General features: G+C 45.0%; 3 protein-coding genes across 3 annotated transcripts in view; 2 read left to right on the top strand and 1 right to left on the bottom strand.

Moving 5' to 3' along the window:
- Window positions 1–3,428: 3,428 nt before the first annotated feature.
- On the bottom strand, window positions 3,429–52,821 carry LOC311104208 (phospholipid phosphatase-related protein type 5-like; the record flags this gene model as incomplete). The annotated part of the gene is made up of 7 exons (XM_084145940.1): window positions 3,429–3,537; window positions 4,349–4,476; window positions 5,517–5,693; window positions 5,843–6,093; window positions 7,670–7,790; window positions 28,663–28,851; window positions 52,747–52,821. 7 exons carry the CDS (start codon window positions 52,819–52,821, stop codon window positions 3,429–3,431), a joined length of 1,050 nt encoding a protein of 349 aa, XP_084002066.1.
- Window positions 52,822–70,936: 18,115 nt separating this feature from the next.
- Window positions 70,937–110,099, top strand: LOC311104015 (uncharacterized protein). The gene is made up of 8 exons (XM_084145662.1): window positions 70,937–70,989; window positions 95,034–95,085; window positions 101,793–101,873; window positions 103,588–103,667; window positions 103,945–104,023; window positions 108,202–108,229; window positions 108,504–108,587; window positions 109,250–110,099. Exons 2-8 carry the CDS (start codon window positions 95,041–95,043, stop codon window positions 110,083–110,085), a joined length of 1,233 nt encoding a protein of 410 aa, XP_084001788.1. The 5' UTR covers window positions 70,937–70,989; window positions 95,034–95,040; the 3' UTR covers window positions 110,086–110,099.
- A 31,614-nt stretch (window positions 110,100–141,713) lies between these two features.
- The window catches only part of LOC311104017 (uncharacterized protein), a 4,039-nt gene continuing 1,573 nt past the window's right edge, over window positions 141,714–144,179 (top strand). Inside the window, exons 1-2 of the mRNA XM_084145664.1 lie at window positions 141,714–142,023; window positions 143,314–144,179. The exon at window positions 143,314–144,179 is cut by the window's right edge and continues 1,573 nt beyond it. Coding sequence (XP_084001790.1) covers window positions 143,409–144,179 — 771 coding nt within the window. The 5' untranslated portion in view covers window positions 141,714–142,023; window positions 143,314–143,408. The remainder of the gene's footprint in view (window positions 142,024–143,313) is intronic.

Here is a 144,179-nt window from a genome sequence, read left to right on the forward strand (position 1 = left end):
ATATTGGAATGTCACCTAGAAGAAACAGGAATGACAACCTCGTAATCAGTGATGCACTCACTGAGAAGCGCTTACCTTGCATTAACACAGGTACTTTGCCTCCCTGAATGAGACAGTGATCGCGCCGGTGGAAATATTTGATATAGGTCGCCATCTTGTGGCCTTCTACTGTCACTGCATAGTCAATGGACGTAATCAATAAGGCCTAGTCCTGGCTATTACAATATGTAGGGTCTTTGCTATTACTGTCAAATGCTAGCTAGCACATATTACATATATTCTACATTTTCTCCCAAAATTTTTATGAACATTTACCACTTGTGGAACCGTTAGGCTAAGAACATGAAATACAGTGGTTCAATGTTCAGTAACTTGCATGTCTGCTAGTTTTTAGACATTACTGGGAGTAATTAACAACATTATACTGAGGTAATAAGGACATTTTAAACAACTTTTATATTCACAGAGGTTAGAGAGTTATCAGCTCAGATGTTGCAGCTCTGCATTGACTAATGAAAAAAATAATTTACATGTAATGCGTATCTCTCACCAGCAGGAAGCAGTAACCCTCATATTATGTTCTTCTCATGCATTTAGAGGTTGTTGTAAGGAAGAAGTGCATCATCTGTCCAATAGAGAAAAAAAAATATGACATTGATTAAAAAGTATAAGACATTCCTATTGGCTATGATCAACACCCTGGGCCATGTTTGAGCAACAATCAGCATTGTGATTGGTCAAAGGATGAAATCAATGACAGTAAAACAGAATGTGTCCTGCCCTCATAAAAGGCAAGAGCTAACACTCAGCATCCTTTTTATTGCAATATCCATTTATTGTTCTCATCAGACAAATCTTTACAAAACAGAGGGTACGGTGTAACAAGATGAAATGAAGTGTTAAAACTCAGAACACCTCCAAAGAACACCTTTTTTTCCTTTTTTTTTTTTTTTACATGTTACTTCATTGTTCATCGTCTTATTTAAAAAAATATTTTGGCCAATAAAATAGAACTAAATCAAACTACAGATGTATTGTCTGTGTTCCAAGGAATACACATTCGGACCCAAACATAATCAAGCCATCTGTGTCGTTTTTTGTAGCTCCCGTTAGTTTTGGCCTAGCAGTTAAGAGCGTTGTGCCAGTAGCCGAAAGGTCGCTGGTTTGAATCCCCGAGACGACGAGGTGAAAAATCTGTCGATGTGCCCTAAAGCAAGACACTTAACCTTAATTAGTCCTGTAAGTCGCTCTGGATAAGAGCATCTGCTAAATGACTTAAATGTAAAAGCAACAGACCCCCTCAATACTGTGACAGACCCCCTCAATACTGTGATAGTATACAGTGCACTTCCTCCTAGTTTACTGACTGTGGTGTATACAGTATGGGCTGGCAGGTGAACTATTACAAGAGAAACTAAACCATGGGGGGATTCTAATGTTAGCATAACACCACGGGCCATCTTCTGTTGACTCCAACCTTGGTCCGGGAGGGCAGCTGGTTTGATGCAGAATGGCTGCCAGTTTGGGATGAGGACAGGTCCGATCCAGGCCTGATTTAGAGTGGACAAGGACCTTTACATACACTCTTGTCTTTAGTAATACAGTTGATACGACGAATGTTCCCATTTCTCCATAACAACTTAATGTAAGGAGTGCAGTGGGGTGTCTGTGTAAAAATCACGTTCTCATTACAAAAAATAACTATTTACAAAACCATACAAACAGGTTTAAGTGTAAGAAAGTGGAAAAGATGGGAGGTATAGGCTAGAGATTAGGAGAGGTAAGTGAGTGTGTATGTGTGTGTTTGTTTGGTTGGGTGAGTATGTGTATGTTGTATGCACGTCCAAAAGTGTGTGTATTTTGGTAAGTTTGTCAGTATTAAATGTGTGTTTTCGTATGAGCGTTTTCATGTGTGAGTATGTGTGTTGTCCAACAGAGGGAAACATTACACAGCCCAGTGACGGTATAGTCAGGATACAACACAAAGAAGACAACCAAACAGCAGTAGAAAAATATATGCCAGTGGGAGAGAGTGGAGAGTGGAGGGTGAGATATGAGAGGGCTGTGCAAATCAAAATCAGCAAAACTGTTTTCTGTGGCAACCACACCATATATACACATATCAAATAAATACATCTATGAATAATCTCCTCATAAATAAATCACATAATCACATGAATAGGCAAAGTCCATTGTAAATAATATCTCTCTACAGCACAGAGACAGGGAATCTTGGTTTTCCAGTGTGGTGTTCCGTTCCATGCCGATGTGATCTGTTCCATTCCAGACAAAAGTGATGTGGGAGTAAACAAATGTTTTGGCGACATCACAATGACAAAGCTTTGGTAACCAAGGTTCCCTGTCCAGATACATTGAGTGCAAAATAAAATATTTTGTACTGTACAAAGCTCATGTCCTGTCACTTGTGATGTATTTCAAAATGCGTCTCATCCGGTCTTACCAAATCTGTATCTATTTCATGCTGACTTGCTGCAGCTGCAACCAGTCGAAAGCGGAGAAAAATAAACTGTCTGCACTTTCATCCTGTTTGTTGTAGTCTTGTCTTCTTCTTCTCAGCGATATGAACAGAATCCTTTGATCTGGGTAATGTCATGCAGAGCTGGAGAGAGGTCTGCCAGAGAGCTAATGCTGTGTATGTAGACCTACCAGGATCCTGATCTGTGTGTGTTGTCTCTATGCTGTATTTTGAAGGTACAGTAGTTAAGTACCAAAGTTGCTACAGAAAGTGATTGGTCCGTAAACATTTGTTCACTTGAGTTTGTTGACTGGTGCAGTTATTTGATGATTGGCTCATTCTAGGATACTGAAAATGAGCCCTACAGCCAGCAGAGAGTGTTCATTGAGCGGTTGTTTAGATTCATCTTAAAAGTGCACAGAGACACAAATGACTGAAGTGTTTCAGGATGACTGGCTGCATTGCCTGGGAGGACATCTTCAACAGACAGTTGAAAACACAAAAGAACACAGTTCTCAAATGAATACAGCTTGATGGATTCTGACAGTTTCGCCTTACAAGCACGTAGAAGATGAAACATCACCTTGTGATATCAGTGAAATGTGTACTTCACACAATGAAGCACATTAAAAAAAGAAGCCTCTGGAAACAACAAAATGAAAGAGGCATTCCTGTACCTGACACTGTACTGAATGTTCAGCTGGATAGCTGTTAAGTCTTTGTGAGTCTCACTTTGAGAGCTCACCTCTCGGTTCCCCAGGGGTTTGGGCTTGGACAAGGTTAGGGGGAGGTTTGTAGAGGTCTGAGTATGCTGCGTGTGTTGTGTTTGTGTGCGTGTGTGTTTTGAAAGTCTAGACCTGTGTAGAGTAGGATCTGTAGAGAGTGGAGTAGTGGCCTGCCGGGTGGGCGGCGCAGTGGTGTTCGTGTGAGTGTTCATGTTCGTGTGGCTGGTCTAGACTTCGCTGGAAATGGAGCGAGACGGAATGAGGACATCTGGGGTGGCGGGGAACCGATACGGCTGATGGTCATGTGATCTCTGTGAAAGGAGATCCCCTCGGAGTCTGCAGGGGAGAGAGAGGAGTGAAAAAGAGAGAGGGAGGGACAGAAGAGAAGAGAGGGAGGAAGAAGGAGAGAGAGAGGGAATGAAAGAGACAGAGAGAGAAAGATGGGGTGGAACGAGAGATGAAAAAAAGAAAAATGAGTGAGGAGCAAGGAGCGAGAGAAAACGATCAAAAGTTGGTCAGAATGGGTGGTGAACGTAGGGATTGTAGGGAGGGCAGGAGGAGAGTGCAGGATGCTGGTGACACAGATAGAAGGATAGAGATCAAGTGAGGGATAAGGGAAAAGAGCGAGGTGGGAGACAGGGGAGGGAGGAGGTCAGGTGAGGGTTAGTGTAGGTGACAGACAAGAGGAGACACAAGCCATCTCAAAGCTGCTCCCTTGAATCACACTTTCAACAGGTTGTCCTTCCCTAGTGCCCTCTGCTCTCCCTTATCTAAAGAGCTCACAGTGCATTTCTCATTCACTTCAAAGAGCTAAGAGGCCTTCAAAGCTTAAACCACTGAGGGATGGTGAATGAATACTGAGGAATAGACTACTGCAACCGGCTCTCTCTAAACTCTAAGAAGTCCACACATTTTCTGAGTAAAGGATTACTGGCTCAAAGACGAGGTTTGGATGTACTTGTGCTTTGGTCGGGGTTGAGGGTTAGGGGGTGGTACTGGGGCTGGGGCATGCGCTGTGAGGGGACATCTACTTTTGGGATCGGGGGGACGACAGAAGGGGGAGAGAAGGGGTGCATGTCTGCCCCCCCCCTGTGTGTGCAGCCCTGCCGCTCACCCACCCCCACCCCTTACCTGAGTTCCACTTAACTTTTCGAGTGGACTCTCCACACAGGGCAGAGCCACCATGGGCATGCCTAGCACTGACTCAGGGCGCTGGGGCCGCGGGGGAGGGGGAGGGGGCCTCGTCTGCTGGAAGTTGTTGATCACACACGTCACCTGGAGAGAGAGAAGTGAGAGTGAGAAAGAGAGAGAAAGGGAAAGAGACGGGGAAGAACTGGGTGTATAAGAAAATAAAAGGCAATGACAGTACTGACACTACCAAAAGTATTGGGACAGTGACATTTTTTGTTGTTTTGGCTCTGTACTCCAGAACTTTGGATTTGAAATGATACAATGACTATGAGGGTAAGGTGCAGACTGTCAGCTTTTATTTGAGGGTATTTTCATCAATATCGGCTGAACCATTTAGAAATTACAGCACTTTATGTATATAGTCCCCCCATTTTAGGGGACCAAAAGTATTGGGACAAAATCATTTATCAAATCAAATCAAATTGTATTGGTCACATGTGCCGAATACAACAGGTGTAGACTTTACAGTGAAATGCTTACTTACGAGCCCATTCCCAACAGTGCAGAGTTAAAAAGTAAGACAAATATTTGCTAAAAGAAAATACCAAAAAAAGGAAATAAACAAAAATAATAACGAGGCTTTATACAAGGAGTACCAGTACTGAGTCAATGTGCAGGGTACCAGGTAGTTGAGGTAATTGATGTAATACAGTATGTACATGTAGGTAGGAGTAAAAGTGACTAGGCAATCAGGATATATAATAAACAGAGTAGCAGCAGCATATGTAAAGTGTGTCTATGTGTGAGTGTGTGGCGTCAATATGCATGTGTGTGTGTGTGCGTGTTGGAGTGTCAGTGTAGTATGTGTGTGGGTATAGTCCAGTGAGTAGCATTTTGGGGGGGGGGGGATTTGAAATGTATGTGTCTAAATTTCTCAATCCTCATTATTCACGATTCATTCAGGATTATACTTTTGGAGCTCACTGTAAGTGAAATGGGTGTAACATTTCTCATCCCATGGTGAGAAAATCCAGTGTGTCATCAATATACATCACTGTTACATTCTCTCACCCTCATCTCATCTCCCAGAATAATGACTTCCCTAACCACCCTCTTCTCCCTCACCATTCCCTCAGCAGCTCCCTCCATCCATCCTTCCCTCCCCTCCCCTCCCTCCCTCTCACTAGAAACACAGCGATGGCTCCTCCAGTGAAGAAGCCGGCCAGGACATCGGCCCAGTGGTTGCGGTACTCTGCCACCTTGACCACTCCCACCAGCATGGCCAGGCATAGCAGGGTCAGGCTGACCGTAGGCTTGGTCAGCCGAGTGCCTTTGGTCCGGAACACTAGCGTCACATACATCTGGGACAGACAGAGATAGGGGAGGAGACCAGGAGGACTGTCAGGCATTGTAATACTATAGGCTGGGTATCAACTCTATACTATAGGGTGGTATACCATAACATGTGTATCAAACCGTCCAAACTCCTACTCCCCAAACCAGAACCTACCACAGTGTAGACTGCAGAGTAGACACTGAGGGCTGCGTCCTTGGAGGGGAAGGATTTGCGTGCGGACGCCACTACCAGGGGGTTGCCAGTGCAGGCGCGGGGCTGAGTGATGTACTGCATGTTGGATGTGCAACCCAGGACCGTGTAGTTAGGCCGGCAGGCAGATAGGAAGTGAGGCGTCTGGTTTCCTGTCACCACCTGACCCGCGTTGGCAAAGATGGTGGTGGTGAACAGGCCGAAGGAGAACACTCCTGAGGGAGAGAGAGAAAGAGAGAAAGAGCGAGAGAGAGCAATGACAGCCAACTAAAAGAGGAGGTGTTTAGTTATCCCCAGCCTACCTGGGAGCCGCTGTTATCAGCTGAGGTGTGAAATTGCAAAAGCCTTCATGATCACTTGAAGTGATGAACATGCTAATCGGTCTGAAATTCTTCACACCAGTTTTAGCCTTCATCATCACAAACCACTGAGGCATGTCTCTTCCTGTTTCATTGTTGTGTTACTTGCGTTCTCGTGTTTCTTCAAATGTAGTTTACGAAAGTTCAATCAGGAAGGCTGGTCTGAATGCTCGTTTAACTTAATCAAGCCGCATATCATAATTCACTCTGTTTCCTATTATACGGGCATAGTGGGAATGAATACAAACGTTTCATCATCAGCATAGCGTCTAGTTCTTCTCCTCTATCCTATTAGCCATGTGCAGAATGTCATTCACCTATTTACTTTAGCCTATAAGCACGGCACAATAATGCACATTCTGCACATTTGCTGTTTAACCTATCACTTTCCTCTCTTTCAACCAATTGGTGTAAATCTTGGGATCTATTTACATGTCATCTTACCCATGTTCTCTCACTTGCTGTTTTTCAGCAGCAGTTTCAGCAGCAGTTTTTGACAACCATCCACCTCCCCACCACCAGCAGCTACAATAACCTTAAGGCCTGTCATTGGAACTCCATTCCGCTAGCGGGGGGGTTCGATGCCAGCTGCCCAGCAAAGGGTTACCTGTCATCAGCATCTGGCTCCGAGGAGCATTCCTTGGAGACGAGGCCATAACCCAAATTATTTAATAAAATTCCATATTGCATTCGGTCTCTGTTGTTCATTCAGTTATGCCTGTACTCAAACTTATATCGTACTTCTTGTGTGTTTTTTTTCTCCATTTTCTATTATTATCTATGTTATTGTTATTATCACTGCATTGTTGGGAAAGAGCTCTCACTGTACTGTTCTATACCGGTTATATCCTGTGCACAGTGGCAAATCCAATCAACATTGTCAAGACTTCCTCCGAAGCTGCCTCCTCTCCTTGTTCAGGCAGGCTTCGGTGTTTGTCGTCACCGGCCTTCTAGCCACTGCCGCTCCTCATCATTCCATTTGTTTTGTCTTGTTTATTACACACACCTGGTTCATATCCCCTCATCAGTACCTAGAAGTGTTCCTGCTGCCCCCTTGTCTTTGTGTGTGATTGTTTATTGTGGAGAGTAGTGAAGCTCGGTGGAGCTCCTTGTATTTTGTATCGCCGGGATATTTTCCTGTGTGCCTCGTATTTTCCAGTGGAGTGTTTTGACGCGTTCCTGCCTAACTCTGTGGGTGCGTAATAAAGCCTGTTATTCTGTGATTTACCCTCCTGCGCCTGACTCCTTCAACATCACCTCATCACAAACATCTACATTTTCCTCTAAAAGACATCAAATTCAGGTACCCTTTTGTAGATATTTCCAATTCCAGGTGTGTTTATATAATCTTGTTAGATACACTAATCATTCAAGACTAGTTCAGGCAGGGCTGTGTGGTGTTGGTCTAGACTCTAGAGGCTGTAGTGGTTACCTAGGAAGCGGACGATGCGTCGCAGTAGCGGGTTGAAGTAGCAGCAGTCTGCTGTCACTATGGTCTTCTCTTGCGTCCCCTCAGCCTTCAGAAAGAATGCCACCAGCTCCCCTACCAGGATCTGTAGAGTGAGAGACATACAGAGAGAGACACAGAGAGAGACAGAGAGAGAGACAGAGAGAGACAGAGAGACAGAGTGAGAGACAGAGAGAGTTTTGAAACTTCTGAGTGTAATGTTTACTGTTAATATTTATTGTTTATTTCACTTTTGTTTACTATCTACTTCACTTGCTTTGGCAATGTTAACACATGTTTCTCATGCCAATAAAGCCCTTAAATTGAAATTGAAATTGAAATTGAGAGAGCGAGAGAGAGAGAGAGAGAGAGAGAGAGAGAGAGGGAGGCAGAGAGAGATCCAGTTAGCTTTATTGAGGGCCCCGAACTGAGCGAGAGAGTGCATGTCTTGAAAACGACAAGGTATTTTATTTCATTTAGGCTATGCACAAGTTCTCGGAAAGCCACTTGCGCACACAGACCTCAACTCTCTCACACAACACGCAGCCTAATGTCAGCGCGTGGCTAGAGATCTCCATGTTCACACCCACACAGTTTCATTTGAAACCCTCATCATCTACTTGACATTCGCAGGTGTCCAGCCATTCATTTGTGTTACAAAAAACCCCACCATTGGAGCGAGGAACGTGCCAGGCTTGTGACAGACACAGAAACCAGATAACTGTAGCTACATTTCACACCCACTGAGTGCATGTGCTGTCATGATTGCTTTATTGAGGGCCCTGAACTGTGAAACTCATCACTCTTTTATGCTTGGTGCTCAGACTATTTCCTATTTCCCAAATGACTTGCCTCAAAACATTTGCTTGTCCTTCTGTATTAGAAAACCATGTGTTTATTATTCCAACAGCAAGGACTTAAGCTAATAGCCACCCAAACACTAAAGCATAACTGAATCCAACTTATGTTCTCATAAAATATAAATGTAAAATGCACTGGGGATCCATCCAAACAGTGCAAAGGACACAATACAGAGGAATAGCAGGGAATAACATATTACCTTCCCTTATTTATAGAAATGAGAGAGAAAGAAAAGTTTCAGGTCTAAGAAGAATTAAGACTGGACAGTTTGAATGAGCTAACAGCCTCTGGAGCAGATACTCTGTGTTCCTATGTGCGTGCCCAATAGCACTCCCCCTCCATTAGGGAAACATACGTCATTGGGACTAATGGTTCCATAGCAACACTAAACTAATTCTAATATGAACCATGACATCAAATTGGAAGGAGATGATCAACATAAACTAGAGGTTGCCAAGGGCACCGTCATACTAGAGGCTGACTGACAAACATATGTCCACACAGTAAATCTGTTAGCATGTGTTGGGGAAGTGAGGTATTGGGCTTCATCCCATCCCACTCCTACATGGATCAGTACTCTGAAACACTGAGTCTCAGTCTGCTAAAAGCTGTTCAGCAGTGGGTGGTGATCCTGTTCGGAAGCATATCACATAGTCAATACTGTACAACCATCCCTCTTCATGCAATTCACCACTGTTAATAGCTACTTGCCTCCAGAATTGGAGCGTATGAATACACTTTGGAGATACAATCAGTACAGAGAGGGAGATAGAAGCGCGTGTTGAGATGGAGAAGGAGAGCGTGAAGGGAGAGGGATACAGAAAGAGAGGGAAGAGGGAAAGAGAGAGAGCAAACTGTAACAATGAATTATTCACAGATGCGCCTGGACCCTGTCTGCATGGTGAATCATGTTGCACATTATTTCAACTGACGTCTTTTAAATTATCCCCCTCCATCACGCTAGAGCTTGCTCTGCTACGTGGCTCTAGTCTTACTGCTCTCGTAAGGAGTCAAGGTAACATGGCTGCAGGTTTTGTGTTGTAGATAGGAAATTGGCTGTTGTACCTAACTTCCTTGACATTAAACACAATAATGTAACATTTCTGGTTCTATACAGCACAAGTTGACTGATATGAAGCAGAAGGGTACTCTACAGTAAGTGTCCTGTTCCCAGTGCTATTAGACCCACACCACCACACCTCTGGGGAGGAAAGGAGAGAGAGAGTGGAAAACACAGAGGGGGGGTTGGGTCAATTCCATTTAAATTCAGGAAACTTTCCTAATTGAAAAGATAATTGGAATTAGAATTTCAGTATACTTCCTGAATTGACTGGAATAAAAAAATGTTTTACCCCAACCCTGGCAGACAGGCAGTAGCCCCTCAACAGACTAAGAATAGTATCTGACCAATCACGTGCCTGGGCCGTGACATCAGTCCAATCTGCGTTGCGTGGAGACAGAGAGCAGAAAGGAGAAGAGAAAAGAGAATGTCCTGCACTTCACCCTCGTCTGCCGCTGAATCAGAGAGCGGCTCTGACAACTGGGATGAACTGGACCCTGACCCTGTTGGGGTGTGTGTTGTATGTGTGTGTGTGTGTGTGTGTGTGTGTGTGTGTGTGTGTGTGTGTGTGTGTATGTGTGTGTGTATGCGTGTGCAAACATTCCTGTCAGTGAGAGCAAGTTGGAGGAGTCAGTTTGTGATCGTGTGTAAGCAACTGGATAAATATCTTAGAATCAGTTCTAATCACGTGGGAAAGAGGGGTAAGGAGATAGGAAGACAGGGAGAAGAGGCAGGGAGATAACAGCCCTAGATAATCATCTGAGGCTAATTCCAAGAAGCCTGTTAGAACCCCAGATAAACTCAGATAGGTCTTATTAACACACACTTGTAAAAACACACACACACACACACACACACACACACACACACACACACACACACACACACACACACACACACTGGGCTACGGATGCTCAGCGAACCGACACACACCGCTCTGGTCCAACAGCTGACTCTGTTAAGATGAGTGTCTGGGGAAATGGAAGGCTGATGATTCCAATCCCATAAACAGATGCATTATGGTCCATGGTATACCACCTCTACTGCTATTGTGTTTGTTTTGCTCCCATCCCTTACTGTTGTATAGATAATGATGAAACATCATCATCATTATCCAAAACATCCCATCTTATTAGTCCCAGTGATGTCCATAGGACATGATGGGATAATTTAGCCATGTGTAAAGTCATGGAAGCTGGACCTGTCACCAGCATCCCATTATCTGTCATCACCTACAGTGGAATCTGACCTGAATCACTTCAACATACTCTAAGCTAATGGATCTAGATAGGTCTACCATGTAGGGTAAACGTCACAGTGGATTGAGTTTATTATCCTCTGGTGGTGATAGAATAAGCTACAGCCTACAACACTATGAATGGTACATAAAGGAAGTCTTAAGGGCCTTGGCGACTTGGAGTTAGTGCCCATTTAGTACATACAGTATTGGCTGGGATTGTATAGTGTAGTATTTCTGTTGCTCTCATCCAGTATCATGTTAATATGAAGAGGATCCATGTATATACCACATCTCCACAGAGGGTTTGAACAGCTGGCCAGGCTGGGGTTTGTTAAAACCATTTGTTCAACATGAACCGTTACAAGAGAGAACAAGCACTATCGCGGTTGAATCAAATCTGTAAACGCGCGCACGCACACACACACGCTAATTAACTAATGTATGAATGCACTTCATGGACATTGATAGCTCTATGATTTGAAGATAAAATAACTGTTTTGAATGCACTTATTTCATTGTAAACAACTGAACATTTGCTGCTTCTATGGTTAACATGGTGTATCATTCTGGTTGTTTTCGGTTTACTATGCTTAATCTTGTGTTATATCACTCCTGTATTACCCCCTCCTTACTCCCTCATGTCTTTTCTATGTCAATCAGCCTTTGTAGATTTTTCTCCCAGACCCCAACAGGGAAAGTAGGTTAGGATTTCTCTCTTTGTCCTTCCCCTCCATTCTTGTCCTCTTTCATTTCATGCTCTCTTTTCCCAAAATCTCTTTCTGTTAAATCCCTCTAAATTCCCTGTTGGCAGCCAAACAGCTAAGCCACAGCTGCAGGTGAGGAACAGAGCCTGTCTTTAGTGTGAAAAGCACAGAGGCAGGAAGAGAGGAGTGAAATGAAGAGGGAGGAACCGAGAGAGAAGGAGAGCAGAAGCTGAAGAGAGTGAGAATAACTGAGATCAAGAGTGAGTAAAATAACAGAATTGGATGATGCTGGTCACTGGTCTCTGGGGCGTTGAGTGAAGCATGTCCCTCTTTGAGGACCACTGAGGTGCCTCTGCTTTCTGCCTGAGCGTAAAGGGATCAGTCATCCGTGCTGTGGAGCTGTGACTGACGAGTTCACACTAATCACATTACACAAGCGGGTGTATGTCTTCAGCTGTCACATACAGTACAACTAGATACTGGAACATAATCTAAATATATTATATGCATATGTACATTATACACACATACAGTATTACTTTACATGCAGTCTGTAGGCTCAATGACCAATCAAGTCATTAAAGAAAACCAGGCTAATGCTACATGGAGCTGATAGAGGCACAGCTCAGGCATAAACTATACCATAAACTAAACCATAAACTATACTATAAACTATAGTATAAACTATACCCACTCTCAGAGAGAAAGCAACACAAATAAAGAGCTGAGAGAGAGAACCAGATCAGAATAGAGATAGAAAGAAGTGATAAAGGGATGGAGTGAATCATTTGATGGTGGGATCAGTGTATCGGCTCTGATCGAGTTCAGTAAAGTGATTATCATTGCGGTCAGTCAGATAATTGTTGTGATTGTGTTGAAGCTGAGCAGGACTGTGAAGCTGCCTGTAAATTGGTCTGCTGCAAGGATACCAAACAGATATAGCACCACTCTGAAAGCTGGGTATTACCATGGTAACCACTTCACAGTGGTTAAACTAGACACAGTCATTCTCCTTACAATAATAGGTGACAACCTCTCTTTTTCTTAATGTTGTGTACTATGTACCTTCACAGTTGTTTCAACCCCTCTCTACGAGATCTATTTTGTTTTTCTCTTAGGGCGGTAAAGGAAACTCCTACTCTCCCACCATCTCTTTCTGTGCCTCTACACTCAATCTTTCTCTATCCACTCCCTGTATTTCATCATCTGCTACTCTTCTCACCTTTCTCCATTTGTCGTTTCACCCTCGTCACTCCTCCCTTACCCCCTCCACCTCCCCCTCGTCACTCCTCCCTTACCCCATCCACCTCCCCCTCGTCACTCCTCCCTTACCCCCTCCATCTCCCCCTCGTCACTCCTCCCTTACCCCCTCCACCTCCCCCTCGTCACTCCTCCCTTACCCCCTCCACCTCCCCCTTGGCACCCCTCCCTTGCCCCCTCCTCCTACTCCTCTGCACCCCTCCCTTACCTCCTCCTCCTCTTCCTCTGCACCCCTCCCTCAACCCCTCCTCCCCGTCGGCACCCCTCCTTCACCCCGTCCTTCCCTGAAGCAGTCCACAGCGGCCCAGCGACAACAGTGACTCTTTCTAGACACATATGGTCCCATGGCAGAGAAGAGACACAGCCAACATGTCCCCCTGGAGCCCACCCTGCCATCTGCATCTGTGTGTGTGTGTGTGTGTGGTGTGTGTGTGTGTGTGTGTGTGTGTGCTCATTTGCACTCCTGCTGTCCTTCATCATATCCTTCCTTCCATCTTACTTCTGGACCCAAAATTCACATTTCAGTATGTATCACTATGATTAAAAGATAGTCATACAGACCATCATATAATTGGCATGTACATTACTCTTATAGAATTTCCACGTGGGCGAGGATATTGGAAATGTAATCAAAGCCTATTGGGTGACACCTTGTTTTTAACCAGGACAGAAGAATATCTAACTGACTTTTTCCGACATAATATAGGTACAGCAGATCCCCTTATTGTATGGGACACTTTTAAATGTGCATTTAGAAGGCATGCAATTCAATACTCATCTTTAAAACAAAAGCGATTTAGGTCAAAATAACTCATATTAACAAAGGAAATAGAGGGACTAACAGTACAGATAGATAGCAATAAAACTGTACCAAAGAGGCACAGAATACGTTAGAGTAAAAACAAAAAGAAATGGAGGAACTTATTCAAGAAAGATCAAGTGTACTATATTATAAAAATAAAGCGAACTGGATGGAATATGGTGAAAAATGCACCACATCATTTTTTAATCTTCAACACAGAAAAGCTACCAAAAATAATTTCTTGAAACTTGTTACGAATGACGGAGTCACCCATGATTCACCAAACATTATTTTGAAAGAGGGAGCAAAGTACTCGTTTCAGTCTCCTCCATCTCCACTAACCGAAGTTAATTGAAAGGATTTTTATTCCTATTAATAATATAAAATTAACAGCCATACAGAAAGACTCATGTGAAGGCCAAATTACAGAGGAGGAACTTCCTGATGCAATTAAAGCCTTTAAAAATCCAGGGCTGGATGGCATACCAGTCGAGGTATACCTCATCCTAATTTTGACATGGATAACACATTGGAGATAATATAAGACAAGTACTGGAAACAATAGAACACTATGAAAAATCTGGGAAACCAGGCCTGGTATTCATAGCTGACTGTGAAAAGGCTTTTGATAAAGTACGACTGGAATTTATATATAAATGCCTGGAATATTTACATTTTGGAGAATCTCTTATACAATGGGTTAAAGTTATGTATAGTAACCCTAGGTGTAAAATAGTCAATAATGGCTACTTTTCAGAAAGTATTAAACTGTCAATATGAGTAAAAAAAGGTTGTACACTATTGGCATACATATGTATTATGACCATCGAAATGTTAGCCATTAAAATCAGATCCAACAATAATTTCAAGGGCCTAGAAAATCCAAGGCTTAAAAACCAAGGTGTCATTGTACGCTGATGATTCATGTTTTCTTTTAAATCCACAACTAGAATCCCTCCACAGCTTCATAGAGGATCTAGATAATGTTTCTAACCTCTCTGGATTACAACCAAATGATGATAAATGTACCATATTATGTATTGGATCACTAAAAAATGCAACTTTTACATTACCGTGTAGTTTACCAATAAAATGGTCTAAAAGTTGACATACTCTGTATTCATATCCCGACAAAAATAAATGATCTCACTCCAATAAATTTTTATAGAAAGTTAGCAAAAATAGATAAGATCTTGCTACTATGGAAAGGAAAATACCTGTCTATTTGTGGAAAAATCACCCTGATCAACTCTTTAGTCATATCCCAGTTTACCTATTTGCTTATTGCCTTGCCTACACCTAGCCACTTGTTTTTCAATTATATGAGCAAAAAAGATTCCATTTTATTTGGAAGGGCAAGCCAGATAAAATTAAACAGGCCTATTTATATAATAAATATGAATTTGGCGGGCAGAAATGATTAAATATTAAAGCATTAGACCTCTCACTAAAGGCTTCAGTCATACAAAAGTTATACTTAAATCTGAACTGGTTCTCTAGCAGATTAGTAAGAATGTCTCACCTCATGTTCAAGAATGGCCTTTTTCCCTTCATTCAGATTACAACCTCTCACTTTCGGTTATTTGAAAATGAAATAATCTCCAAAATATCGCTATTTTTAAAACAAGCCATAGAAAGTTGGTTGCATTTTGAGTTTAATCCACCAGAACAGACAGAACAAATATTACAACAAATATTATGGTTAAACTCAAATATACTAACTGATAAAAAAACAAAAACATTATTGGATAAAAAAAAGAAAAAACTGTATAATTTTTGTAAATTATATCATAAATAGGACTGGTGGAGTTATGTCACACTTGTTGCTAACAAAAATATATGGAAATGTCTGCTCTACTCAAAATTACAACCAACTAATTGCAGCATTACAGCAAAAATAGAAGAGGTACAGTGAGGGAAAAAAGTATTTGATCCCCTGCTGATTTTGTACGTTTGCCCACTGACAAAGAAATGATCAGTCTATAATTTTAATGGTAGGTTTATTTGAACAGTGAGAGACAGAATAACAACAAAAAAATCCAGAAAAACGCATGTCAAAAATGTTATGAATTGATTTGCATTTTAATGAGGGAAATAAGTATTTGACCCCTTCTCAATCAGAAAGATTTCTGGCTCCCAGGTGTCTTTTATACAGGTAATGAGCTGAGATTAGGAGCACACTCTTAAAGGGAGTGCTCCTAATCTCAGCTTGTTACCTGTATAAAAGACACCTGTCCACAGAAGCAATCAATCAATCAGATTCCAAACTCTCCACCATGGCCAAGACCAAAGAGCTCTCCAAGGATGTCAAGGACAAGATTGTAGACCTACACAAGGCTGGAATGGGCTACAAGACCATCGCCAAGCAGCTTGGTGAGAAGGTGACAACAGTTGGTGTGATTATTCGCAAATGGAAGAAACACAAAAGAACTGTCAATCTCCCTCGGCCTGGGGCTGCATGCAAGATCTCAACTCATGGAGTTGCAATGATCATGAGAACGGTGAGGAATCAGCCCAGAACTACACGGGAGGATCTTGTCAATGATCTCAAGGCAGCTGGGACCATAGTCACCAAGAAAACAATTGGTAACACACTACGCCGTGAAGGACTGAAATCCTGCAGTGCCCGCAAGGTCCCCCTGCTCAAGAAAGCACATATACATGCCCGTCTGAAGTTTGCCAATGAACATCTGAATGATGCTTTATCTTGGCCAGGTCGCAGTTGTAAATGAGAACCTGTTCGCAACTGGCTTACCTGGTTAAATAAAGGTGAAATAAAAATAAAAAATAAAAAATGATTCAGTGGAGAACTGGGTGAAAGTGTTGTGGTCAGATGAGACCAAAATGGAGCTCTTTGGCATCAACTCAACTCGCCGTGTTTGGAGGAGGAGGATTGCTGCCTATGACCCCAAGAACAACATCCCCACCGTCAAACATGGAGGTAGAAACATTATGCTTTGGGGGTGTTTTTCTGCTAAGGGGACAGGACAACTTCACCGCATCAAAGGGACGATGGACGGGGCCATGTACCGTCAAATCTTGGGTGAGAACCTTCCCTCAGCCAGGGCATTGAAAATGGGTCGTGGATGGGTATTCCAGGATGACAATGACCCAAAACACATGGCCAAGGCAACAAAAGAGTGGCTCAAGAAGAAGCACATTAAGGTCCTGGAGTGGCCTAGCCAGTCTCCAGACCTTAATCCCATAGAAAATCTGTGGAGGGAGCTGAAGGTTCGAGTTGCCAAACATCAGCCTCGAAACCTTAATGACTTGGAGAAGATCTGCAAAGGGTAGTGGAACCAAATCCCTCCTGAGATGTGTGCAAACCTGGTGAGCAACTACAAGAAACGTCTGACATCTGTGATTGCCAACAAGGGTTTTGCCACCAAGTACTAAGTCATGTTTTGCAGAGGGGTCAAATACTTATTTCCCTCATTAAAATGCAAATCAATTGATAACATTTTTGACATGCGTTTTTCTGGATGTTTTTGTTGTTATTCTGTCTCTCACTGTTCAAATAAACCTACCATTAAAATTATAGACTGATCATGTCTTTGTCAGTGGGCAAACGTACAAAATCAGCAGGGGATCAAATACTTTTTTCCCTCACTGTAAGTGGAAGGAGGTCCCCTGTAGCTCAGTTGGTAGAGCATGGTGCTTGCAACGCCAGGGTTGTGGGTTCGTTTCCCACGGGGGGCCAGTATGAAAATGTATGCACTCACTAACTGTAAGTCGCTCTGGATAAGAGCGTCTGCTAAAATGACCAAAAAAAAGGAGAAAGTAAGGAACTTGTCTGTCGGCCCTGCATTAAAGACCAAAGTTGGTTAAAGAAAATTGTGATAAATAAAAAAGTTTTATTTAAGGACCAACATTTTTACAGCTGTGCCATATAGATTGCAAAATAGTTGGGAAAATATTTTTGATGTACCGATTCCATGGCACATGGTTTATGAACTGAGACACAAAACAACACTGGATTCAAAACTACGTCTGGAGTTTTTCCATTTAAATTATTATACACAATTATTGCAACCAATAGAATGTAACCATCCCAGCTCTGCAGATTTTGCTGCGAAGAGACAGAATCATTAGATCATTTGTTTTGGTACTGTCCATATGTAGCTTGTTTTTGGTCGCAGGCTCAGGAATGGCTGATGAATTGCAACATTTACCTGGAGCCAACTCTGCAAATAGCACTGCTGGGTGATTTAAAAAGTCATAGTCAATCGATCAATAATATAATAATACTCTTAGCAAAAATGTTTATCTTTAACTCCCTATCTGTAGAAACTATGAGAATAGAAAGTTTCAGAACTTTTGTGAAACATCACAGCACATTTATATATATATTATATATACAGTACCAGTCAAAAGTTCGGACACACCTACTCATTCAAGGGTTTTTCTTTAGTTGTACTATTTTTTACATTGTAGAATAATAGTGAAGACATCAAAACTATGAAATAACACATATGGAATCATGTAGTAACCAAAAATCTATATATTTTATATTTGAGATTCTTCAAAGTAGCCACCCTTTGCCTTGATGACAGCTTTGCACACTCTTGGCATTCTCTCAACCAGCTTCACCTGGAATGCTTTGCCAACAGTCTTGAAGGAGTTCCCACATATGCTGAGCACTTGTTGGCTGCTTTTCCTTCACTCTGCGGTCCAACCCATCCCAAACCATCTCAATTGGGTTGAGGTTGGGGGATTGTGGAGGCCAGGTCATCTGATGCAGCACTCCATCACGCTCCTTCTTGGTCAAATAGCCCTTACAAAGCCTGGAGGTGTGTTGGGTCATTGTCCTGTTGAAAAACAAATGATAGCCCCACTAAGTCCCGTGTAGCTCAGTTGGTAGAGCATGGCGCTTGCAACGCCAGGGTTGTGGGTTCGATTCCCACGGGGGGCCAGTATGAAACAAATAAATAATGTAAGTCGCTCTGGATTAGAGCATCTGCTAAATGACTAAAATGTAAAAATGTAAGCGCAAACCAGATGGGATGGCATATTGCTGCAGAATGCTGTGGTAGCCATGCTGGTTAAGTGTGCCTTGAATTCTTCACCAGCGAAGCACCATCACACCTCCTCCTCCATGCTTCCCGGTGGGAACCACACATGTGGAGATCATCCGTTCACCTACTCTGCGTCTCACGAAGACACGGTGATTGGAACCAAAAATCTCAAATTTGGACTCATCAGACCAAAGTACAGATTTCCACCGGTCTAATGTCCATTGCTCGTGTTTCTTGGCCCAAGCAAGTCTCTTCTTCTTATTGGTGTCCTTTAGTAGTGGTTTATTTGATGCAATTCGACCATGAAGGCCTGATTCACGCAGTCTCCTCTGAACAGTTGATGTTGAGATGTGTCTGTGTCTTGAACTCTGTGAAGCATTTATTTGAGCTGCAATCTGAGGTGCAGTTAACTCTAATGAACTTATGGTCTCTGGGTCTTTCTTTCCTGTCTCTGGGTCTTCCTTTCCTGTGGCGGTCCTCATGAGAGCCAGTTTCATCATAGCGCTTGATGGTTTTTGCGACTGCACTTGAAGAAACGTTCAAAGTTCTTGACATTTTCCGTATTGACTGACCTTCATGTCTTAAAGTAATGATGGACTGTAATTTCTCTTTGCTTATTTGAGCTTTTCTTGCCATAATATGGACTTTGTCTTTTACCAAATAGGGTTATCTTCTGTATACCACCCCTACCTTGTCACAACACAACCGATTGGCTCAAACGCATTAAGAAGGAAAGAAATTCCACAAATTAACTTTTAACAAGGCACACCTGTTAATTGAAATGCATTCCAGATGACTACCTCATGAAGCTGGTTGAAAGAATGCCAAGAGTGTGCAAAGCTGTCATCAAGGCAAAGGGTGGCTACTTTGAAGAATCTCAAATATAAAATATATTTTGATTTGTTTAACACTTTTCTGGTTACTACGTGATTCCATATGTGTTATTTCATAGTTTTGATGTCTTCACTATTATTCTACAATGTAGAAAATAGTAAAACATTTAGAAAAAGCCTGGAATGAGTAGGTGTGTCCAAACTTTTAACTGGTACTGTATATTTACAAAAAATATATATGGGGGATTGGAAATGATGCAGACAAATACACTGATGGAAGCCACAATCTATCTGCAATATTAAAGCTGATCTACCCCCTATAAAACCAAAAAGGACTAAAAGCTATTTTGGGTTGAACTAGACTTCCTCTGGCCCCTTGTGGGTAGGACACTCGAGTGTTTCCATGTCAACAAGCTGATCATGACGCTCACTGGATCTCTGTATAGATGTAATGTGTGTCCATATGAGAGGTAGCCACGTTGGCAAGATTCAAACTCCATTGAGATACTTCATGGTCCTCAGTGAGCAGAAATGGACACATCTGGTCTGGGTCAACTTTGACTGGGCTACATCTGGCACATCACCTTACATCTCATTAGATATCCGCTTGTTACTCTACATATGCAACCAAATCACGCCATGTGAACCAAGCCATGATGGAAAGGTTCATTATGGGGACCAATACATTAAAATCTGAAAGATAGTAAACAGTCGAACCTTTAGTTAGTTTCATACACCGTAGAGAGTTCAGACGACCCTTCCCTCAGATTCAGCACAGCCTCTGAGCAGCAGGGAGATTCAGGAGAGAAAACACCTTGTCTGGGTTTAATTCCCATCATCTGTGTGGTAATTAGAATGCTAGCTAACGAGCAAAGACTCTCCGTCAGCTCTGAGACGAGAGGTGTTAATTGGTAGGCGAGACATAGAGGGTGAGGAGGGGTGAGGAAGGGTGAGGAGAGCAAAGTCATCTGACAGAGTATGGGACACCTCCTAAAAACTTGTCTGTCTGCCAGTTGGATCATGTGCATGAGATCTCACTTCGGCTTGGCCTGATGGAACTGTACTGAACAAGCAGTTCTAGAGCTCACCCATAGAGCTAGCATCCATCCCCATTTCTACAGGCTTATTGTTTAGAGACATTCATCTTAGATGACATCTTACTTTCTTAAGTAAGATCACTTATTACATTTATGTCACTAAAGTAATGGAATAGATATGAAATTACATGGTAATGGTAACAGGTAACTCTAGTCCAGGGTTCCCCAATTGGCGGCCCATGGGTTGAATTTGGCCCGCTCTCCCTCGCCCTCCATTTATTTGGCCCCCCAAGTTTTCTGAGAAAGAAAAATATTTGTTATTTTAGTTGGACATAAAAGACTGTACAAACACCAGGAAATCAGCTCCAAGTGATTTTAATTTAGGAAATCTGTTCCAAGGATTCCCACTCATAATAGAGAGGCATGTGATCATATACAAATGTAAGCAATGTTTGAAATTATCATGTTTTAGTCAAATATTACATCTGTTTGGGCTTTATGCAGTCAATTTGCAGTCTACAAATTATTTGTAATTATGTTCCGGCCCCCCGACCATCCACTCAAGAAAAAAAAGCGGCCCGCGGCTGAATCTAGTTGACGAGTCCCAAAACTCTTGTGTTTCTCTTCCATCAGGGCTACCTGTCATCCCATTACCCTTTCCTGATATGAACAGACTGGACGGGCAGGCGTGCTATGGTATGAGCCTATTTGCTAGTAAAACATAGGACTGTTAGTGTGAATTCCTCAGGTTCCTGTTAGATTCAGCCTCTCCACAATGAGACACACAAATGGGCTCTAACCAGACTCTTTCCATCTGTCCTGTCCTCTCAGATCACTGAGGATGGAGGAGAGGTGGATGATTTGCCACGGTAGAGTATTGTGATTCACCCCTGCTTCAGTATTTCTCTCATAGGCCTATAATAAAGTATATGCCAGAAAAGTTTTCTCTGGTGAGCAGGTTTGGTAGGGTACTGTCCATTAAGACTGAAGAGAGAGCACAGGTTAAGCAGAGGATCCATCTCTTTATCCAGGTAGAGATTTTGATGGGGGGAATTAATAAAGGACTCTTGGGGATGATGCATCAGATCTCACTATTTCTCTGCATGACAATGTAGTCACACACACACATCCCAATAATGGCGCCGGAAGGGATGGCTGCCGTTTTACGGGCTCCTAACCAACTGTGCTATTTTGTTAGTTTTTTTCGCATTGTAACTTATTTCGTACATAATGTTGCTGCTACCGTCTCTTATGACCGAAAAGAGCTTCTGGACATCAGAACAGCGATTACTCACCTCAAACTGGACAAAGATTTTTTCTTTAATGAGTCTGACGCAAAGGATATACTGCTTTCCCGAGACCAGGCCCAAATCCCCGTAATTCGCGTGAAGAAAAGACGGAAATACAGGGGGCGGAGGTCGGGGTGCCTTGTGAGAATTCGTTGGCGAGTGGGTAAACTGTCACTACAATCCGTCCTATTGGCCAACGTACAATCATTGGAAAATAAACTGGATGATCTACGATCAACACTATCCTTCCAACGGGACATTAAAAACGGTAATATCTTATGTTTCACTGAGTCGTGGCTGAACGACGACACAGATAATATAGAGCTGGCTGGGTTTTCCGTGTATCGGCAGGACAGAGCAGCTACGTCTGGGGGTGTGTGTCTATTTGTCAATAACAGCTGGTGCTCGATGTCTAATATTAAAGAAGTGTCGAGGTATTGCTCGCCTGAGTTAGAGTACCTCATGATAAGCTGTAGACCACACTATCTACCAAGAGAGTTCTCATCTATATTATTCGTAGCCGTCTATTTACCACCACAAACCGATGCTGGCACTAAGACCGCACTCAACGAGCTGTATAAGGCCATAAGCAAACAAGAAAATGCTCATCCAGAAGCGGCGCTCCTAGTGGCCGGGGACTTTAATGCAGGCAAACTAAAATCTGTTTTACCTCATTTCTACCAGCATGTCACATATGCAACCAGAGGAAATAAAACTCTAGACCACCTTTACTCCACACACAGAGACGCATACAAAGCTCTCCCTCGCCCTCCATTTGGTAAATCTGACCATAATTCTATCCTCCTGATTCCTGCTTACAAGCAAAAACTAAAGCAGGGAGTACCAGTGACTCGCTCAATACGGAAGTGGTCAGATGACGCGAATGCTATGCTACAGGACTGTTTTGCTAGCACAGACTGGAATATGTTCCGGGATTCATCCAATGGCATTGAGGAGTATACCACCTCAGTCACCGGCTTCATCAATAAGTGCATCGACGACGTCGTCCCCACAGTGACCGTACGTACATATCCCAACCAGAAGCCATGGATTACAGGCAACATCCGTACCGAGCTAAAGGGTAGAGCTGCCGCTTTCAAGGAGCTGGACACTAATCCGGACGCTTATAAGAAATCCCGCTTTGCCCTCAGACGAACCATCAAAGAGGCAAAGCGTCAATACAGGACTAAGATTCCTACTAATCCTACTACACCGGCTCTGACGCTCCTTCGGATGTGCCAGGGCTTGCAAACTATTACGGACTACAAAGGGAAACCCACCCACTAGCTGCCCAGTGACGCGAGCCTACCAGATGAGCTAAATGCCATTTATGCTCGTTTCGAGGCAAGCAACAGCGAAGCATGCATGAGAGCACCAGCTGTTCTGGACGACTGTGTGATCACGCTTATAAGAAATCCCGCTTTGCCCTCAGACGAACCATCAAAGAGGCAAAGCGTCAATACAGGACTAAGATTGACTCCTACTACACCGGCTCTGACGCTCGTCGGATGTGCCAGGGCTCGCAAACCATTACGGACTACAAAGGGAAACCCAGCCACGAGCTGCCCAGTGACGCAAGCCTACCAGATGAGCTAAATGCCATTTATGCTCGTTTCGAGGCAAGCAACAGCGAAGCATGCATGAGAGCACCAGCTGTTCCGGACAACTGTGTAATCACACTCTCCGTAGCCGATGTGAGCAAGACCTTTAAACAGGTCAACATTCACAAGGCTGTGGGGCCAGACGGATTACCCGGACGTGTACTCAGAGCATGCACAGACAAACTGGCAAGTGTCTTCACTGACATTTTCAACTTCTCCCTGACCGAGTCTGTAATATCTACATGTTTCAAGCAGACCACCATAGTCCCTGTGCCCAAGAAAGTGAAGGTAACCTGCCTAAATGACTACCGCCCCGTAGCACTCACGTCGGTAGCCATGAAGTGCTTTGAAAGGCTAGTCATGGCTCACATCAACACCATCATCCCGGAAACCCTAGACCCACTCCAATTCGCATACCACCCCAACAGATCCACAGATGATGCAATCTCTATTGCTCTCCACACTGCCCTTTCCCACCTGGACAAAAGGAACACCTATGTGAGAATGCTGTTCATTGACTACAGCTCAGCGTTCAACACCATAGTGCCCACAAAGCTCATCACTAAGCTAAGGACCCTGAGACTAAACACCTCCCTCTGCAACTGGATCCTGGACTTCCTGACGGGCCACCCCCAGGTGGTAAGGGTAGGCAACAACACATCTGCCACGCTGATCCTCAACACTGGAGCCCCTCAGGGGTGCGTGCTTAGTCCCCTCCTGTACTCTTTGTTCACCCATGACTGCGTGGCCAAGCACGACTCCAACACCATCATTAAGTTTGCTGACGACACAACAGTCATAGGCCTGATCACCGACAACGATGAGACAGCCAATAGGGAGGAGGTCAGAGACCTGGCAGTGTGGTGCCAGGACAACAACCTCTCCCTCAATGTAAGCAAGATAAAGGAGCTGATCGTGGACTACAGGAAAAGGAGGGCCGAACAGGCCCCCATTAACATCGACGGGGCTGTAGTGGAGCGGGTCGAGAGTTTCAAGTTCCTTGGTGTCCACATCACAAACGAACTATCATGGTCCAAACACACCAAGACAGTTGTGAAGAGGGCACGACAACACCTTTCTCCCTCAGGAGATTGAAAAGATTTGACATGGGTCCCCAGATCCTCAAAAGGTTCTACAGCTGCACCATCGAGAGCATCCTGACCGGTTGCATCACCGCCTGGTATGGCAACTGCTCAGCATCCGACCGTAAGGTGCTACAGAGGGTAGTGCGTACCGCCCAGTACATCACTGGGGCCAAGCTTCCTGCCATCCAGGACCTATATACTAGGCGGTGTCAGAGGAAGGCCCAAAAAATTGTCAAAGACTCCAGTCACCCAAGTCATAGACTGTTCTCTCTGCTACCGCACAGCAAGTGGTACCGGAGCGCCAAGTATAGGTCCAAATGGCTCCTTAACAGCTTCTACCCCCAAGCCATAAGACTGCTGAACAATTAATCAAATGGCCACCTGGACTATTTACATTGACCCCCCCCCCCCCCCCCCCCTTGTTCTTACACTGCTGCTACTCGCGGTTTATTATCCACGCATAGTCACTTTACCCCTACCTACATGTACAAATTACCTCGACTAACCTGTGTCCCCCACACATTGACTCAGTACAGGTGCCCCTGTATATAGCCTCGTTATTGTTATTTTATTGTGTTGCTTTTTATTTTATTCTTTACTTTAGTTTATTTAGTAAATATTTTCTTAACTCTATTTCTTGAACTGCATTGTTGGTTAAGGGCTTGTAAGTAAGCATTTCACGGTAAGGTTGTATTCGGCGCATGTGACAAATACAATTTGATTTGATTTGATTTACTAATCAACTGTCAGATAGAATCTACTCTAAGACAAGTTCTCTCAGGTCACCCCGCTCCTCCGCACACTCCACTGGCTTCCAGTCGAAGCTCACATCCACTACAAGACCATGGTGCTTACCTACGGAACAGCAAGAGGATCTGCCCCTCCCTACCTTCAGGCTATGCTCAAACCCTACACCCCAACCCGAGCACTCCGTTCTGCCACCTCAGGTCTCTTGGCCCTCCCACCCTTACGGGAGGGCAGCTCCTGCTCAGCCCAGTCCAATCTCTTCTCTGTCCTGGCACAGCAGAGTCCCTGCCCATCTTCCGAAAACATCGGAAACCCTACCTCTTCAAAAAGTATCTTAAATAATCCTCCTCCTCACCTCGACCCCCCAAAATGTTTTAATAAATTAATACAAAACTTAACCAGTATTTGCACTTGACCCTGCCTTCTAGCTCTGACTCTACTGATAGCTACGTTATTGAGGAAAAATGTACCTTCTATGCCTGTGATGTGGTTGTCCCACCTAGCTATCTTAAGATGAATGCACTAACTGTAAGTCGCTCTGGATAGGAGTGTCTGCTAAATGACTAAAATGTAATTAACCATCAGACCTACTTCTAAGATGCCCTACAAATGAACCAAACTCAAGTGTGTGCACATCCTTGCTAGCATGTGTGTGACAATCTGCGTGTGGAGCGGGAGCCACAGTAACTGCAAATGCAGCAACAGCCTTGGGGTAAAAGCCCACAGTATCCTACTGGATGGAATGCATAAATATATAAATAAATGCAGCTGGCTTTTTAAAGTTCACTTGTTTTTCTGGAATAATTCAGTTGACACACACACACACACACAACAAAAGCAGTGTTTTTGAGATAACATTGAATCAAAAGCCAGCGTCAGAATAACGTCACTCCAGCTGAATGTAAACTCCATGGGGTCTGGCTCCCTGCAGGGATTCAGCTCTGCTTCCGTGTAAAGCAGAGTTTCCCAACCCTGGTCCTCCAGTACCCCCTACAGTACATTTTATTGTAACCCTGGACAAGCACACCTGATTCAACTTGTCAACTAATCATCAAGCCCTCAATGAGTTGAATGAGGTTTGTTTTTACAGGGCTACAGCAAAAATGTGTCCTGTTGGAGTTGGGAAACCCTGGTGAAGAGGATCCTGTCATTACCTCAGCATGACAACAACTACAGCCCATTCATCATCCACCCTCACACTTCTTTTTCACACTTTTTCCTAGATCACTCACAACACCTTTCCAGTGGAGCCCACTGGATGCTGACACTACATCTTCACAAAGTGTCCTTTTTTAATGTATTAATTTTTTTTTTCTCCTCAATTTCGATCTTGTCTCATCGCTGCAACTCCCCAAAGGGCTCGGGAGGCGAAGGTCGAGTCGTGCGTCCTCCAAAACGTGACCCGCCTAACCGCGCTTCTTAACATCCGCCCGCTTAACCTGGAAGCCAGCCGCACCAATGTGTCAGAGGTCAGCCTGCAGGCGCCCTGCCCACCACAAGGAGTCGCTAGAGCGCGATGAGCCAAGTAAAGCCCCCCCGACCAAACCCTCCCCTAACATGGACGATGCTGGGCCAATTGTGCACCGCTCTATGGGACTCCAGATCCCGGCCGGTTGTGATACAGCCCGGGATCGAACACGGGTCTGTAGTGACGCCTCAAGCACTGCAATGTAGTGCCTTAGACCGCTACGCCACTCGGGAGGCCCTACAATGTGTCATTTCTACATATACTAGGTCTAACCACTGGACTGGTGACCACCACAGACACTTGGGACAAAGTTCCAACACTTGACCTCAAAGCGTTGTACATAAAACAGCCATGAGATCTGTGACCTTATCACTGTACTGTCCCTAAATGCTGCTACCACAGCAGAGACCCACAGGACTATCACACAGTACATCATACATAATGCAGCATTCTGGGAAAAGGGGTCAATTATCAACAAGCACCAACTGAAAATTCACGAGGCGTGAGTGGCCAAACAAAGTTCCCTATTTGGTCTGTGTTGATACTGTTGGCCTCTAAGCGGGGGATCGGTAGCTAATGCAGAGCTGAGACTTCAAGGGATGACTGACTACTTTAATTAGGAAAGAGGGGACCCCTGGGGGGACGAGTGAGGAGGATAGTGCCATCTACTGGCCCTGGAGGACTGGCACTGACCCAAATACACTGGCCAACAAGCAAAGCTAAAGGACTGACTGGTGCACTCTAGCTGTTGGGAAAAGGGATCAAATGCCTCTAGACTAGAGTCAACAACAAAATCACAGAGGTACCATAGGTGGGAGGTGTCATGAATATGCTTGCCCACTGGTTATGTGTTTGGCCCCTGTCAGTTAAGGTTAGGTCAGGTTTTGGCTGTGCTCTGATGCAGTGTAATGAGGCTTGACCCAGGTCAAATCTTGATTAAAGTACATTACAGCTGTTTTATTGTGTAGACTGAGATGGTTTTCAGCTAAGTCCGGTATTATCTGTTGTCTGAAACAAGGAAGCAGGTTTGGCCTGTGTTGTTCAGTGCCAGGTGCTCCATGTTTTACGCTCACTGAATCTCTCACACTGACAGCTCCACAACATTGCTACCCTTCCATCCACATTACCATCTCTTTTCTATCTACCATCTCTGTGGTTCTTTGTCTCTCTTTATTGTCTCTCATCTTCCCCCATCTCCATTCAATGGACCTTTCTGTCTATTTCTCTGTCTCTTTCAAATAAAACCCACTGACCTTATAACCCTCACAGCCTCTAAAACTTTTCTGTTTCCATGTTCTGTTTTCTCACTCTCTCGCTGTCGTTCCCCCAACTCTGTCTGTTTCCATTACATCTTTACATGGTGTGACTATCTTCACTCAATCTCTATTTATGTCTGTCCATACACAGCTCTCTCCACAGGCCTGAGCTCTCCTCCCTGGCTTACCACACACACACACACTTTTCTGGGAAAGGCTCTGAAATGGAGGGAGGGGGCTCCACGCGGCTCACCAATCTGTTCACCCTGTCTGTCATAAAGCAGAGACACACTGGAGATGCTTTGACTCACCAAATGACAGACAGGATCCAACATTCAGACAAATGACAAATGGTAATATACAGAACCATAGCCCCTCCCCTCTGAGACACAAACAAACAAATAGGATCGGGTAAACATACAAAACACATCCAGCTACTCAAACACAGCCCCTTGGAATACCACACATACAAAACACATCCAGCTACTCAAACACAGCCCCTTGGAATACCACACATACAAAACACATCCAGCTACTCAAACACAGCCCCTTGGAATACCACACATACAAAACACATCCAGCTACTCAAACACACCCCCTTGGAACACCACACATGCATGCACCCATGCTCTCACGCCCACACTGACAAGTTGTCTTCATCGACCAAAGCCCCCCCACCCCCCCACCCCCACCCCCACAGGATTAACCACATGGTCTTACCGTGAAGCAGGGGATGCCTGTAACCAGGGAGTAGACCAGCAGTGGGGGTATCTTGCTGGTTTCATCCGGGCCGGGGTAGGGCTTGGAGAACGTCTTGTCGTAGCAGAAGAAGCCCTGGATGTGAACGGGGAACGTGTCTGTGTACTCAAAGTAGTACGCCAGGAGAACCGTCCCTGCCATGATCACCAGCTGGAAATAGAACATGATCCCCGCGTTAGGCAAGAAGAGGAGGAGGATGTGGAGGAGGAGAGGAAGGAGGGAGAGTCAAGTCCCGGTTCCCCTCATCCACGGAGAGAGGCATAGGAGTGATGGGAGCGAGAGAGAGGTCCGGTGAAGAGATCAATAGAGGGAGAGAGCACCTACTGAAGCCTGACCAGTGCAGCATGAGACAGAGAGAGAGTGGAGTGAGAGAGCGAGAGAGCGAGAGAGAGAGAGAGAGAGAGAGAGAGAGAGAGAGAGAGAGAGAGAGAGAGAGAGAGAGAGAAAGCTGGAGGAAGAGAGCGAGAGAAGGGAGCATCTACAGGAGAGAGGAGAAAGATGGAATAAAGACAGAAAAAAATAGATTTCTACTGCAACATGAAGAGAGAAAACAAAGAATGTCAGAGAGCGAAAGAGAGACGGAGTGAGGAGGGTGAAAAGAGTGTGAGATAGAGGGAGAGGGGGAACTGCTTGCATTGGTATCGGTGCAAGCGCGCCTGAGTCTACTACGGAGGAGCAGTGGGTGTATTTTTGGATGCTGTGTGTGAAGAGTAGTGTGAATGTGATCATAAGCATCCTCCAAACCAGTTATATGAGCTGACATCCCTTGTGACATGTTCAAAGTCTGATTCCAGGGTTTTTCTTATCTAGGCAGATCCATGGATCAGAGATAATAATATACTACTGAGATATCAACTCAATTGCGAATCGTCCTACAGTAAAAAATAAATAATGAAAATGGTGTCTACATGTAATATTTTCCCCCATCTTGAATAGACCAAAATATAATTTTCCATGACTTTTTGTATCACATGGAATATACATTGTACAGTAGTATAGTGGAATGGATCTGCATCTGACTTTGTAACTCAAATCCACACAACAAATCCTAGCTGTATGGCCTTGTTAATCAGGGAAGTGAAGGGTTATTAATAACCCCTTCCCTTCCACATCCCCTGAGAGGGAGACTTAGCTAGGGACATGGTGCTGGGTTAGAGGACATGTTTCAGCTTCACTCTCCCTTAGGATGTTATCTGTGCTCCAACTCCCTCTGACCATAGACACTGCAGACATCTGCGATACACACACACACACACACACACAGCTACAGCTAACCTTGTGGGGACACACAATTCAGTCCCATTCAAAATCCTATTTTCCCTAACCCTAACCCGTACTCTTACCCTTACCCTAACCTTAACCCCAACCCAAAAACCTAACCTTAACCCTAACCCTAAACCTAAACCTAACCCTAGCTCCTAACCCTAAAACTAACCCTAGCTCCTAACCCTAACCCTTAGCGTAATTCTAACCCTAACACTAATTCTAACCTTAACCCTAAACCCCCTAGAAATAGCATTTGACCTCGTGGGGACTAAGAAAATGTCCCCAGTTGGTCAAATGTTTGTTTGGTAAACACGTCCACACACACACAAACACACACACACACAGACACACACACACACACACACACACCAGGGTACTCAGATATTTATAAACACAATGCCCGTTTTTTTTTTTTTTTCAGAATCGTCTCTACCCTCCCTTGAGAGAGAGACATGTTATGCCATGTGCGGTTGTCATGGTGAAGAATATAACGGTAGAGATGAGTTCACAATATTGTGCAATTTATTTCCTCTCAGCAGGATTTATGATTGCATAAAGTATGGAGGTATAGTATATTTAGGTTAGCGTGACCTTGTCCTCATTCAGAATGATTAAAGGGAGACCATTGTAAGAGTATTGAAGAACTAATGATGACCAGCAGCAACACTGAAAGATACATAATAGCTAAACATAACCTCATATACTTTATAATTGGCGTTATATTAACTTATACTGTTAATTAACTGTATGTTATATCCTGACAATGAGTATGTAGAGTAGGCTTTTGTTTAAGTAACACATCTGCAATAATGTAGGCTATTCCAGATACATCATTATCTTATCAACAATAATTCCCAAAGCCCCCGACTTATCACTTTCCAAGCCAATGTTATTCCCTCACTGTGTATCTTTATCCCCAACAGCCTGGAGAGAAACAGAGATATTTTGAAGTAGGAGTGAGTCATGTCATTTTCCCGTACCATTATATTACATATGATCTGGAAGGGATCTGGGTTGGATTTGAATCATTACATTCTGAGAACCGTCCGTCTCACAGTAATACATTTTAAAGGCATATGAGAAAATGTATGGCATTGTGTCATTAGCAGTACACAGCTCAATAAGACACAGTACAGTGCAGTAGTGAGGACATTTTGCACATTCAGGTGCCCTCTTGTCCAAATCCAGTTGTGGGTTTGTTGTTTTTTGTGGCAGTCTCAATTTCATCTGACTCGATGGACCGGTGATGTTCAGACACATTATTTACACCCTGACACCTCTGCTGCTCTCTCTCTCTTCCTCTTTATCTGTCTCTCTCTTCCTCCCTCTCTCACACTCAATCACTGTCTACAGTATCTCTCTCTCACACACACCAATGTGCTTGTATCTGACTGGTGCAGCTGTGCTGCTGTCAGAACTCCTGTCAACCAATCCCTGGTCAGTCATAATTCCTCACCTGTGATTGGATGGTCACAATGTGAAACATGGCAGTACTGTTTACAATGTGGACAGGTCCCTTTTACTATCAGCCAGTATGAAGAGAAACCTTTGAAAGGGCAGTACAGTTAAAAAACTCAATTTTCCAGTTTTTTAAATGATATTTCCACACTATGAGGTTGAAATAACAATCTGAAATTGTGAAAATGATGATAATGCACTTATTGTGTAAGAGCTGTTTGAAAACAAAAAATGCTTGGAATTTCAGCCTGTTCAGGTGGGATGGAGTTTTTTAGAAGAAGAACTTGCCCACTGCAGAGTGACAGGCGCCTCTTCTCCTCTATTCTAAGCTCATTAAGTGTTAATTGATGTGGAGCTAGCTGAGGACCACCCACAGAGCGCAGCGCCCAACACCTACCCAACAAGAAAGCTCTTCCTCTATTCTTAGTCACACACTTCTGGGTGATGATGAATGTTAAAACGGTGTCCTCTTCCTTTATTAAGCATGTTTCATAAGGCTGAATAGTTTAAAAGCTCTACATTTGAAACTATTCTGTTTCCTGAGTCTGAGCAAGTGGACATTTGCTCAGGTATCTTGACTGTGGTTATCCAGTTATAGAACTATGTTTTTCCTGATCAGGTGTTTTGCAGGGAGCTATTGTGCTAGCTAGTCCCACTTTGGTGTTGTTCTAGCACTGTTATGTGTCATATGTGGTGGAATCGTTTCAAAATTACCTGCATCCCTCGCAGAGGGATACTTTTCTTGCTTGGGATCTTGCTTTGTTAGGACTCAAACACAGGGGGACATGATCCCCATTACCTTCAATGACCACAGTTTGAGTAGCAGTTACCCTGCCGTTCACCTTTGCAACAAAGGCTGGCATGTCATACACATCCTCACAGCACCAGTATTCAAGAAGACACAGACAGGAAGCTATTCTGCCCTTTTCTGAAATTACTGTTCCACCTCCTTGCTTATGTATGAAGTTAGGAATTTCACATTGTGTGTATATATTTTCCTTTCAACATGTCCCTTTTAATGTCCTGTCTTTCTTCATCATCCTCAAATCTTAACCTTTACTTTCCCCTCTCTCAACCCCCTGGTTCCCTCCTAAAACGCTCTTTCTCCCCTCAGTCTCCCCTCAGGGTTTATTGTTCTCTCATCCTCTCGTATTTTCCCAGCTGTTCTCTAACATAGAATGTTTTAACTCTGGTGAATATTTCATAGCTGTACATCTGTGTTTACAAGTTCAGGACAGACCAGAAAGACATAAAGTACTTGAAGAAACCATTTAGACTACGCCACTAAACTCAGGGAATACTCCATCAGTCTCACACTAAGCTTCCAGATAAAAACATTGATCATAATCCTAACTCCACATCCTAATCCTAATCCTTGGGTGTAATCCTATGTTCATTTTTTTTTCTTTTTTTTTCTTTCCTTAAATGTTTGAAATCCATGTTCCCTATAACAATGATACAAGAACTCTGAGATCTCAGATCAAGACGTTTAATGGGTTGGTAAGGGTGCACTGTTGACACTGAGTGTACAAACATTAGGAACAACTTCCTAATACTGAGTTGCACCTCCTTTTTCCCTCAGAACAGCCTTGATTCGTCGGGGCATGGACTCTACAAGGTGGTGGACCATTCTTGATACACACGGGAAACTGTTGAGCATGAAAAACCCAGCAGCGTTGCAGTTCTTGACACACTCAAACGGGTGCGACTCCGGGTGCGACTCCGTTCAAAGGCCCTTAAATATTTTATTTTGCCCCTTCAACATCTGAATGGCACACATACACAATCCATGTCTCAACTGTCTCAAGGCTTAAAAAAGCCTGTGCATAATCACTTTAATAACTTTACCTACATGTACATATTACCTCAATTACCTCGACTAACCGGTGCCCCCGCACATTGACTCGGTACCGGTACCCCCTGTACATAGCCTCGCTATTGTTATTTTTACTGCTGCTCTTTAATTATTTTTTACTTTTATTTCATATGATGTTATATTGTATATTTTTGTGATTTTTTAGGGTATTGTTTCTTAAAACTGCATTGTTGGTTAAGGGCTTGTAAGTAAGCATTTCACTGTAAGGTCTACACCTGTTGTATTCGGCGCATGTGACAAACACAATTTGATTTTATTTGATTTGATTTCCTGCTGTGCAGGAACATTCTCAGCAACAAAAGAGTGATGAAATTAAGATCCTACATCTGTAGAGATTCAGGTTGCTTTTCAGAGTGCTTTTCTCTGCCTCCATGTATCATGCATTCTCTCCCTCCATCTTACAGTACATGGTCTAACCTTGCTCCATCACTCCAAGCTCTGCTGACAGACCTCACCCCCCACTGAGAGGACAACTTTGCAGATGGACTCCCATGCTGAGTGGACAAGATGGCAGGGGAAATCCTCATACTGTGTAGTATGATGCTCTACCACTGACCACCACACTCTAACACAGGGTCCTCCTCACTCCAATATACAAGGCAGGCGAATGAAAGTCAGCTGAAATATTTGTACATAGTTTTGTCTCAACGTACAGTATGTTATTCTCAGGAGCAACAGCCATGTCCCTTGGTGCTGCCAAAGCAGTGTACTCTGAAAGAGCAGTTTTGTGTTTTGCTGGGAGGGGTGGGCGGGTTCAGATGGAGAGCTGGGCACAGGGGCCCACGTCAAACACATGCTGTCCATTAGGAGCCCCCAACAGCCTTCCACTCTACTGCCATCACACACGCTACGTTGAACCGCCCAGACATGACAGGAGACCTGGGGAGAGAGGAGGGGGAATGCAGGGAACAGGTGCAGGGCTGGGGGTGGTGGTGGTAGCAGCTGAAGCCCCCTCTCTCACCCTCTCCACCCTCCACAGTCACAAAAATAATATTCACTGAGACCAGCTCCAACAGTGTGGGTACAGGGCACAATAACAGATGAGGGCAAAATACAATTTTATTTTCTGATTCACTTAGAGTGTAGATGAAAGAAAATTCACTTCAACTTGCTTACCTTACCCTACGCATACAAGTGTGTGTTGTGTGTGTGTTTGTGTATGTGGTGTGTGTGTGTGTGTGTGTGTGTGTGTGTGTGTGTGTGTGTGTGTGTGTGTGCGCGCTGAATCGCATGCTGGGCTGGGAGGCTCCTCTGTAACTGACTGTAAAGTGGGCTGGGAGGGGGGCTCAAATGGATGTTGTGTAACCTTTAAAAACACACACCCCTCTCCAGGGTACTGACCAATGCATGTGGAGAAGAGAGATCACTCCTGCCCTCCACACTATAAGACATGATGGTCTAAGGAGTTGGTCTAAGGAGTTGGTGTTGCCCTCATCATATACAACTTGCTATACTCTTATTGTGTGTCAACAACCAAATCTCTCCTAGGTAGATGTTGCCATCCATGTAGCTGACAGCAGGTCAGTGTTAATTATAGCTCAGTCTACAGACTACAGTTGGAGTTGGCAGGGCTGTGGTCTAATCCTGATATCAGGCCTGTGCCAGTCAAACATGTGAGCTGAATGGGAGTTTAGTGAGGCTGGAAATATGGAGATAGATTGATTAGAGAAAATTATTCCATCCTTCTCTCTCTTTCTCTTCATTTCTTTCACAAGCTCCATCTCAACATCTATCAGACTCACATGATGAATAGCTAGCTACATTAGAGATAATATTTGTTGTTCATTCTGTCAGCCAGAAGCTGATCATGTGAGTATTTGACAGAGCAGAAAACAGTCAATAGAAACGTGTGTGTGTGTGTTTGTGAGTGAGAGAGAGAGACAGAGAGACAGAGACAGCGAGAGAGACAGAGAGACAAAGAGACAGAGAGAGAGACAGAGACAGAGAGACAGAGACAGAGACAGAGAGAGAGAGAGACAGCGAGAGAGACAGAGACAGAGACAGAGTGAGAGAGAGAGAGAGAGAGAGAGAGAGAGAGAGAGCATGAAAGCATGAGATAGTAAAATAACGGAGACGGAGGAAGAAAAATACATGGATGAGGAGAGATGGGAGATTAAATGAACAAGAAGTATGTCTCACTGTGCATTGTTGGGGCTGTACAGATCCCAGTGGTGGGAGGAAGAAAGGAAAGCAGAGGAAGAGGAGGTGTACAAGGATGGAGGGAGGAAAGAGGACGGGATGGCGGGGGAGTGGAGGGGACAGGAAAAGAGAAAGGTTGAGAGGAGGTGAGGGAAGAGAGATGGAGGAGAGTGAAACTGGCATACGAGAGGTACTGTAGCATGGAGAGGTTGGTAGTTTGGCATGCTTTCAGGGCTGTGTGTGTGTGAGACAAAGAGAGAGGGAGAGAAAGATATAGAGGGAGAGAGAGTAAGATGGAGAGAGAGGAAGAGAGAGAAAGAGGAAGAGAGCGAAAGAGAGTGATGACCGATCTGTGTGAGAGAGTAGAGGGGCAGAGTAGAATGGGTACAAGAGAGAGAGAGATGTGAGCTGAGCTTTGATCGTCCTCCAGAAAACATCTCTAGGGCTCCTTCTTTAAATATCTCTTTCTCTCTGTTTCTGCTTTTCAATCTTCACTTGCTCTCCCAACCACTCTTTCTTTTCCATGTAACTCTTATCTTAGCCTCTGATTTCCCCCTCTCGTCATCAAATCCCTCTCGCCCTATTTCAGTATAGTTCCTCCATTGTCCCAGTGATGTCTCTGTCTTACACTAAGTGAGGATGGGTGGGGCTGTAAACTGGGTTATAATGGCTGGTAAACAGACCCATAGACCAACACACAGGGGGGTCTGGATCACTGGGTGTAAATGTGCAGTCAGATCCATACCCCTGCGGACCAGGGAGGAGACCCTGTACCCACATTACACAGATTACACTGTAAAAACACATACACTATCAGTCAAAAGTTTGGATACACCTACTCATTCAAGGGTTTTTCTTTATTTGTACTATTTTTTACATTGTAGAATATTAGTGAAGACATCAAAACTATGAAATAACACATATGGAATCATGTAGTAACCAAAAAAGTGTTAAACAAATCAAAATATATTTTATATTTGAGATTCTACAAATAGCCACCCTTTGCTTTGATGACAGCTTTGCACACTCTTGGCATTCTCCCAACCAGCTTCATGAGATAGTCACCTGGAATGCATTTAAATTAACAGGTGTGCATTCTTAAAAGTTAATTTGTGGAATTTCTTTCCTTCTTAATGCGTTTGAGATGATCAGTTGTGCTGTGACAAGGTAGGGGTGGTATACTGAAGATAGCCCTATTTGGTAAAAGACCAAGTCCATATTATGGCAAGAACAGCTCAAATAAGCAAAGATAAATGACAGTCCATAATTACTTTAAGACATGAAGGTCAGTCAATATGGAATATTTCAAGAACGTTGAAAGTTTCTTCTAGTGCAGTCACTAAAACCATCAAGCGCTATGATAAAACTGGCTCTCATGAGGACCTCCACAAGAATGTGAGACCCAGAGTTACCTCTGCTGCTGTCACGATCGTTGAGAGACGGGTCAGACCAAGGTGCAGCGTGATATGCGTACATATTTATTAAGACGAGTAAACACAAAATAACAAAACAGGTCAGGGCGTGACAGTACTCCCCCCCAAAGGTGCGTACTCCGGCCGCACCAACCTGATTCATTAGGGGAGGGTCCGGGTGGGCATTCAGCCTCGGAGGCGGCTCCGGCTCCGGGCGTGACGACCTCTCCCTCTCTGCCTCCCCGTTGCGCCCCTGGTCTGGTCTGGACCTCGGCGCGATGCTTCCCCTCTCCTTCCTCCCACGATGCACCAAGCCCTGTCTGGACCCTGGTGTGGGAGACCCCGAACCTGGAGAGGGGCTGACGTCTGGGCCTGGATCGGCAATCCTCCCGCGATGCACCAAGCCCTGTCTGGACCCTGGTGTGGGAGGCCCCGACCCTGGAGAGGGGCTGACTTCTGGGTCTGGAGTGGAGCCACTGACCGGAGCTGGACTGGGCACCGGTGGAGCGGACTGCTCTGGCTCCGGAGTGGATCCGCTGACCGGAGCTGGACTGGGCACCGGTGGAGCGGACTGCTCTGGCTCCGGAGTGGATCCGCTGACCGGAGCTGGACTAGGCACCGGTGGAGCGGACTGCTCTGGCTCCGGAGTAGATCCGCTGACCGGAGCTAGACTGGGCACCGGTAGAGCGGACTACTCTGGCTCCGGAGTGGAACCGCTGACCGGAGCTGGACTTGGCACCGGTGGAGCTGACTGCACGACCCGTGCCAGACTGGAGACACGCACCGCTGGTCTGGTGCGAGTTGCAGGCACGGGCCGTGCCGGACTGGATACACGCACCACTGGTTTGGTGTGGGGAGCAGGTATGGGCCATACTGGACTGGATACGCGCACCACTGGTTTGGTGCGGGGAGCAGGTACGGGGCGTCCCGGGCTGGCGACACGCACCACTGGTTTGGTGCGGAGAGCAGGTACGGGGCTTACCGGGCTGGCGACAGGCACCACTGGTTTGGTGCGAGGAGCTGGCACAGGCCGTACCGGGCTGTGGAGGCGCACTGGAGGTCTGGAGCTTAGAGCTGGCACAACCTGTCCTGGCTGGATGCCCACTTTCGCACGGCACGTGCGGGGCGCTGGCACAGGACGCACTGGGCTGTGAATGCGCACTGGCGACACAGTGCGTAGGACTGGCGCAGGATATACTGGACCGTGGAGGCACACTGGAGACCAGGAGCGTTGAGCCGGCACAACCCGTCCTGGCTGGATGCCCACTTTCGCATGGCACATGCGGGGCGCTGGCACAGGACGCACTGGGCTGTGAATGGCGACACAGTGCGTATCTCCGCATACCTAGGTTCCTCAATGAATGCTCCTTTTGTTGCCTGACCAGATCCTCTCTCCGTGCCTCCACTACTTCCTTCTCCCTACGGGCCTCCTGCAGCGCCTCCTCTTTAAGGGAGCTCTCCTGCTCTATTCTCCCTATCAGCCCCTGTAATGTGGTGGCCTCCTCTCTTAAACTGTCGATCCGCAGGTCTTGGAGGACCTCTAAAATAGCGGCCTCCTCCTCTACAGTCAGCCCTTTCACGGCCTCCTGCTGCCTCATCGTCCACCCTGTGTGCCCTGTGTGCCCTGTGTGCCCCCCCCACTACATTTTCTTGGGGCTGCTTCTCGGGCTTTCTTCGTGACCGAGTCCTTTTAAGTCGCCGTTTCTCTTCTCCTACCCGGACTTCCTCCTTCGCCCAGGATCCTTTATCGGCTACACTCTCCTTCATCGCCTCCCGATAACGGACGGCCTCCTCCTCAGTAATCCTCCCCCAACCGAGGAGGACATCTACTAAGGTTACCTTCTGTTGAGTCCCAGGCGTTTGCTCCTTCTGGGCACGCTACTTGGTCTTTTTATGGTGGGATCTTCTGTCACGATCATTGAGAGACAGGTCAGACCAAGGTGCAGCGTGATATGCGTACATATTTATTAAGACGAGTAAACACTTGACAAAATAACGAAACCGTGACGTCCTATGGGCTATACACACAACAAGCCTAACAGGAACACAAACAAGATCCCACAACTAAGGTAGGCAACCAGGCTACTTAAGTATGATCCCCAATCAGAGACAACGAGCGACAGCTGCCTCTGATTGGGAATCACACCCGGCCAAACATAGAAATACAAATACTAGATCCAACATAGAAATACAATAACATAGATCTCAAACTGAACTCACACCCTGACCCAACCAACAATAGTTCTCTAGGTCAGGGCGTGACAGCTGCAGAGGATAAGTTCATTAGAGTTAACAGCCTCAGAAATTGCATCCCAAATAAATGCTTCACAGAGTTCAAGTCATAGACACATCTCAACATCAACTGTTCAGAGGGGACTGTGTGAATCAGACCTTCATGGTCGAATTGCTGCAAAGAAACCACTACTAAAGGACACCAATGAGAAGAAGAGACCTGCTTGGGCCAAGAAACACGAGCAATGGACATTAGACTGGTGGAAATTTGTCCTTTGGTCTGGAGTCCAAATTTGCGATTTTTGGTTCCAACCGCCGTGGCTTTGTGAGACGCGGTGTGGGTGAACGGATGATCTCCGCATGTGTAGTTCCCACCGTAAAACATGGAGGAAGAGGTATTATTGTGTGGAGGTGCTTTGCTGGTGACACTGTCTTTGATTTATTTATAATTCAAGGCACACTTAACCAGTATGGCTACCACAGCATTCTGCAGCGATCCGCCATCCCATCTGGTTTGGGCTTAGTGAGACTATCATTTGTTTTTCAACAGGATAATGACCCAACACACCTCCAGGCTGTGTAAGGGCTATTTTACCAAGAAGGAGAGTGATGGAGTGCTGCATCAGATGACCTGGCCTCCACAATCCCCCGACATCAACCCAATTGAGATGGTTTGGGATGAGTCGGACCGCAGAGTGAAGGAAAAGCAGCCAACAAGTGCTCAGCATATGTGGGAACTCCTACAAGACTTGTTGGAAAAGCATTCCAGGTGAAGCTGGTTGAGAGAATGCCAATAGTGTGTAAATCTGTCATCAAGGCAAAGGGTGGCTATTTGAAGAATCTCAAATATTAAATGATCTCATGTATCCTATGGAGAGAGGTAAAGAGCTATTACTGTAGGACAACACTTATGCATTCAGCTGCTTAAGGTGTTTCCATATATTCTATGTTTTGAAACACATTTAATCACAAATGAGGTATTATAAATGAAAGCCTAAAAGGATGGGGAACTTTGACGAAGTGATACTAAGAGACCACATTCACAGAATATTGATTGACAGCTGGCTACAGAGACAGCAATCACCCACTTCCTGAATGCAAAATGGTAGAATGCTCCAATCAGGAATGGCTTAGAGCCTCTTTGATGACACAAACTAGGTCCAGGAGAGATACTTTTGTAGGGTAAAGAGACGGATCTAGATTCTAATCAAATACAATTTCATTCGTCACATACTTCGTAAACAACAGGTGCAGACTAACAGTGAAATGCTTACTTACGGGCCCTTCCCAACAACGCAGAGAGAAATAAAATAGAGAAATAATAGAAAAGTAAAACACGTAATAATAAAAGTAATAGTAAATTCACAATGAGTAACAATAACTTGGCTACATACAGTTGAAGTCGGATGTTTACATACACCTTAGCCAAATACATTTAAACTTAGTTTTTCACAATTCCTGACATTTAATCCTAGTAAAAAATCCCTGTTTTTGGTCAGTTAGAATCACCACTTTATTTTAAGAATGTGAAATGTCAGAGTAATAGTAGAGAGAATGTTTTATTTCAGCTTTTATTTCTTTCATCACATTCCCAGTGGGTCAGAAGTTTACATACACTGTCACGGTGTTTAAATGGTGTGGTGTGGAATCAGGCGCAGAAGCAGATGTACAGTCCAACAAGACTTTACTAGTGAGCAAAATAATCCAAAAACGGCCTGAGGCCAAACAGACGCACACAGGCGTCAAACACGAGCGCACAAACACAGGGCGCAAAAACTCTCCTCAACCGAGGAGGAAGCTAATCGAAACTGGCGTACCGAAACACGGGTAACGCACAAACACCTGACACGAAACAATTACACACAACACTACACTAACAACAAGGAAACTAAATAGGGTGCTTAATGAGACATAACACAAGACAGGTGTGGCTAACAGACAAAACTAATCAAACAGGAAACATGGAACATACAACGGTGGCAGCTAGAATTCCGGAGACGACGAACGCCGAAACCTGCCCGAACAAGGGAGAGAGGCAGCCTCGGCCGAAACCGTGACAGTACCCCCCCCTTGACGCGCGGCTCCAGACGTGCGCCGACTCCGGCCTTGGGGACGACCCGGAGGACGTGGAGCAGGGCGCGTCGGATACCCCCGATGGAATTCCGTCAGGAGCGACGGGTCCAAAATGTCTCTCCTCGGCACCCAGCACCGCTCCTCCGGACCGTACCCCTCCCACTCCACTAGATACTGGAGACCCCCCATCCGACGTCTCGAATCCAAGATGGACCTCATGGAGTACGCCGGTGCCCCCTCGATGTCCAATGGGGGCGGGGGAGTCTCCCCTATCTCATTTTCTTGGAGCGGGCCCGCTACCACCGGCCTGAGAAGGGACACATGGAACGAGGGGTTAATACACTTATACTCCACAGGTAGCTGTAATCTATAACATACCTCGTTCAACCTTCTCAGGACTTTAAATGGCCCTACAAACCGCCGACCCAGTTTCCGACAGGGCAGGCGGAGGGGCAGGTTTCTGGTAGAGAGCCAGACTCGATCACCAGGTGCGTACACCGGTGCCTCACTGCGGTGGAGATCAGCGCTCGCCTTCTGACGTCGGAGGGCCCGCTGCAGGTGGACGTGTGCAGCGTTCCAAGTCTCCTCCGAGCGCCGCGCCCACTCATCCACCGCAGGAGCCTCGATCTGGCTCTGCTGCCAGGGTGCCAGAACCGGCTGGTAACCTAACACACATTGAAATGGAGTTAGGTTAGTGGAGGAATGGCGTAGGGAATTCTGGGCCATCTCGGCCCAGGGAACGTACCTTGACCACTCCTCCGGCCGGTCCTGGCAGTATGTTCTGAGAAACCTACCCACATCCAGGTTTACGCGTTCCACCTGCCCATTACTCTCCGGGTGGTACCCCGAGGTGAGGCTCACCGAGACCCCCAACCGCTCCATAAACGCTCTCCAGACTCTGGAGGTGAATTGGGGACCCCGATCAGCCACAATGTCCTCGGGTACCCCGTAGTGCCGGAACACATGGGTGAACAGTGCCTCGGCAGTTTGTAGGGCAGTAGGACGACCCGGCATGGGGAGCAAACGACAGGCCTTAGAGAACCGGTCCACAACGACCAGGATAGTAGTATTCCCTTGGGAGAGGGGAAGGTCTGTTATAAAGTCCACAGAGAGGTGGGACCATGGTCGTTGTGGAACGGGCAGGGGTAGCAACTTACCCCTAGGCAGATGTCTAGGCGCCTTACACTGGGCGCACACCGAGCAGGAGGAAACATAAACCCTCACATCCCTTGCCAACGTGGGCCACCAGTACTTGGCACTAAGACAGTGCACTGTCCGGCCGATACCCGGATGTCCAGAGGAGGGTGACGTGTGAGCCCAATAGATCAATCGATCCCGAACCTCGAGCGGAACGTACTTCCGACCCTCCGGGCACTGAGGTGGACTAGGGTCGGTGCGTAACGCCCGCTCGAGTTCAGTATCGACCTCCCACACTACCGGTGCCACCAGACACGACTCAGGCAGTATGGGAGTGGGCTCCACGGACCTCTCCTCCGTGTCATACCGCCGAGACAGCGCATCTGCCTTGCCATTCTGTGACCCAGGGATGTACGTGATTTTAAAAGTAAACCTGGTCAAGAACATACTCCATCTTGCCTGGCGAGGGTTCAGCCTCCTCGCCGCCCGGATGTACTCCAGGTTACGGTGGTCCGTCAAAATGAGGAAAGGGTGTTGAGCCCCCTCAAGCCAGTGCCTCCACACCTTTAGAGCCTGTACCACGGCTAACAGCTCCCTGTCCCCTACGTCATAGTTCCGCTCCGCCGGACTGAGCTTCTTAGAATAAAAAGCACAGGGGCGGAGTTTAGGTGGCGCGCCAGACCGTTGTGAAAGCACGGCTCCTAAACCGGCCTCTGACGCGTCCACCTCTACCTGGAACGGCAAAGAGGGATCCGGATGCGCCAGCACCGGGGCCGAGGTAAACAGGTCCTTCAGCCTCCCAAACGCCCTGTCCGCCTCGGCCGACCACTGCAGACGCACCGGACCCCCCTTCAACAGAGACGTGATGGGAGCTGCCACCTGTCCAAAACCCCGGATAAACCTCCTGTAGTAATTTGCAAACCCCAAAAACTGCTGCACCTCTTTCACAGTGGTTGGTGTTTGCCAATTACGCACGGCCGACACCCGGTCTACCTCCATCTTCACCCCTGACGCAGACAACTGATAACCCAAAAAGGAGACCGACTCCTGGAAAAACAGACACTTCTCTGCCTTCACATACAGGTCGTGCTCCACCAGCCTCCGCAACACTCTACGCACCAGGGCCACATGCTCGACACGGGTAGGCGAGTACACGAGAATGTCATCAATGTACACAACCACCCCCTGCCCCTGCATGTCCCTGAAGATCTCATCCACGAATGATTGGAAAACTGACGGAGCGTTCATCAACCCGTATGGCATGACCAGATACTCGTAATGGCCCGAGGTGGTACTAAAGGCTGTCTTCCATTCATCACCCTCCCTGATGCGCACCAAGTTGTACGCGCTCCTGAGATCTAATTTCGTGAAGAAACGCGCCCCATGCAACGACTCAGTCATGGTCGCAATCAGCGGGAGTGGATAACTGTACTTCACCGTAATCTGATTGAGACCACGGTAATCGATGCACGGGCGCAAACCACCATCCTTTTTCTTCACAAAAAAGAAACTCGAGGACGCAGGGGAAGTGGAAGGCCGTATGTATCCTTGTCTCAGAGATTCGTCTATGTAAATCTCCATAGCTTTCTTCTCCTCCTGAGACAGAGGATACACATGGCTCCGTGGGAGCGCAGCTCCTGCCTGGAGGTCTATCGCACAATCTCCCTGCCTATGGGGTGGCAACCGCGTCGCCCTCGCCTTACTAAACGCAATAGCCAAATCCCCATACTCAGGGGGAACGTGCAATGCGGGCACCTGGTTTGGACTCTCCACCGAGGTAGCCCCTACGGAAACGCCCAAACATCTACCCACACACTGAGCAGACCACTCCATCAGAGCCCTCTCCTGCCACGAAATAGCTGGGTTATGGGTACTCAACCAGGGCATGCCCAGCACCACCGGATACGCAGGAGAGTCAATCAGGAACAGCTGAATCATCTCCTGATGATCCCCCTGCGCACACATCCTAAGTGGCGCCGTGACCTCCCTGATTAAGCCCGTACCCAACGGACGACTATCTAGGGCATGAACGGGGAAAGGAACATCAACAGGAATAAGGGGAATCCCTAACGCTAAACAAAACTTTTTATCAATAAAATTCCCAGCCGCGCCTGAATCTACCAGCGCCTTATGCTGGGAATGAGGTGCTACCTGTGGAAAACGCACAGGCATCCAAAAATGGGCAACAGTGAGCTCTGGGTGAGTGGGGCGCCTACTCACCTGGAGGGAATCCCCAGTGCGGGACCTGTCGTCAACCTCCCTAGGAGGCCATCCCCAGCACCTAGCCGCGGTGTGTCCTCCCCGACCACAGTTGGTGCAGTGGATGGACCCCCTAACCAACCGACTCCTCCTCTCTCTAGCGCCAGCGCCCCCGAGCTCCATAGGACACGGCTCGGAGGCGCTGGAGGGTGAAATGGACGGACCCCCCTCAGGACGTCCGCGGGTGGCCAATAGGGTATCCAGCCTGATGGACATGTCGACCAGCTGGTCGAAAGAGAGACTGGTGTCCCTACAAGCCAGCTCCCGACGGACGTCCTCTCGTAGGCTACATCTGTATAGATCGACGAGGGCCCGCTCATTCCACCCTGCATCTGCCGCTAGAGTACGGAATTCAAGAGCGAATTCTTGGGCACTCCTCCTCCCCTGCCGGAGGAAGACCAGACGCTCCCCCGCCGCTTTCCCCTCCGGGGGATGGTCAAACACCGCCCTGAAGCGGCGGGAGAACTCGTTGTAGGTGATCGTCTCGGCGTCGATCTTCCTCCACTCCGCGTTGGCCCATTCCAACGCCTTCCCGGACAGGCAGGAGATCAGGGCGGACACGCTCTCTTGCCCCGAGGGTGCCGGGTGTACGGTGGCCAGGTACAGCTCCACCTGGAGGAGGAATCCCTGACACCCAGCCGCGGTTCCGTCGTAGGCCCTCGGGAGAGAGAGTCGGATTCCTCGGGGTTCTGGCGCTGGAATGGGCGGACTGGCCGATGGCGCTGGCAGTGAGGGAGGTGGTGGAGGCGCTCCCCAGCCTCGGAGCGTGGTGATCACCTCCTGCAGGGCGGTCCCCATCTGCTGTATCTGGTCCTGTTGTTCCCGAACCTGGACCTCCAGTCTCGTCGGGGCTGCTTCGGCTCCTGCTGATTCCATGTCGGGTGTGTAATTCTGTCACGGTGTTTAAATGGTGTGGTGTGGAATCAGGCGCAGAAGCAGATGTACAGTCCAACAAGACTTTACTAGTGAGCAAAATAATCCAAAAACGGCCTGAGGCCAAACAGACGCACACAGGCGTCAAACACGAGCGCACAAACACAGGGCGCAAAAACTCTCCTCAACCGAGGAGGAAGCTAATCGAAACTGGCGTACCGAAACACGGGTAACGCACAAACACCTGACACGAAACAATTACACACAACACTACACTAACAACAAGGAAACTAAATAGGGTGCTTAATGAGACATAACACAAGACAGGTGTGGCTAACAGACAAAACTAATCAAACAGGAAACATGGAACATACAACGGTGGCAGCTAGAATTCCGGAGACGACGAACGCCGAAACCTGCCCGAACAAGGGAGAGAGGCAGCCTCGGCCGAAACCGTGACATACACTCAATTAGTATTTGGTAGCATTGCCTTTAAACTGTTTAACTTGGGTCAAACGTTTTGGGTAGCCTTCCACAAGCTTCCCACAATAGGTTGGGTGAATTTTGGCCCATTCCTCCTGACAGAGCTGGTGTAATTGAGTCAGTTTTGTAGGCTTCCTTGCTCGTACACGCTCTTTCAGTTCTGCCCACACATTTTCTATAGGATTGAGGTCAGGGCTTTGTGATGGCCACTCCAATACCTTGACTTTGTTGTCCTTAAGCCATTTTGCCACAACTTTGGAAGTATGCTTGGGGTCATTGTCCATTTGGAAGACCCATTTGCGACCAAGCTTTAACTTCCTGACTGATGTCTTGAGATGTTGCTTCAATATATCCACATCATTTTCCTTCCTCATGATGCCATCTATTTTGTGAAGTGCACCAGTCCCTCCTGCAGCAAAGCACCCCCACAGCATGATGCTGCCACCCCCGTGCTTCACTGTTGAGATGGTGTTCTTCGGCTCGCAAGCCGCCTCTTTTTTCCTCCAAACATAATGATGGTCATTATGGCCAAACAGTTCTATTTTTGTTTCATCAGACCAGAGGACATTTCTCCAAAAAGTACGATCTTTGTCCCCACGTGCAGTTGCAAACTGTTTTTTATGGCGGTTTTGGAGCAGTGGCTTCTTCCTTGCTGAGCGGCCTTTCAGGTTATGTCGATATAGGACTTGTTTTACTGTAGATATAGATACTTTTGTACCTGTTTCCTCCAGCATCTTCACAAGGTCTTTTGCTGTTGTTCTGGGATTGATTTGCACTTTTCGCACCAAAGTACGTTCATCTCTAGGAGACAGAACGCGTCTCCTTCCAGAGCGGTATGATGGCTGCGTGGTCCCATGGTGTTTATAATTGCGTACTATTGTTTGTACAGATGAACGTGGTACCTTCAGGCGTTTGGAAATTGCTCCCAAGGATGAACCAGACTTGTGTAGGTTTACAATGTTTTTTCTGAGGTCTTGGCTGATTTCTTTTAATTTTCCCATGATGTCAAGAAAAGAGGCACTGAGTTTGAAGGTAGGCCTTAAAATACAGTGGGGCAAAAAAGTATTTAGTCAGCCACCAATTGTGCAAGTTCTCCCACTTAAAAAGATGAGAGAGGCCTGTAATTTTCATCATAGGTACACGTCAACTATGAAAGACAAAATGAGAAAAAATAATCCAGAAAATCACATTATAGGATTTTTAATGAATTTATTTGCAAATTATGGTGGAAAATAAGTATTTGGTCAATAACAAAAGTTTTGTCAATACTTTGTTATATACCGTTTGTTGGCAATGACACAGGTCAAACATTTTCTGTAAGTCTTCACAAGGTTTTCACACACTGTTGCTGGTATTTTGGCCCATTCCTCCATGCAGATCTCCTCTAGAGCAGTGATGTTTTGGGGCTGTCGCTGGGGAACACGGACTTTCAACTCCCTCCAAAGATTTTCTATGGGGTTGAGATCTGGAGACTGGCTAGGCCACTCCAGGACCTTGAAATGCTTCTTACGAAGCCACTCCTTCGTTGCCCGGGCGGTGTGTTTGGGATCATTGTCATGCTGAAAGACCCAGCCACGTTTCATCTTCAATGCTCTTGCTGATGGAAGGAGGTTTTCACTCAAAATCTCACGATACATGGCCCCATTCATTCATTCCTTTACACGGATCAGTCGTCCTGGTCCCTTTGCAGAAAAACAGCCCCAAAGCATGATGTTTCCACCCCCATGCTTCACAGTAGGTATGGTGTTCATTGGATGCAACTCAGCATTCTTTGTCCTCCAAACACGACGAGTTGAGTTTTTACCAAAAAGTTATATTTTGGTTTCATCTGACCATATGACATTCTCCCAATCCTCTTCTGGATCATCCAAATGCACTCTAGCAAACTTCAGACGGGCCTGGACATGTACTGGCTTAAGCAGGGGGACACGTCTGGCACTGCAGGATTTGAGTCCCTGGCGGCGTAGTGTGTTACTGATGGTAGGCTTTGTTACTTTGGTCCCAGCTCTCTGCAGGTCATTCACTAGGTCCCTCCGTGTGGTTCTGGGATTTTTGCTCACCGTTCTTGTGATCAATTTGACCCCACGGGGTGAGATCTTGCGTGGAGCCCCAGATCGAGGGAGATTATCAGTGGTCTTGTATGTCTTCCATTTCCTAATAATTGCTCCCACAGTTGATTTCTTCAAACCAAGCTGCTTACCTATTGCAGATTCAGTCTTCCCAGCCTGGTGCAGGTCTACAATTTTGTTTCTGGTGTCCTTTGACAGCTCTTTGGTCTTGGCCATAGTGGAGTTTGGAGTGTGACTGTTTGAGGTTGTGGACAGGTGTCTTTTATACTGATAACAAGTTCAAACAAGTGCCATTAATACAGGTAACGAGTGGAGGACAGAGGAGCCTCTTAAAGAAGAAGTTACAGGTCTGTGAGAGCCAGAAATCTTGCTTGTTTGTAGGTGACCAAATACTTATTTTCCACCATAATTTGCAAATAAATTCATTAAAAATCCTACAATGTGATTTTCTGGATTTTTTTTTCTCAATTTGTCTGTCATAGTTGACGTGTACCTATGATGAAAATTACAGGCCTCTCTCATCTTTTTAAGTGGGAGAACTTGCACAATTGGTGGCTGACTAAATACTTTTTTTCCCCACTGTACATCCACAGGTACACCTCCAATTGACTCAAATGATGTCAATTAGCCTATCAGAAGCTTCTAAAGCCATGACATCATTTACTGGAATTTTCCAAGCTGTTTAAAGGCACATTCAACTAGATTCTAATCAAATACAATTTTACTCGTCACATACTTCGTAAACAACAGGTGCAAACTAAAAGTGAAATGCTTACGTATTTATTAATATTTATTTGGACAGTGAAGCTAGAACGTTTAATTTGGCTCTATGCTCCAGCATTTTGGATTTTAAATAAAATGTTTAATACGAGGCGACAGTACAGAATGTCACTTTTTTGGGGGGGTATTTCCATACATATATGTTTTACCGTTTAGAAATAAAAGCACTTTATGTATCTAGTCCCCCCATTTGAAGGTGTCATAAGTATCTGGACAAATTCACTTATAGTGTATTAAAGTAGTCAAAAGTTGAGTATTTGGTCCCATATTCCTAACAAGCAATGATTACAACAAGCTTGTGACTATACATTTGTTGGATGCATTTGCTGTTAGTTTTGGTTGTGTTTCAAATTATTTTGTGCACAATAGAAATTAATGGTAAATAATGTATTGTGTCATTTTGGAATCACTTTTATTGTAAATAAGAATATAATATGTTTCTGAACACTTCTACATTAATGTGGTCCTCTGTAGCTCAGCTGGTAGAGCACGGCGCTTGTAACGCCAAGGTAGTGGGTTCGAACCCCGGGACCACCCATACACAAAAAAATGTATGCACGCACGACTGTAAGTCGCTTTGGATAAAAGCGTCTGCTAAATGGCATATTATTATTATTATTATTATTAATGTGGATGCTACCATGATTACGGATAATCATAAATGAATCGTGAATAATGATAAGTGATAAAGTTACAGAGGCACAAAGATCACACCCCCAAGACATACTATTTGGAGGGTATGATATTTATGCCTCTGTACCTTTCTCACTCATCATTATTCATAATTAATTCCATGAACCATTCATTTCAATTGGGCACAACATAATCTAAAACAAAAGCAAAACAAATAATTCACCAGTCATTCATGCTTCTCTCATTATTTTACTTGAACAACTACTTTCCCTTCCACAGTGCAGAGCTGCTGAAAACACTGTGCTGTAGCTACCTCAAGCTGGGCTGGCTGGCTGGCGGAGTGCTGAGTGCATTCTCCCTGGAACCAAAGGAAAAGTCCGTTTTTCTTTGTGTCTTAGCGCTCCAGCTGATCACAGCACTCTCAAGAAATGTGTGTGTGTGTGTTTGTGTGCTCTTAGTGCACTTCACTTAAAAGACTCTCTCCGACAGGTGTGATCACACAAGTGTTACCCACCATCACACACTGGGGTTATTTTTAGAGACGGAGGAAGCAAAAGAAAAGGAAAGGTGTTCTTTCTCCTATTTCAAGTGTTAATGAGGCTGTGTGTGTGTGTGTGTGTGTGTGTGTGTGTGTGTGTGTGTGTGTGTGTGTGTGTGTGTGTGTGTGTGTGTGTGTGTGTGCGCGCGTGTGCGTTCTTCTGAACATGAATTTAAATTATATGAAAATCAAGGCAACTCCTTTTCAAATTGACAGATGTGAAATGTTCATTACAGTAAATTGTCATCATTACCATTCCTTCTCCTTACTGTGAATAAATAAACACAACAAAACTAAGCTTCATTGGCTAAATACAACATTAGCAGAATATAAAGACAAATGGACTCTGGTCAGACACCCAAAACCGCAGCAAACAGTGTAACTGAGCTTCCAAAAGCAGCTCTGAAAGCCTTAACAGTACATCAACAGTGCCCTCTGGTGGGTATAGAGTCCTTGCATGGAACGCCGAGGGGAATGATCCATCACACCGCATGTGGTGAGAGATAGATGATGCCCACACACTAACACAATTATGAGTACTGCTCATGCCAAAGACATAAACACCTCTGCAGTCACAGAAATCTCCAACGTCACAATGATTCTGACTCATAACCATTCAGTCCATAACTGTGGCTGTGAAAAGTGGGACATTATCGATAAGAGGGGAAAGAACATAATGTATAACAGAATGGGTCATTTTCACATGTCAGAATAAAACATTTGAAACATTGAGAGTAAATCAGTTATCGTTGCTTTTAGATGTTAAAATAGAGTGTGTGTAGAGCACATTATTTCACAATTTTTTTATGGTTAAAGTTTTTGTTCATTGAAGGGGATGTTTTCAACCATTAGGATAGGTTATTCCCGCTTCCATATTACAGCTGCAGCCATTATACAAAACACATTCCCACACTTCATAAATTGAATCTGTAACAACCCATACATTAACAACCACCTATGGTCCTGTATCTACTAGACACATCAATATTAGGTCACACGACGCACCACACACCCCAATCACATGACACCGGCTCTCCAATAGCAGCACATCCAAAGCTATCAGAGGGGCATGGAGGGGGACTTTGTATTTCCTCCTCCATTGGTCTGGATAACTATTTATGTTAATCAGTGGCCTTTACAACCCCAAAGCTGTGTTCTCTGCTACACCTGAGTACTGAGACACAGAGTGGATTATTTCCTAAAAGCTTGTCTGTGGTCTGACAATGGCACTTCCATGCATCTTTTGTATCAACCCAGTGCTGAGCGAAACTGAGCCGTATAAGCGCTATTGATGTTGAAATTCACATTCAGATAGAAGAGATGGAAGGAGAAACAAATATCTATGACTTTCAGGAAGAGAGAGAGAGAGAGAGAGAGAGAGAGAGAGATAGAGAGAGAGAGAGAGAGAGAGAGAGAGAGAGAGAGAGAGAGAGAGAGGGAATGTGAAAAAGAGAGAATGTGAAAGAGAGAGGCTGTAGCCTGCATAAGAGGATGAAAGGAGGCAGAAGAGAGAGTGATAGAGAGAAAATGAATCCAGCTGATTGGTTTCCATTGGAACGGGCTGATGAGGTGTGAGTCTAAATAAAAGAGCAGGTGTAAATCACTGTCTGTGACACACCGCTGGGGAGGGGGATGGGGAGAGGGACAGGGGAGAGGGACAGGGGAGCAAAAATGGTTGGGTCTCAGTCAGACCACACTGTCACATCTTCTGCACTCACTCACTGCTACCTTACATATTGCACATTATGATTCCACAAATCCCACATATCACTACTACTGAACCGAATACCACAAGGTCTTACATCCAATATAATATATGACTTCAATCCCCATACAATACTTTTCACCTGACATATTATTTCATGTCATACATCACACATTACACCTCACATATAGACCTCCATATTTCACATGACACAGAACACCTTGTACCTCAAATATCACCTATTCCACCTCACATGAAATATGTGGGAGGGATGGCACAGTGGACTAAGGGAGTGATTTTATTGTGCACCATAATCTAGCAGCATCATAGAGACCTTCAATACCCTCTGAGTCATGTAGCTCCCACAGCAATACGGGACACGCCTACGTGAGGGACCCTGTCGTGTGTGTGTGTGTGTGTGTGGGTGTGTGTGTGTGTGTGTGGGGGTGTGGGGGTGTGTGTGTGTGTGTGTGTGCGTGTGTGTGTGTGTGTGTGTCTGTAGTCTGTATGTGAGTCTGTGTGTGCAGAGCATACAGTACCTATTCAAAACACAGTTAGCTGTGATATCACTAAATACTTCAATGGATCAGATGCTATGTGCAAGACTGTCATATAAACAGGAAGCAGAGATCACATACTACAGCAGTGTGAAAGACAGGAAGCTCCATCTGAACAACTATTTTATACCCACTTTATCCACTATATCCACGTTACTCAGTCTCAGCCATGGCAGAGAGACAGAGGTACAGAGAGACAGTGGTAGTGTGGTGGATGTGTGTTGAGCTGTGCTGACAGGAGGTGTGAAATATTTACCACATTTACCACTGAAGCTCAAGATGAGGAGGTGTTCCTTGGCTGCTGGACAGCAGACAACAGTCAATTGAGGTCAAGTAGTAGAATGAATGGAGCTCATTGAGCTCTGAGAGGAGTGGAGGGGGGTGAGAAACTGAATACGGGGAAGTCTAAGGGACACGGAAAATCCCCATAAAGATATATCATCAGCCAGCATGAAGAGACCCTAGTGGACCCCCTGAGGAGCCAGAGGGTATCTCATCAGCTCCTCCCACTAGTGTCATTTTAGCCAATCAGAAAAGGAAGTCATGGCAACTCACCTCAACAAACAAGAAGCAGGGAACGATGGAGCTGCTGCTCTTCAAACCCGGCTTCTCCTCCTCCGCCGCCATCATTCTCTCGTTCTCTCTCTCCTGCCCTCTCTCCAGCTCTATCTCTCCTCACACCTGCGAAGGAAAGAGAATCCTAGGTCAGTAAGAATTGTCTTGATCTAAAGGCAGCTTGAGGCCAAGTTCAAAGTATAAGATTAAGTTTCATCCTATGACAAGAAAGTAGCGTTGGATGGATCAATGGGTCTTGATGTTCTTATACAGAATAACAATGTTGTTTACATGTTACCTCTGTGGCCATGAGACAAAGTGCAAAGACCCCCCCCACCCGACACAGACAAAGAAAAAACTAAATAGTATAAAATAAGCCAATCAGTGTTCAGTATTGACCCTCTCCCTCAGTCCTGATGCGTCAGTGTCTTTAACACTGAATACAACTATACTGAATGGAACCTTTATGAGCTGGAATAAACATACAGTGAGGGAAAAAAGTATTTGATCCCCTGCTGATTTTGTATGTTTGCCCACTGACAAAGAAATGATCAGTCTATAATTTTAATGGTAGGTTTATTTGAACAGTGAGAGACAGAATAACAACAAAGCAATCCAGAAAAACGCATGTCAAAAATGTTATAAATTGATTTGCATTTTAATGAGGGAAATAAGTATTTGACCCCCTCTCAATCAGAAAGATTTCTGGCTCCCAGGTGTCTTTTATACGGGTAACGAGCTGAGATTAGGAGCACACTCTTAAAGGGAGTGCTCCTAATCTCAGTTTGTTACCTATATAAAAGACACCTGTCCACAGAAGCAATCAATCAATCAGATTCCAAACTTTCCACCATGGACCAAAGAGCTCTCCAAGGATGTCAGGGACAAGATTGTAGACCTACACAAGGCTGGAATGGGCTACAAGACCATCGCCAAGCAGCTTGGTGAGAAGGTGACAACAGTTGGTGTGATTATTTGCAAATGGAAGAAACACAAAAGGACTGTCAATCTCCCTCGGCCTGGGGCTCCATGCAAGATCTCACCTCGTGGAGTTGCAATGATCATGAGAACGGTGAGGAATCAGGCCAGAACTACACGGGAGGATCTTGTCAATGATCTCAAGGCAGCTGGGACCATAGTCACCAAGAAAACAATTGGTAACACAACACGCCGTGAAGGACTGAAATCCTGCAGCGCCCGCAAGGTCCCCCTGCTCAAGAAAGCACATATATACATGCCCGTCTGAAGTTAGCCAATGAACATCTGAATGATTCAGAGGAAAACTGGGTGAACGTGTTGTGGTCAGATGAGACCAAAATCGAGCTCTTTGGCATCAACTCAACTCCCCGTGTTTGGAGGAGGAGGAATGCTGCCTATGACCCCAAGAACACCTCCCCACTATCAAACATGGAGATGGAAACATTATGCTTTGGGGGTGTTTTTCTGCTAAGGGGACAGGACAACTTCACCGCATCAAAGGGACGATGGACGGGGCCATGTACTGTCAAATCTTGGGTGAGAACCTCCTTCCCTCAGCCAGGGCATTGAAAATGGGTCGTGGATGGGTATTCCAGCATGACAATGACCCAAAACACACGGCCAAGGCAACATAGGAGTGGCTCAAGAAGAAGCACATTAAGGTCCTGGAGTGGCCTAGCCAGTCAGACCTTAAACGCATAGAAAATCTGTGGAGGGAGTTGAAGGTTCGAGTTGCCAAACGTCAGGCTCAAAACCTTAATGACTTGGAGAAGATCTGCAAAGAGGAGTGGGACAAAATCCCTGCTGAGATGTGTGCAAACCTGGTGGCCAACTACAAGAAACGTCTGACCTCTGTGATTGCCAACAAGGTTTTTGCCACCAAGTACTAAGTCATGTTTTGCAGAGGGGTCAAATACTTATTTCCCTCATTAAAATGCAAATCAATTTATAACATTTTTGACATGCATTTTTCTGGATTTTTTTGTTGTTATTCTGTCTCTCACTGTTCAAATAAACCTACCATAAAAATTATAGACTGATAATTTCTTTGTCAGTGGGCAAACGTACAAAATCAGCAGGGGATCAAATACCTTTTTCCCTCACTGTAAATCCAGCCAATATACAACACAACATGGAAGTAACATATCTTAACAATGCATGCTACAAAGTAGTCTTAGATTAGAAATATGCTCTTGACATTTTCATAATCACATTTATGTTGGTATCTATACTGTATTAGATTATATTCCAACCAAGGCACAACTCTCTGTCTGCATGTCACGATCGTCTAAGGAGGAGGATCAATGCACAGCGTTGAAGGTGAACATATTTATTAGAGTATGATCACACGATCAAAACAACAGACGAAAACGTGATGTCTCTGGTTACATAAACAAACCAAATAAAAACAAGAAACCACAAATAATGCATGCCTAGCGGCTACCTAAGTATGACTCCCAATCAGAGACAACGAGCTACAGCCGTCTCTGATTGGGAGCCACCCTGGCCAACATAGAATTACAACAACTAGAACATAAACAAATGAAAACTCACACCCTGGCTCAACATACTAGAGTCCCCAGAGCCAGGGCGTGACACTGCATGTCTTATTCAATGTCATGTCTACACGTTTTACACTGTATCCCCAGCAGAATTAGCTTGAGGGGAAGAACACAACAATCTAGCCTTATCGCTTCAAGGCAAGGCTAAGGGACAGACAGGAACAATGCAAACTGGACATGGTGCCCAGTCTCAGCTAGTGAGGAGTCTCCTGAGCTGGAACCTGAGGTTTTCCCTCACTACAGGAAAGAATCCAGGCCCTAGTCATAGGCTATTGCTAGTCAGGTGGTCAGGTAAAACTCAGGGCCCTTCTTACGGCCAGGTATCCATCCAACCTCTGAAGCGGAACAGAACTCATCCTGAAGAGATCATATAACTTGGATCTTATCTGTGAGAGTTCCCATTCCCTCAGCGTTGTCAGATTGACCTCCATTCTGGGGAAATTAGTGTTGTGTGCTGGAAAGCTTTTCCGTTTCCCCCCACACTGACAGTCAGTCAGGCAGGACGTCAGAGAATAGGCTGTGAGGATGAATAAGGCATGAGACTGGGCTCATGAGACTTAGCAGCAGAGAGAACAACGCGAAGCGGGGCTGCTTTTAGAATGCGCTCTCTCTCTCTGAGTGGCCGGCCAGGAAACATCTTGTAGCTGTCATTGTGAACAAGCTGAGGCCCCAGGTAAGGGAAAATCACCCAGGGTTTTTTGGTGATCCTGCTCTACTGATCCCAGCAGCAGATGGACAGTGTAATGCAGCCTGAGTGGACGACTGGGTATCTAACGTCCCTAGGATCAGGATGTCAGGAGGAGGGATGAGAGCAGGTCAGAACACAGGTGTTGCTGTTTGAGATGGGACAGTGTCTGTCAAAGAGAAAGCCTTTGTGTTCATATGTGCTACATACCGAATAGACAAGATGTAGTATTTTGTAGAAACCTTATGGGTGGGCAGGGAGAGGGAGGAGAGGGAGATTTGTTGAGGAATCTAAAAGTAGGACACCAGGGGCAATTTTACCCAGAGATAGGAGAGAGTGTTGTTTGTTAGCATATGCCTGCCTGCGCATGCGTGTGTGCGTGTGTGTGTGTGTGCGAGTGTGAGTGTGAGTATGTGTGTGTGTTTGCATGTGCTGTGTGTGTGTCCAGCTGGATTTGATCTGATTAGGGAGGCAGGAGTCCTGATCTTATTGGCTTGCCATCCATCAGAGAGCCCAGCCAGCCTGTCATCACTGAGACACTGCAGCCCACAGACACACACACAACAGAGAGAGAAATTGATGGAAGAGAGGGAGGAGGCAAAAATATTGTTGGAAAACAGTGGAATGTACCCAATAAACAGAATGAGAGATGGGGGTTAGGAAGAAAAGACATGTGAATTGAATGAAAGAGGATGAAGTTGGTAATATGAATAGACAAGTGAGTTGGGCAGCAGAGGATAAAGTTAGCTGACACATAGGAGGAGGAGGAGAACTATACAATCTCCTGCTGCTCTGAATCCACAGTCATAGGAGAGGAGCCCAGGAAACCATATGTCCACTCTCCTCCCTCAGACACACACATGAACAGGCACATGTACAGACACACACACCGCCCGGGGACACAAAGGCTAATTGGACACAACAATCTGGATCAAGGCTGCCTTCACGTCCAGCTATTTCTACCACATACTGAGACGTACTACAACTGCACAGAGATATATTTAATCTACACAGATGTGTATTGTAATATTCTATATGAACATAAAAGAGCAAAGTTTAATATACAGTGCCTTCAGAAAGTATTCATACCCCTTGACTTATTCCACATTTTGTTGTGTTACAGCCTGAATTTAAAATTGATTATTTATTTATTTTTCTTATCCATCTACACACAATACCCCATAATGATAAAGTGAAAACATTTTAGCAAATGTACTGAAAATGAAATACAGAAATATCTCATTTACATAAGTATTCACACCCCTGGGTCAATACATGTTAGAATCGCCTTTGGCAGTGATTATTGCTGTGAGGCTTTCTGGGTAAGTCTCTAAGAGCTTTGCACACCTGGATTGCACAATATTTTCACACTATTCTTTTTTAAATTCTAAGTTCTGTCAAGTTGGTTGTTGATCATTGCTAGACAGCCATTTTCAAGTCTTGCCATAGACTTTCAAGCCAATTTAAGTCAAACTGTAACCAGGCCACTCAGGTACATTCAATGTCGTCTTGGTAAGCAACTCCAGTGTATATTTGGCCTTGTGTTTTATGTTATTGTCCAGCTGAAAGGTGAATTTGTCTCTGGGATCTATTACATTACTTAAAAAACTCTCTAGTCCTTGCCAATGACAAGCATACCCATAACATGATGCAGCCACCACCATGCTTGAAAATATGAAGAGTGGTACTCAGTGATCTTTTGTGTTGGATTTGCCCCAAGCGTAACGCTTTGTATTCTCAACATAATGAATGTTACATAATTTTTGCAGTTTTACTTTAGTGCCTTATTACAAACATGATGCATGTTTTGGAATATTTGTATTCTGTACAGGCTTGCTTCTTTTAACTCTGTCATTTAGGTTAGTATTGTGGAGTAGCTACAATCTTGTTGATCCATCCTCAGTTTACTCCTATCACAGCCTTTAAACTCTGTAACTGTTTTAAAGTCACCATTGGCCTCATGGTGAAATCCCTGAGCGGTTTCCCTCCACTCCAGCAACTGAGTTAGGAAGGACGCCTGTATCTTTGTAGTGACTGGGTGTATTGATACACCATCCAAAGTGTAACTAATAATTTCACGGTGCTCAAAGGGATATTCAATGTCTGCTTTTTTGTTTTGTTTTATCCATCTACCAATAGGTGCCCTTCTTTGTGAGGCATTAGAAAACCTCCCTGGTCTTTGTGGTTGAATCTGTGTTTTAAATTCACTGCTCGACTGAGGGACCTTACAGATACTTGTATATGTGGGGTACAGAGATGAGGTATTTCTAAAAACATATTTCCACTTCGACATTATGGGGTATTGTGTGTAGGCCAGTGACAAAAAAATCTAAATGTAATCCATTTTAAATTCAGGCTGTAACACAACAAAATGTGGAGAATGTCAAGGGGTGTGAATACTTTCTGAAGGCACTGTATATGGCAGTCTGGTTGATCCTTTCATCCTTGAATGTAGCCATCCCCCTGACACAGTACTACTCAGAGAGTTTCTAGGTAGTATATTCAATGTGTTTGTACCAGAGCATTGCAGCATTTACATGGCACTGTCTGCTTCTTTCTTTCACCCTGTGTGTGGCTATCCTGTGCTGCTGAATACTCTCCTATAACCAATCACGTTCAAAGAGATCAGTCCAAGTCCCTATAATCACTGTACTGTTGTCTTGGTGCATTTCCAAGCTGTGTGTAGTAAGCATGTAGGATGGTAGTATGTTGAGTGTGTGTGCCTTGCTCTTGACAGACATGTTTCACTCAAACCAGACAACATGCTGAATCAAGGCTGCAGACATCAGTGTGCAGAATGCATAAACACACACACACACACACACACACACACACACACACATATTTACACCCCAGGCACACACACTTCTTTACTCACATGCGGTAATAAAAATACACCCCACCCCCGTGCCGGAGAGACAATCCCACTTCACGCTATTAATAGGGCGGTGAAGGGGTGTAGGTAGGGAGGGGGAAAACCCTAATAGGATTTCAGAACGCTAGGTTATTAGAGCTTCCCATTGGGGAATACCACGGTGAAACACTCTCCTCACCTCCACATAAACACCAAATACACTCTCACTGCCTCTCTGCATCAGACCACAATCTGAACCACAGACATACAAAGCAATGCTAACATGCTAATGCTCCTCATACTGCAACCCAAGCAGACGGAGGAGAGGAAAACAGACGGAGGAGAGGAAAACCCATCACCCCCTCCCTCTTACCTTAGACACCTTGTTGCTGCTTAGCTCCTCTGTTGCCGTGGCACCAGATTCCTATGCGGAGGCCATGTCAGATGAGGGAAAGCGCTGTGAAAATCTACCCACCCAGCTGCCTCTCTATCTCTTCTCTTCTTCTTCTCTCCTCCGTCCTTACTCACTCTGTCCTCTCCTCCTCCTGCTCCAGAGTGAAGCGTGGTACCGAAGCTCCTCAGACACACTCACACACACAGAGATAAAGCACGCCAGCAACTCCCCAGCCCTCCTCATACACTTGACACACTCCCTCTCTAATTAGCCACTTCAAATAAGCAGCCTGGGCTAATCAATTAAGTGGTGGGAATTACCGCATGTGCTGCGCTGTCTTCCAATACAGATCATGAGGGAGTGTGTGTGGAAGATTGTGTATCCATGTGTGAGTAAGAGAGAGAGAGGGGATGTGTGGTATCTGTGCCACTAGAGAGAAGCTCATTTGTATTCAAAGCTTGTTTCCTTCCCTCCCTCTCTCTCTCTGTCCTCCCTCTCTCTCTGTCCTCCCTCTCTCTCTCTGTCCTCCCTCTCTCTCGCAGTGAATGAGGGAAGGAGGGGATGTAAAACCCAAACAGAATGGTGTGTGTGAGAGAGAGAGAGGGAGGGATGGAGGGAAGGAGAGAGCTCAGGTGTGCCTCTGTGCATCGGGCTGCAGCCTGAGGGCACACAATCCAATGAATACATGGCTATTGATCTAGTGCTGGTGCAGGTTTAATACTTGCCAAGGCTTATCACATTAATTATATCTAGTCTCAAAACCCCAGCTTCTCACTCTGTCTTCTCACACATGCTCAGTAGCGCTTTGATACACATTTTAAATAACATTTCACACTGCATATTTAAACATCTTTGATCGGACGGTAGTGAGGAGCATTGAATGCCTTGTGGCCAGAAAAGCTCATGAGTTTTAGTTCAAATCAAATCAAATCAAATGTTATTTGTCACATAAACGTGTTTAGCAGATGTTATTGCGGGTGTAGCGAAATGCTTGTGCGTCTATCTCCGACAGTGCAGTAATATCTAACAAGTAATATCTAACAATTTCACAACATATACCCAGTACACACAAATCTAAGTAAGGAATGGAATTTAAGAATATATACATATATGGACAAGCAATGACAGAGCGGCAAGGACTAAGATACAGAGGGTAGTGCGTACGGCCCAGTACATCACTGGGGCAAAGCTTCCTGCCATCCAGGACCTCTATACCAGGCGGTGTCAGAGGAAGGCCCTCAAAATTGTCAAAGACTCCAGCCACCCTAGTAATAGACTGTTCTCTCTGCTACCGCACGGCAAGCGGTACCGGAGTGCCAAGTCTAGGTCCAAAAGACTTCTCAACAGCTTCTACCCCCAAGCCATAAGACTCCTGAACAGCTAATCATGGCTACCCGGACTATTTGCACGGACTATTTGCACGGACTTTTTACGCTGCTGCTAATCTGTTAAGTATTTATGCATAGTCACTTTAACTCTACCCACATGTACATATTACCTCAACTACCTCAACTAGCCGGTGCCCCCGCACATTGACTCTGCAACGGTACCCCCCTGTATATATAGCCTCCCTACTGTCACTTTATTTTACTTCTGCTCTTTTTTTCTCAACACTTTTTTTGTTGTTGTTTTATTCTTACTTTTTTTTTGTTTAAAATAAATGCACTGTTGGTTAAGGGCTGTAAGTAAGCATTTCACTGTAATGTCTGCACCTGTTGTATTCGGCGCATGTGACCAATAAAATTTGATTTGATTTGATTTGATTTGAAGATACAGTAGAATATTATAGAATACAGTATATACAGTTGAAGTCGGAAGTTTACATACACTTAGGTTGGAGTCATTAAAACTTGTTTTTCAACCACTCCACAAATTTCTTGTTAACAAACTATAGTTTTGGCAAGTCGGACAGGACATCAACTTTGTGCATGACACAAGTTTTCCAACAATTGTTTACAGTAAAATTATTTCACTTATAATTCACTGTATCACAATTCCAGTGGGTCAGAAGTTTACATACACTAAGTTGACTGTGCCTTTAAACAGCTTGGAAAATTCCAGAAAATTATGTCATGGCTTCAGAAGCTTCTGATAGGCTAATTGACATCATTTGAGTCAATTGAAGGTGTACCTGTGGATGTATTTCAAGACCTACAGTGAGGGAAAAAAGTATTTGATCCCCTGCTGATTTTGTACGTTTGCCCACTGACAAAAACATGATCAGTCTATAATTTTAATGGTAGGTTTATTTGAACAGTGAGAGACAGAAAAACAACAAACAAATCCAGAAAAACGCATGTCAAAAATTTATGAATTGATTTGCATTTTAATGAGGGAAATAAGTATTTGACCCCTCTGCAAAACGTGACTTAGTACTTGGTGGCAAAACCCTTGTTGGCAATCACAGAGGTCAGACGTTTCTTGTAGTTGGCCACCAGGTTTGTACACATCTCAGGAGGGATTTTGTCCCACTCCTCTTTGCAGATCTTCTCCAAGTCATTAAGGTTTCGAGGCTGACGTTTGGCAACTCAAACCTTCAGCTCCCTCCACAGATTTTCTATGGGATTAAAGTCTGGAGACTGGCTAGGCCACTCCAGGACCTTAATGTGCTTCTTCTTGAGCCACTCCTTTGATGCCTTGGCCGTGTGTTTTGGGTCATTGTCATGCTGGAATACCCATCCACGACCCATTTTCAATGCCCTGGCTGAGGGAAGGAGGTTCTCACCCAAGATCTTTACGGTACATGGCCCCGTCCTTCGTCCCTTAGCAGAAAAACACCCCCAAAGCCTAATGTTTCGACCTCCATGTTTGACGGTGGGGATGGTGTTCTTGGGGTCATAGGCAGCATTCCTCCTCCTCCAAACACGGCGAGCTTGATTTTGGTCTCATCTGACCACAACACTTTCACCCAGTTCTCCTCTGAATCATTCAGATGTTCATTGGCAAACTTCAGACGGCCCTGTATATGTGCTTTCTTGAGCAGGAGGACCTTGCGGGTGCTGCAGGATTTCAGTCCTTCACGGCGTAGTGTGTTACCAATTGTTTTCTTGGTGACTATGGTCCCAGCTGCCTTGAGATCATTGACAAGATCCGCCCGTGTAGTTCTGGGCTGATTCCTCACCATTCTCATGATCATTGCAACTCCACGAGGTGAGATCTTGCATGGAGCCCCAGGCCGAGGGAGATTGACAGTTATTTTGTGTTTCTTCCATTTGCGAATAATCGCACCAACTGTTGTCACCTTCTCACCAAGCTGCTTGGCGATGGTCTTGTAGCCCCTTCCAGCCTTGTGTAGGTCTACAATCTTGTCCCTGACATCCTTGGAGAGCTCTTTGGTCTTGGCCATGGTGGAATGCAAATCAATTTATAACATTTTTGACATGTGTTTTTCTGGATTTTTTTGTTGTTATTCTGTCTCTCACTGTTCAAATAAACCTACCATAAAAATTATAGACTGATCATTTCTTTGTCAGTGGGCAAATGTACAAAATCAGCAGGGGATCAAATACTTTTTTCCCTCACTGTACCTTCAAACTCAGTGCCTCTTTGCTTGACATCATGGGAAAATTAAAAGAAATCAGCCAAAAAAGATTGTAGACTTACGCAAGTCTGGTTCATCCTTCGGAGCAATTTCCAAACACCTGAAGGTACCACGTTCATCTGTACAAACAATAGTACGCAAGTATAAACACCATGGGACCACACAGCCGTCATACCGCTCAGGAAGGAGACACATTTTGTCTCCTAGAGATGAACATACTGTGGTGCGAAAAGTGCAAATCAATTCCAGAACAACAGCAAAGGACCTTGTGAAGATGCTGGAGGATACAGGTACAAAGGTATCTATATCCACAGTAAAACGAGTCCTTTAGCGACATAACCTGAAAGGCCGCTCAGCAAAGAAGAAGCCACTGCTCCAAAACCACCATAAAAAAAGCCAGAATACTGTATGCAATTGCACATGGGGACAACGATCGTACTTTTTGGAGAAATGTCCTCTGGTCTGATGAAACAAAAATAGAACTGTTTGGCCATAATGACCATTGTTATGTTTGGAGGAAAAAGGGGATGGCTTGCAAGCCAAAGAACACCATCCCAACCGTGAAGCACGGGGTGGCAGCATCATGCTGTGGGGGTGCTTTGCTGCAGGAGGGACTGGTGCACTTCACAAAATAGATGGCATCATGAGGAAGGAAAATGATGTGGATATATTGAAGCAACATCTCAAGACATCAGTCAGGAAGTTAAAGCTTGGTCGCAAATGGGTCTTCCAAATGGACAATGACCCCAAGCATACTTCCAAAGCTGTGGCAAAATGGCTTAAGGACAAAAAAGTGAAGGTATTGGAGTGGCCATCACAAAGCCCTGACCTCAATCCTATAGAAAATGTGTGGGCAGAACTGAAAAAGCGTGTGCGAGCAAGGAGGCCTACAAACCTGACTCAGTTACACCAGCTCTGTCAGCAGGAATGGGCCAAAATTCACCCAACTTATTTTGGGAAGCTTGTGGAAGGCTACCTGAAACGTTTTACCCAAGTTAAACACTTTAAAGGCAATGCTACCAAATACTAATTGAGTGTATGTAAACTTCTGACCCACTGGGAATGTGATGAAAGAAATAAAAGCTGAAATAAATAATTCTCTATACTATTATTCTGACATTTAAAAGTGGTGATCCTAACTGACCTAAGGCAGGGTAATTTTACTAGGATTAAATGTCAGGAATTGTGAAAAACTGAGTTTAAATGTATTTGGCTAAAGTGTATGTAAACTTCCGACTTCAACTGTACATATGAGATGAGTAGTGCAAGATATGTAAACATTATTAAAGTGACTGGTGTTCCATTTCTTAAAGTGGCCAGTGATTTCAATAGGCATCAGCAGCCTCTAATGTGCTAGTGATGGCTATTTAACAGTCTGATGGCCTTGAGATAGAAGCTGTTTTTCATTCTCTCGGTCCCAGCTTTGATGCACCTGTACTGACCTCGCCTTCTGAATGATAATGGGGTGAACAGGCAGTGGCTCGGGTGGTTGATGTCCTTGATGATATTTTTGGCCTTCTTGTGACATCGGGTGCTGTAGGTGTCCTGGAGGGCGGGTAGTTTGCCCCCGGTAATGCGTTCTGCAGACCACACCACCCTCTGGAGAGCCCTGCGGTTGCGGGCGGTGCAGTTGCCGTACCAGGCAGTGATACAGCCCGACAGGATGCTCTCAATTGTGCATCTGTAAAAGTTTGTGAGGGTTTTAGGTGCCAAGCCACATTTATTCAGCCTCCTGAGGTTGAAGAGGCTCTGTTGCGCCTTCTTCACCACACTGTCTGCGTGGGTGGACCATTTCAGTTTGTCAGTGATGTGTACGCTAAGGATCTTGAAGCTTTTCACCTTCTCCACTGCGGTCCCGTCGATGTGGATAGGGGGGGTGCACCCTTTGCTGTTTACTGAAGTCCACAATCATCTCCTTTGTTTTGTTGACGTTGAATGAGAGGTTATATTCCTGGTACCACACTCCCAGAGCCCTCACCTCCTCCCTGTAGGCTGTCTCGTCATTGTTGGTAATCAAGCCTACTACTGTTGTGTCGTCTGCAAACTTGATGATTGAGTTGGAGGCGTGCTTGGCCACGCAGTCATGGGTGAACAGGGAGTACAGGAGGGGGCTGAGCACGCACCCTTGTGGGGCCCCAGTGTTGAGGATCAGCGAAGTGGAGATGTTGTTTCCTACCTTCACCACCTGGGGGGCGGCCCGTCAGGAAGTACCATGGTGTTGAATGCTGAGCTATAGTCAATGAACAGCATTCTTACATTGGTATTCCTATTGTCCAGATGGGATAGGGCAGTGTGCAGTGTGATGGCGATTGCATCGTCGGTGGATCTATTGGGGGGGTAAGCAAATTGAAGTGGGTCTAGAGTGACAGGTAAGGTATAGGTGATATGATCCTTGACTAGTCTCTCAAAGCACTTTATGATGACAGAGGTGAGTGCTACGGGGCGATAGTCATTTAGTTCAGTTACCTTTGCTTTCTTGGGTACAGGAACAATGGTGGCCATATTGAAGCATGTGGGGACAGCAGACTGGGAAAGGGAGAGATTGAATATGTCCATAAAAACACCAGCCAACTGGTCTGTGCATGCTCTGAGGACGTGGCTAGGGATGTCGTCTGGGCCGGCAGCCCTGCGGGGGTTAACATGCTTAAATGTCTTACTCACTTCGGCCACGGAGAAGGAGAGGCCATAGTCCTTGGTAGTGGGCCGCGTCAGTGGCACTGTGTTATCCTCAAAGAGGGCGAAGAAGGTGTTTAGCTTGTCTGGAAGCGAGACGTCGGTGTCGGCGATGTGGCTGGTTTTCCTTTTGTAGTCAGTGATCGTCTGTAGACCCTGCCACATACGTCTCGTGTCTGAGCCGTTGAACTGTGACTCCACTTTTTCTCTATACTGATGTTTTGCCAGTTTAGTTGCCTTGCGGAGTGAGTAGCTACACTGTTTGTATTCTGCCATATTCCCAGTCACCTTGCCATGGTTAAACGCGGTGGTTCGCGCTTTCAGTTTTGCGCGAATGCTGCCATCTATCCACGGTTTCTGGTTAGGCTAGGTTTTAGTGGGAGTGTTTATATGAGCAGAGGACCTCTAAGTGCTCCCCATTCCACCCTGAGGTGAATCAGCAGGTCAACCACGAGTAACTCAACAATGACTCACTCACCTTCATTAATACAGCATTACCACTGGGAGGCTGATAGGCATTAGCCACATTAGCTAACACACAGTGCTCTCTGTATAGTATCTGACCCTACAGCATAAAGCAACACTACCACTGGGGGTAACCCCTCTGGGCAAGCATAAAGCAATGCAAGACTGTTTTTACTTGTATTTGTAGTTGTGCATGGCCTGTATACAAACAATTATCATAATTGTGTTACAATTTTTTCTTTTTATTATTGTTTTTAAAATCTGCATCGTGAGGAAGGGCTTGTAAGCATGTGACAAATAACATTTTATTTGATTTAATCATAGCCATTGTAGTCAATGGTAAAATATAAAAGGGGACTATTTTGTGGAGGCTAGGGCTGTACTAATGGTAGTTGCCCAGCTCTATAGCCCCAGCCCCAGCCCCAGCCCCCTGCTCCCCCCTCACTACCCCTCCTCCAGTGCATTGCTGTTCTGGCTCGGTGGGGTTGTCAGAGTGGGGATGAGATATGGCTACGGCATTGTGGAAATGAGGAATCTGGCCATTATTAGGCCGTTATGGTTTACAGCACATTGGATGTCGGTCCCATGGGTATCCTCTCCTCCCCTCCCCTCCCCTCCCCTCCCCTGCCCGGTGAGAACATAGCCGAGCTGCCTTACTGACTGATCAATACAGACAGAAGAGGAAGGGGGAGGAGAGGAGGGAGGGATAGAGGGGGGTAAGGAGAGAGGGAGGTGGAGGGGTCCGGGTTTTCTCACTGTGGGAGGTGTGGGATGTGGATGTGTGGTTACTATGGTAATCCTGCCTCCACGCTGCACACTGAGACACAAAAAGACAGACACAACATGGGTGGACTTTATGGGATGTACACATACATTTACACATGCATGCACTTTGCACAAACATGTGAACGTATGTGAATACGTAAGCACCTCCGGTATCTCTGGTTTTACTGCCTATAACACCTGCATACTGACCAGTTTGAATTATTTAGGTGATTGATTTTGTGAGAGTCTTACATTTGATGGGCATCCATGCAATATAAATAATGTGATGATCCTGCAGTATTGGGCAGTCAGTCTGAGGGGCAGTCAGAGAACTGAACTAGCAGTACAAATCCAGTGGTTTTGATTTAATTGCAAAAATTACTGCATATTTCCTTTAACAATGTAATGGCGTAACACATTTCCTACGTGGACAACCGCCATTCAGGCAGATCCGTCTGCAGAAAGACGGGAAAATGTGACACATGTGCATGCCTAAGCATACACACATACAGTGGGGGAAAAAAGTATTTAGTCAGCCACCACTTGTGCAAGTTCTCCCACTTAAAAAGATGAGAGAGGCATGTAATTTTCATCATAGGTACACGTCAACTATGACAGACAAAATGAGGAAAAAAAATCCAGAAAATCACATTGTAGGATTTTAAATAAATGTATTTGCAAATTATGGTGGAAAATAAGTATTTGGTCAATAACAAAAGTTTCTCAATACTTTGTTATATACCCTTTGTTGGCAATGACACAGGTCAAACGTTTTCTGTAAGTCTTCACAAGGTTTTCACACGCTGTTGCTGGTATTTTGGCCCATTCCTCCATGCAGATCTCCTCTAGAGCAGTGATGTTTTGGGGCTGTAGCTGGGCAACACAGACTTTCAACTCCCTCCAAAGATTTTCTATGGGGTTGAGATCTGGAGACTGGCTAGGCCACTCCAGGACCTTGAAATGCTTCTTACGAAGCCACTCCTTCGTTGCCCGGGCGGTGTGTTTGGGATCATTGTCATGCTGAAAGACCCAGCCACGTTTCATCTTCAATGCCCTTGCTGATGGAAGGAGGTTTTCACTCAAAATCTCACGATACATGGCCCCATTCATTCTTTCCTTTACACGGATCAGTCGTCCTGGTCCCTTTGCAGAAAAACAGCCCCAAAGCATGATGTTTCCACCCCCATGCTTCACAGTAGGTATGGTGTTCTTTGGAAGCAACTCAGCATTCTTTGTCCTCCAAACACGACGAGTTGAGTTTTTACCAAAAAGTTCTAGTTTGGTTTCATCTGACCATATGACATTCTCCCAATACTCTTCTGGATCATCCAAATGGACTCTAGCAAACTTCAGACGGGCCTGGACATGTACTGGCTTAAGCAGGGGGACACTCAGGATTTGAGTCCCTGGCGGCGTAGTGTGTTACTGATGGTAGGCTTTGTTACTTTGGTCCCAGCTCTCTGCAGGTCATTCACTAGGTCCCCCTGTGTGGTTCTGGGATTTTTGCTCACCGTTCTTGTGATCATTTTGACCCCACGGGGTGAGATCTTGCGTGGAGCCCCAGATCGAGGGAGATTATCAGTGGTCTTGTATGTCTTCCATTTCCTAATAATTGCTCCTACAGTTGATTTCTTCAAACCAAGCTGCTTACCTATTGCAGATTCAGTCTTCCCAGCCTGGTGCAGGTCTACAATTTTGTTTCTGGTGTCCTTTGACAGCTCTTTGGTCTTGGCCATAGTGGAGTTTGGAGTGTGACTGTTTGAGGTTGTGGACAGGTGTCTTTTATACTGATAACAAATTCAAACAGGTGCCATTAATACAGGTAACGAGTGGAGGACAGAGGAGCCTCTTAAAGAATAAGTTACAGGTCTGTGAGAGCCAGAAATCTTGCTTGTTTGTAGGTGACCAAATACTTATTTTCCACCATAATTTGCAAATAAATTCATTAAAAATCCTACAATGTGATTTTCTGGATTTTTTTTTCTCAATTTGTCTGTCATAGTTGACGTGTACCTATGATGAAAAGTACAGGCCTCTCTCATCTTTTTAAGTGGGAGAACTTGCACAATTGGTGGCTGACTAAATACTTTTTTTCCCCACTGTATGTGCACACATACATTGCCAATCCAAGGCTCCAGCTGTGGTCCATAGGGGCAACTCATTCATCAGACACACAACAATAGGCTACAGGTGTAGGATCTTCATTTGATCACTCTTGTTGCTGAGAATCTTCCTGCACCACAGGAAATGCAGATGAGATTTGTGATTTACATATATTCACTGAAAACCCACACTTGGTCTGCTGTCTAGACAGCCTCATACAAGGCCAACAGTATGAGGCTATTTAGACAGCAGACCAAGGCCAACAGTATGAGGCTGTTTAGACAGCAGACCAAGCACAGGAATGTACAGATGTAGGATTTTAATTTTACCTTGGTCTGCTCTGCTCGGCTCACTGAGAAACAAAACAATGAGCACTTAGGTAACACTGATGTGAGAGGAGAGCGTGCTCAGGGCGACACAAGGTGTGATACAATGTTCAGTCAGCCGGGCAAATGCCTGACTGACCTATCTTAACCTAATGCAAATGTCTGCTAGAGTGGCCTCCATTCTTGCGCTCCTGGAGTGCTGTAGCTGTACTGTAGTCTATGCTCTGTGTTGGGCTGCTTCAGGTTTGTGTCATAAATATGGACGGAATGGATACAGTGAGTGGGCTGGCCAGGCAAATGACAGGGACTAGGTGAGATGATTTGATTTGATGCCGATTAGAAACTAAAATCTTTTGATTTGTTTTAAGCGCTTCAGTTATTTTTACAGGATCTGATGGAGCCTCTTGTTCATGTGAGAGAGACTGCAGAAAAGCCTTCAGGCATGGGGGAAATGATGCATGTTATTGTGAACACACCAGATGGGGTCCCAAAGCAGAGTACACTGAGGTATAGGGTGTTAATGAGATGTAAATGTAGGTAGCGCAGGCCTCATTTTAATAGATGATGCTGCAAGGTTACGCAGATTGGAGCAGGCTGGCATCCCAAAATGACAGGTAGAAAACCTGCATGCCAAAAAATTCCCATTTGTCAGATTTGGCTGGGGAACAAAACCTCATTATAAGGACAAGAAGTGCACCTCCTACAGAGCTGATTATTAATCACTGTCTCATGTGTACACTATCAAAGGAGTACACCCATAATGACTCCATTCTGCCTCAGGTGATAGACCATGCAGTCAGCCAAACTGTCACGATCGTCGTATGGAGTAGACCAAGGCGCAGCGTGTTGAGCGAACATACTTTATTTAATTAAAGTGCACACACGATACAAAACAACTAACACGATAACGTGACAGCCAACGGTCAAACACAAACCTAACTAGAACAAGATCCCACAAACACAAAGGGAAAACAGACAGTTTAAATATGGCTCCCAATCAGAGACAACCAACGACAGCTGACACTCGTTGCCTCTGATTGGGAGCCACTCAGGCCAACATAGAAATACACAAACCAGAACTCCCAACATAGAAATACACCACATAGAATGACCACACCCTGGCTCAACATATAGAGTCCCAGAGCCCGGGTGTGACACAAACAGACAATATTAGTGGATTAGATGGTTTCCCTCTCCTGAATTATCAAGTAATAATCAATGGGTTTTCAATGGTGTAAATATTTAAATTTGTATAGGTATGCTTATACATATTGAGGCCTTTTCCAGGCATGACAATAACGTTTACAAGATAGTGCATACCATGGAAGTGTCCCTAACATGTCTACTGTGTGGTATCTGGCCCATACTGTATCTGGTATCTGGCCATAGGCTGCACGTTGTTGTCTTAACTTAACCGACCCCCATGAAAACTGATGAGATAACCAAGAACAGTCGCCCTCAAGTTAACATTCCACTTTTGTAAGGAAACACTACCTATCCTGGCAGCAAGACATATTCTAAAACTGTTTTTAGAAAATAAAATGCTAAGTCTATTGCTGTAGTTAACCGGCTCGAGCATTCTTCTGGAGCATGCTATTCTTCTTCCCTGGACCTTCCCTGGAACGAGAGGCGCGCTGAAGTGTTCATTATGAAGCGGGCTACTCTAGCCTCCTATTACGTCTCACTGAACTTTGTGGTCACTCCCAAAAACGAATTCGTGTTTTCCTACAAGCTTCCCAGCAGTTTTCATGCCAAACGTTACACATCGTAGAAGTGGAAAATACAGTCAAATCAGAATGAAGAGTTGATAACTTCCTATCTGAGCCTTGAACCATATCTTTCTGTGCGCTTGTTCTACATTCCAACTGCGAGTGAAAGTTACATCATATTACGCAAGGTAAGGCTATTTACCTATTTGTTCAAATGCTTTACAAGTAATTTCAATTGTATGGAAATTATTGTAGTTCATCATCTCTTTTAAAAGTCCATTCTGCGGGTCAACTTCTAATTATCATATCCCATGAAGTTGTACCACGTGGATCCCATTTTGCATTATTATTCAACATTGAGGTTGTGCCACAGATCTTTTAAAAAAAAAGTGTTTTGTTTTGCAACATTGTAACTGGGCTGCTTCAATATAATTACAACTTTTTATGAATATCATGTGAAATTAATCTGTTCAACTTTCATTGTAGTCCTGTTCAAAGTGTAAAAAACAAGTACCTGGCACCATTTCACAATAGACTGCCTGTTGTTAAATAATAAATTGTCCTGTTTAGGCATTCCTGAACTGAAGAACTTTGTCAGGAGTTTTCAATGTCTGAGCCACTTAGCTTTGTATGAAAAAACTCCCTCGCTCTATTGGCAAAGCTTAAGACACAAATCCCTGCTTTTGGTATAGGAGAGATGAATGTGCCTTGGTGCACTATAATATAATGTGTGCATTTAAAATAGCTGCTTTTGTGGCCCACTCAATACTGATAAACAACTTTCAGTCATAGACAACTGACACATCTCTAACAGTGAACGCTTCATTAACTAACCTACTCCATGGCAACAAAGATCCCCTAAAATGGCTTAAATGCTTAAGGAGACATATTGCTTAGGGATTCTCAGCCAGGGCACAATAATCAAATGTAGTCTCATTGGAATTAAGTGCTACTACATTCCAGCCACACCGCACCATCCCAACACCACCACTCTAGGTCTTGGTTTCTATGCTGCAGTACATTACTCTGTGACGTCTTCTGCAACAGAGCTGAAACACATACAGTGGGGAGAACAAGTATTTGATACACTGCCGATTTTGCAGGTTTTCCTACTTACAAAGCATGTAGAGGTCTGTAATTTTTTATCATAGGTACACTTCAACTGTGAGAGACGGAATCTAAAAGAAAAATCCAGAAAATCACATTGTATGATTTTTAAGTAATTAATTTGGCATTTTATTGTATGGCATAAGTATTTGATACATCAGAAAAGCAGAACTTAATATTGGTACAGAAACCTTTGTTTGCAATTACAGAGATCATACGTTTCCTGTAGGTCTTGACCAGGTTTGCACACACTGCAGCAGGGATTTTGGCCCACTCCTCCATACAGACCTTCTCCAGATCCTTCAGGTTTCGGGGCTGTCGCTGGGCAATACGGACTTTCAGCTCCCTCCAAAGATTTTCTATTGGGTTCAGGTCTGGAGACTGGCTAGGCCACTCCAGGACCTTGAGATGCTTCTTACAGAGCCACTCCTTAGTTGCCCTGGCTGTGTGTTTTGGGTCGTTGTCATGCTGGAAGACCCAGCCACGACCCATCTTCAATGCTCTTACTGAGGGAAGGAGGTTGTTGGCCAAGATCTCACGATACATGGCCCCATCCATCCTCCCCTCAATACGGTGCAGTTGTCCTGTCCCCTTTGCAGAAAAGCATCCCCAAAGAATGATGTTTCCACCTCCATGCTTCACGGTTGGGATGGTGTTCTTGGGGTTGTACTCATCCTTCTTCTTCCTCCAAACACGGCGAGTGGAGTTTAGACCAAAAAGCTCTATTTTTGTCTCATCAGACCACATGACCTTCTTCCATTCCTCCTCTGGATCATCCAGATGGTCATTGGCAAACTTCAGACGGGCCTGGACATGCGCTGGCTTGAGCGGGGGGACCTTGCGTGCGCTGCAGGATTTTAATCCATGACGGCGTAGTGTGTTACTAATGGTTTTCTTTGAGACTGTGGTCCCAGCTCTCTTCAGGTCATTGACCAGGTCCTGCCGTGTAGTTCTGGGCTGATCCCTCACCTTCCTCATGATCATTTGTCACGATCGCTGGAGGAAGTGGACCAATGCGCAGCGTGATGAGTGAACATACTTATTTATTAGAGAACAAAACAACAAAACAATAACGTGACGTCCTTGGTTACAAACACTAACCATACACGGAACAAGATCCCACAAACACTGTGGCCAAACAGGCTGCCTAAGTATGATTCCCAATCAGAGACAACAAGCAACAGCTGATACACGTTGCCTCTGATTGAGAACCACACCGGCCAACATAGAAACAAAACACATAGAAACAACACACCCTGGCTCAACATAACAGAGTCCCAGAGCCAGGGCGTGACAGTACCCCCCCCCCCCCCCCCCAAAGGCGCGGACTGCAACCGCGCCAAACATAAACCGAACAGGGAAGGGCCGGGTGGGCATTCCTCATCGGAGGCGGTTCCGGCTCCGGGCTTGACCACCACCCTCCGTAGCTCCCCTGGTCCGGTCTGGCCCCGCTGGCTGGAGCTGGACTGGACATCGGTGGAGCGGATTGCTTAGGCTCCGATGTGGAGCAGCTGACCGGTACCTGACCAGGCACCGGTGACCCAGGCACGGGCTGTGCCGGACTGACGACGCGCACCACAGGCTTGGTGCGGGGAGCAGCAACGGGCCGGACCGGGCTGACGACGCGCACCACAGCCTTGGTGCGGGGAGCAGGGACGGGCCGAACCGGGCTGACGAAGCGCACCACAGGCTTGGTGCGGGGAGCAGGGACGGGCCGAACCGGGCTGACAAAGCGCACCACAGGCTTGGTGCGGGGAGCAGGAACGGGCCGGACCGGGCTGACGAAGCGCACCACAGGCTTGGTGCGGGGAGCAGGAACAGGCCGGACCGGGCTGACGATGCGCACCACAGGCTTGGTGCGGGGAGCAGGATCGGGCCGGACCGGGCTGACGATGCGCACCACAGGCTTGGTGCGAGGGGCAGGAACATGCCGGACCGTGCTGGCGACGCGCACCACAGGCTCGGTGCGAGGGACAGGAACAAGCCGGACCGTACTGGGGACACACACCACTGGCCCTACGCGGGGATCAGGAACGGGCCGGACCGGACTGGCAACACACCCCAGTACCTCTCGCCGTGCCTCTACATTCTCCTTCCCCCTGGTGACCAGTGACTCCCTTAACCTGGCGGCCTCCTTTGCCAACCCGCTGAACCACTCTATCCCGGCCTCCTGCTGCCCCGTCGTCCACGGCGTGAGCCCCCCCCTAAAAACTTTCTGGGCGTCTCTCCTCCCCGTGGGCCAGGCCTCCATGGCTCTCGCCAGACTCTCGCTCCTCTGCTCCCAAGTCCAGCCTCTCTCCTCCTCACGCTGCTTGACCCAGTCGAGGTTGATATTCATTAGAGTCCTCTCTGGCGTTGGCTCCTGGACACGCTGCTTGGTCCAGTTATGGTGGGATCTTCTGTCACGATCGCTGGAGGAAGTGGACCAATGCGCAGAGTGATGAGTGAACATACTTATTTATTAGAGAACAAAACAACAAAACGATAACGTGACGTCTTTAGTTACAAACACTAACCATACACGGAACAAGATCCCACAAACACTGTGGCCAAACAGGCTGCCTAAGTATGGTTCCCAATCAGAGACAACAAGCAACAGCTGATACACGTTGCCTCTGATTGAGAACCACACCGGCCAACATAGAAACAAAACACATAGAAACAACACACCCTGGCTCAACATAACAGAGTCCCAGAGCCAGGGCGTGACATCATTGATGCCCCACGAGGTGAGATCTTGCATGGAGCCCCAGACCGAGGGTGATTGACCGTCATCTTGAACTTCTTCCATTTTCTAATAATTGCGCCAACAGTTGTTGCCTTCTCACCAAGCTGCTTGCCTATTGTCCTGTAGCCCATCCCAGCCTTGTGCAGGTCTACAATTTTATCCCTGATGTCCTTACACAGCTCTCTGGTCTTGGCCATTGTGGAGAGGTTGGAGTCTGTTTGATTGAGTGTGTGGACAGGTGTCTTTTATACAGGTAACGAGTTCAAACAGGTGCAGTTAATACAGGTAATGAGTAGAGAACAGGAGGGCTTCTTAAAGAAAAACTAACAGGTCTGTGAGAGCCGGAATTCTTACTGGTTGGTAGGTGATCAAATACTTCTGTCATGCAATAAAATGCAAATTCATTACTTAAAAATCATACAATGTGATTTTCTGGATTTTTGTTTTAGATTCCGTCTCTCACAGTTGAAGTGTACCTATGATAAAAATTACAGACCTCTACATGCTTTGTAAGTAGGAAAACCTGCAACATCGGCAGTGTATCAAATACTTGTTCTCCCCACTGTATCAGCATCAAGCTGAGGAGCTTCATAGAAGATGACTAGTCTAGAATTGACACAGGCTCCACCTACCAAATATAGAGCTTGTTGTCAGGCAAAACATCACTCATTACCATAATGATAGTCATGTGAATAATGATATTCATGTGAATATGAATATCAAAGCAATGTCTTTTAATTAATGAGTAAATGGATAATGATCATAAAAACATTAGCAGTGATTAGGGCACTAATGCTCATATTGATTTCACATCATCAGAGTGGTAGTGTTTGTGCTAGGGTGGACAGCGTTTGAAGCCATCGCTCTGCTCTCTGTAAGAGAGGGAAATATGCAGCTAGTGGAGTGTCTGCCAGTGTTATGAGCATCCAGATTGGGCCTGAGGCGGGTGAGACTCACTTAAAGACACCCACATGCTCCAGCAAAGTGCTTCATTAGGTAGAACACGAAGGGAGGAACACCGGGGGAGGGGCGAAGAGGGAGATGAAGGGATGGTTCTCGTGGCTTCATCTGGTCAGAATCTTGAACTACATTACGCTCCTGTGGTGTCAGGCCTTTACAACCGGTTCAAAGCCTGACTTATTGTCAATGTGTAAAATCTCAACCGCAAAGGTCAAACCAGCCACTAAAATTCCTGTTTTAAGCCTGCGAGAAACAATATGAAACAATTATTTACCAAAAGGTTGTGCCCCCTTTAAACATTGAGTATTGGTTGTTTGGTTGGAACTAATCTCTCGTGGACAGACTACGTAAACATAACCAAATTATGTGAGATTTTAGTTTTGGGTTAACTGAGATTAGGTTGGAACTAGGGCTTTGCACCTGTCCAGAGCCACTGATTTTCAGTGGTGAGGTGCTGCGCTTGTAAAGGCAGATGAATTTCGCTCTCTTGAATATTTAATGTTTCACATCAGGTAAGAGACTTACTTCAGAAGCTCTTGGTACATGGCTAACTTATTGTCAGTCATCTCAAAGAGAAGCAGCGCTGTTTTCTGAAAACATGGCTGAGTGGTTCATGTTCTTCTGAGCCATTACAGTTAAATGTCAGAGCTTCAGTCACGGGAGGGAAAATGGATTCCAGAGAGAGGAACATTAACCATGCAGTTTGATACTGAATATCTACTGCTCCATAACCTTAGGCAGTTCTGGTCTTGAACAGATGTTCTGCGATATGGAGGAATTAGCTTACTGTGCAAAATACTTTTGTACTGTAGTTTTTATGATTGTTACTGTAGATTGAATGGATGTGGAAATGTACAGTACTGTTCCTTAGATGAGACAAAACTAAAATCCTGCCCGTGGATTTGGAAATCGAGCTTCAACTCAATTAACACCTCTGAGCGCTGCTCTCCGTGATATCTCCTTGGTGATATCAGCAGCACAGTCTCTCACAAAATTAGATTGATGGAGAGCTTTGTGCTGTTTGCATTCAGCCATGCCCACTCTTCTTCTCCCCACCAAATCTCCATCTAGTCATCAGCTTAATGTAGCCTGTGGATACACAAGCTGACAGTTTGAGAAAACCCTGAGGATTCTGAGGTCCGGGAGGAGACAATGGGCTGTCACTCCAGAGTCGTGAATCAGCCTTACGCCTTGATGGAAAGACACCATTAGACACAAAACCTCGACGGATTTGTCTGACGAAGCTGGGCCTGTAAATGTGATTACAGACAAAGGAATATGGCCGCTGCGGCTAACACCGTCTTGCTTTCCCTTCTCTATTATTTATGGGGTTGCTCTGTCCCACAGCCCCCATTAGCTTCACATAAGGTGACCCACTTTTGAGGGGATGGATGCCACTCCCAGGGAAATAGCTGGTAGGGAACCATAAATCAACATTTATTGGACCATTTACCATCCAACTCTGACATGACTTGGGCTGTCCTATGTTGGGTGGTGTTCTGTTGAAAGGAACCTCTGCCTAAATGACACAGCTAAGCGTTATGGATTGGACAAAGTATTGTTACAATGACTATGTAACATCTAAGGACCTCGACTGCCACAAAATTCAAGAAGCAATACTTCAGATTTTGAAATTCGTATTTATACTGTACACAAATTCATTCAAAGTACTCACAAGAGATATGAGGTCTGATGTGTAGGATTTGGATTGACATTTGGAGGCTCTGGAGGCTCATCAGACAATGGCTGTTTATTCTGCCTCAATCTAATCTATTTTTAGTTTTTATTTAACCTTTATTTAACTAGGCAAGTCAAATAAGAAGAAAATGTTATTTAAAATGGCAGCCTAACAAGAGGCAAAAGGCCTCCTGTGGGGACGGGGGCTGAAATAAAAAAAACAAAAGTAGGACAACACACACATCATGACAAGAGACACCACAACACTACATAAAGATAGACCTAAGACAACAACACAACATGACAACACAGCATGGTAGCAACACAACATGACAACAACAAGGTAGCAACACAACATGGCAGCAGCACAACATGGTAGCAGCACAAACATGGTACAAACATTGTTAGTCACAGACAACAGCACAAAGGGCAAAAAGGTAGAGACAACAATACATCACGCGAAGCAGCCACAAGTGTCAGTAACAGTGTCCATGATTGAGTCTTTAAATGTAGAGATGGAGATAACATGGATCTAATTACCCTTCAATAAGACTATAGTTGGTCCCCTTTCCCTCCTCTAGTGCCGCCTCATAAATCATGAAATCAAATCAAATGTCACATGCATAAACAACAGGTGTAGATTAACAGTGAAATGCTTACTTACAGGTCCTTTTCCAACAATGCAGAGCAAAAAATATAAGCCTGGCAAGTGAGACTAAGTGCTTGATGAATGCTCATTCCCGTTATGGAACCATTAACTCATTAGACTTGCGCTGTACATTGACAAGGCCAATTTTTTTGTTAAAGTGCTTAAATTGTAACCTCTAGCAAGAGACATCGAGCTATTTCAGGAAGCTGCATTAGAATGGGCTGGAAACATCTCCTTTGCTAAAAATGGTTTGAAATGCCTTAGCCCCATTGCCATTCTTATGCTGAATTTGAATCAGTGAAAGTACTTGTCAAGTGAGGTGTAGAAGAAAAATACATGAATTGTGCATTGAATACCTCTGCCAAAGAGTAAGTTGAGTGTAAAGTACTTGTGACAGGCTGAACGCACTATTTTCCATAACGTTTACACATTTGAATGGACAATCTGTTTTTCATAATCCAAGCTACGTCAAGGAACCGGGGTTGACATCCTCACATGACAAAGCCATGCATACCTTAACGCTGAGGTTAACAACATGACCTCATCTCTGATCTGACTTGAAAAGACATCACTATACATATATTCCACATATCCGCCCAAATTATGTAATCGTCCCTCCCTAACGATGTAGTGGTGTTTAGGCAGAGGAGGGAGAGGCTGCAGTGTCGATGGCTAAAAACAACGTAGCTAGGGAACAACAACAGCTTATGTCTTCTGTTTTTTCTCTCCAGCTGGAGCAGGTTGCTGTGGAGGAGCACACAGTGTGATGAACTGGACACTACATGATTTATCAGATATGCGTGAGCCTTAGCCAGAATGAACAAGGATTAAGTGGAATATGATGTGCATAGATAGAATGAGATATGATTTACAGAAGTGCGTAGCGCAAATGCATAGTGCCAACTGTAAAGTTTGGTGGAGGAGAAATAATGATCTGGGGCTATTTTTCATGGTCCGGGCTAGACCCCTTAGTTCCAGGGAAATCTTAACGCTACAGCATACAATGACATTCTAGACGATTCTGTGCTTCCAACTTTGTGGCAACAGTTTGGGGAAGGCCCTTTCCTGTTTCAGCATGACAATGCCCCCGTGCACAAAGCGAGGTCCAAACAGAAATGGTTTGTCGAGATCGGTGTGGAAGAACTTGGCTGGCCTGCACAGCTCCAGGCATTCCATGCTTTTCTTAACTCTTGTTCTGAGCACCTGAGATTTACTATACAATCTGACACACATCAAATCAGTTTCCTTGATCTTCTGATTTTGTGTGAGGATAATGTTCTATTCACTGATCTTTACAGGAAACCTACTGATCGTAACAGTTTGTTGAGGGCTGATACTTGTCACCCGCTTCCCTTGAAAAACTGTTTGCCCTACAGCCAATTCTGTCGAATCAAAAGAATTTGCAAAAAACTATCAGATTTCGACAGAAATATGGCTGAGACGCAAAGACAATTCAGGGAGAGGGGGTACAAAAATGGTCAGATTAATACTGCCATTGAGAAAATTCAAAACAAATCGAGACCTGATCTCTTTCAAGGACAGTCTCGCAAAAAGAAACATTATTGCGTTCTAACTACATGCTATTCTAAGTGCTCCTAACAAATTAAGGGAATCGTTCACAAACATTGGCACATTCTAATGTGTTTTCGGACCCTCCCTTGGTTGTATTCTCACGGGGCAGAAATCTCAGAGATCAATTGGTAAACTCTGATTTACCACCCCTAAATATCCCTGCACAACGTCTATTTGCGCCTCTTCCGGATGGAAACTACAAGTGTAATGGCTGCGCTCAATGCAATAGCACTTACAAATGTAGATCCTTCAAACACCCACAAACAGGGAAACAGATCCCAATCAAAGGTGTTATTACGTGCTCCACTAAGGCGGTTATTTATCTTATAATCTGTCTTTGTGGTAAAATTTATGTGGGTAAAAAAAGCGCGAATTAAAAGTACGAATCTCGGAGCAACGTAGGTGCAAAAACCTGACATACCCAGTCGCTGCCCACTTTTTGGAAGCGAACCACTCGATTTCGTCCCTACGTTATATCTTCATCAAACATGTCACCCTCCCTAGGAGAGGGGTTGACCTCGACAACTTATTGTTAAAACGAGAGGCTGCCTGGATCTTTAATTTAAAGACCCTTGCTCCCTTCGGTCTCAACGTAGACTTTGATTTGAAGCCATTCTTGTGATTATTGTGATTTTGCTATTCATTGTAAATGTTTGTGGGCCTATGTAGCCAAGTTGTATCTATGACCGTATGCTATCTATTCATGTTTTTTATAGGTTCTGTTTATCTGTGAATTTACCAATGATATCAGGCAACACCCGGCCATGATTACAGACACCTGTGTGTGTCCTTTGACACTATTTAAACTAGTGACCCACAGTGTTTGTCATTATACCCTGATGAAGACAGCTTGTCTGTCGAAACGTTGGTTATTAGGTTATTAAATTATTGCATATGAGCTCCTAGAGTGTGCGGCTTTCCTTTCCTTTTTCATGGCATGCACAGAGCCCTGACCTCAACCCCATCAAACACCTTTGAGATTAATTGGAACGCCGACTGCGAGCCAGGCCTAATCACCCAACATCAGTGCCCGACCTCACTAATGCCCCGCAGCAATGTTCCAACATCTAGTGGAAAGCCTTCCCAGATGAGTGGAGGCTGTTATAGCAGCAAAGGGGGGGGGGGACCAACTCCATATTAATGCCCATGATTTTGGAATGAGATGTTCGACTAGCAGGTGTCCACATAATTTTGGTCATGTAGTGTATGCTGAGCCTGTTTCTATGCAGGAGGTGGAAATCCTACAGAGGGAATGACAGCAAGACATCATGTGACTTTACTAGATTAGGAGATTACATTGTGTACACTCTGCTCTCCACAGCCTTCTTACTGTCTCTATGTGTACAGTAAATGTGATCTCACTGCCTGGAATGTGTGAAGACGAGAAGTGAGCAGGCTTTTAAATTAACTTTGTAGTGATAGGGTCAGAGTTCAGTGCTGCTGTCAGCTGATCAAAACATAACCAGTCATAGCACTCAGTGAACTATTAACTAATGTTCGAGTACATAGGCGATCTGAGTGTCTATGGGACTGAATATCTGCAAAGGCTCATACTTAGGAGTGTGTGTATCTGTGTGACATTCATACAATATTTAAGTTAGGTTGCACAGGACATTCCCTTAATGTTGTTAGAATAAATATGTCAGTTTCTTACTGGTACCCCGTGGGAATCGAACCCACAACCCTGGCATTGCAAGTGCCATACTCTACCAACTGAGCCACACGGGACCCCTGCCTTAGCTAAAAAGTGTGACAAAGCTGTCATTTCAGTGTGACCTAGCTGTCATTTAAAGCAGCAGTAAATGAAAGGTGTAGTTATATTGCTCATTACTTTTATTGCTAGAGTGTTTATTACTGAATAAGGATTAGGCCTTTCAAATTTGATGTTGCCGGCCAGACAGTAATTGCTGGAATGCCGTAATGTTGATTGGTCATTGTGGATAGTTTCATTCTGATCATGGACTAGAACGGCTGAATCACTGAAAGTAAGGTAAGGATCGCTTTAACTGATTGTGCTATGGCTTTTCTCTCTATAGTGATGACAACTCTGCTATTAATGGAACTGTATAACGTGATGATAATAATAATAATAATATGCCATTTAGCAGACGCTTTTATCCAAAGCGACTTACAGTCATGCGTGCATACATTTTTGTGTATGGGTGGTCCCGGGGATCGAACCCACTACCTTGGCGTTACAAGCGCCGTGCTCTACCAGCTGAGCTACAGAGGACCATGTGGCAGAATACAGTAGTGTAGCAGTCTCTCCACAATGTAAAGGATGAGGTGTTGTGTGGGATAGGTAGAGGTAGAGAGAAGTCTATGTGAGCAGAGCAGGTTCAGCGTCTCGCAAAGTTAACCAGGCATGCTTATAGGCCACATTCTCCAGGCCAGAGCCATAGTTATTAAGTAATAGGCAGCCCAGAAAAGCATGTTTCCACGTCCCTGAATGCATATTTTTTAGACCGCCGAACTTGCAGGTCACAGGTTCACCAATTATTTTAAAAGCCCAGCTTTTTAACTATTTATGAGATGAGAACTTTTCCTGGGTCAACACTGTGTTATCTCGGCCCTCATTGTGCAGAATATTCCAGTCACACAATGTGCTGCTGTAACACTTCATGCAACCTAGAGCACATTGTTTCCGCCTGCAGCCAAGTGTGCATGTGTCCATGTGTATCCATATGTATGGACAGTATATGAGTGGAGGATGGGGGTGAGGTGCAAGTGTTGGCTGCATATGATCATTTTGTACCCTGGCAGAATCTCTAGAATAGATGATAATTGATGTGTTCCCATTAACTATAGCTAGCCTCAGTCACCTCCTCATGGTTGGAATAATGGCGCCGGAGGGGATGGCTGCCGATTTACTGGCTCCTAACCAACTGTGCTATTTAGTTTTTTTGCATTGTTTTAACTCATTTTGTATATAATGTTGCAGCTACCGTCTCTTATGACCGAAAATAGCTTCTGGACATCAGAACAGCGATTACTCACCTCGAACTGAAAGAACAAAAAATATTTAATGAGTCCAATGCAAAGGATATACTGCTTTGTCAAGACAAGGCCAAAATCCCTGTCATCAGCGTGAAGAAAAGACGGAGGAAAAGGGGGAGGAGGGCCTTGTAAGAATTTGCTGACGAGTAGGTAAACTACCACTACCCTCCGTATTATTGGCCAACGTGCAATCATTAGAAAACAAACTGGACGATCTACGATTAAGACTATCCTACCAACGGGACATTAAAAACTGTAATATCTTATGTTTCACGAGACGTGACTGAACGACGACACGGATAATATAGAGCTGGCTGGCTTCTCCGTGCATCAGCAGGACAGAGCAGCTACATCTGGTAAGACGACGAGGGGTTGTGTGTCTATTTGTCAATAACTGCTGGTGCGCGATATCTAATATTAAAGAAGTCTCGAGGTATTGCTCGCCTGACGTAGAATACCTCATGATAAGCTGTAGACCACACTATCTACCAAGAGAGTTCTCATCTATATTATTCGTAGCCGTCTATTTACCACCACAAACCGATGCTGGCACTAAGACCGAACTCAACGAGCTCTATAAGGTCATAAGCAAACAAGAAAATACTCATCCAGAAGCGGCGTTCCTAGTGGCCGGGGACTTTAATGCAGGCAAACTAAAATCTGTTTTACCTCATTTCTACCAGCATGTCACATGTGCAACCAGATGGAAAAAAACTCTAGACCACCTTTACTCCACACACAGAGACACATACAAAGCTCTCCCTCGCCCTCCATTTGGCAAATCTGACCATAATTATATCCTCCTGATTCCTGCTTACAAGCAAAAACTAAAGCAGGAAGTACCAGTTACTCGCTCAATACGGAAGCTACAGGACTGTTTTGCTAGAACAGACTGGAATATGTTCCGGGATTCATCCAATGGCATTGAGGAGTATACCACCTCAGTCACCGGCTTCATCAATAAGTGCAATGACGACGTCGTCCCCACAGTGACCGTACTTACATTTCCCAACCAGAAGCAATGGATTATAGGCAACATCCGCACCGAGCTAAAGGCTAGAGTTGCCGCTTTCAAGGAGCGGGACACTAATCCAGACGCTTATAAGAAATCCAGCTATGCCCTCAGATGAACCATCAAACAGGCAAAGCGTCAATACAGGACTAAGATTGAATCCTACTACACCAACTCTGACGCTCGTCGGATGTGGCAGGGCTTGAAAACAGTTACTGACTACAAAGGGAAACACAGCCGCAAGCTGTCCAGTGACATGAGCCTACCAGACGAGCTAAATGCCTTTTATGCTCACGTCGAGGCAAGCAACACTGAAGCATGCAGGAGAGCACCAGCTGTTCCAGACAACTGTGTGATCACGCTCTCCGTAGCCGATGTGAGCAAGACCTTTAAACAGGTCAACATTCACAATGCCGTGGGGCCAGACGGATTACCAGGACGTGTACTCAGAGCATGCACAGACAAACTGGCAAGTGTCTTCACTGACATTTTCAACCTCTCCCTGACCGAGTCTGTAATACCTACATGTTTCAAGCAGACCACCATAGTCCCTGTGCCCAATAAATCGAAGGAAACCTGCAAAATTACTACCGTCCCGTATTACTCACATCGGTAGCCATGATGGTCTTGGCTTACACCAACACCATCATGCCGGAAACCCTAGACCAACTCCAATTCACATACCACCCCAACAGATCCACAGATGATGCTATCTCAATCGCACTCCACACTGCCCTTTCCCACCTGGACAAAAGGAACACCTATGTGAGAACGTTCAACACCATAGTGCCCTCAAAGCTCATCACTAACTAAGGACCTTGGGACTAAACACATCCCTCTGCTACTGGATCCTGGACTTCCTGACGGGCCGCCCCCCAGATGGTAAGGGTAGGCAACAACACATCTGCCACACTGATCCTCAACACTGGGGCCCCTCAGCGGTGGGTGCTTAGTCCCCTCCTGTACTCCCTGTTCACCCACGACTGCGTGGCCAAGCACGACTCCAACACCATCATTACGTTTGCTGACGACACAACAGTGGTAGGCCTGATCACCGACAACGATGAAACAGCCTATAGGGAGGAGGTCAGAGATCTGGCAGTGTGGTGCCAGGACAACAACCTCTCCCTCAATGTGAGCAAGACAAAGGAGCTGATCGTGGACTATAGGAAGAGGGCTGAACATGCCCCCATTAACATTGACAGGGCTGAAGTGGAGCTGGTTGAGAGTTTCAAGTTCCTTGGTGTCCACATCATCAACGAACTGTCATGGTCCAAACACACCAAGACAACACCTTTTCCCCAACAGGAGACAGAAAATATTTGGCATGGGTCCCCAGATCATCAAAAGTTCTACAGCTGCACCATCGAGAGCATCCTGACCAGTTGCATCACCGCCTGGTATGGCAACTGCTCGGCATCTGACCGTAAGGTGCTACAGAGGGTAGTGCGTACAGCCCAGTACATCACTGGTGCCAAGCTTCCTGATATCCAGGATCTATATATAGTGGGGGAAAAAAGTATTTAGTCAGCCACCAATTGTGCAAGTTCTCCCACTTACAAAGATGAGAGAAGCCTGTAATTGTCATCATAGGTACACGTCAACTATGACAGACAAAATGAGAAAAAAAAATCCAGAAAATCACATTGTAGGATTTTTAATGAATTTATTTCAAAATTATGGTGGAAAATAAGTTTTTGGTCAATAACAAAAGTTTCTCAATACTTTGTTATATACCCTTTGTTGGCAATGACACAGGTCAAACGTTTTCTGTAAGTCTTCACAAGGTTTTCACACACTGTTGCTGGTATTTTGGCCCATTCCTCCATGCAGATATCCTCTAGAGCAGTGATGTTTTGGGGCTGTCGCTGGGCAACACAGACTTTCAACTCCCTCCAAAGATTTTCTATGGGGTTGAGATCTGGAGACTGGCTAGGCCACTCCAGGACCTTGAAATGCTTCTTACGAAGCCACTCCTTCGTTGCCCGGGCGGTGTGTTTGGGATCATTGTCATGCTGAAAGAACCAGTCATGTTTCATCTTCAATGCCCTTGCTGATGGAAGGAGGTTTTCACTCAAAATCTCACGATACATGGCCCCATTCACTCTTTCCTTTACACGGATCAGTCGTCCTGGTCCCTTTGCAGAAAAACAGCCCCAAAGCATGATGTTTCCACCCCCATGCTTCACAGTAGGTATGGTGTTCTTTGGATGCAACTCAGCATTCTTTGTCCTCCAAACACGACGAGTTGAGTTTTTACCAAAAAGTTATATTTTGGTTTAATCTGACCATATGACATTCTCCCAATCCTCTTCTGGATCATCCAAATGCACTCTAGCAAACTTCAGACGGGCCTGGACATCTACTGGCTTAAGCAGGGGGACACGTCTGGCACTGCAGGATTTGAGTCCCTGGCGGCGTAGTGTGTTACTGATGGTAGGCTTTGTTACTTTGGTCCCAGCTCTCTGCAGGTCATTCACTAGGTCCCCCCGTGTGGTTCTGGGATTTCTGCTCACCGTTCTTGTGATCATTTTGACCCCACGGGATGAGATCTTGCGTGGAGCCCCAGATCGAGGGAGATTATCAGTGGTCTTGTATGTCTTCCATTTCCTAATAATTGCTCGCACAGTTTATTTCTTCAAACCAAGCTGCTTACCTATTGCAGATTCAGTCTTCCCAGCCTGGTGCAGGTCTACAATTTTGTTTCTGGTGTCCTTTGGTCTTGGCCATAGTGGAGTTTGGAGTGTGACTGTTTGAGGTTGTGGACAGGTGTCTTTTATACTGATAACAAGTTCAAACAGGTGCCATTAATACAGGTAACGAGTGGAGGACAGAGGAGCCTCTTAAAGAAGAAGTTACAGGTCTGTGAGAGCCAGATATCTTGCTTGTTTGTAGGTGACCAAATACTTATTTTCCACCATAATTTGCAAATAAATTCATTAAAAATCCTACAATGTGATTTTCTGGAGAAAAAAATTCTCAATTTGTCTGTCATAGTTGACGTGTACCTATGATGAAAATTACAGGCCTCTCTCATCTTTTTAAGTGGGAGAACTTGCACAATTGGTGGCTGACTAAATACTTTTTTCCCCCACTGTACTAGGCAGAGGAAGGCCCAAAAAATTGTCAAAGTCTCCAGTCACCCAAGTCATAGACTGTTCTCTCTGCTACCGCATCACAAGCGATACCGGAGTGCCAAGTCTAGGACCAAAAGGCTCCTTAACAGCTTCTACCCCCAAGCCATAAGAATGCTGAACAATTAATCAAATGGCCACCCGGACTATTTGTTTTTACACTGCTGCTAGTCGCTGTTTATTATCTATGCATAGTCACTTTACATTTTACCTCGACTAACCTACTGTACATACACAGCAGTTAGGACAGCTTTTTCCAAACAAGGGTCGTGAGAGAAACATAAAAAATTGTGCTTGTTTCGTAGAACTGGGATTATGTCAGTAACCTCGAGTAGCCACTAAATACGGTTGTAATTAACAGAGTGGGTTCAGTTTTCTTCCTACAAATGTGTCTCTATCTTTTGAAAAGTTTAAGCTACAAAATATTATGACATCACTGAAAGATAAGACTCTAAGAAACATGTACAGTGGGGAGAACAAGTATTTGATACACTGCCGATTTTGCAGGTTTTCCTACTTACAAAGCATAATTTTTATCATAGGTACACTTCAACTGTGAGAGACGGAATCTAAAACAAAAATCCAGAAAATCACATTGTATGATTTTTAAGTAATTAATTTGCATTTTATTGCATGACATAAGTATTTGATCACCTACCAACCAGTAAGAATTCCGGCTCTCACAGACCTGTTAGTTTTTCTTTAAGAAGCCCTCCTGTTCTCCACTCATTACCTGTATTAACTGCACCTGTTTGAACTCGTTACCTGAATAAAGGACACCTGTCCACACATTCAATCAAACAGACTCCAACCTCTCCACAATGGCCAAGACCAGAGAGCTGTGTAAGGACATCAGGGATAAAACTGTAGACCTGCACAAGGCTGGGATGGGCTACAGGACAATAGACAAGCAGCTTGGTGAGAAGGCAACAACTGTTGGCGCAATTATTAGAAAATGGAAGAAGTTCAAGATGACGGTCAATAACCCTTGGTCTGGGGCTCCATGCAAGATCTCACCTCGTAGGGCATCAATGATCATGAGGAAGGTGAGGGATCAGCCCAGAACTACACAGCAGGACCTGGTCAATGACCTGAAGAGAGCTGGGACCACAGTCTCAAAGAAAACCATTAGTAACACACTACGCCGTCATGGATTAAAAACCTGCAGTGCACGCAAGCTCCCCCTGCTCAAGCCAGCGCATGTCCAGGCCCGTCTGAAGTTTGCCAATGACCATCTGGATGATCCAGAGGAGGAATGGAAGAAGGTCATGTGGTCTGATGAGACAAAAATAGAGCTTTTTGGTCTAAACTCCACTCGCCGTATTTGGTAGAAGAAGAAGGATGAGTACAACCCCAAGAACACCATCCCAACCGTGAAGCCTGGAGGTGGAAACATCATTCTTTGGGGGTGCTTTTCTGCAAAGGGGACAGGACAACTGCACCGTATTGAGGGGAGGATGGATGGGGCCATGTATCGTGAGATCTTGGCCAACAACCTCCTTCCCTCAGTAAGAGCATTGAAGATGGGTCGTGGCTGGGTCTTTCAGCATGACAATGACCCGAAACACACAGCCAGGGCAACTAAGGAGTGGCTCCGTAAGAAGCATCTCAAGGTCCTGGAGTGGCCTAGCCAGTCTCCAGACCTGAACCCAATAGAAAATCTTTGGAGGGAGCTGAAAGTCCGTATTGCCCAGCGACAGCCCCAAAACCTGAAGGATCTGGAGAAGGTCTGTATGGAGGAGTGGGCCAAAATCCCTGCTGCATTGTGTGCAAACCTGGTCAAGACCTACAGGAAACGTATGATCTCTGTAATTGCAAACAAAGGTTTCTGTACCAAATATTAAGTTCTGCTTTTCTGATGTATCAAATACTTATGTCATGCAATAAAATGCAAATTAATTACTTAAAAATCATACAATGTGATTTTCTGGATTTTTGTTTTAGATTCCATCTCTCACAGTTGAAGTGTACCTATGACAAAAATGACAGACCTCTACATGCTTTGTAAGTAGGAAAACCTGCAAAATCGGCAGTGTATCAAATACTTGTTCTCCCCAATGTATATATGTGTGTATATGTGTGTGTTTTATATATATATATATATATATATATATATATTTGCGAGAAATAAAACATGGGGGATTGGAAGTGATGCAGACAATTACATTGATGGAAGTTACAATCTATCTGCAATATTAAAGCTAAAAAAAATTAAAATAAGAAAGAATTGAGAGAGCATTTCCATCCATGCATGTGCGCCAGGGAAAGTTGGTGAAGTGTGTGTGTGTGTGTGTGTGTGCATGTGCGTTTGTACCTGTGTGTGTGTGCTTACGTGCATGTGCACGGGATAGGCGGAACTCCTGTGTGAGCTCTTGTGAAGTGAAAGGTTAAATGGAGTGAATTGCTGCATCTTACTCCCTGTTGGGAAGCAGCATACTGAATGTCCATATTCTAATTAGAGACGTTGACAGAGAGGCTAAGACAAACATAGCCCATAGGAACCATCTGTGCCTACAAGCACAGCTCTGATGGTGTTTGAACCCAATGATGAAGTAACCCATAATGACAATGCAAACACTTGGTAGGCAACAGACACGTCCTGCAATCTGGCCTCAACATGGCAGGAGCTTCATTGTGGTGTGTGTGTATGTGTGTGTGCATGCGTGTGGCCCAGGTGGAAGTCCCTGACAGAGAGACCATTAATGTGAGTCAGTCTCCCCTGCTAAACTGTGCGCTATCAGCTGAGTAAAGCCTACCAGTCCTGTAAGTCCTGGCTCCTAGCAGCCCATCCTGTGCCAGGCTGAGGAGGGTTGGGGCTCTCCTGTCCTGACTCAGCCTAGTACAGTACCACAGTATACAATATGTCTGGACAACAGTGATTCCGATGGAACTTACTGTATTCTCTAGCTGACTTCATTGTACTGGAATGTTAGCTGCACCTCTGTTCCTGAAAATAGTGGCATTGGTTACAGAGTTCAGGAAATCCCATAGTTACTAGTGTATGAATATTGTTGCTTGGTGAACACCTCTGCCAAGGCCAATTATCTCCCTGATCCCTGCCTTACATTCCATTCATCCATTCCATTTAGAGATGTTTTGGATGTGAATGAAAAGTTTAGCTAGTAATATAACTATAGCTGTGACTTTGCAGGAGAGATGTGTGGCTTCATGATAACCTCCAGAATCTCACTGGGAGTTTATACTGTTCTCACATCTCCAGTGTTCCCACTGTCACATCAGTCACAGGGCTGTGAGCTTCCACCTCCAGACCTGCTTTTGCTTTTGGGGGAGAATGTTCTGTGAGTTATACTTCTGTGGCTTTCAAATCAAATATTACTGATTCCACTCATATTCTGTCACTTTTACGGCTCCTTATCCTTTCAGCACTCAATCTACCAAACACACACACGTACACAGATACACACAAACAAACAAATGCATGCATACATGCAGACATGCAGACATGCACACCCACAACGACTTAAAGCACTTGCAATTGATTGAAAACCAAAAGTATAAACAATTGAATCCATGCTTTCAGCAACGGGAAGTAGAGGAGGACTTGGAAAACAACACAGAAAGTAACTTTAAAAACCGAGTCTATTCAGGAGGACAGAGAAAATGCCTTCCTAGTGCTGAATTATACATTAGGGAGTGGAGCAGCCTAACTTTTGTACATGACTGGTTTCTGGGACAGAGAATCGCTTTCTCACTGGACTGTGGCTGACTCTCTCCCCCATGTAGAATATGGCTAAGTGGCAAGGTCTGAGTTTGTCTCACTCTGTGGACTGGATGTGCCATGAAGACCACAGTGGCCAGACCAGATTGGCCATTTCTTGTTTTTACACTAACAATTGTATTACAATGCATTTAGGGCCAGGAGTTTTTCCAGATCATGGGACCTGGCCAGAACAAATCTGGGCCCTAGTTATAATCACAACTAAGGCCTAGTCTTTCCTGGTCAGATCACACAGTCAGGAAAAACTCCTGGCCCTCAACTTAATGTATACCAGAAATTGTGGAGAACATATGACCTCCATCACTGGGCTGGTCTGGTCTCCCCCACAGTGAGTCCATGGGGAGCTCCAGGGAGAGATCCATTCCAGCCTCGTCCACATAGTTAGGATTCCAGGGTGAGGTTATCCTGAGAAACTGGGTTCCCTATGGAGGAGCAACATCTGCATGTTACCTTTTCACCTACGTTTCCACCCACCATTCCAAACATATGGGCAGTGCTCCTCTTGAGTATTGTTCATACAGCATAGTGATTAAAGTAATACTGAATGTGTAAAGCCTTTCCTTCTTGTACACAACTATTTCTGTATGTATCAGTAATGCATGTATGGTGTCAGGCAACAGTATGTGCCTCCTGCTGTGCTACTGGTGTAAATATCTCCCAGTGTTCCTCCCCCCTCCACGCTCACGGAGTCTCACAGTCACATTCAGAGAGCCGTGCCTTAAGCGGAAAAGACAGAGGAGACATGTCATTTCCAACCCCCTTAGAGAAGATAAGGCACTGACTGTCATACGTCTTGCAGTTGATTGGGGCTGAGAAACCCAGGTCAGATTTATCTCTCTCCCACACACACATCACCCACCTATTTACACCCCCTACCTTTCTGCACATACCCTGAGAGACACTCAATGTGACACACACACACACACAACACACACAACACACACACTCCGTCCTTGGATCTCACCCACAGCTGGAGAGAAATCAGATCAGCATGAGTGGGCACTCCATGTTCCGTGAGAGCACTCCTCTCTCTGCTGACGGATGGATAAGAGAGAAAGAGAGAGAATGATGGCTCAGTGACAGAGTGGGGACAGGTGAGGGACACTCACACGCCAGCCTCAGTATCTGTGCTTACATTCCATTTTGGTCCCGCTCCAAGACTCCACTCAGTGGAAAAGGGTTGCAGGGACTCTGGCTTAAGTGCTCCATTTGTAGCTGTCGGAAGTACATTGTGTTTTCCCCTCAGTCCAGAGAAGATCACAGAGGACTCAGGTGTTTCTCTTTCCTCTAGCTCTGTCTTTCAGGTCAGGGTCTCTCAAAGGGCTGAGTTACAGTACAGCGTACAGGGACATTTGATGCATGGAGAGTTTCTGTCCCTTTGGCCCTAGTAATTTCTCCTCTAAGTTAAGCAGAAACCCTGGGAAGCTCACTGGAAGGTCCAGTCCCCTGACGTCCTCCCAGGAAACATCTCTCTCTCTCTCTCTCTCGCTCTCTCTGCTAAGGTGTGTGGGCTCATATGATAAGCAGCACACATCACATTTGCTGAGTCCCACGAGAATATGATGCGACAAATGGTGTCTAGAAACAGCAGCTCGACTGCCAAAGCAACAACACCCCCCCTCCCAAACCATAGCTCATCTCATTCACCTCCAGACTGTACACACAAAGTGGTATCCTCTCTCCAGGGTAGCAGCAGCAGCCAGTCGGACCCAGACAGACACAGAAGGGCTGGGGAGTCCTAGTGGGGGAGGGGTCCCCCAGGTTGGCAGCGCCCTTGTGCTTCTTCTAATGAACCTCTGCCTGTGGCACTCCATCACCATGACAATGCCCACTAATGACCCCGTGTTGGGTGTGAGACGTCACAGCCCCCTCCCTCTCCATCACAGCCCTGCCGTCAACACAACCCTTTACCAACACTCCCTCTAGAGCCGTCCGTCACCCTCACTACAACGCCCACCTGGGACTAACAATAGCCCTGTGTGGCTGACTATGGCTATATCACACTGTAGCTGTGCAGCCTTCAGACACCATACAACCATCCTCATCCTTAAAACCACTTATGGTATATAGTATCAATCTGAGTTGGACAGAACTGTACTTAAAATATAGTCACCCGTGCCTCTTGAGTACCATTCTCCATATTAGGCTATTTATACCAATCATGTATATCATGTGTATAGAATATCTGTTCATTTACAGATATAAGGTCAATATCTGAGGTTGAATTATAACCTGTATAATTATAATACTGTATAATTATAATCTCTTCTGCGCTCATGAAATGTCTGTCATTGGCTGTAAATCATTATAGATCTCTTATTGCTTATCACATCTGCAACTTAAAACAAGCAGCCATCTCAAACAAGCAGCCATCTCAAACAAGCAGCCATCTCAAACAAGCAGCCATCTCAAACAAGCAGCCATCTCAAACAAGCAGCCATCAAGTGAGCTTTGATGTGAGTAGTGTGTGGGTGCGTATGCAGCCGTTCTGACAGTTTAACTCAAGAGGCATCTTCCAGCTCTTTTTATGTCAACACTTTAGGTGTGTTTAAAGAGATGACAGGATGAGATACTGTAGTACACTCTATAATACACTCTGTAGAACACTCTGTAGTACATTTATATTTACATTTTAGTCATTTAGCAGACACTCTTATCCAGAGCGACTTACAAATTGGTGCATTCACCTTATGATAGCCAGTGGGACAACCACTTTACAATTATTTTATATATATATATATATATATTATTATTATTATTTTATTTTTTTGGGGTGGGGTAAGGGGGGGTAGAAGGATCACTTTATCATATCCCAGGTATTCCTTAAAGAGGTGGGGTTTCAAGTGTCCCTGGAAGGTGGTGAGTGACTCCGCTGTCCTGGCGTCGTGAGGGAGCTTGTTCCACCATTGGGTTGCCAGAGCAGCGAACAGTTTTGACTGGGCTGAGCGGGAACTGTGCTTCCACAGAGGTATGGTGGCCAGCAGGCCAGAGGTGGATGAACGCAATGCCCTCGTTTGGGTGTAGGGAATGATCAGAGCCTGAAGGTACGGAGGTGCCGTTCCCCTCACAGCTCCGTAGGCAAGCACCATGGTCTTGTAGCAGATGCGAGCTTCAACTGGAAGCCAGTGGAGTGTGCGGAGGAGCGGGGTGACGTGAGAGAACTTGGGAAGGTTGAACACCAGACGGGCTGCGGCGTTCTGGATGAGTTGTAGGGGTTTAATGGCACAGGCAGGGAGCCCAGCCAACAGCGAGTTGCAGTAATCCAGACGGGAGATGACAAGTGCCCGGATTAGGACCTGTGCCGCTTCCTGTGTAAGGCAGGGTCGTACTCTGCGAATGTTGTAGAGCATGAACCTACAGGATCGGGTCACCGCCTTGATGTTAGCGGAGAACGACATGGTGTTGTCCATGGTCACGCCAAGGCTCTTCACACTCTGGGAGGAGGACACAACGGAGTTGTCAACCGTGATGGTGAGATCATGGAACAGGCAGTCCTTCCCCGGGAGGAAGAGCATCTCCGTCTTGCCGAGGCTCAGCTTGAGGTGGTGATCCGTCATCCACACTGATATGTCTGCCAGACATGCAGAGATGCGATTCGCCACCTGGTTATCAGAAGGGGGAAAGGAGAAGATTAATTGTGTGATAGTAATACTATGTAGTGTAGTACACTCTATAATACACTCTGTAGTAATAATGTAGTGTAGTACACTCTATAATACACTCTGTAGTAATAATGTAGTGTAGTACACTCTATAATACACTCTGTAGTAATAATGTAGTGTAGTACACTCTATAATACACTCTTTAGTAATAATGTAGTGTAGTACACTCTATAACACACTCTGTAGTAATACTCTGTAGTGTAGTGCACTCTGTACTGTAGTAACTCTGTAGTACACTCTGTTGTACACTCTGTAATACACTCTGTAATACACTCTGGACCAGTGTCATGTCAGTGATCAAAGCTGTTACAGGTTGGTTTACAGCGTTGTATTTGCAGTTGATGATGATAACATAGGACTGGAGTAAAAACAGTGGGGCTAAGGCAAAGTGTGAAGCTAATACATCTTCTGAGACCAGCTCTGCCCTCCCACTCTTACTGATCCATAGTCCTATCCACAGCCTCTGTGTTACTCCCTCTCCTCCTACACTTTATCCCTGTGTGTGAGGTTGCTACTCCAGGAATCAATCATTCCTTTAATTTCAGTCAGCCTTATTACTGTTGGGAGCTCAGCAACTCAGCATCAAAGGCTGTTATGTGCTCTCCCATCTCCAAGTTCCTCTCAGCTCTCTTACTTAGGGTTTTAGAAAATAATTATATAACCCACTACCTTGGCGTTACAAGCGCCGTGCTCTACCAGCTGAGCTACAGAGGACCGCGTGGCAGAATACAGTAGTGTAGCAGTCTCTCCATGATAAGCCTCTGCACTGCTTTGATATATGACTGATCTAGGAGCTGGCATCACATCACACTCTCTCATCCACTGTCCCACAGCTAGGGAAATTGCAAATCAGTTCTAAGGTTTTGCAAAATATGTGTGGAATAACTTTTAATAATTGAGTTTAATTTATATGATTTGCTCAGATGAGCAGTTTTCTGGACTGCTACAGTAGGAGTAAAGTAAGTATAACTCTCCTCTGTGTTCTTGTGTTGTAGACCCAACATGGACGAGGCAGAGAAGTACCAGCAGAGAGTGCAGGCTATAGCGGTGAGTCTCAGGGTTTTAGTTCCACCTTATGTATTTATTTGAACTTATGCATTGATAAAGACGCACAACAATGGTCAGGGCAGTGAGACATTTACTCTGCATCTGTCACGTTCTTCGTGTAAAGGATAGGACCAAGGTGCAGCGTGGTATGCGTACATAGTCGTTTATTATATAAACACCGACAAAATAACAAAATCCAACAGAACGTGAAGTTCAAAAGGCTAAACATCCAACAAGCCAAACAGAAACAAGATCCCACAACATAGGTAGGCAAAATGGCTACCTAAGTATGATCCCCAATCAGAGACAACGATCGACAGCTGCCTCTGATTGGGAACCACACCCGGCCAACATAGAAATACACATTCTAGATAATCACATAGAAATTCACACCCTGACCAAACCAACTAGAGATCTCTATGTCAGGGCGTGACAGCATCAAGGCAGTCATCTGTAAATAGTTACCCTTTTTAACCTCACATTCTGCAGAAGTTAACACAATTAAAGGCATTCTAACATTAGGCATACAACACACACACACACAGAGCACATTGACATTTACTATACATTATGCTTATATGATGGATATTTCCCCCAGCCATGTACATCCACACACATACACACACGTCACATGCCTGCTCTCCCCCAGGTCTGTCCATGTGTTTGAATAATTCAGTTGGGTTGTGCTGCATGGCATTTGCTTCAGGGCCACTATTGACCTCATCAGCAGGGTTAAACACTACAGGGACCTTGAGCATTAGGAGACAGTAGAAATACACACACACACACACACACATATATACACACACACACATCATGCCTTCTCTCCCTGCTTTATCCTGTCTTTCTTTGATGCAGTTGTCATGGGGTGCTGAAGGTGGGTGTGGTGTATGAATCAGGCGTAGGACGCAGAGGCTCAGTCCAAAGGCTTTAGTGCAATATTCACAAAAGACAAAAGCACAATAAGCCCGAAGGCGAATACACGGCGCACACAGGCGACAAAACAAACGGCGCACAAACATGTGCAAAATAACCTCTCCAAAACACTGGAGGGAAATAGTAGCTCCAACATGAAACAGAACCGCAATCACACACAACGACAAGCACACACAACGAGAACTAAATAGGACACTAACGAGGACTAACAAGACACAGGTGTACAACATCCAGACAAAACCAAACGAACATGAAACATAGATCGGTGGCAGCTAGTACTCCGGGGACGACGACCGCCGAAGCCTGCCCGAACCAGGAGGAGGAGCAGCCTCGGCCGAAACCGTGACAGTACCCCCCCCTTGACGCGCGGCTCCAGCCGTGCGCCGACCCCGGCCTCGGGGACGACCAGGAGGACGCGGAGCAGGGCGCGCGGGATGGTCCTGGTGGAACTCCGACAGGAGAGATGGGTCTAGGATGTCCCTCCGCGGCACCCAGCACCGCTCCTCCGGGCCGTACCCCTCCCACTCCACGAGATACTGGAGACCCCCCATCCGGCGTCTAGAGTCCAAGATGGACCGAACGGTGTACGCCGGAGCCCCCTCGATGTCCAGTGGGGGTCGGAGGAGTCTCCCCTAGCTCATTGTCCTGGAGTGGACCAGCTACCACCGGCCTGAGAAGAGACACATGGAACGAGGGGTTAATATTCTTATACTCAACAGGTAGATGTAACCTATAACACACCTCGTTCAATCTTCTCAGGACTTTAAAGGGCCCCACAAACCGCCGACCCAGCTTCCGGCAGGGCAGGCGGAGGGGTAGGTTTCTGGTAGAGAGCCAGACTCGATCTCCGGGTGCGTACACCGGCCCCTCACTGCGGTGGAGATCGGCGCTCGCCTTGTGACGAAGGACGGCCCGCTGCAGGTGGACGTGGGCAGCGTTCCACGTCTCTTCCGAGCGCCTCATCCAATCATCCACCGCAGGGGCCTCGATCTGGCTCTGCTGCCAAGGTGCCAGAACCGGCTGGTAACCTAACACACATTGGAAGGGGGTTAGGTTGGTAGAGGAGTGGCGGAGAGAGTTCTGGGCCATCTCGGCCCAGGGAATGTACCGTGCCCACTCCTCCGGCCGGTCCTGGCAATACGACCTCAGAAACCTACCCACATCCTGGTTGACACGTTCTACCTGCCCGTTACTCTCCGGGTGGTACCCTGAGGTAAGGCTAACCGAGACCCCCAAACGCTCCATGAACGCTCTCCAAACACGGGAGGTAAACTGGGGGCCTCGATCAGACACTATATCCTCGGGTACCCCGTAATGCCGGAAGACGTGGGTAAATAGGGCCTCAGCGGTCTGTAGGGCAGTAGGAAGACCCGACATAGGGAGAAGATGACAGGCCTTAGAGAACCGGTCCACAACGACCAGGATGGTGGTATTCCCCTGAGAGAGGGGAAGGTCTGTCACAAAATCCACCGAGAGGTGGGACCATGGTCGTTGTGGAACGGGCAGGGGTTGTAACTTACCCCTGGGCAGATGTCGGGGCGCCTTACACTGGGCGCACACCGAGCAGGAGGAGACATAAACCCTCACATCCCTAGCCAAAGTGGGCCACCAGTATTTAGTGCTAAGGCAATGCACTGTCCGGCCGATACCCGGATGTCCAGAGGAGGGTGACGTGTGAGCCCAGTAAATGAGTCGATCCCGAATCTCGAGCGGAACGTACTTCCGACCCTCAGGACACTGTGGAGGGCTGGGGTCGGTACGCAACGCTCGCTCGATTTCGGCATCGACCTCCCACACCACCGGTGCCACAAGGCAAGACTCCGGTAGTATGGGAGTGGGCTCAACGGACCTCTCCTCCGTGTCATACCGCCGGGACAGCGCATCCGCCTTACCATTCTGGGACCCAGGGATGTACGTGATTTTAAATACGAACCTGGTGAGAAACATACTCCATCGAGCCTGGCGAGGGTTCAGTCTCCTCGCTGCCCGGATGTACTCCAGGTTCCGATGGTCAGTCAAAATGAGGAAAGGGTGTTGAGCCCCCTCAAGCCAATGCCTCCACACCTTAAGGGCTTGAACTACAGCTAACAGCTCCCTGTCCCCAACGTCATAGTTACGCTCCGCCGGGCTGAGCTTCTTTGAGTAAAAAGCACAGGGGCGGAGTTTAGGTGGCGTGCCGGACCGTTGAGAGAGAACGGCCCCTATACCAGCCTCAGACGCGTCTACCTCAACCTGAAAGGGTAATGCGGGATCCGGATGCGCCAGCACCGGGGCCGACGTAAACAGGTCCTTCAGTCTCCTAAAGGCCCTGTCTGCATCGGCTGACCACTGCAGGCGCACCGGACCCCCTTTCAGAAGGGACGTGATGGGAGCTGCCACCTGTCCAAAACCCCAGATAAACCTCCGGTAGTAATTCGCAAAGCCCAAAAATTGCTGCACCTCTTTTACAGTAGTTGGGGTTTGCCAATTACGCACAGCGGACACACGATCCACCTCCATTCTCACCCCTGACGCGGACAACCGATAACCCAAAAAGGAGACCGACTCCTGGAAAAACAGACATTTCTCTGCCTTGAAATATAGGTCGTGCTCCAACAGCCTCCTCAATACACGACGCACCAGGGTTATATGCTCGGCTCGGGTAGACGAGTACACCAGAATGTCATCAATGTACACGACCACCCCTTGTCCCTGCATATCCCGGAAAATGTCATCTACGAAGGATTGGAAGACTGATGGAGCATTCATCAACCCATATGGCATGACGAGATATTCGAAATGACCTGACGTGGTACTAAACGCTGTCTTCCATTCGTCACCCTCCCTAATGCGCACCAAGTTATACGCGCTCCTGAGATCCAGTTTTGTGAAAAACCGCGCTCCATGCAATGACTCCGTCATGGTCGCAATCAGAGGGAATGGATAACTGTATTTCACAGTAATCTGATTGAGACCACGGTAATCAATGCACGGGCGCAACCCTCCATCTTTCTTTTTCACAAAAAAGAAGCTTGAGGAGGCGGGAGAAGTGGAGGGCCGAATGTATCCCTGTCTCAAAGATTCGGCTATGTAAGTCTCCATAGCTTTTCTCTCCTCTTGAGACAAAGGATACACATGGCTCCGTGGGAGCGCTGCTCCTGCCTGGAGATCAATCGCACAATCCCCCTGTCTATGAGGAGGCAACTGCGTCGCCCTAGTTTTGCTAAACACGAGAGCTAAATCCCCATATTCAGGCGGAATGTGCAGTGCGGGCACTTGGTTTGGACTTTCCACCGAAGTCGCCCCCACGGAAACACCCAGACATCGCCCCTCGCACTGAGCAGACCACCCATCGAGAGCCCTCTGTTGCCACGAAATAGCAGGGTTATGGGTGCTTAACCAGGGAATCCCTAGCACCACTGGGTACGCAGGAGAGTCGATTAGATACAGCTGTATAGTCTCCTCATGACCCCCCTGCGCACACATCCGAAGTGGCGCTGTGATCTCCGTGATCAACCCCGACCCCAACGGGCGGCTATCTAAGGCATGAACGGGAAAAGGTTTGTCAACAGGTAGGAGAGGGATCCCTAACTCTAAACAAAACTTCCGATCAACAAAATTCCCAGCTGCGCCTGAATCTACTAGCGCCTTATGCTGGGAATGAGGTGCAACCTGTGGAAAACAAACAGGTATACAAAAGTGCGCAACAGAAAGCTCTGGGTAAGTGGGATGTCTACTCACCTGGGAGGCCCCCCCAGTGCGTGGCCTGTTGTCTTCTCCCCCGGAGAACCCTCCCCAGCACCTGGCCGCAGTGTGCCCTCCACGACCGCACTTGGTGCAGGAGACAGGCCCCCTCGGGCTCCTCCTCCTCCGTTCTCTAGCGCCGGCACCCCCGAGCTCCATAGGGCTCGGCTCGGAGGTGCCGGAGGGCGGAATGGACGGACTCCCCTCGGGACGTCCACGGGTGGCCAGCAGGGTGTCCAGACGGATGGACATATCGACCAACTGGTCGAAGGTAAGATGGGTATCCCTGCAGGCCAACTCACGTTGAACGTCCTCTCGTAGGCTACATCGAAAATGGTCGATGAGAGCCCGTTCATTCCACCCTGCATCCGCCGCTAGAGTCCGGTATTCTAGAGCGAACGCCTGAGCGCTCCTCCTCCCCTGTCTCAAATGGACTAGACGCTCCCCCGCCGCTTTGCCCTCAGGTGGATGGTCGAACACGGCCTTGAAGCGGCGGGAGAACTCGGCGTAGGTGATGGTGTTGGCGTCCATCTTCCTCCACTCGGCGTTAGCCCACTCCAACGCCTTGCCCGTGAGACAGGAGATGACAGCGGAAACGCTCTCGTGTCCCGAGGGCACCGGGTGTACAGTGGCCAGGTAGAGCTCCACCTGCAGGAGGAACCCCTGACACCCGGCAGCTGTTCCGTCATACGCCCTCGGGAGCGAGAGCCGAATCCCCCTGGGTTCCGAACCTGGGACTGGTGGACCGACCGATGGGGTGGACAGGGTAGGTGGAGGTGTGGGTACCCTGCTGGCCTCCCATCGGTGCAAGGTGTTGATTACGTCCTGTAGAGCGGTCTCCAGTTGTCTTATCTGGCCATCTTGCCCACGGATATGCTCCTCGAGCGACACAGGCGTCACTGCCGATCCTGCTGATTCCATTATGGTGTGTGATTCTGTCATGGGGTGCTGAAGGTGGGTGTGGTGTATGAATCAGGCGCAGGACGCAGAGGCTCAGTCCAAAGGCTTTAGTGTAATATTCACAAAAGACAAAAGCACAATAAGCCCGAAGGCGAATACACGGCGCACACAGGCGACAAAACAAACGGCGCACAAACATGTGCAAAATAACCTCTCCAAAACACTGGAGGGAAATAGTAGCTCCAACACGAAACAGAAGCGCAATCACACACAACGACAAGCACACACAACGAGAACTAAATAGGACACTAACGAGGACTAACAAGACACAGGTGTACAACATCCAGACAAAACCAAACGAACATGAAACATAGATCGGTGGCAGCTAGTACTCCGGGGACGACGACCGCCGAAGCCTGCCCGAACCAGGAGGAGGAGCAGCCTCGGCCGAAACCGTGACAGCAGTGGGGTCTAGTTCTTATTGAAATAGGTTAGACCAAAATCGTTTAAATTCTGATCTAAATTAGCCCTTCTGTTTAGTGTAATCTAATTGCAGTTGCTGTTGAAAGGAGGGGAAACTTTTTGACAATTCCGAAGGGATAGTAGTGGTGGTTTCCAGTCTCATGCCTGGATTGGTGCTAATGTATGGGAGTGAGCCGCTCCTCCTTACGGAGCATGAATGTGCAGGATGTGTGATATGTGTGTTACTGTCAGACTAGCTCATGAAGATGGAGTGCTGGCATGCCCACATGCTCCTAGCCTTGCTCCTTCATCTCCGTTTCTCTGCACTTTGACCTTAAAGAACCAGCTGTTACACAGGTCAACAGCAGATATGACTAAGGGGCTTGTCACTGTAATCGACTGTCACAGCTTTAAAGTTATACTGTAGTATGATATACAGTACTGTACTGTAGTTGTGGTGTTATCTTATCCTTCACTAGCCTCATTCAATTGAGAACTATGACTATCTCAGTAGAGCTTAAAGCAGTGTGAGCTGTGGGACTCTGTGTCTCTGTGGTGACACACGTCTGAGATGCTTAACAGGAAGTGCTCCTCATAAGGTTCAGGAACATAAGTATATCTCTACCTCCACTCAGCCCTAAATCTCTCTCTTTGTTGGTCTCTTTCTCTTCTTCTCCCTTCACCAGGACAAGCGACGTAAGCAGCAGGAGGACGAGAAAGCAAGGAGAGAGATGGAGGAGGAGTGGCTGATGCAGGCCCAGCGCAAGGTCTGTCTGGATCTGTCTGTCTGTGCTTCCCTGTTGTCCTGTTGCCAGGGAGCCACATGGCTGGCAGCTGGTTCACATGCCCAGGGTGGAGCCCTCCTGTGTGATGATCAACACAATTAGCTCCATAACACCACCAGACAACATCCCTAACACCATGAGGCGTCCTGAGGCATAATGTTGAGCTCCACTCTATTCCTCTATAACAGTATTTTCTTCCTTCTTCCTGTTCACCTCTCTTCTGCACATAATCTTACCATGATCTCTGTAACTGAGAGAAATCACATGAAAAGAGAGAAACTGAAATGATGAGGTGGTTGTAGAGAAAGAGGGAGGGAGTGAGTCAGAGTGAGCGAGAGAGAGAGAGAGAACTGTGCATTGTGTTGATCTTTGTCAGTAACTCTCTCCTCCACTGGGACCAGCAGCACTGATCCCATTAACTTCTTCACGTCTGATCAGTGGTGGAGTGGCTAGAACCGCTCCATCAACACATAACACTCAGGCAGCCGCCCACACAAACAGTCTACTCTACATTACTGGGTTTGCCTGAGGATGTGTGCTGTGCTGGTGGCACCAGCCATACACATGGCAGAGGAATGAGAGTTGTCTGAAGCCACAGGGCTTCCTTCTTCCTCCTCAGTGTGAAGTGTGAGAACAGTCTCTTGTTCCCACTTAGCCCAGCAGTTATTCACAGCTCACTTCCCCTCCTGTCTTACATTATTATCTGACCCTGAGCACAGTAAGAGACTGGCCCGCATGGAGCGGTCACATAAGTTCCATCCAAAGGGTTTCTGTCCTGGCAAATAGTCGTGAACAAGGCACACTTAGTGTCACCACCACTCCAATATACTGTTGTGTCATTGTCACCACTGTCTGTCTGTTGTTGTGGCTCGGCTTCCTCTCACACTTCCCACGTCGTCGTATGGCTAATTGATGAGGCTTGGAGCCAGGTAGGACTATGTTCACCCATCGGCTTGGTGTTGTCATACCCGAGTTGGAATGACAGGAGAACCCCTCCTTAAAGTCACTCCTTTACTGTACCTCTGGGCTCTGGAAGGTTTCTACTTCAAAGGTTGAAAGGGAACTCACTGAGTCGCAGCCAATACGGGTTGGTCCATTTACAAACACTCTCAAAATGTACATGGTCAGGTTGATTATTGTCAGTCTCAATCAGACCCCTTGTGATCAAGCCTTCACCCGGGTTCGAGGATGTGTGGCTCTCTGAGCCCTCCCTGTGAGGGAGCCGGAGTTGGGGGCAGTTTCTCCCTCTCAGACAGACAACACCAGGCTCTTGGCCTCACTCATCTTGCTGGTGATCCAAAATGGCAGCCAGAGCTCTGTGCCTAGCGGCTGTTTGTTTTGGTTACTGCATACTGGATGACCGTTTCAGTATTCATAGAGACAGAAGGCTTTTGTTGTTTTTTGCTTTTTCTGCTATGGGGAATTTGGGAGAATAGGCTTGTTTTGAAAGGATGAGCTGGCAGGTGGGGGAGCTGCATGCTGAGCGATATGGCTCAGAGCGTAGGCCGTTCCATGCATATGCTAACTGCACAGGACACAGCAGACCCTAGTCATAGTCACCAACCCTCTCTCTCTCTCTCCATCCCTCTCACTCTCTCTCCATCCCTCTCGCCCTCTCTCTCTCATCCCTCTCTCTCCCTCTCTCCATCCCTCTCTCTCTCCATCCCTCTCTCTCTCTCCATATCTCTCCTCACAGCGGAAGTCCTTGAGGGACCAGTGGCTGAGCGAGAACCCTCAGCCTGCCCCTGGGCGCAGCGCTGAGGACTACACAGAGGAGTGAGACACCCACGGCACACCCACAGCGCGCACACACACACACACACAAACACACACACACAACCTATCACTACCCATGCCTGTTGGCTGAGGGAGTTAATATGCTCAGATGTTTATATATCTCTTACATAAAGCACTTGATACGGACCCTCCCCTGAACTGTAGTCATGCCTCTGCATGTATGTATTGTATGTGTGAATGCGTTTGTATGTTAATGTGTTGGTTTCATGTGTCATGGGATGTTACGGTCATCATCGTGTGTATGTATGTGTATTAGGTTGCCAACTGAAGAGGATATAGTGGAGGTCATTGAATCCACAAGCTACACAGTCACCAATGCCCAGAACCACAGCCAGGCAAGTGGAGAAAGCAGATAAATTCTGAGAACCTGAGGTTCAATATGATTTCTAATATACTAAAATCAACTAAAATACCTCAGTTCCATATTAAATAGCTTATCAGATTTTCCCCAATATATACTGAACAGATATATAAACGCAACATAGAAAGTGAGCATTTCTCCTTTGCCAAGATAATCCATCCACCTGACAGGTGTGGCATATCAAGAAGCTGATTAAACAGCATGATCATTACACAGGTGCACCTTGTGCTGGGGACAAGAAAAGGCCACTCTAAAATGTGCAGTTTTGTCACACAACACAATGCCACAGATGTCTCAAGTTTTGAGGGAGCATGCAATTGGCATGCTGACTGCAGGAATGTCCACCAGAGCTTTTGCCGGATAATTGAATGTTCATTTCTCTACCATAAGCCACCTCCATCGTCGTATTAGAGAATTTGGTAGTACATCCAACCGGCCTCACAACCGCAGACCACGCATAACCACACCAGTACAGGACCTCCACATCCGACATTGTCACCTGCAGGATCGTCTGAGGAGGGGGACAGGGGGTGCTGAGGAGTATTTATGTCTGTAATAAAGCCCTTTTGTGAGGAAAAACTCATTCTGATTGGCTGGGCCTGGCTCCCCAGTGGGTGGACCTGGCTCCGAAGTGGATGGGGCCCACTTGGGAAATCCATAGATTAGGGCCTAATGACTTTATTTCAATTGACGGATTTCCTTCTATGAACTGTAACTCAGTAAAGTCTTTTGAAATTATTGCATGTTGTGTTTATATTTTTGTTCAGTATACTTTTTTTTACCCCAATGGTCTGTTTTACTCAATAGTCTCAATGTTTTAACATCAATAACAGCTGATTCAGTTTGAAACTGTGTAATATAAATAGCTTCAATATTTCACAACTACAGCAGTTCAAGATCTTTTTCCTCACTAAGTCTTTGATTCTACAGAGAATTAATATTCAGCAGACACCACTCTTCTCTATAGTAAAGTATCCACTTGGTCATACAGTTATGACCTTTTCAACAGATTTGTTTCTGCCTCCCTTTGGAAATCAAACCACATTAAATTGCAAGTGCCAATCCCCTGTTAGTTGGAGTGTATGTAGTACGCTACCCTATGGAAAACTCTTAACTCTTTGACATTTAGCGACATTATAGCCCTACACATTAAGGGAGCCCTAAAGGTTGTCTATCTATTAACTGACAGGACATTGACCCCGTACCAACTGTGAACTCTACAGGAGAACATACACTGAGTGTACAAAACATTAGGAACACCTTCCTAATATTGATTTGCACCCCCCTTTGCCCTCAGAACAGCCTCAATTCGTCGGGCATGGACTCAAAGGGGTCAAAAGCATTCCACCAGTAGCGGTGCGTGGGTAAAATCTCTGGGGAAGCCAAGCCAGAAAGAAATGCCATATTAAAATGTATGTGTTGTGATAACTGCGTTGTTTGCTCTATAAGCTGTTAGTTCATATGCCTTGACACCTTGATATATAGGCCTAAGGCCGAGACAATAAGAAGCCACAGTGGCAGCATAAATTCAACCACACCTTTGTTTCATCACAAAACCGGAGAGCAACATCTGTCCGGTGAAGTCCACAAAACATATTGCATGTAACAAACAGTTACATGACCTACAGCATGGTCAAGCAAGTTAATGTTTCCGACATTTTCGGACTACTAAACAACTGTTGATTTAGAACACCGGAGTGTTACTGCATGTCGCAAATAAAACAGGAGCTGCCTCCACTATTCCAGCACCATTTCAACTTCAACATTTCAACATCAAATCACCTATGCTTAGTCTAATACAGTGACAACTAAAAGATACCAAAAACGATTTAGTCCAATCAACGTACAGCTGTCCATGGTACTGATGTGTGTGCATGTTGACTCACCCTACTTGTAGAAAAACCCCAATGCCATCCTCCTCTCTTTCATGTTGCCGAAACGGTCTACGACTTGTCATACAGTACACGCTTTTAGTTTTTGTTGTCCTAGGCTATCTGGCTAAAATGTTTGCTCGCTAGCCCAACTTACTTTCATGGGCAACGATGAGCCAGCTAGTTAACATTAGTCTACTACAGTGCCTTGCAGTGCCCCCTTGGTGTTTTTGCTATTTTGTTGCATTACAACCTGTAATTTAAATGGATTTTTATTTGGATTTCATGTAATGGACATACACAAAATAGTCCAAATTGGTGAAGTGAAATGAAAAAAATAACTTGTTTAAAAAAATTCTAAAAAATAAATAACGGAAAAGTGGTGCGTGCATATGTATTCACCCTCTTTGCTATGAAGCCCCTAAATAAGATCTGGTGCAACCAATTACCTTCAGAAGTCACATAATTAGTTAAATAAAGTCCACCTGTGTGCAATCTAAGTGTCACATGATCTCAGTATATATACACCTGTTATGAAAAGCCCCATAGTCTGCAACACCACTAAGCAAGGGGCACCACCATGCAAGCGGCACCATGAAGACCAAGTAGCTCTCCAAACAGGTCAGCGACAAAGTTGTGGAGAAGTACAGATCAGGGTTGTGTTATAAAAAAATATCCGGAACTTTGAACATCCCACGGAGCACCATTAAATCCATTATTAAAAAAGGGAAAGAATATGGCACCAAAACAAACCTGCCAAGAGAGGGCCGCCCACCAAAACTCATGGACCAGGCAAGGAGGGCATTAATCAGAGAGGCAACAAAGAGACCAAAGATAACCCTGAAGGAGCTGCAAAGCTCCACAGCGGAGATTGGAGTATCTGTCCATAGGACCACTTTAAGCCGTACACTCCACAGAGCTGGGCTTTACGGAAGAGTGGCCAGCAAAAAGCCATTGCTTAAAGAAAAAAATAAGTAAACACATTTGGTGTTTGCCAAAAGGCATGTGGGAGACTCCCCAAACATATGGAAGAAGGTACTCTGGTCAGATGAGACTAAAAATGGTGGTGGCAGCATCATGCTGTGGGGATGTTTTTCATCGGCAGGGACTGGAAAACTGGTCGGAATTGAAGGAATGATGGATGGTGCTAAATACAGGGAAATTCTTGAGGGAAACCTATTTCAGTCTTCCAGAGATTTAAGACTGGGACGGAGGTTCACCTTCCAGCAGGATAATTCTAAGCATACTGCTAAAGCAACACTCGAGTGGTTTAAGGGGAAACATTTAAATGTCTTGGAATGGCCTAGTCAAAGCCCAGACCTCAATCCAATTGAGAATCTGTGGTATGACTGAAAGATTGCTGTACACCAGCGGAACCCATCCAACTTGAAGGAGCTGGAGCAGTTTTGCCTTGAAGAATGGGCAAAAATCCCAGTGGCTAGATGTGCCAAGCTTATAGAGACATACCCCAAGAGACTTGCAGCTGTAATTGCTGCAAAAGGTGGCTCTACAAAGTATTGACTTTGGGGGGGTGAATAGTTATGCACACTCAAGTTTTATCTTATTTCTTGTTTGTTTCACAAGAAAAAATATTTTGCATCTTCAAAGTGGTAGGCATGTTGTGTAAATCAAATTATACAATCCCCCAAAAAATCCATTTTAATTCCAGGTTGTAAAGCAACAAAATAGGAAAAATGCCAAGGGGGGTGAATACTTTCGCAAGCCACTGTACATCTAGCTACATATTGAACTTCCATCCTCTCAGGCCAGAGGCACAATGTATGAATTTAGGGTTGGATCAGAATTGCTGTTATAATCATTGTCCAGTACGGAGAATTAAGTAAAACCACAAGTCCAAATCCCTATCTCCATCCATGGCTTATTTAGAAAAGGTGACATCAATAAGGGATCATAGCTTTCACCTGGATTCACCTAGTCAGTCTGTCATGGAAAAAGCAGGTGTTCCTAATGTTTTGTACACTTAGTGTATATAATATATTGGTCCATTACGTGAACTTTTACATTCAGGTTCATGTATGGTCCATATTTAGCTCACACTTGGTAAGGACAGTCAGTGTGGTATTCATCTCTAACGCTCATGGCGTGACGAAGCTGAGCCCAGCGCCACACTTCTCTAATGATTACTGTGACATATTTATGGCAGTGCGTCGGGCCTGGGAGAGATCAGGGATGAAGAGTAAAGTGTTTGGGGGAGACAGTGACTGTAGCACCGATTGGACCTGGGGTTCCACTTAAAATGGTCTCCTCTGTTTCCCCATAGGCTGACATTGAAGAGGGTGGGATACCAGGTAAGCTTCACCTGCATGGTCCTTTAGCCCTAGGCCTGGATATCTCTTTCACTCTCACTTTCTCTTAGACCATCCTGCATGTGACTGTTCTTTCATCTCTTTCTGACTGACATTAATGTAATCAGGATGACAGAATGAAGCCACAGCTGTGATTGTTTTATAATTGATATGATATAACTCAAACGCATGATTGTCGCACAGCACATTAGCCTTTGTATATGGAAAGATGCAGTACAATGGTTTTGTATTAGCTCACTGTATCTTTATCCTTTAGACATCATCAAAGCTGCTGGGAGTCAGATCCCTGGGCCAATAATGGAGAGGGTTCTCCGTGAGAATGGACTGGAAGGTCGATCAGGTACTGTACGGGGAGGAGTCCACCACAGAAATGTGATAGTGCTCATCATCATCCTCCACACCATTGATTTGGGACAGGCCCAGTCATAGTGAAAATCTATACATACCTTCGCTATGAGGGAAACCATATTTCTCTCCATATTATTCTCAATATGTGTGTATTTACTGAGTGGAGGGACCTTGACTTCCTGTTCCTGTGGCTGGGTTTTGCCTCCAGGGTAAGGCTTAACGATGTGGTTGGCTGGGGTGAAGGGCTGGAGCAGAATGCAGGCGATAGTTATATTTAGCCCACTTTGTTTCTTTTGGTACATTTCTGATGCATGCTGGGGGCTATGGAGAGTGGAAAGGGTACTGGGTTGTGCACTGTGAGGCTGCACATTGACCATGTGTTGTTTACTCATGTTGTGCAGGCTGACATTAGCAAAGAGGGCTCTGACATATGCCACAAAAATGTGCCTCCTCACCCTTCACCTTCTGGTAATGTAGGCCTTGCTTTAGGGGAAAGGCTATATTGATAGTATTTGAGTAGTGGTATGTGGAGAATATAACATTAATATTTTATGTTTATGTAGCCCAGGTAATCCATGCTCTGACCATGATTCCAAATATAGTGACTTGACTGTTATATTGCCCTGGATAATTTCTCCCTCCTCTGTGTTGCAGTGCTGGGGATGGTTGCGGTGCAGGTGGAGAGGGATTCAAAGACAGGGGTCACCAAGGTCAGGTCTGTGGTGCCCGTGTCTGGAGCACCCGGGGCCTTGGGGGAGACGGTGTTCAATGACAGCAGGAAGAGCGTCCACCACGTCGGCGGGGAAGAGGGGCAGCCTTCTGTTGAGGAGCTGGGACAGATCCTCAGTGTCATCAACGATGTTGGGATGCAAGTTCTGCTAGATGAGGTCCCAGTTGTACCACAACAGAAGGCAGAGGAGGAGATAAAGGTTGGTGGTGGGATGGAAGAGGAAGTGGACATTGTGGAGGACCCTGCCACACCAACAACCCTGGGCTACAATGAGGAAGAGGTTGAGGGGCATGGGGATGATGAGATGGACGAGGAGGTAGGAGTAGGTCAGGTAGACCTTGTGGAGGGCGCTGTCACACTGACCTTCCTGGGCTACACTGAGGTAAAGGCAGAGAGCAAGGGTCTGGGCCATGAGGATGATCGAGAGTTGGTGAAGGTGGAGCGGGTGATCATTTCTGACGTGGGTGAGGAGGAGATTGTTCTTCAGTCTCCGGTTCTTGGGTCTGAGACTGAACCCTTCCTGGGCTACACTGAGCAAGAGGTTGAGGCTGTGGGGCATGAGGATGATGAAGAGGACATGAGTGGATTGGTGGACTTTGTGGAAGGCTCTGTCCCACCTGCCATCCTGGGCTACACTCAGGAAGAGGTTGAGGATCTGGGACATGAGGATGATCCCCCCAGACCAACCCCACGCTACAGAGCAGAGGAAACAGGAAAGAGGGAATCCGAACACAAGACCAAGTGCTGCTCTATCATGTGATGCTGCATACACTGGCCAAAATCTCTCTCTCTCTCTCTCTCTCTCTCTCTCTCTCTCTCTCTCTCTCTCTCTCTCTCTCTCTCTCTCTCTCTCTCTCTCTCTCTCTCTCTCTCTCTCTCTCTCTCTCTCTCTCTCTCTCTCTCTCTCTCTCTCTCTCTCTCTCTCTCTCTCTCTCTCTCTCTCTCTCTCTCTCTCTCTCTCTCTCTCTCTCTCTCTCTCTCTCTCTCTCAATGGTCAACATTGTCTAAAATGCACAGGGTGTGCTCCAGAGAACCGTGCCTTTGCTCCTCATCTAAAATGTCACTGGTATCCTCTGAGACTACAGTACCACATGGCTTGTGTCATGGAGTGTTTACTGTTATCCTCCGCTCTTCAAACAGCTCTGTGAACAGACTCCAGTGTGACTGTTACTAAGCCCTTCTGCCTCCTGCTGGACACAGTTAAGTAATGCAACTAGGTTTTACTGCCAGAATCCCAGCAGCACTCATCTCACACTCCTCCTCTGCCTTTTGGATTTGTTGTATCAGCCAGAAAAAAGTACTCAGCATTATGTCCTCTAGGAATGCACCAAAGATGAAGAATAGAACAACCACTGATCTGTTTCTTTTTGGAAATAGATTTTTAAATTATTATTATTCTCAGAAATTCCTGATGTGCCTATTTCAATTTCAATGGCAACTAACCCTTTTGTTCTCTACTTTTAGAGTGTCCTCTACTATTAGTGTCCTCATCAGTAATCAAATTGGTTATGAATATGATACTGTATTCCATCAGTGACCAAAACAATCTGTTAAAGAAGGGTTGGTTGCCATTACATCTATTCAGTGCGATTTGTATGTGTAAGTGTGTTTGATAGTTGAATTTCGATTTAGCCATGTCTGTTAATGACGGTGAATAAAAAAAAAAACTGGAATTTGTTTGTGATTATCAAAACAAAATATATTTAATATTCTTACGATTTATGTTTGTCTCTTTCTTTCCTTTTGATGAACAGTACCAACATTCCTGTCAGGACTTTCATGTATAGGTCTCTGTATTGCAAATGAGCTAAGGTTACATACCATTAAAGACATGCTCCGGAACTTTGGCGACTTCAGAATATATATTTTTTACCTCCTGCTTTGGGCTGGATGTGTCAATGTGTAGTTCATACATACTTAATATATGAGCAGAATTACTGTCTTACCTCAATTAGCCATGAAATCCCTAGTTTAAAAGAGAGACTATTTTTCTGGAAGCTGTGCTGCGCCATTTTCCCTCAAATTTTCCCCACATGGGCCAGCCCTGTAGCAATTCGAGTTGTAGCCAAACGGCTTCAGCCCCTTCGCCGTTTGAGTGACAGGCAGTCTCACCTCTCACGGGTCTCAGCAGCACCCTAGCAGCATCATTCAGACAGAAGCCTGGACACAGCCACAACACTGCAAACAGGTGGGTCTCTTTCTTCTTCTTTTTCTTCTTCTTCTTCTTATTATTATTATTATTATTATTCATTTTACAGTACCTTGCCGTATTCTGATATTATACTGTTAGTTACCAATGTTTTGTCATTAATAGCACTCACAGATGCATATGATTAATTTACATTTAATTTCCATAACCCATTCAGTTTTCATAAACTAATAATAATGGTTTTGATCAGTATGGCTGTAATTATTGATCACAAAGTAACAACTCATACTCTTTGAAACAAGCATCTAGCTTTACTTTAATATAGATTTATACAGCCTACAGTTTATTCCCACAAAAATGCTTTAAATATTTGAGATTTCAGGATATTTTATATTTCAGAAGGTAATATGTATGATTAGTTGTGGTTTTCAAGGACAAGCTTGTATTTGTATCACTTAGAAATGTTTGGCTGACTTCCCCTTAATGGGGAGATGGAAACTAAGCTATAAGCTCATTAAATATCATTAATATACTGTGTTGCTATGCTATCACTTCATACATAGCGTGGCTGGCGTGTTGATAATCCAGGGCTGGATTATGGCTATAAACCTGAGGGTAAATATAGACATATATATCTCACCTGCACCTGAGGTGACTACAGATTTAATTTCATCACTCTTTTGTTGCTGAGAATTTTCCTGCTCGGCAGGAAATGCAAACTTGTAGTGTATTAAAGTTTTAAAAAGGCTTCTAAAGTTGGTCATTTCCACTTTTACATTTCAGACTTGATTTGCCCTAACAAAAAATGTATCAACCTCTACAAAAATGGCCATTAATTATAATCCACACAATAATTCACATTTCCTGTTGCTGCAGGATTATATTTCTGCTGTAGCAAACTGTTTTAAAATGAAGATCCTACATCTGTAGATTACATGGGAGTATTTGTAATTAGACACGCTGACAGACAGAACTGCACAACCTCAATGACAAGGCATAAGTTCTGATCAGTTTCCCATTATGCATAGTAAAACATCTGGAGTCATTTTAACAGGTATGGTGTCTGGAGACATTCATGCAAATGACATACAGTAAACATGAATTTTCATAATGTGGTTCACTGGTTCTCACATTAGAGATTTCTAAATTGGCAGGAGTTTAAATGAGTATGTTGTCATGAAGTCAAAGGCTGAAAGTGATATGGCTCTGGAGGAGAAGGCTGTGAAGGAGGGGGTCCCTTAGCAGATACATAGTGGATGTGCCAGACAGTGAAAAGCTGATTACTCTTTCCCCCTGGTAAGCAGAACTCTCCTCAGGTCAACTGCATCACCATTGTAGTGTCAGCTAGTAAATATGTCAGGTGAGAGAGAACAGAATGCACTACAACTTTCAGATAATATGCTTAATTTTAAAGCTTAAAAGGGTGAAGTTGCAATTTTTTAGTATATATTTTTTTTATCCAAGTTCCATGTTTTAGTGATATGAAACGCTCGTACTGTAATCAATTCCCAAAAAGTCACATTATGCCAGGCCAAAGTTGATGAACATTTCACAGACAGTCAACCTTTCTTTCAACTGATCTTACAGCATTCCTCAAAATAAACTTGGGCAACAGCAGATTCACAAACATTTACTTTACAGTCCTATTTCTGCTTTACTTTAAAATGTTTACTGTCCTATTTCTGCTGGTATTACCTGACATCTACGACAATTTGTTGTACACACTTGAAACACATTTCGTAATTATTTGGTTTACCGAATGGTAGCCTATCTAGGCCTAGTGGTATATGTTTTTTGAAGGGCTCAAATAACATGCCTCTAATTGCAAAGTCATTAACATATTTTTCAGATTGTGAGACTGAAACCAGACAAGGAAAGGAGAAAAATAAAATATTAAAAAGGTGTGAAGTTCAAGTTACGGAATTATACCCCATCACTATGGAAACAGAGCCCATGGTCAGCCCCCAATCTCCTAAGAGTCCAGTCTCCCAGGAGGATTGTGGTCTCTGGATGGAGGTTGGCTGTAAACCAGCAGAGGACACAGATATGGCCAAAGACAACTCCTCCCTGACTTCTGGGGAAAAGCCCTGTGAGGCCTGGCAGGCTGTCATACCTCCTCCCCCTTTGGTCACTGCAGGCCACCCCAATGGGATGGAGGAGGATGACGATGTCTTCATCCTTCCCCCACTATGCACAGACCCCTCTTGTCCAGAAGAGGGCAGCACTATGGAGCCCAATATAAAAGTCTCAGGTGGGGCCATAAGCGTCACAGAGGCTAAAGAAAATCCCAGGAGCTTAGATGGAGTCCATGCTGAGCAGCCTAGCAGCACTCCAATCATGGACAAGGCTACAGTAAGAGTGGAAGAGGAGCAGCTGACTGAACTGAAGAAGGGAGGATCTGTGGATATCACAGTGCTGACTGAAGGAACTGGCTCTGCCACGCCACCACCAACAGACGGATATAAAGCAGTGGGTGCCAGTAGCCCAGAGCAGCCACATCCGAACATGGAAGTCAGCATTCTGAAAGAGACAGATCCTGTCCTGTCATCACAGACAAGGGAGTCTGAGCCAGAGCACTGCCTTGACAACAATAGTCATCCAACCTATGAAGGGACCATCATGGAGCCAGAACATACAGACGAGAGTAACAGTGATGTTGAGGACATGGTTGATGGTAGATCACTAGACTACGACATGACCAAAGACGAGTGGGTCAGGAGAGACAGTGCTAGCAGTGACGTCCAGTGCCCCCAGCCTCACCTTTCTATTTCAAGAGGCTTATCCAGAGAACAGGTATCAGTGCCCTCACCTCAGTCACCTGCCTCTGAGCAGCAGGAGGCTGGCAGCCTGACAGTAGCTAAAGACATCCAGCAGGGGGAGCAGCTGCTGCATCGCCTGCACCTGGTGCAACAGAGACAGGACGGAAAACAGGTGCCACAGGAGCCTCCGCCTTCACACCAGGTAGCCATGAAGACAGCCAATCAGGATACAGGCTACCAGGAGGTAGAGAGAATCGAGTGTAGGAGGGAGGAGGAAGAAGAAGAAGAGGAAGGAGGGAATGAGGGAACCGGTGAAGAGAGAGAGCAGGGAGAGAGAGTACAGCTTCACACTATCGAGGTGGAAGAGAAGGCAGCATTAAGTGAGGAGGACACAGAGATTCCAGAGAAAGAAGATATTCAAACAGTGAGAGGAGAGAAAGCGGAGGAGGTCCAGTCTCATCCTCCTGCCCAGCTCAGTGTCCAGCCTATGGTCAGGATGGAGACGGAATGCAGTGACGATGACCAGAGTGACAGCGGGGTGTCCACTGACTTCTCCCCTGTCGGCACACACGAGATCCAGACGACCACAGCCCCCACTATTGACAACAAGGCTCCCCCACCCCAGAATGAGACTCCCATCGAGAGGGAGATCCGGCGAACTGCTGAGAGGGAGCAGAGCCTGTGGCGGTCCAGGTGCATGTCAAATACCCAGGAAGGTCAGGAGGTGGTGGACATCCCACTGATGAAGACTCCCCTGCTGGCTAAGACACTGTCCTCTAAGGTGGGGCCGGGGCAGGGCGCCGACTGGCAGTTCTCAGAGAAGAAGATGCAGAAGGAGATCAGCCAGGAGATCCAGAGGGAGCTGGTCCTGGTGAACATGGGGAAGATCCCTGGAGTCTACAGCAAGGGAACAGTACGCCAGATGAGGGAGAGGAAGCTGTTGTTTGAAGCCTTCCAACAAGGCAATGTAGAAGGACCCACCAGGCACAGGAGACCCCCCACCACAGCAAGCCTGGGGATGAGAGGTCATGTCTACCCCTCTGTGCTGGAGAGGACGCGTAGCATGGAGCTTGTCTCTCTCAAAGGCTGCCCTCTCTCAAGAGCCCACTCCCACCAGATGTTTGACTTAAAGAGCCAAAAGGAGGCTAGCTCAGGCCAAAACCCAAGTGCAGAGAGCCAACCAGCGGATAAAGAAGTAGAGCGGAAGGTGATTATTCTGGAAAGTGATGACACAATCATAGCCCACTATCTGAACCAAGACAGAGGAGCCCAGCGCCTCTGCAGAAGCCTAGACTGCCTAATTATAGGGGGCACTGTCTTTACTGAGGAGGAGGCCACGGATGAGGTGAGGGGAGAACAGCCAGGGGATGAGGACGAGGGCTCTGACATCCTCAGGGAGAACCCCTTCTTTAAGCTGCGTCCCTCACTGGCCATGAAGCCGGAGGTGGAGAAGGACATCCGGGAAGCCAGGGAGAGGGAGGAGGAGCTGCGCAGGCAGAGGTGCAGTCTGTACGGAGAGACAGGAGTCAGTGGGGGCAGGCCAGACAGCACAGAGGACCCCGGCCCAGGCTCACCTACCACACTCACTCCCTCATCCACTTCCTCTTTCAAAGCATCAGGTCAGTGGATATGTCCTGTATTACACTTAGAATTCCTTTGTGTTTGAATTGGGGCATAGTGAGGAGGAGAGTCATACAGTATGTTCGAATTTTAGCAGAAAGTATTTGTTTGTACCATCATCATATGGTGTTGTGTCAACGTTTGATAAACACACCTAGCTGATGGCAAGTGGATAAGCCAGTTCTAGCCTCATTCATTCCACAGCACACATTCATCCCAGCCCAAGCACTTGAATGTCTGCCTATTTGCATTAGCATCAGATAATGTTATTATGGGCACAGTATTGTCGTCAACTTAGTGTCATCCCTGTCACCAGCGGTTAGGGCAAGATCACTCTGGCTGAACACTTATCTGAATCAGCAGCACATGCCACAGGGTGACTTTGTAGGATGATGTAACCAAAGTTACCACACTAGTACTCCACTGTCCAGGAAGTTCAGCTCAAGGGTGTTCTGGGCATCTGCATGTTTGAGATGGCAGATATGTCTTGGGGGGCAGCAGGGGGTTAGGGTTCTGTGAGGACAGTGCAGTCACAACTTATTCCTGTCATGTAATGTAGAATGATATGAGTGTGTATATTCTAGATTGATAAATGACTTGTGGGCATGGGGATGATTGTCTACATGGCTGTGACCTGTGACCATTGATATTAGAGTTCTGGGGGGGACAGACAGAAGAAGATTATTTCCTTGACTTATAGCATGATTCAGATAAAATGAACTAGTTCCAAAGAATAGCCATCGGAGGAATTACAGTAGGAGATATAGTACTGCAATGGATATCAGTCTGTAAATCATTTCCTTATCCCATTTCCTTATTCCTTATCCTGCCTCTCTGCAGTTGATGGCCGACAATCCAAGGGGAAGTTGGATCGGACCTGGCCTCCTCCCAATCCTAAGAGTGCTAGGGAGAACCCTGGACTAACACAGGTACAGCTCTGCCTTCCTAAAAGTTTCCTCCCTGTGACAGAAACACAACATGTCGTTCACTCACAAACTCTTACTGGATGTATCATCAAAAGGATTGCAATTTATACTGTATGTCTGTCTCTGCTAGCAATGGAACAGTAGGGGTTATGTTTAGAAGCGGTGTATCTACACTGGCAAAATCGACCTCAACATTTATTTTCATAAATGACTGCACTATAATGTTTGACATCTGACAAGGGATGTAGTTATATTAAAGTAGTGTGTGACTAAATTGAGATTCAGACTGAAATCTAAGCAAACCTAACCTGCTAATCAGACTAGCTAAATCCATTTCCTGTGTCCTGCATTATCTCTCCAGGAGCCCAAGGTTTACAAGGCAGGCGGCCAGAAAACTCCTCTGTGGCAGCATTGGGAGGCAGGTATGGTGAACGGGCCACTGCCACGGGAATAGGACTGATACTGGAGGTCACTAATACCAGTCCCTCTATAACATTAACATTCCAAATGTATCACTAAGGAACTAGGTAGAACTGCATCATTCAAATTGTGGCAATGAACTACGATGGCAAAAACTTGAATTAGTTTTAGCTTGAACATTCCATGCTTTGTAAGACTGAAATCTGTGTTGTATATAACATTACAATTTCATTACAAATGTTTATAATGTACAAAAGACGTCCTCTCTCATTTAATTGCTCTGCTTGTAAAGGTGTAACTACTCTTCAGTGTTCGATCAAAATGACACGTCATCCACAATTCAGATAAATGTCATTATCAAGGATTGCATAAATGTGAAGGTAATCAAAACTACTATCAATGTTTCAATAAACTTACAAATGCCGTAATCATATCTCAGTCCGTACATAGCTCAGTTTTGTCCCATCAGGCTCTGCTTATCAGTATTGTACAGTTTGATAATCCAGTGAGGGGAAATTAAGTGCATACATTAAATATCCTTTTCAAATCAACTCTGTCTAATTTATCTTGCTACGTGAAAATTTCTGTCCTTCATGTTATAGTCATGTGTGACAGTGAACAACCAAGGACCTACTGTAATTGGCATGTTTTTGTTATATGCTTGGACCCAGATGCATTTTGAAAGCTAGATGACTATTATCCTGGGTGCAACCATGTTTGACTCAGCAAGCAGAGTTAGCTGACCATAACCCACCCAGTCTACTTCAACATGAGCTGGTGTCTCTGTGGCCAAAGCTAAGGTGTCACTGGGGGTCTCTCTCTATCTGCCATAAGTTAGAGGTGAGACAGACAGCTTTCTGGACTCTCAATGTGTGTCTGGGATCCCCCTTCCCATCTCAGGTACCACTGGCAACTCATTATAAACATTATTGTCCTGAATGACATGGAGTAACCAAAATAGTCCATCCACATATAAAACAATGTAATTATATGATTCAGATGAATAGTGGAAACAGTGTTCTGTTTTAACACCAGAAATCTGTTTTTCTGAGTCAAGGGTTCAGTCCTTTCCTGTTGGCAGGTAACATAGAATGACAACAGGTAAGATAGAATGACAAAAGAGAGCCTTCTATATTGTTTAGGCCAAAGTCTAGAACTACAATAACGTTCACATTATATTCATTTTAAGTTATAATATATCTTAGAATGTAGAAGAAAGAACCCAGGGGACTACCTGCTATTTCTGTGTTGCAATTTAGAAAGAAACAGCAATGTTTGAAGGACCCAAGGCAAGCAGCACCCTCTTGTGGCACTGGAAGGCCACAGTAAAAATCCATAAACACTGTAAAATGCCACTGTAATCTAGTAATGTGCAGGATCTTTATTAATGCAGATACACATTTGTTACATACTGTAGCTAGGGCATGTGTTTACCAAACATATATCAGTCTCAAAAAGCTGATAATTAAACACTTTCTCCTACTAGGACTTTATCCTGTCTGTGATCAGACTCAGTGGAGAGTGTCTAATCTGTGAGGTCACAGATATGACCACTGAGTTTAGCCTCTCTTAGCACCATCTGTCAGTCCCACTGCCAGGAAGGAAGTGTTAATTGGCTGACTGTTATCACCATGCAATGGGCATAGCCTACAGCAGGGTTCTTCAATTCCGGTCCTGGAGGGCCGAAACACTTCTGTTTTTTATTTCTACCTGGTAGTTAATTGCACTCACCTGGTGTCCCAGGTCTGAATTAGCCCCTGATTAGAAGGAGAGGATGAAAAACAGAGGTGTTTCGGCCCTCCAGGACCGGAATTGAAGAACCCTGGCCTACAGTAAATGGGACAGAAATGGCCCTCTAAAGATCCCGGATATAGATGTGTGAGTTTGATTTGTTTGAGAAAGCTTTCTGTACGCTAATGCCAAAGTTGATAGACTCTGTCAAATAAAAATGACAACCCCACACACACACACACACACACACAGCACACCTGTGTCAATCCTCACTCCTCACTTTATTTGCAAGATACAATTATCCTCCCACAAAGCCTAAAGCTGATTGGCTGCTGCATCTCTACAGTATGTGAGAGTGTTGCTGCTGCTGTTGGTGGTGGTGATGGAGCCTATGGAGGCGGGGTTGGCGAATCTCAGGCCGCTCTGCCTTTCTGCCAACAGCCCAGGCCAGGTGGAGGAGTAGGAAGGTGACCGCCCACCTCAGGCTCAGCAGCAACAGCTGCAGCAGGAGGAAGGCCCTGAGCATCTCACACCCAGTGTAGCTCAGAAAGAGAAGCCTGAACTCCAGAGAGGACCACAGCAGGAGAGAGTTGAGCAGGACAGCCAGGGCCTCAAAGCTCCCGAAGATCCGCTGCCACAAAACATTACCCCTGGGGGATGTTCTGGGGAAGGGGCGGCGCACGCCTGAACACAGGTGCCACAAGTCCATGCAGGATGCAGCTATGATGGTCAACAGGCACCAGAGGGCACACTGTGGGTAGATGCCTGAGAAGAACATGACGTGGCAGTAGGAGATGAGGAGCTCCAGGTAGCTCCAGGTCTAGGTGTCACACGGTGGTCTGTTGCTCTGTTCTGTGATTTGTCTAAGGACGGGAGACTGACGTTCCTGGTGGGCGCGGACAGGGGGCATCCTCCTCAGGTGGGGCAACATCATGGCGGAGAGCAGCTTGAGGCCCAGGTGGGTGGCCAGCTGCACAGACAGGTGGAAGCGCACCATGATGAGGTCATTCAGGACCAGAGCCCTGTAGAAGTGGACGGAAAGTGGTTGAAGAGGCAGGAGAGGATAACCTCAGGGAGCAGGGGCTGTTGCCATGGTGACTGTTGCCCTGGTGGCTCAAGATCAGGGCTGAGGCCTTGGGACAGTTGGAATGCAACACAGTCCACCCCTGCCATGGCAACCGTGAAGGCGATTTCAGGGAGGTAGACAAGGATGTGGTGAAAGATGAAACTGAGCTCTTCTCAGGAGGATGTCCCCCACTAGTCCAACTAGGTGTAAATACATCAGGATCAGGATGGAGGAGAGGCAGAGGGTGCAGGTTAGGAAGGTAAAGGAGTGTTGCAATCTCCTCCAGCTCATCTTTCCAAAAGGGTGGGCATCGATCTGGGGCTGTGGTGGTGCTGTGCCCTGTGGTACCCTGGGCACTGCTGCTGCTGTTGATGAGTGACTGTGTGACTGATGAGTGACCACAGTCCCCCAGTTCCTCTCCAGGGCTTTGCTCCTCTTCCCCCAGCCCTGCAGGAACAGCTCTGACCACACCACACTGGAGAGGGTGAAAAAGACCAGGTTGTTCCCCAGCCTGAGGGGGTAGAAGGAGAGAAACATGGACATGGTGGATTTCAGGAGGAGAGCACTGACCAACGAACTCTCAAACCCAAAGTAGAGGGCCACCGCTTCCCCGAAATAAGCCCTGATATCCTCCAGTAGCTGCCGATGCTCTCTCTGGCTGAAGGGTTTGAGGCCACACCAGCCAGCCCTCCACCTCCCCTGGAGGCTCTGAAGCAGTGGGGTTTCATGTAGGGGGTAAGTGTTAGTTAGGACTCCGAAGCGGGACAGACTGGCCATCACTGGTTCTCCTGGGAGGAGGGGAATCCTCTCGAACACCTGGATTTCCTCCCACTCCCCCACTCTCAGCCTGGCCAGGATTCTCTGCACCAGGGTCACACACTCAGCCGATGACAGCATCCCATAGACCCCCTCCGTAGGGTGCATCCCCCCCAGGTCCCCCACCTCCCGCGCCTGACCTCCTACAGGGCAGCAGGGCTTGTGTCTGAACAGAAGGTCCTCGTCAGCCTCCAGGAGCAGCCGCTCTGGGGTGGCCCCCACCACCATGATGGCACCCCCAGCCCTGGTCCGGCTGATCACTCTGGCCAGCAGGTCTAGTCCCCCCAGGGGCTCGGGTCTAAGGATCTTCCCCAGGAGCCAGTCCACAGTGTCAGCCTCCACCTCAGGGTGGAACTCCAGCAGAACGAGAGGGGTGATCTCATTGAGGCGCTGCACAGGGAGCATGAAGGCTGCCATGGTGACGTTGGTGAGTTCTTTCCTCCATGTGTTCCCTCCTCCTAAAAACATGCCGTCCCGGAGGGCGGTCATGACTCCTTCTTCCTGGTGTTGATAGGGGGTTCTGCGTAGTGTTCGCCAGCCCCCTGCTTCCCCTCTTCTCTTCACAAGGTACAGGGACAGGGCTTTGATGGAAAATACTGTCTCAGCACACAGTGCCACAGGGATGTATGATGAGACTAGCTGTAGCTGTGAGAATGTCTGACAGTGGGGCAGCACAATGCGGTTGCATTGTGACATCAGCAAAATGTCATGGAAGAATGGTTGTCACTAGTAAGCACAGCCACAAAGTCAAAATTGGCTATATGATCAAAATTCTTGAAAACAAAAACTAGCTTTTTGGTCTTAATTTAAGGTTAGGCATAAGGTTAGCAGTGTGGTTAGGGTTAAGGTTTAAAAACTGATTTTAAGAAGATCAATTGTAGAAGTAGGTGGGGTTTAGTCATAACCATGACTTTGTGGCTGTGGTAACTAGTGACATCCTACAATAAGGTCCTGTTTTCTCATACACTGAGCTAGAATGAAAATATCATTCATCTAATTTTGGGCACTGAGGTGATGGCTTTGAGACTGCTGGAAAATATTTAGCATAGCTTTTTATGAAACATTGGAGAATTTTTTTTTTTTTAATTAAGTCTACACCCTCCTTGGATTTCTTCCAATTTTATTGTGTTATAAAGTGGGATTAAAATTAATTGAAATTGTAATTTTTTTGTCAACAATCTACACAAAATACTCTGTTATGTCAAAGTGGAAGAAAACAATGTTTTATTTTTATTAATGAAAATAAAACACTAATATACCTTGATTAGATAAGTATTCACCCCTCTGAGTCAATACATGTTAGAAACACCTTTGGCAGTGATTACAGATGTGAGTCTTCTTGGGTAAGTCTCATAAGACCTTTGCACACCTGTATTGTGTAATATTGGCCCATTTTTTTTTTTCAAAATTCTTCAAGCTCTGTCAAGGTGTTGGGGATCATGGCTAGACAGCAATTTAAGTCTTGTCTTAGATTTTCAAGCAGATTTAAGTCAAAAATGTAACTTGGCCGCTCAGGAACATTGACTGTCTTCTTAGTAAGCAACTCCAGTGTAGACTTGGCTTTGTGTTGTAGGTTATTGTCCTGCTGAAAGGTGAATTGCTGTCCCAGTGTCTGGTGTAAAGCAGACTGAAACAGGTTTTCCTCTAGGATTTTGGCTGTGATTAGCTTCATCCCATTTCTTTTCATCCTGAAAAACACCACAGTATTTGCCAATGTCAAGCATACCCATACCATGATGCAGCCACCAGTGATGTGTTGTGTTGTGTTGGATTTGCCCCAAACATAAGGCTTTGCAGTTAGGCCAAAAAGTGTATTCCTTTGCCATGTATTTTCTTTTCAGTATTACTTTAGTGCCTTGTTGCACAAAAAAAAAAAAAAAAGTTTTATTTGTATTCTTATCACTCTGTCATGTAGGTCATTATTGTGGAGTCACTACAATGTTGCTAGGTGAATACTTATGCAACAACTATATTTTAGTTATACCATTTTTATTAAGTTGTAAAAATGTGTAGAATTTTCTTTTCACTTTGACACTATGGAGTATTTTGTGTCGCTCAATGACAAAAAAGTACAATTAAATCTGTTTCAATCACACTTTGTAACACAACAAAATGTGAAAAAGTTTAAGGGGGATTAGACTTTCTATAGGCACTGTAGCTTTCATACTCTCATGATCAAAGCATACAATATCATTAATATACTTACCTGAAAATGAGTGGTCAATTCCTCTTCAGTAAGTCAAAAATAGTTGATCCAATTAACTGTAATAAGTAGGCCTAATGAATAGGACAGCAATGAGGCTCTGTGGGTGGATTCAGACGTGTGATACCATCTTTTACCAGAAGATGGTAATATCACCCTTACAAATAGGGGAAAGCATTTCCTATACTGTACAGTAGTTCCACAAAGTCACTACAAGGGTAATATGAGGTACTTAGAGGTAGAACACTGCTACCTGTGATGTGCACCAGTTAACACCAAGTAAAATGATTATGAACAGCTCAACAACACCACCTGCTAAACTGATTAGTTTTTCTATTTCTGAAATACCATTGAAATATGAGTCCCTCTCTGACTCATAGGCTTGTATACAAAGCCTGCAGTGTAGTGTTTATTATGCCATTGATACAGTTGAGACTAACAAAAGCTATTGGAGGGATGCCAAGCCTCACAGTGTTCCAGCATTTCTTGGAAACCCATCGGCTGACTTTCGTAATTTCTTCTGGGAAAATGAATATTCATGCCTCCAGCCAGAAAACAGCAGAGAAAACAGGGAGTGGGGAAGGAAGAGGGTGAGAGAGAGGAGGGTAAGATGCTGTTACGTTCCCCAGTTTCTGTGTTGTAGGTTGTGTATTTTCAAGTATGTATTTCAGGAAATGGGTTCCTGAAATTCCCCAACAAGCAGCTCGTCAGGACGCAGCTGTCTCCAATTACCAACTCCTTCTGAAGCTATATAAGCCCCAGTTCTGTTGCTCAGAAGAGGGAAGGGGAACCAGAATTGCTGAGAGTTGTAGCATGTTGGTTGTTGCTAAGACATTTGGTATGTACTGTGTAGTTGTTGCTGTGAGAGCTGATTGTAATGTTTTGTGTTAGTTTGTGGCTCAGAGTTTCTTTAATGTCCTGAGTTAGTTTTTTTCTCAGGTTTTTGTTGTGAACCAGTTTGTGCTATTTTTGTTTCATTTGTTCCCAAGGGGGGAAGGGGAAGGCACCTAGGGAGTGCTTAGGCAAGAGGCCCGCGGGCATACATTACCCGTAGAAGTTGACTGTCTATGCACACTAGGAAAGACCTGGGCGGACCATCCCTTGTATTTTGGTTAGTGCACCAGGTGGTGCTAGTTAAGTAAGTAGTGGGTAGGCAGGTAAGGTAGGAGAGGGGGCTTTGATATTTACTTTCTTTGCTTTGGTTCCGTCCAGCCCCTTTTCCCCAAACTTACTGTGCGAAGGAATAAATTCCCTGTTAATGGTATTCTCTGCCTTTTGTCATTCTTACTCACACCTACAGTCCCATACCTCTTTCACACCACGGAGAGTTGAGTTGTAGCAGGGTGTTGCGTTCCCTCTTCCGAGAGGCGTGCGTAACAGATGCAGAAGTGAAAGAGAGAGACAGTCCATTAATTCCAGTCTCATTCTCCCAGTGTTCGTCAATAAGAGGAGCAGTCTGTGTGGGCTCAGGCACTCCTTCAAATGCCCTGAGATGAGATGGGGCCCAACAAACTGCCAGCAGAGACAAGCCCAGAGGATGACTCACCCACCTCACCCTCCCTCTCTCCCATCATCATCCATCAGGAAGCTCTCAGGTGGCTCTGCCCGTCTGCCAGATAGATGTGTATAAGTTTTCTTCCACAGGACAGATATGCATCGTTGAATACTTCATGACCACTAAAAGCCTGTTTTCTTCCTTCAATCTAATGTAACTGACATCTATGGAGGTCCTTTGAGGTGGATGAAAAGAAGAATGGGTGAGGAGGGAATAAATCACTTTTTGCAAAGATAATGAATGAGTCCAAGGTTTATGATTGGGAAACATTTGTTGTGCATTTGCCATCTCAAAGAAGAATATATTCTGTAAAACTTGAAATGTAAATTCATGGAAGCACAAATATTTGTCCCCAATGGTGATTTTCAATCACCTTACTTCCAGGAGTGCAGACCATTTTGGTTCTAGACACCACTATAAGGTATATTTCACCTCTGTGTACAGGAGATTCTGACTTGCCTGTACTGCCATCTGAATAAATGAATTGAAATGAATAAACCAACATTGGAAGAGGGTCCATGGTGTAATAACAACCAACAGTCCTCAAATGGCCCAACTATGGTATGCCATTGTGCTCACTATACCCTGACCTCTCCCTTTCTCCTTCTGTCCTCCCAAGTTCCAAAACAAAAACACAGTTGTCTAATTCAATAAGACAACATTACAAGGGCCAACAACAAAGACAAGGTTGTCACAATTAGATTATGAATATTTGGACTCCAGCCTCGCGAGCCGCCTGATCCCACAAGCTTGCATGAGGGTCGTTCCACCTCAAAAAGCTGAAGAAAGATGATTTCCACACCCACCATCTCAGATTGTTCTGAAATCGATTGTTGTTAGAAACATAAGATTAGCATTCCTGCAAAAATTATTTTGTTGAAATATAATTTAATCTCTGAAACATTAACCTCATTGATTGCACCCAAATTTGCCATTTTTATTTATAGGATTCATATAATATTGAATAAATATAGTACCTAACATCCGATTTGTATCAAACTTTTTTTCTAACAATGAGTTAGACATTTGGAATCAAAGAAATGGTCAAAAGCCACCCACGGACCCCCCACGCCAATCATTTTTACATTTTTAGTCATTTAGCAGACACTCTTATCCAGAGCGACTTACAGGAGCAATCAGGGTTAAGTGCCTTGCTCAAGGGCACATTGACAGATTTTTCACCTAGTCAGCTCGGGGATTAGAACCAGCGACCTTTCGGTTACTGGCACAACACTCTTAACCACTAAGCTACCTGTCGCCCAATCCCACACCAACAATGAGTATAAATATATAAACTTAACATGGAACAATTTCAAAGATTTTACTGCGTTACAGTTCCTATAAGGAAATCAGTCAGTTGAAATAAATTAATTAGGCCCTAATCTATGGATTTCACATGACTGGGAATACAGATATGCATCTGTTGGTCACAGATGCCTTAAAAGAAAAGTAGGGGCGTGGATCAGAAAACCAGTCAGTATCTGGTGTGACCACCATTTACCTCACGCAGCGCAACACATCTCCTTCGCATAGAGTTGATCAGGCTGTTGTGGCCTGTGGAATGTTGTCCCACTCCTCTTCAATGTCTGTGCGAAGTTGATGGATATTGGTGGGAACTGAAACACGCTGTCGTACACGTCGATCCAGAGCATCCCAAACATGCTCAATGAGTGACATGTCTGGTAAGTATGCAGGCCATGGAAGAACTGGGAAATTTTCAGCTTCCAGGAATTGTGTACAAATCCTTGCGACATGGGGCCGTACGTTATCATGCTGAAACATGAGTTGATGGCGGCGGATGAATGGTACGACATGTGCATTCAAATTGCCATCAATAAAATGCAATTGTGTTCCTTGTCCGTAGCTTATGCCTGCCCATACCATAACCCCACCGCCACCATGGGGCATTCTGTTCACAATGTTGACATCAGCAAACCGCTTGCCCACACAACATCATACACGTGGTCTGCAGTTGTGATGCAGGTTGGATGTACTGCCAAATTCTCTAAAACGATGTTGGAAGCATCTTATGGTAGAGATATGAACATTCAATTTTCTAGCAACAGCTCTGGTGGACATTCCTGCAGTCAGCATGCTAATTGCACGCTCCCTCAAAACTTGAGACATCTGTGGCATTGTGTTGTGTGACAAAACTGCACATTTTAGAGTGGTCTTTTATTGTCCCCAGCACAAGGTGCACCTGTGTTATGATCATGCTGTTTAATCAGCTTCTTGATATGCCACACCTGTCAAATGGATGGATTATCTTGGCAAAGGAGAAATGCTCACTAACAGGGATGTAACCAAATTTGTGCACAACATTTGAGAGAAATAAGCTTTTTGTGCTTATTGAAAATTTCTGGGATCTTTTATTTCAGCTCATGAAACATGGGACCAACACTGTACATGTTGCGTTTCAATTTTTTTTCAGTGTAGTATGTTCAGAGAAATGAGTCATTGAAGTTGTTGGGTTTATGTCCCATCCTATATCCTGATATTACCAGGTTCTGACCACTAGATGGTGCTGTTCCTACTATTAGGTGATTCTTTTTTAAAGAATCCCCCTCCCCCCACACACACAATTAGATATTGGTTTTATTTTATATTGGTATGCTATGAAGCAGCCTAACTCATGGCTAACTCCACTTACCCTGAATGAAATGACTGAGCCACGAGTTGAGGACCAATGAAATCAGATTCCCTCCATCTTGCAAAGTTTTCATCATCCTCCCCTTCATTTGAGGAAGACGAATGATTAAATATTTTATTAATCAAAAGTTTTTTTTTGTGTTTTTTGTGTGTTAAAAATAGTGATATTAAAATATATCATATTACACAATTAGTAGTGACAGGATGCATTTTAAACTTCACGCACAGTAACACTTTTGTATGACTTAATACAATTATTTTAATCGATAGGAGTGGGGGGAAAAGGTGCTTGTGGTTGTGCATTGATAAGCACACCAAAGTCGGCATTAACGATTAGTAATAAAATAAAGACAGCATTTCTAAAAGCTTATTTCACACCATAGCCTGATGAATTTGCAAGAAACATTTTAGTTCATTTTGATTTCGGCCCAAAATGTAAAATAAAACATCCAATTACAGGAACAGTACCATCTAGTGGTCAGAACCTGGAACTGTCAGGATGTAGGATGGGACATAAACCCAACAACTTCAATTACTAATTTCTCTTAGCAGGTGGAAAAAACCTACCAAATTCACTGTGAATACATTACATAAGATGAAGAAACAAAACTCTGAGCCACAGCTCCATAACACTTGTCAAACATAGAGAACTGACACTATATACTCATTGTTGGGGTGGGATTGGCGTGGGGTGGGACTAATTATTTGGATTCCTCATGTCTTACTCATTGTTAGAAAAAAGTTTGGTCCAAATCAGCTGTTAGGTACTATAATTATTGATTATATGAATCCTATATAGTAAAATTGCCAATTTGGGTGCAATCAAATCAGCTTAATTCCTCAGAGATCAAATTATATTTTAACAAAATAATGCTTATGAAATGCTTATATTACCTACTTCTAACTACAGAAACTATTTCAGAACAATCTGAGATGGTGGGTGTCATGGCTTGCTGAAATGACATGTAACGACCCATGACTGGTTGGCTACTGTGGTAAACCAGTCTGGTATATACACCAGGCTAGTTAGACTCCACCAGCTGGGAATCGTTTCTCTGTGGTGATTCAACACCAGTATGCATTATTGTACACTTCCACAATAAATAATTTATCAATTGTCAAAGTAGCAGCATGGAGCAATGGTAAAACCCCAGGGTTTCTCAATCCAGGAAAAGAATGATAACAAGTGAGGGCCATGTCACAATTATACAGCCTATATCTGATGACAGTAGATGACAGGTCCCATTACTGACCAATCAGAATGGGTTTTTAGCCTTGGCCACTAGCTCTGGCATAGGGTTGGTTCAGAGGATCAGGGGCTGAAGTCACTTTGGGTTAAGCTCTTACAGCCAACTGTTCAAAGCCTTTTTTCACTGTTCTTCCTCTGTACTGCCATTACTCTATTTAGGGAGTTAGTGGAAAGACCGTATGTGCAGTACTTTGGATCTTTCTCTGGAACACCAATAGACATGACATAAACCTCAACATCACATCATGGGCAAAACATTAGTCCAACAAGGAGTTTCCATCACTGAAGCTGTGAATACTCAGTTTAGTTTTCAGGGGGAAAGATATGATTGACATACAAACGCTTGAATTGGCAGCATATCTCTCTAGATATACAGACCAAAGCATGCAGTGGTCACAGCTGACATACTGTAGTTTCAGCATGAAAGTCACTGAGTTTTCCGTTACAGCTACAACATGGATATGAACTGAAGTCAAGACTGGTACACAAGGATGAATCTCGAAAGGGTTTGTCTGAAAACGTAGGCTAAAGTGAAGCCCTATAAAAAATTATGGAGCAAAGTTTCAGATGAGTTTCCTTGTCTCTGTTTTTCATTTTCATTTTAAAAATTGTATGTTTTGTATATCTAAATGCATATCACATGCTTTCATATCTCACTCTCTTTTCTTCATTACATTAGCTTGATAATCTGCCCAGCAGCAGAGTAAGGAACAGGGAAACTACACAGTCTATCGAATAGGCTGTAACAAAGTGCATCTCTACGTACCTCTATTAGTGCCCTCTGGGATTTGTACATTCCTTCTACTCTAATTTTAACCCCCCCCCCCCCCTTGGTACATGTGAGTCTAATGGGTTCAGTCCCAGTCATGCAACTGACCAATAATCACAAATCAGTCAATTCTGCTAAGTAAAAATGAATTGATGTAATTACCCTGATGGAAAGACCCCTGTCTATCTGAGCATCTGCCTGACGCTGTTGATCCAAACATGTTACATCAGAGGGTGTTACGAAGTGTTCTTAGTTGTCTCTGTCAACGGAATAAGTGGGTATGATGGGGGAATTCCTCTCTGATAACAGCTGTAACCTAGTTCCTTTATTTGAGTGTATTCACTCTGACACTACAGCACTAATGTGGATAGTACAAAATGTTTCAACTTTAAATTAATGAGAAAAGGTGGTTACCTGAGGATGATGCAACAACTATTTCAAACAAAGGCCAACTGGTGTTGATTGACAGGTCATTTAACTGTTTCATAATTCACATAGAGTTACACTGAGCCAGACAGTGTGAATATGGTCATGTTAGCATTGAAGAACAGGGAGTTTTGTTTTAGCTTTTGTAGTAGAAATAGTGTGGTGGAATTAGTATTGGAACTGGTCATAAGCTCAGCAATGTTGGTGAAAGAGCAGAGGTGACATGAGTAGAGGAATGTTCCAAAATGTTTTGAGCATGGCATGCTAAAGGGAAAATAAGTAAGGATTAAATACCGAAAGAGTCTGGAGCTGTGAAAGTATAAATAGAGTAATGACAGGGTGGCTCTCGCATGCATACTTGGAAATGAATCTGTTTGACATGGCTTAGGGCCTTGCAGTGTGTTAGGCCTACATGTGTCATGTCGTGTCTAAATGTTGTCAACTACAGGAGGGATTAGCAAACAAACAAATTATGGCTCACAACAAAAACTCTGTGGCCATATTTGTCTCAACATTTATACGGCAAATGCATTTTTTGTCTTCTTTAGACACATATCCCTGTGTCTGACATAAAAAAATCTGGAAAACTATACATATGCTGTACAATTCCAAGCCTTTTCCCTCTGCAGCATGCAGTGAAATTAGTGTTCAGGACACTGTGACACTGCTATGCTGGCAGGCACAAGGTGGAAACTAGGCCAGTATGAAGATGTATGCACTAACTGTAAGTCGCTCTGGATAAGAGCGTCTGCTAAATGACTAAAATGTAAATGTAAAATCTATATCTGTCCTGGAGACTGATTATGAATGTATTACGTAAGTACACAGCATGGGTTACATAACCCTAGTCATGCACTCACTCTACACCCACCCCTCTGTGCTGTAGATTGTTCAACACCAACCCCCCAGTCAGAATAGCACAACTAAGAACCCCCTCCCACACACACACAACTCCCTCCGTCATAAGCTTTGAGGATTGATCTCTTATTCCATGATAACTTAACACTACATTTGACTTCATGAATGATTCATGGCATCGAGAGATGTCATAGTAAAGTAGTTGCACAACAAATATAAATACATTCAGCTCCTTGTTCATTTCTACTTCAGTAGAGTGGAAGAAGGCAATAACATATTGTATTGCATAATAGGCTATATTCCATATGCTTTCATGCTCTTTGAAACCAATACAAAAAAAATGTTTATCAGAGCCTATGTTCAAAGAAAGAATTACTGCTTTCAATGAGCACTGCATAACAAAGTGTGCCTCTTAGAATCACACACTAGACAGCTGTCACATCCGCTCTGCAGCTAGCCAGGATTGTAGGTCAAAGTGTGCCCATTGAACAACAACATGGATTGGTGACACATTGAGTCACATAATGGCATTAGGTGACAAGGTCATTATCTCCAAGTTACAGGAAATGATGCAGATTGGGATCCTTCCTGTCTGCATCTGCATCATTAACATTTGTGCTTTTCAACATAGTGTGAAGAAAACAACTTTAGGCTGAAAGTATTTTTCTGATTGATTGATCTGGATATGAAAACATGATTTTCAATTTTTACCTGCCTATTTTATGATTATTTCATAACAGCCCCTCCTCTCTGCAACCAGCAGTGGTTGCTGTGGCAACTGTGTGACGTATTTTGGAATCCAGGAATAGAAGCATGCGGAAGGAAGTCGTCTGAGGTCTTGTGTTCCTCATCACAATGCTCTGTTTTTCTCATGTGTGTGTCAGAGGTTAATACTGAAACATATGCGGTTTTGCCTCAAGGCAAAATGTTAACACAGAGTAAGTTTTGTGTGTTCATTGAGTGTTCATTGTGAGTTTGTGCATGCATGTTCTTTGAATTTAGTAGATGGGGAGTGATAGACACACAGTAGAGTTAAAGGGGCAATCTGCAGTTCAAACTATAACAACACTGCTGCTGTTCTGGTAAACTGCTGAGGGATGGGGCTGGAGAAATGTAACTCACTCTCAAATCCATAGACAGAGCTATGGATGCAAGGACTGACCATCCATAATATCAAAAAATAGTTTTAACCATGTTTTGAGGCTATAAAGTGTTAGTTTACAATAGCATTGTTTACAAACAATGGAGTAAAATAAGCTTATACTTTGGGTTCCGATGGGGTATGGCAGTTAAAATGAGCTCATAAGGCATTTATAAGTTATATACCTATTGATTCTTGAAGAATATATCATTAATTTGGATGTAGCAATCACAGATTGCCCCTTTAAGGAGGCGGGGGGGGGGGGGGGGGGGGGGGGCTAAGTCCCCCTATTATGAAACAGACCCCCAAGTTACACAAAATGAGTCGTGTTCTATTTTTAGGAGCCGCAATACATCTCATATGCTTATGATTATGAAGCAGTGGATGTGGCTGTGTGTATAGATGATTCCATGGGAGTTGCATAAATGTTTTTCTGTGTGGAACTCTCAAACAGTGATTCACAGCTTGAAGTTAATTCTCAATTCAGGAAAACTAAATGTGGCAAGATTATGGAATAATTCTACATAGAATTTAAATTGCATTTTACAGACAGTGCACGTGTGACTCTGTATGGAGGGGGTAGTGGAGGCATAAGTGTAGGGATATATGGTGCTGGGCCTATAAAGGAGGATCAAATGGGGACATGACAGTTTTATTTCAGGTTGGGGTGTCTTCAACGGCAATAGCTGATATGCTGTAGTTTTAGTAGAAACTACAGCATGGTGTTTAACATTCCTAACTGTATCGTGTCAATGAGTGCAGGACAGATGTGGTGCAATGTGTCAATGTGTTACAGCCCATTATCTAAACTGAGACACAATAACCTCAGCTTCTGGAATGAGGCTGTGATATGAAAGACAAAGAAAGAAAGAGAGAAGGAAAAAAGAGAGAAAGAAACTTTGACAAGGTGTGGTCCAGGTGAGCAGGAAGTGTTGTCAAATATTTTCCTGCTGTAATCCAGCCTGGTCTCATAGACTAGACGTAGCATAGCAAATGTACATCTGGGACACAAATTAGTATAATATGTTACGTTTGGTACGGTTACATAAGACAGACTAAGGTGGTTGGTTGTGGTGGATGGGTGGGCGTACAACGCGAACATCTAGCAACCCAAAGGTTTCGAGTTCGAATCTCATCACTGACAACTTTAGCATTTTAGCAGCTTTCCAACTACTTACTACTTTTTAGTTACTTTGCAACTACTTAACATGTTAGCTAACCCTTCCCCTAACCTTAACCCGTTTAGCTAACCCTTCCCTAACCCTAACCTTAACCCTTTAAACTAACTCCTAAAATGAACCCTAACCTTAATCCTAACCCCTAACCCTAACCCCTAGCCTAGGTAACATTAGCCAGCTAGCTAATGTTAGCCGCTTGCTAGAATTCGTAGCATATCATACATTTGCAAATTCTTAACATATTGTACTTTTTGCAAATTCGTAACATATTGTACATTTTGCAAATTCGTAACATATAATACGAATTGTAATTCGTAACATATCATACGAAATGGATGATGGACATCCACAAATTACAGTTTTTCTCCATTGGTTTGGCTCATTTCTTGAAACAGAAATTACATTCTCAAAACTCTAAGATCATTTGGCAAAACAGTCTTACAGTTCAGCACAACACTATAGCTCACTTGCAAAAGCTCATATCTCTCCTAAAACTGTTCACTCATGCTTCAAAACTAAATTCCTTTCCCATATAAGGAGTCAGTGCCACGAAAATGGCAAAGATCCTTCTCAATTGCTTTGGCTCATTTCTTGAAACAGACCGGACGTTCTCAACACTCTTGGTGCTTTAGCCAAAATAACGTGGATGGTTCGGCACAACACCATGGTTCACCTGCAAAAGCTCATACCTCTCCCAAAACAGTTCACGCATGTGTCAAAACTAAATTTCCTTCTCATTTAAACAGTCAGTGCCCCCAAAATGCTTCGTCCCTTTGGCATTGTGTAAGCACTGCAAGTCAAAATGTTTAGATGTTTTGTCACTATGGCAGAGGACCATTGAAATATCCCTCATGTCCACCTTTCAGTCTTAGCCCAGTCCTTCATTGACAATGGTTACTGTACTGTTTTTTGTCTAGCTAACAGAATACAATTGTGTATAAAACTGAAAAAAATAAATAGGATTTTAGGGTAAGAGTAGCCTCCAAGGTTTGACATCACACATTGCACTCATACTGCCAAGGAAATTGTAACCATTATCATTCACACACATAAAGTAACTTCCATACATCAGAGTAAAAAGAAAATGTATACAGCATAATATACTGTAATATAAACACACAAACAAAAAACAATGAAAATTATATGCAGCCTACAGTGCTGTAAATAAAGCTGGAGTTTCACAACTAACAGTTCTTCACTGGTCGCTGTCCTCACCCTCCTGGCCATCCACACGCTGCTGTCTGTCTGGCCACAGATTCTCGTCCACATCACAGCGTATATTCTCCCTTGCGATGCAACGAGGGAAGAAACGGCGTGCATGTCGCAACCATCCCCTACACTGATCTGCTGTAATATCCTCACACGCAGCGTCCATTGCATGGAGCAGGGACCTCTGATCTTGAGCCCGATGCTCATACACTCTCCACCTCCAAGCGGAGAAATACTCCTCAATAGGATTGAGGAAAGGAGAGTAAGGTGGTAGGAACACCATGACCATCCTTGGATGAGTAGTGAACCAGGCCCTGATGAGCGGGCCACGGTGGAAATTCACATTGTCCCATACAATGACATATTGTGGTAGGTGAGGCCCTACGAGACCGCTCTCATTTTCAGGGATCAAATCAACATGAAGGCGGTCCAAGAAGATGAGGAGCTTCTGTGTATTGTATGGGCCAAGACTGGGGATGTGAGTGGCCACACCATTCTCCGATATGGCAGCACACATAGTTATATTGCCCCCTCGCTGGCCTGGGACATCCACCATGGCCCGGTGGCCAATAATATTACGGCCACGTCTTCGGCCCTTGGCCAGGTTGAAGCCAGCTTCATCCACAAACACGAGGATGTGATGGGTCTCGTTTCCTTCCAATGCCATTATTCTCTACAATAGCGTAAAAAAAGAAAACATCAAACAAATCAGTCATACAGAAGAGTCATACACTACAGTTACAGACAATTACATAGGAATGTTCTATGTTCTCCACAAGTTCAATATACTACTGGCCACTACTCCAGTGGTTCCAAACCTGGGGTACATGTACCCCTATGCAGAGGTACTACAGGGGGTATTTGACAGAAAGGGGAGGGGGGAAATCATCAATGACTAGACTTACTGAAATGTTACAGTAAAACCCACAGTATTAGATAGATTTACATGGGAGGCACTAATTGCAGCTCTTTGACCCCTTTTCTTATTGTATGTTATATTCTTCAAAATAAGGATTATAATGATAATTGCATCATACAGTAAGCTGCAGTTTTTAGGCGAAATGTTGAAGTCAGATAAATCAAATACTTCCATACCTGGATTACCTGGATACACAAATCAGGTAAAGTGGGTACTGAAGCCAAAAAAGTTTGGGAACCACTGCTTAATTGTAAAAATGTTATAATGATGGACAACCAGTAACTGACTTACATGTACATACTGGTACCGCAGCTCTTTCACTCTATCAGAGTTCCTCTCAAATGGTACCCTGTAAATTTGCTTCATTGTCATCTGATGCTTCTTCAATATCCGGTCTATTGTGGAGATGCTTATAGAGTTGACATTTTGGAATATGGCATTGTCTTGTAGGATTGCAGCGCGGATCTGTCTCAATGTGATGGCATTATTTGCCATCACCATGTTACAGATCTCTTGTTCTTGTTGTTCATTGAGAAGTTTTCCTCTGCCACCTGTGCAAGGTTGTCGTCCAATCCTAGATATAGAAGTCAAAGGACAACACTCCATTCGTAATGTATACCTTATGTATTCCTTACAGAATGAGTTACCTATGTAATTGTATTGTTGTTTTACTTACAGTAACTTTACCACAATTCTAATGCATCACTGCACAGTGACTGGAATACTACTGTAAACTGTATCATCAATACTGTAGAAAATAAACTATTCCATAGTTTATTTTCTCCAATGTTTTTCTTGTCATTTTTAGTATCATAACATCCCATTGAGGTAAGATATTACTGTAGGCCTATCACACACACACACTAAATGAATAGGTAAATATGTAAATAAATATATTTCTTGCTCTATGCACAGTGTCCTGTCCTATACAACATATAATTCCATCATTGACTGACTACATACCTGTTTTCCCTGCGAAAGGTTTGGATGATGGAGGAGACTGTTGAGCGAGGCACATTAGGCTGCACTCGGCGACCTGCCTCCGCCATTGTGAGGCCATGGTTGATGACATGGTCTATAATTGTGGCCCGAATTTCATCCGGGACAGCATGGTGTCTTCGTGCTCCTCGGCCTCTTCCCCCTATTCCACCACCACGCACCCTTACTCCTCCTCCTCCTCTTCTTCTTCCTCTTCCTCGAGCAGGCAGTTGCCCTTGTTCATTTACTTGGCCAGGTGCCTCCATGTTCAGAAATTGTACTGGTCCTGCATGGTCAAGCTCTTTACATACATGTTTGGCAGCATTCACAGTCATGGACAGCACCTGTCAGGTAACTAAACATACTGTTTGATTGGTCATCTGAGATGTGTGAAACTCCTCCTTCGTTAGTCAAGTTCTAGTTTCACCTGACTGTCAATTGCTGTAATAAATTTATCAAATGTTCCAAGGGATTCATATATGGTATTCATGGTATTATGTTCTTGACTAATTTTGACAATTGAACAGACTATTGTGCATGTGATGACTTATACAATGAAATGACGCTGACACGTTTTGGAGCGAACAACCATTAGACTGAGAATCAACAATCAGTTTAGATCAACAAGATCTATTCACTTGGAAATTGTGCTAAATGTAGGCTACCTGTACTTAATCATTTGCAAAGATGTACTGAGACATTGAGACATGTACTTAGACATTTGCAATTTGATGAAATGAATGAGAAATTCAATTCTGTTGTGAACAATTGCCAAGTGGTTTGGAGGTTTGTCCATGTAGTTTTGAGAATGTAATTTCTGTTTCAAGAAATGAGCCAAACCAATGGAGAAAAACTGTAATACATACTATACGAAACGTAGAATATCATTCTAAATGGAGTGTCACGATCGTTGAGAGACGGGTCAGACCAAGGTGCAGCGTGAAAAGCGTACATGTTTATTAAACTCAATAAACATAAACAAAACAAGACACAACGTAACGTAACGTGAAGTCCTCAGGCTATACACATACAAGCCTAACACGGAACAAGATCCCACAACTAAGGTAGGCAAACAGGCTACTTAAGTATGATCCCCAATCAGAGACAACGAGCGACAGCTGTCTCTGATTGGGAATCACACCCGGCCAAACATAGAAATACAATACCTAGAACATAAACATAGAATTTCTAGCATAGATTCTCACACCCTGACCAAACCAACTAAAGACGACCGGCCTCTCAAGGCCAGGGCATGACATGGAGTGTCTCGGATTTACATACATAATAATATGACATGCTCTGAGACCAGGTTGCAGCAATGGTGTCAATAGAACAGAATGCACAGTACAGTATAGAGATCATGGCCTTTGCCCTCATCAGTGGACTCCTCATGTTGGTATTTTAGGCACGATCCCAGTGTGTCCCAGGGAACGTTACATAACATCCCTGTACCACCATCTTTCACTAAAACCTCCTTGTCCTCTCCCAGTGGTCAGTTCTGTCATTCAGTCTTGCTGGGATGAACAGCCTAACTGTGAGTCCCTCTGTGCCACTGTGTACCACCCACTTGGCAGGCAGGACCAGGCAGGACAGAGATATTTATATCCCTGCTGCCTACTGGGATACTGGAAATGAAGTGAGTGTGTAATGCCCCGAGTGAATGTGTATTTCAGGCAGAAAAGGCAAAAAAGCAGGCTGTGTTACAGTGTAGGTACAGTTACATAAAAGTGTTCCTTTAACTCAATTGAAGACACTGATATTGAGTATCATTAAATTAATTGGAGTATGACCTGTTCAATTATGTCTGTGAATACATGCATGCATCCCAGCTATCTCCCACCTACCCCACCCCAGCTTGCAGTGAGATAGATAGATAGATAGATAGATAGATAGATAGATAGATAGATAGATAGATAGATAGATAGATAGATAGATAGATAGATAGATAGATAGATAGATAGATAGATAGATAGATAGATAGATAGATAGATAGATAGATAGATAGATAGATAGATAGATAGATAGATAGATAGATAGATAGATAGATAGATAGATAGATAGATAGATAGATAGATAGATAGATAGATAGATAGATAGATAGATAGATAGATAGATAGATAGATAGATAGATAGATAGATAGATAGATAGATAGATAGATAGATAGATAGATAGATAGATAGATAGATAGATAGATAGATAGATAGATAGATAGATAGATAGACTAGCCCCTGGCCCCATGATGTTTGATCTCCTTTGGCCTGTGATAGCCATGGCAAACACAGTGAGGAAGACAGTGACCTCACCATGTACATTGAGATCTGTACAGAAGAACACCGGAGAAAATGGGTTATCCAACTAATCCCTGCCCCCATAGAATTAGAACCTTCACAGCACAGTACAGTACAGTACAGTACAGTACAGTTTGAGGTGACTAATTTGTACTGCATCCCAAACAGAGGCTACTGCATGTACACCAGTAGTGGTGCTGGTTGTGCTCTCCCTGCAAAAACAGGACTCTGTCCAATTTGTGTCATTTGCTGGACCAGATGGGCTGGAATTCATCTGACCCAGAACAACCTCCTCACTAGCTACTAACGTCAGAGGAGAGGGCCTCAGACTACTGCCACTAATAGAAGGGTTCAGGTGATCTTTTGTTTGTTTATATCTTTGCTTTGCATCAGACCCACGCAAACAGCAAGCATTCACACAGGCTTTGTTGAAGGGATTGTTGAAGGGGAGAGGACCAAGGCAGGCACTGTGCCAGCTGTGGTGGGTGCGTGGTGGTTAAGTAGTTAGTGGAGAGGGCCGGAGGAACGCCTGTGGTCATACCAAATGGACAGAGAGGGTGATAATTGGGAAATGGCATCACTAGCGCCTTGCAGCCCCTGGTTTTGCCTAAGAACTGATTTGATATGTTATGAAGTCAGCAACCAGTTCATTGAGCATTATACACTACCGGTCAAAAGTTTTAGAACACCTACTCATTCAAGGGTTTTCCTTTATTTTTCCTATTTCTATATTATAGAATAATAGTGAAGACATAAAAACAATGAAATAACACACATGGAATCATATATTAACCAGAAAAGTGTTAAACAAATGAAAATATATTTTAAATGTGAGATCTTCAAATAGCCACCCTTTGCCTTGATGACAGCTTTGCACAGTCTTGGCATTCGCTCAACCAGCTTCACTTGGAATGCTTTTCCAACAGTCTTGAAGGAGTTCCCACATATGCTGAGCACTTGTTGGCTGCTTTTCCTTCAATCTACCTTCCGACTCATCCCAAACCATCTCAATTTTGTTGAAGTCGGGGGATTGTGGAGGCCAGGTCATCTGATGCAGCACTCATCACTCTCCTTCTTGGTAAAATAACCCCTACACAGCCTGGAGGTGTGTTGGGTCATTGTCCTGTTGAAAAACAAATGATTGTCCCACTAAGCCCAAACCAGGTGGGATGGTGTATCGCTGCAGAATGCTGTGGTAGCCATGCTGGTTAAGTGTGCCTTGAATTCTAAATAAATCACAGACAGTGTCACCAGCACCCCCACACCATAACACCTCCTCCTCCATGCTTTACGGTGGGAAATACACATGCAGAGATCATCCGTTCACCCACACCGTGTCTCACAAAGACACGGCGGTTGGAACCAAACATTTCAAATTTGGACTCCAGACCAAGGGACACATTTCCACCGGTCTAATGTCCATTGCTCGTGTTTCTTGGCCCAAGCAAGTCTCTTCTTCTTATTGGTGTGCTTTAGTAGTGGTTTCTTTGCAACAATTCAACCATGAAGGCCTGATTCACACAGTCTCCTCTGAACAGTTGATGTTGAGATGTCTGTTACTTGAACTCTGTGAAGCATTTATTTGGGCTACAATTTCTGAGGCTGGTAACTCTAATGAACTTATCCTCTGCAACAGAGGTGACTCTGGGTCTTCCATTCCTGTGGCGGTCCTCATGAGAGCGAGTTTCATCATAGCGCTTGATGGTTTTTACGACTGCACTTGAAGAAACTTTCAAAGTTCTTGAAATGTTCCGTATTGACTGACCTTCATATCTTAAAGTAATGATGGACTGTCGTTTCTCTTTGCTTATTTGAGCTGTTCTTGCCATAATATGGACTTGGTCTTTTAACAAACAGGGCTATCTTCTGTATACCCCCCTACCTTGTCACAACACAACTAATTGGCTCAAACGCAATAAGAAGGAAAGAAATTCCACAAATTAACTTTTAAGAAGGCTCACCTGTTAATTGAAATGCATTCCAGGTGACTACCTCATGAAGCTGGTTGAGAGAATGACAAGAGTGTGCAAAGCTGTCATCAAGGCAAAGGGTGGCTATTTGAAGAATCTCAAATATAAAATATATTTTGATTTTTTTAACACTTTTTTGGTTACTACATGATTCCATATGTGGTATTTCATAGTTTTGATGTCTTCACTATTATTCTACAATGTAGAAAATAGTAGAAATAAAGAAATATCCTTGAATGAGTAGGTGTTCTAAAACTTTTGACCGGTAGTGTACACTGAGTATTCAAAACATGAAGAACACCTGCTCTTTCCATGACATAGACTGGCCAGGTGAATTCAGGTGAAAGAAATGATCCCTTATTGATGTCACTTGTTAAATCCACTTCAAATCAGTGTAGATGAAGGGGAAGAGACAGGTTAAATAATTATTTTTATGTCTTGAGACAATTGAGACATTTATTGTGTATGTGTGCCACTCAGAGGGTGAATGGGCAAGACAAAAGGGAGTATTTCATAATGTCTCAAGCGGCTAGCTGTTGCCTATAGTCTGGATTTGAAACTAACTCAAGAGAGACTTCTTGAAACCCGGGAATTATTTTCATAAGATGCTTGGTGGTCATTAGACTGATGCATACAGTATGTTCCACTAAAAGCTCATGTGACTGCTGAACCCCTGAAGAACACATTAAACCACCTACGGTTGCAACCTGGTCTCAGAACATTTCGGATTATTCTGTACGTAAATCCGAGACCCTCCATTTAGTATGATAAGTAGTAGGCCTACACTGTGTTTTTCTGAGATTCTGAGAATATTTCGCAAGGCTGGGTCAAGCGCTTGGCTTATGTTATGGAGTTCATTGACACTGTGGAAGATGGATCATTGCAAAAGAAGCAATATGGAAAACAGAGAGTATTTCCCTGAACTGGTAGAGCATGGCATTTGCAACGCCAGGGTTGTGGGTTCGATTCCAGTATTTAAAAAAATATAAAAAATGTATGCACTCACTAACTGTAAGTCGCTCTGGATAAGAGCGTCTGCTAAATGACTAAAATGTAAATGTAAATGTAACTATATCCCTCCAGACACATACAGCTCAATATATTTTTTAGGAATGTCTCCTTTTATAATGGAGAATGGATTCAGTGGAGATCACCATATGCTGAAAAACTGTGATGTGCTTGCATAATGACTGCTGGCATTTTTTCTTTCTCAATTCTATTCCAATAACTCGGATCTGTCACTCACTTTGACCTGATACCAAGCATGCCATCCATAAAGCTGATATTGGGTTGAAGAGCATAAGTCTATTGGAAATCTGCAGGGAGAGTGAGAGGGAGCCAGAGCTGTAAATATTACTTAATTGTTACGAAAGGATGGGCGAGCGAGTTCAGTTGATGATGCATGAGCAGGATAACGTTATGTGAGCTTTCCCTTGCGGGGTGGGTCTTAGCATGGAGAGAGGCGGTCTCAGTGAGCGCACCACACATACGCGGCCAATTGGTTCAAGTGAGGATAGGGAACGTCCTCGGCTGAACTTCACCGGGAAAGAAACAAATAGGAGCTGCAGCATTCCAAGTGGAGCAGAAACGCGAGACGCAAGGTGTAAGAACGACTAGTAGCCTAATACTGAGTAGGCCAACAGTATCCTACTCCGTGCAGGCAACAAAGTATCCTATGTATTCGATGACCCAGTGCTGAATCGAAGCTGCTGAATTATTACGATCGCTCTGTTGGCTTTACATTGTGACGCGGCTTTACATTGTGACACGAAATTGAAAGGTCGGTGCTTTTCTGAAACAACGAGAATCCAACTCAAGGTAATTTTACAATTTTCACAAATGCCATATATTTCAACAGTGCATTCATTAAACTACAGAGAATAGGCAAGCATAATGAGCACAAATGTGACATTGTTGCCTATAACAGAAGTCTATCAATTATGTAGGCTACCATGATGAGGTTATATAAAATCAAATATTTACCAAGTAAAGAAAACTATAGCCTACTTTCGATTCAGCTTTAGATGTTTACCAAAAAAAAAAAAAAAAAATATATATATATATATATATATATATATATATATATATATATATATATATATATATATATATATATTGTTTGACTATTCTAAATGAATGTAGCCAAAGCAACAACTACTCAACAAATGTCATTATTAGGTAGTACACAAACATTATTTTAAAGTCAAATAAGTATGATGAATTAAGATGATCTGAATAGACTTGGTGGAACAAGTATGCAATTATGCTTAACAGGACCTTCATTGCAATAGTCTGTTGAAACTTTTAATTGCGGTTTCAGTGGGTTATTTCGTTTATTTTGTATATCTGACTGGAATTAAGAATGACATCCACTAAAAGGTTTAGAGAAGAACCAGTTCAGTCTTCGCTTAGGGATGTAGGTTAACAGTTCGATCCATACAGCGAACCAATTTTAAAAGAACGGAGGGTATAGCAGTGAGGCGCAGAGTATTCTCAACTCGCAAACTAGGCAATTGCTCTTATCAATGTCCTTGATGCAATTCGATTCCTGCAAGATATAACGTCTGGTCATGAACTCAAAATGTTAAGCCATTTTGTTTTAGTGAAATTTAAAATAGACAAGGCAATCAATGCAGGTCATTGCGCGGATTTTTCTAGAGGTTGATACGGTGTGTTAGATAACACTAAGTTAGCCTACATGTAGGTCAACACTGATTTAGTCTGATGAAGCAACATCAGTTCCAGTCATTGGGTCAGGACAGCGATAATAAAAGCTTTCTTTAGAATTGGGAGGAAAAAACAATAACATTTTAGCCTTATATTTATTAAAGAAATCAGAATATAGATCTTATAATTAACCGTTTAACCTTTAGACTGCTGACAGGTGCCCACTTTGATTATTATATTGTAAACATTTTCAAAAGAGATTAAAATGTCTGTCTAGCACTTAGTACATAATGTTTCTTATTCAAGAGTCATGTGGGGTTGTTGTGCAAGTAGCTCCAGTTTAACTGGAAAGATGTAATGGGGTTACATAACATTGTGTTGTAACCGATCTTGCATAACTAAATCCCCCTCTCCATTTCTTCTTCCTCTTTTGAACGCTAGGTGGGGCTATTGCAACAATTTACCGCCATACCGTTCCATGACACTGGATTTTGAGACACTATCTGAAGAACAGAACATCTCAACACAGCAAAACCATGAGTGTGACCAGTGAGATGTTTGAAGAAGATTCTCAAGACATGAGGGAGCAGAGTGGTGGGGAGTCCAGTGCTGCACCTGGTGGGCCCCTGTCCTTCACAGACGAGGCCGTGTCCATCCTGACCTCTAGCAGCCTGCTGGCCCGCTCTCTGCTCGGACGCACCTCTGCTCTGAAGCGCACCAATGACCCACCCGCCTCTGGGAATGCCCTCAGGCGGAAGCGTGAGTTCATCCCCAGCGAGAAGAAGGATGATGGCTATTGGGACAAGCGCAAGAAGAACAACGAGGCGGCCAAGCGCTCCAGGGAGAAGCGCCGCGTCAACGACATGGTGGTGGAGAATCGCGTGCTGGCGCTGCTGGAAGAGAATGCACGTCTCAGGGCCGAGATGCTGGCTCTCAAGTTCCGCTTCGGCCTGGTCAAAGATCCCACCAACACACCCATCCTGCCCCTCACCGCAGCCGCCTGTGCTCCACAGACCTTGGCTCCACACTACTATCTGCCCAGTGGACCAGGGAGCCACCCTGCTGCCCACGGGGGCCAGTTCAGCGTGCGAGGCTCCAGGGACGCTGGCAGCATGTCAGAGGACTCTGGGTTCTCCACCCCTGGCAGCTCCAGTGTAGGGAGCCCCCTCTCCTTTGAGGAACGGCTTAGTGATCATGGCAAACTGTCCCCACACAGAGCAGAGGAGCTGGGCTACGAGCTCCACCAGTCCCCTGCAGAGGCACAGGTGCACCACAGTGGACACTTCCCTGGGGAGCTCTCCAGAGTG

Source organism: Coregonus lavaretus (genome assembly GCF_964263955.1).
Source record: "Coregonus lavaretus genome assembly, chromosome: 28".
Lineage (NCBI taxonomy): Eukaryota > Metazoa > Chordata > Actinopteri > Salmoniformes > Salmonidae > Coregonus > Coregonus lavaretus.

Bases quoted from the DNA above. Each gene is read 5' to 3' on its own strand.
- LOC311104015 (XM_084145662.1), top strand. From the start codon at position 95,041: ATGGACGAGGCAGAGAAGTACCAGCAGAGAGTGCAGGCTATAGCG. The intron at 95,086-101,792 runs GTGAGTCTCAGG...TCCCTTCACCAG, and splicing joins AGAGAGTGCAGGCTATAGCG to GACAAGCGACGTAAGCAGCA. The intron at 103,668-103,944 runs GTGAGACACCCA...TATGTGTATTAG, and splicing joins GCTGAGGACTACACAGAGGA to GTTGCCAACTGAAGAGGATA.